Source organism: Trachemys scripta, chromosome 1 (genome assembly GCF_013100865.1).
Source record: "Trachemys scripta elegans isolate TJP31775 chromosome 1, CAS_Tse_1.0, whole genome shotgun sequence".
In the NCBI taxonomy this organism is placed as follows: Eukaryota; Metazoa; Chordata; order Testudines; family Emydidae; genus Trachemys; species Trachemys scripta.
The window spans coordinates 92,871,767-92,990,223 of NC_048298.1; the positions used below are offsets into that span (position 1 = coordinate 92,871,767).

General features: G+C 45.1%; 1 protein-coding gene across 2 annotated transcripts; it reads left to right on the forward strand.

The window, feature by feature from the left end:
• Nucleotides 1-19,624: 19,624 nt before the first annotated feature.
• On the forward strand, nt 19,625-109,740 carry MYH9 (myosin heavy chain 9). 2 transcript variants are annotated; one of them, XM_034777637.1, is made up of 41 exons: nt 19,625-19,800; nt 39,489-39,841; nt 46,744-46,900; nt 59,279-59,306; nt 60,199-60,292; nt 66,668-66,760; nt 67,536-67,599; nt 68,302-68,400; nt 70,134-70,277; nt 72,730-72,825; nt 75,278-75,396; nt 76,881-77,033; nt 81,358-81,531; nt 82,125-82,298; nt 82,875-82,989; nt 86,047-86,240; nt 86,756-86,877; nt 87,377-87,446; nt 89,445-89,605; nt 90,501-90,609; nt 91,716-91,847; nt 92,469-92,675; nt 93,274-93,411; nt 94,512-94,635; nt 95,493-95,664; nt 96,279-96,491; nt 96,960-97,104; nt 97,849-98,055; nt 98,621-98,725; nt 100,667-100,819; nt 101,665-101,913; nt 102,408-102,620; nt 103,401-103,613; nt 104,005-104,166; nt 104,480-104,608; nt 104,927-105,015; nt 105,208-105,331; nt 106,295-106,503; nt 107,004-107,112; nt 107,815-107,987; nt 108,199-109,740. In XM_034777637.1, the coding sequence occupies exons 2-41, from the start codon at nt 39,509-39,511 to the stop codon at nt 108,314-108,316; spliced, it is 5,883 nt and encodes a 1,960-aa protein (XP_034633528.1). In that variant the 5' UTR covers nt 19,625-19,800; nt 39,489-39,508; the 3' UTR covers nt 108,317-109,740. The 2 variants fall into 2 exon arrangements, with proteins under 2 accessions (XP_034633528.1, XP_034633517.1); XM_034777626.1 differs by having other exon boundaries at nt 19,625-19,795.
• Nucleotides 109,741-118,457: the final 8,717 nt, after the last annotated feature.

The window sequence follows — 118,457 nt, forward strand, 5'->3', positions numbered from 1 at the left end:
AAAGCAACAGAGGGTCCTGTGGCACCTTTAAGACTAACAGAAGTATTGGGAGCATAAGCTTTCGTGGGTAAGAACCTCACTTCTTGCATCTGAAGAAGTGAGGTTCTTACCCACAAAAGCTTATGCTCCCAATACTTCTGTTAGTCTTAAAGGTGCCACAGGACCCTCTGTTGCTTTTTACAGATTCAGACTAACACGGCTACCCCTCTGATACTCTCTACCCCAGGACCCTCTATTCCTAAATCCCCTTGCCAGCACTTTGGTACCAGTTTGCTCTGATTCCAAACTCCACGTATTCTGAGACCTGTAGTCTCCCTGCCCCTGTCCAGCCTCTGCTCACTTGGAGAGACAATCTGTACCATCTGTCTAGTTCTATGCCATGTCCATCCCCATAGTATCTAACAGCCTACAATCCCCACTCTGCACTCCCTCTGTCCTTCTCAGCCTGTGCTTCCCTTGCCCTGAGTTCCAGCTCTGAGCTCTTCTCAGCCTTCCCAGTTCCCCACTTTGTCCTCTCTTGCCCAGAACCTTGACCCGAAGCCTTTCTCCAATGATCCCACATCCTTCCCCTTCCCTTGAGCTCTTTTCACTAACACCAAGTCCCTCCCATCCTTAGCTTCCCTGGGGTCAAATTGCCTAGGATTCTGCTAGAGAAATGAGAGAAAAATCTTTACGATGACGTTGTAAGTGTTTGCTTTTCAGACAATGATCAGTAGTAGCTCATTCTCTGTGCTGCTGGGACCAGGACATCACAGGAAGCACAACTGCTTTGCATTTATTTATCCCACAGCCTTCCCACCCACTGAGTTAGAACCTGGGACAAGTTCTGGGTTCTTTCTTTTAAAATAATGGCATTGAAATTATTAGTTACTCCATGAATCAATGCCCCTCTGCCATGTACATTGGCCAAACCAGACAATCTCTACGTAAAAGAATAAATGGACACTAATCAGACCTCAAGAATTATAACATTCAAAAACCAGTGGGAGAACACTTCAATCTCCCTGGTCACTCGATTACAGACCTAAAAGTCACAATATTACAACAACAAAAATTCAGAAACAGACTCCAAGGAGAGACTGCTGAATTGGAATTAATTTGCAAACTTGACACCATTAAATTAGGCTTGAATAAAGACTGGGAGTGGATGGGTGATTACACAAAGTAAAACTATTTCCCCATGTTTATTTTTCCCCCCTACAGTTCCTCACACCTTCTTGACAACTGTTGAAAATGGGCCATTTTGATTACCACTACAAAAAGTTTTTTTTCTCTCCTGCTGGTAATAGCTCACCTTAACTGATCACTTTCGTTACAGTGTGTATGGTAACACCCATTGTTTCATGTTCTCTGTGTGTATATATATATATATATATATTCCTACTATATTTTCCACTGCATGCATCCGATGAAGTGGGTTTTAGCCCACAAAAGCTTATGCTCAAATAAATTTGTTAGTCTCTAAGGTGCCACACGTACTCCTGTACTTTTCATGAATCATTTGTGTGTCTTCTATGACATCACAGCGGTGATGTGTCACTCTCCAGTGACACCATGCAGGGAAGACTGTTCTCTCTCCCCCCATCCCACCTCCCAGCCACAGTATGGCATGATCTGTCTCTCTGAGCTTCATAGTTGTTGGACCACAGTAATAACTGACAGTTGAGTAATTGAGAAGTTACCTGACTAGATCTTAGCCCGCATGGAAACATGTCCACAGGTAACAAAAGAGAACTGGATCTCTGTGTGTTCAGCTGCAGAACAGCCTGAAAAGAAACAATATGCATAGACATTCATATATGCACATACTGAAATACCGAATGGATTCACAGCACCCATACGGCCAACGCCTCAGCTGGTATAAACCAGCACACCTCCACTGACTTCAATGGAGCTGTGCCCTTTTACAGCCGCTGAAGATCTGGCCCAAGATTTACAGTATATCCACAAGCACAGACTCCTACTATATCAAGACGGACACCTGTATAATATATACACATAAAGAAACACATCTACATACACACATACAAATACTGTGTATGCACACATTCAAACATATTCACAAAGACACACTCATGCACATATACAGACACATATGCTGTTAGGCAAGAGGGGATGTATACCAAAAATGATTTGTGCCACTTCTCTCGTTTTCTCTTCTCGCAGAATGGTCCTTATATTTCTCTAGCCCCATCTGTTTGGCATTAGATTTTCCTTAATTCAGATATGGGTCTCAAACACCTTTCCACTCCAATGCTTCCATGAACAGCTCTGGGGCTACAATCCACATTTCCACCTGCAGAATTTGACTCTTTCTATCGTCATCGGTAACAGCACTGTTTGAAGGTATTTACTCATGATGCCTCTAGAAGGCATGCCACCGTAGTGTATCCACTGCAGGTGCCTCTTAGCCTTTATTTGTTAGAACACTTAAAGCACAGATTCATTGGTTTAAATTTAAACCAATCCGGATTATCTGCAACCGTGGCGTGTAAACCTGGGTATCCATTAAAGCAGGGGTCGGCAACCTTTCAGAAGTGGTGTGCCGAGTCTTCATTTATTCACTCTAATTTAAGGTTTCACGTGCCAGTAATACATTTTAACATTTTTAGAAGGTCTCTTTCTATAAGTCTATAATATATAACTAAACTATTGTTGTATGTAAAGTAAATAAGGCTTTTAAAATGTTTAAGAAGCTTCATTTAAAATTAAATTAAAATGCAGAGTCCCCCGGACCGGTGGCCAGGACCTGGGCAGTGTGAGTGCCACTGAACATCAGCTCACGTGCCGCCTTTGGCACACGTGCCATAGGTTGCCTACCCCTGCATTAAAGGCTACAGCCTGTATCATAAGAGCAAGTCCTGGACAGATGTAGTGTTGAGGTAGCTAGAAGAGAAGTCTATGATAGCACTTTTACTGTGCTTCAGTTTCCCCATCTGCAACATGGGTGCTGAGGATCAATGAATGTTTGTAAAGCACTTTGGCTGGAACTTTAACTCCGTCCTTCTGCTGGCCTTCCCCTACTGCCTTTACTAAACTATCCCCACCAAACATACTAGACCACCCTCAGACTCCCCTTCTACACAAGCTTTTCACCACTCTACCCCCCTTACACATTAAGTTGTGGGTGTTTGGTGTACTAGTGTAGGCTGGGAGAGGGTCATTTGGTAGAGCTAGGGGGCTGAGTTAAGGCTGCAGTGTGAGGTTTATAGTATATAATAGTTATGGTAGGTGTGTGCCTGCGGGTGGAGGAGTAGAGAGTATGTACTGTTGAGGTGGTTTAACTTTTCAGTCTTTGCTTTTGTGCCAGGCACAGGGTTGCCAACATTGCATTTCAAAAATAAGGGACTGTTTTCATAGCACCCCCATCCCACACCGCCTCCCGATATTATATTATTAATAATAATAATGGGCAATGTGTAATGAAGGTGCGGGGTAGCCAAGCCACCCCAAATCTCGCACCGCTGGGGGCGGGGCAGTGGCAGATTACCACACAGGCCCCAATTTGGGGGCCCGGGAAAAATCTCCCCTCGCCACAGCCCTGGGGCTGGAGGAGCTCTCACACAGAGCTTTTCCAATCTCAGGGCTGCAGCAGGGAAGGCCCTGTGGGGGAGGAGGAGGAAGAGGGGGATGGGATGGGGGCGGGGCCACAGGGGAAGGGGCAGAACGGGGCAGGGCCATGGGCAGAACGGGGGCGGGGCCGCAGGGAAGGGGCAGAACAGGGGAGGGGCTCCGAGCTTGGAACGTTGCTGCTGCAGCCCCCGGCCAGGGGGAAGGGGCTCCACCACCCATGATAATAATCATAATGAATTAATGAATAAGCAGTCCTCACCTACACTTGCCAGGAGTATGTCTTGCTGCTTTTTGCAGCACTCAGCAACTCCTGATCTTGTTGGACAGAGATAAAAATATAAAGGATGTCCCTTGTAATGGGGGACTGTTGGCAACCCTAGTCAGGCATGTTCTGCATGTACCTGCTTCGCTGTGACTGTTGTCTTTGTATTTATTTGTAATTAGTCTTTAACACAGTTTGGTTGGCCAGCAGGAACAGGGTCAAAGTGGGCATAATGGCAGATCTGGCCGGGGAGATCATGAGGACTCTGCAGGCATGTGCCAGGAGGGGTGGATCACTAGAGAGCGGGTATGTGATCAGATTGCCAGTTGCAGCTCTGCACGCTGTTGCTAGTATCTAAAGAGTAAAGTTTTCCTTCTGATTGTTAACCCAGTATCACGACCGGATGGGAATTGGTTTCCAATTTCTGATGCTGGGGGCTCTCCAACCCACTTCCCCAGATACTGTGCAGGTCACAGATGAGGTCATTTTGCTGCTATGTAGCTGCAGTCTGTCAGAGGTATGTGGGGGAAGAAGGAGGGGAAGTAGGGGTGGGTGGTTTCTTTGTACTTTCAGAGATTTGAACAGCTGGATTCAGTGAGGGTTCCCAGGGCTTCTCCCGGGAACGAGGTCAGTGGGCTTCTCAAGCATGTAGCATGGGAGCAACATGTACAAATAGTGGCCCTCGCGGCTCCGCCTCTGCTGAGCTCTGTGAAAGTCTCCATTGCCCATATAAGGCTACAGCTGTCACAAAGAACCATGAATAGTTGTGTTGTCATTACCTGCTGCCTCATGAGTATGTACTAACCAGGGCACCTTTGCAAGTCAGGTCCTCCTTCCTGTCTGGAGTGACTAGGGTGACCAGACAGAATATGTGAAAAATCGGGATCGGGATGGGGGTGGGGGGTAATAGGAGCTTATATAAGAAAAAGATCCAAAAATCAGGACTGTCTCTATAAAATCGGGACATCTGGTCACCCTAGGAGTGACCTAGTCTCCTCTCCCCACCCATGTTCCCTGAAGATAGTATTTTCCAAAATAGCATGGATGTCTATACGCGCACACACACACACAGAGCCTGATTCTGTTCCCTTTGCCTTATGCAATCCATTTCTCTCTCTCTCTCTCTCTCTCTCTCTCTCACACACACACACACACAGAGCCTGATTCTCTGTGCCCCTTGTGCAATCATTTCACACACACACACACACACACACACACACACAGAGCCTGATTCTCTGTTCTCTTTGCCTTGTGCAATCATTTACAACAGAGCAAAGTAGATTTAAAACGCTACCAAATCAGCAGGCGCACTGGGGTCAATACGACAACGTGGAGACTCAGGCTCCCACTCTCTCACAGGGTTACTGTGTTTTTATTCAGCGGCTGCCGTGCCTGTTGCCCTTTCGCCACTGGCAAGGATGGCGCTTTTGTTCTTTAAGTGAGCTGTTTTACTTGTGGGGGAGGGGACAGGAAGAGAAAGGAAAAAGCTCAGCAGGCACAAAATTAAACAGCAGAGAAGAGAGAGAGAGAGAGAGAAAATAACAAGCCCTTAAGTCCTGCAGAGGAAAATATGCTCCCCAAAGGCTTATCCCTGTTTTGAAGATGCAGTGTGTTCCTGGTAGGGGTGGCCAAGTACAGAGAAGACCTCCTATATGCATGGAAGGACACACTCCAATAAAGAAGATGGTCCATAGGTTAATGCAGTGGCCTTGGGCCTGGGAAATTGTTCAAATCCCTGCTGTACCACAGATGTCCTGTGTAACCTTGGGCAAGTCACTTATCCTCAGTTGTCCATTTGTAAAATGGGCTAATAGCACTGCCCTACCTCACAGGGGTGTTGTGAGGAGACAGGCACTAAAGATTGCGAGGCACTTGGATGCTATGGTAGCAGTCAGGCCGCCGAGAGCGGGTTCGACCCCGGTGAAAAAAAAATTTGGGGTCCTCCAGCAAGGGCAGACTGGCTAAACAGGGCTGACGAGAGGGGGGAAGCCGGGCCCCGGACCCCCTTCTGGACCGCCGGGCCCCAGTAATTTGTATCGGCTTCCCCCCCCTCGTCGGCCCTGGTAGCAGTGGCCAGATAAGTGCCAGAACCAGAAACAGAAAGGCAGTGTAGTCTGAGAATCAGTGTGGTCTAGTGGACAGGGCACTGGACTGGAAGTCAGGAGACCTGGTGGGCCAACTCACTGGCCAATATGTCAAATATAGTTCCCAAGAGCAGCAGAACTTCTGTCCTCTTCTTTGGGGTTTCTTTCTGAAACAAAACAGGGTCAGCGCAGCTCAAAACAAATCTTTCCGATGCCAACTCTGTTCACATATCTATTCAAGACACCATCATAGGACCTAATCACATCAGCCACACCATCAGGGGCTCGTTCACCTGCACATCTACCATCCAGGACCGGCTCTAGCTTTTTAGCCGCCCCAAGCAAAAAAAAAAAAAAACGGGGCGGCCAAAATGGCAAAGCAAAAACAAAAAAAAACATGTGGCACAGCTGGATCCAGGGTGCAGGGGGACTCCCTGCACTGCAGATGTGCCCCGGCTAGCGGGGGGAGGGGGAGGGAGCATGGGGGAGAGAGAGAGAGAAGGGGGGCGGCCACGCGGCCTGCCGGGAGGGCTCTGCGCTGCTCCGGTCGGCTGGGAGGGAAGGGTGCGGGCTGCCCTGCGGGGCTTGCTGCAGGGCCCTCCCGTCCTCCGCGCCGCCGCCCCCTACAAGGCGGCTGGAGCGGAACACCACCACCAAAAAAAAAAAAAAGCGTTCGTGCCGCCCTAGGATTGGGCGGAATGCCACCTCCTACAAGCTGCCACCCCAAGCACCAGCTTGCTCGGCTGGTGCCTGGAGCCGGCCCTGTTACCAACGTGATATATGCCATCATGTGCCAGCAATGCCCCTCTGCCATGTACATTGGTCAAACTGGACAGTCTCTACGTAAAAGAATAAATGGACACAAATCTGACATCAGGAATCATAACATTCAAAAACCAGTGGGAGAACACTTCAACCTCTCTAACCGCTCAGTGACAGACTTGAAGGTGGCAATTTTGCAACAAAAAAACTTCAAAAACAGACTCCAAAGAGAGACTGCTGAACTTGAATTAATATGCAAATTAGATACAATTAACTTAGGTCTAAACAGAGACTGGGAATGATTGGGTCATTACACTAATTGAATCTATTTCCCCATGTAAAGTAGCCTCACACCTTGTATAAGTCATCTCGATTATCACTTCAAAAGTTTTTTTTTCTCCTGCTGTTGATAGCTCATCTCAATTGATTGGCCTCTTACAGTTGCTATGGTTACTTCCACCTTTTCATGTTCTCTGTATGTATAAATATCTTCTTTCTGTGTGTTCCATTCTATGCATCCGACGAAGTGGGCTGTAGCCCACGAAAGCTTATGCTCAAATACATTTGTTAGTCTCTAAGGTGCCACAAGGACTCCTGTTCTTTTTGCGGATACAGACTAACACGGCTGCTACTCTGAAATCTTTCCTAGACTTTCTAATTCCTCCCTGAAAGTCAGGGCCTGCTGCCTGATCTTTCCAAAAGCTCTTCTGGATCCTTACCCCAGCTCTGCATCTCCCTGCCACCAAGCTGTCATGTGACCCCTGGTTACCTCACTCAGCCAGTCAGTCAGAGCCTTGACCGGGCCGCTGGGTCACATGCATGTGTGTCCCATGATCAGGGCACTGTTACACCTGGGTGGTATTCCCAGCTGTACTTATGTCTTGCTGTGTGACCAAAGGCAAGTCACTTCCACTCTTTGTGCCTCTGTTTCTCCTCACACCCTTTATCTGTCTTGTCTGTTTAGACGGTAGACTCTTTGGGGAAGGACTGTTCCCTCACTGTTTGTACAGCACCGAGCACAATGGGGCCCTGATCTTTGCTGGAGGGTCTCTAGATGCTAGTGTAATACATATAATACTACAAGCAGGGACAGAAGTGCTCCTGTCATAGGTGCCCTAATACAAGGAGGAATGGGAATGCTCCTGATAGGGGGAGGCAGTGGGTTGACCTTCTGCTCAGGCAAAGGCAGGGATGTTCACAAGGGACACACCCCAACTAGAGGGAAGGATAAGGATGCTTCTACTTGGGAGTTCTGATGTTGTGGATGATGGGTTTGCCCTATCCTTAAATAATAATCCTTTCCATATCCTCTTGCAGTCCAGAAGCCATAGACCCTATTATGACCCAGTGTCCTTAAACAGGCTGAAGGCCCTATTGTGCTGAATGTTGTGTACACGCACACACTCTCTCTCTCTCTCACTCCTCCCCTGCTTTCTGGGCAGCTGCATGGATGCAAAGGGAACTTTTTGAGCCCAAAAACTCAGATGTGGGCGCATTGCATCTACTTGTGCTGTTTGGGGCACCCACATACAGGAGTCTTTGGAAACGTGTCCTTAGAGGAGTTGGGAAGCAGGGTGTGGTGCTACACGTCCTCTCTTCCTGACTGAATCATGAAACAGCTTCCTCATGATTCTGGGTCAAAGGGCATCACTCCACCTTTCCTCATAAACCAAGGTTGGAATACACCTAGCATTAGCTGCTTTCATCCGGGTTTCCTGGCTTTGGAGTCACTGCAGCAGGGCACTGCTTTCAGGTGAGGGGAGGAAAAATCCCCTTTGAGCCCACAGGCAGCCCCACCCTCTGCACCACTGTGAGCCCAGTAACTCCCTTGGAGAGAGGGGAGGTGCTAATGTGTGTGTGTCTGGCACTTCTCTCCTTAGACGGTCTGGTGCCAAACGGTGAGGTCATCCTTGGTTATCAGGATTAAGCATTAGTTTGCAGGGGGAAGGCAGAGGCCACTCCTTTCCCTGCTGGAGCTCTTTGCTGCTGTGTGCCTGAAGGCGTTCTGAGCAGCCACTCAGAGAGCAGGGAAGATGAAAGGAATACACTGGGCGCCAAGCAGGGCACTCTGCCTTACCAGCCAAATTAATAGAGAGTGATGGGAGGGGTCAGAGCTCTCAGCCACCCTTAGTTTTCTTCCTCTCCTCCCAGGGGGCTGCACCCAGAGTCCATCCCAGGCGCACAGAAATCCAGTTCAGGTTCTTCCCTTCCCCACAGAACCCATCCCAGGAAACACAAAATCAGGATCCTCTTTTGAAAGAAGACTTTTAAAGGTGGCCTGCAAAGAACCTGAATCCTTTTGTGCTTCTTTATGTTGCAAAAGGGAATTTTTCTGTCCTTTCTTTTTCTGCTTGATTTTTATATTATAAATCCGATCTTGTCTGCCCTTGGAGACTCTATGGTGCGTGGAGGACTAGTGGCATAATGGCATGACAAGAAAGTCAAAGTTAAGCTATTAAGAGGGGAAAGGACACTTTTTAAGAGTCTTTGGGTATTAATTCCAGTGCCTAATTAACACTCCACAAGGAAGCCTTGTTAGAGGTTCCACACCCCACCTGAACATGCTCCAAAATATCCAAGAGATTGTCTAGCACAATGGTTTTCAACCTGTGGGACGCAGACCGTTGGGGGGTCCACAGACTATGTCTAAGATTTCAAAAGGGGTCTGCACCTCCATTTGATATTTGTAGGGGTCCGCAAATGGAAAAAAGTTGAAAACCACTGCTCTAGCGAAACCAGATCACAGCCTCGGCATTCCTAATATTCCTAAGGTAAAAAAATAAGCGGAATCCACACACACTTTTTTCTTTTTTTCTTTTTTTTTTTTTTGCAGGGGAGGAAGAATCCTTTTAGACCTTTGCTTTGTTAAGCAAAAAATGGCACAACCCCAATGTTTAAATGTCTCTTGTGGGTCCCGTTTAACACTAGGCTCATCTGTGATGTGTAGGAAATCACACAGTGGGGTGTGTGTGTGCGGGGGAGGAGGGGGGGGCTGTAGATGTTTTTCTGGATTGTGGTGTTTGGTAGGAGAATCTTTGCGGGAAAGTAGAATCACTTGTTTTCATCTTTCTGCTTCTTCCCTCCCACATCTAAAGGGGTAGTTTTTTGAAATTCAAAAGCTGTGCAGCAAGACAATAGGTCTTTATACATCTACATTCATTTATGAAGACTCAAAGAGCAGCATAGGCCTTTGTGAACTAACAAACCACGCAGGTACTTAGACTTCTTAGTTGTTAAACTGCATCTATAGGAAGCAGAGCAGCAAAATAACAAGTGGTTTCAGCATGCTTTACATACATTTAAGTTATGAATAAACAGACAATGGAAAGAGGGAGTGGACAAGAATATTTCCTGACTTAGGTTTATTGATTCACTGGGTGGAGGGGAATTGGCTTATCTTTTTATTTGTGATTTGCATCTTCACCACATTTTTCTTAGCCCCAATAATAATCTCCCAAAACACCTTTATAACTCTAATAAACCAGAGTAGAAAAGTAGTAGACCTTGGTCTCGGCAGGAGTCCATTCACCTGCTTCCCCCACTTCAGTTGTGGAATGTCCCAAGACCAACAAAAGGCCCCTGACTCCATCTTTTCTGTGGCCTTGGTTCATCCAACAGTCTCATACTTCCTGATATCTGAGAAATACATGTGGAATTGGTGCCAGCCCCAGGCTCTTCCAGCCCAGGGGCCAATGGGTGCCTCACTACTCTTTACAGGGGCTGTGTGTTTATTAAAACACTCAGGATGCTTTCTTCATTCTAGGCTTATCGCTGGAAATGGAAGCCGCAGGTGCTTTGATAAATGGAATTAAAAGGTCAGGTGATTTAACTGGAGCGTCTATCAGCCTCTCTGCTGAAAGATAACTTCCTGCAGGGAAGACACCTCGGTATATCTCCATCAATATCACCTACCTCCTAAAGTGATAACTCCTCAGTGGGTCTCCAGAGCTATCTTTCCACCTCGCACAGTGCTAATGCCTCTGCCTCGGGGAGGGGGCAATACTGTCAGTTCAAGCATCTGTTGTCCCCAGGCTGCCTCTGCACATCTGACAGCACACACGAGTTAAAGAGAACAAGGAACAGTTGCCTCAGCTCAGCTGTCCTCAGCTCCCCGCTCTGGCCATGTGTTTCAGAAGGAAGGGAGGGAGAGGAATAGATGGCTGGGCAGTATAGAATTGTCCAAGCTGATAGTGGGAGGCAGGAGAAGCTGGCAATGTGGTAGGAGATTAGAAGAGGCTTGCTAGAGAGCAGAAGAAAAGTCCCAGATGTGGGAGGGAATCTTGGCAGAGAAGCAGGTGGGATACTTGAACAAAGCATGTAGTGACTCCAGATGCATAAAGCTTGCAATGTGTAATACCAAGTATTGGTGGGTGTGTTTACAAGACCTGCAGCATAAGCAGTTGAGCTGCATGCATAAAGTATGTAGCATCCACTGATAAAGAATGCATCTTAAATAATTCCCACAGATGAGGGTGAATACTTACTGGGAAGGAATATTGAACCACCCCTCCACACAGAGACACTCATCGGTTACCAGAGCTGTAGCTCCACCTTTGGTACTATACCCAAAGCCAAAAAGAATGGTTTTGATTGGACCAGTTTGATTGCTGGCAGCCAGAGGCAGTCTCTTTAATTGAGGATAGCTGTAAACTACCAAGGTTATGATCCCCAGCATGACAGCAATGTCATGATAATACTCGAAATGACTCCTACAATATTGGAAAATTCCTCACTCCTGGGACCTTTGGGGCACACTAGAATATTTCAGGCTAGTCTCATTTTGTTCTCAGTCAATAGGGTAGAATGAAAACCACAGAGCCATTTTAATGTGAGCAAATATTTGGTCTTAATTACCACTGAAGGTTAAGCCCAAGGCAAACACCAAACCTAATGTTAACTGGGAAGGCAGTATTAACAGAACAAATGGTCATATGGCAATCTAAGAAAGGAGAAGTGCCATACCAAACCTGGGGGCACCCTTCCTTCCACCCCACTGAATCCCAGGACTAACTTATTTTCCTTTGCTCCCACTGTTTGAACTTTGGGAAGAAAGAAAAGAGATTAACAAAACAAAAATTAAAAAAAAGTCTCCAATTAAAAAGAACAGGAGTACTTGTAGCACCTTAGAGACTAACAAATTTATTTTAGCATAAGCTTTCGTGGGCTACAGCTCACTTCTTCAGATGCATAGAGTGAAACACACAGACAGAAGATATTTATACATACAGAGAACATGAAAAGGTGGAAGTACGCATACCACTTGTAAGAGGCCAATCAATTGAGATGAGCTATCAGTAGCAGCAGAAGAAAAAACTTTGAAGTGATAATCGAGATGACCCATAGAAGGTGTGAGGAGAGCTTAACATAGGGGGGGGGAAATTCAATTAGTGTAATGACCCAACCATTCCCAGTCTCTGTTTAGACCTAAGTTAATTGTGTATAATTTGCATATTAATTCGAGTTCAGCAGTCTCTCTTTGGAGTCTGTTTTTGAAGTTTTTTTGTTGCAAAACTGACACCTTCAAGTCTGTCACTGAGTGATTAGAGAGGTTGAAGTGTTCTCCCACTGGTTTTTGAATGTTATGATTCCTGATGTCAGATTTGTGTCCATTTATTCTTTTGTGTAGAGACTGTCCAGTTTGGCCAATGTAGATGGCAAAGGGGAATTGCTGGCACATGATGGCATATATCACGTTGGTAGATGTGCAGGTGAACGAGCCCCTGATGGTGTGGCTGATGTGGTTAGGTCCTATGATGGTGTCACTTGAATAGATATGTGGACAGAGCTGGCATCGGGCTTTGTTGCAAGGATAGGTTCCTGGGTTAGTGTTTTTGTTGTATGGTGTGCAGTTGCTGGTGAGTATTTGCTTAAGGTTCGGAGGCTGTCTGTAAGCGAGGACTGGTCTGTCTCCCAAGATCTGTGAGAGTGAGGGATCATCTTTCAGGATAGGTTGTAGATCTTTGATGATGCGCTGGAGAGGTTTCAGTTGGGGGCTGAAGGTGGCGGGCTAGAGGCGTTCTGTTATTTTCTTTGTTGGGCCTGTCCTGTAGTAGGTGGCTTCTGGGTACTCTTCTGGCTCTGTCAATCTGTTTTTTCACTTCAGCGGGTGGGTATTGTAGTTTTAAGAATGCTTGATAGAGATCTTGTAGGTGTTTATCTCTGTCTGAGGGATTGGAGCAAATGTGGTTGTATCTTAGAGCTTGGCTGTAGACAATGTATCGTGTGGTGTGTCCTGGATGGAAGCTGGAGGCATGTAGGTAAGTATAGGGGTCAGTGGGTTTCTGGTATAGGGTAGTGTTTATGTGACCATCGTTTATTAGCACAGTAGTGTCTAGGAAATGGACCGCTTGTGTGGATTGGTCTAGGCTGAGGTTGATGGTGGGATGGAAATTGTTAAAATCATGGTGGAATTCATCGAGGGCTTCTTTTCCATGGGTCCAGATGATGAAGATATCATCAATGTAGCGCAAGTTGAGTAGGGGCGTTAGGGGACGAGAGCTAAGGAAGCGTTGTTCTAAGTCATCCATAAAGATGTTGGCATATTGTGGGGCCATGCGGGTACCCATAGCAGTGCCGCTGACTTGAAGGTATATATTGTCCCCAAATGTGAAATAGTTGTGGGTGAGGACAAAGTCACAAAGTTCAGTCACCAGGTTTGCCGTGATGGTATCGGGGATGCTATTCCTGATGGCTTGTAGTCCATCTTTGTGTGGAATGTTGGTGTAGAGGGCTTCTACATACATAGTGGCCAGGATGGTGTTTTCTGGAAGATCACCTATGGATTGTAGTTTCCTCAGGAAGTCAGTGGTGTCTCGAAGATACCTGGGAGTGCTGGTAGCGTAGGGCCTGAGGATACAGACTAACACGGCTGCTACTTTGAAACCAGTCTCCAATTAGATGCCTTACTTAGCCTTTCAGTCAGAGGCCCATAGAAAATAATCGAGACTTAAAAGCACCAAAACAATGTAAGAAATAGTTAAACACCATTCATGTTACTGGGTTGTTGGACTAGAAAGAGCACAGTTATATCTGCCAAATTGCACCACTTTAGTCTATTTTCTGAGTCTCCCAGTCTAGTGACTAGACTTATTGTGCTGCATTTTACCTCATCCAAGACTCAGCCTGGATCCCTGGAAAGGAAGGTAGTGGCTCTGACAGAAATCTCCACATAGCCCAACCAGGCTGGAGAGAGAGAAGCAGCACTTAGCTGGAACTTACAATTACTTTAGAGTCTGTCGTTTTTCTCAGTGTCCTGTTAAGGCAGGCAAGTTTGTTTGCCATCCCAATTCCATAAACATGATGGGGGAGTGGGGGAGTTGGAGGTTGGGAAGGGATATTATTCTGCTCTTCTCAGCTTTATCCCTTTGCTGAGTAAGAAGAATGCCCCCACGTCCTTCTAAACTCAGGAATCTGAAGCATTTCTTACCCCCTCCGAGAAAGGGGAGGAGCAAGAGGAGGTGTCTGAGATGTTGAGAAAGGTCCTGAAACAATTGTAAAGCCACAGAACTGTGAGACAGCAGTGGTGAGATGAGGATATGACGTACAGGCCTAAGATTAGAGTTTTTCTCACTGGCCGATTTGCTATTAAAATAGGTATTAAGAAGTAAAGAGCCACTATTCTTGTCTTATGTTATGTAGGCAACAGGATTTGTTCTAGATATGTTCTGGTGAGGTCTGGGTGAACCAGAGGCAGGTAGACAGCTCACAGCCCAGGTCTAGTCTTTGGCGCATTGATACCTTTGCTGGGTGATCCTCACCTCTGTTGGCTCTTTTGTGCAGTTTCACTGGATGACAGCCTTGCACGATATTGAAAGCCAGGTAGCAAATGCTGAACAGGAAGAAAATGGGGCAAGAGGAGCTGGAAAAGAGAATGAGGGGGACAAACTGAGGTAAAAAAACAAGCACTGTGCATGCTCTCAGAGATTACAATAATGGGCACATTAGAAATTTGTAGAGTAGGTTAGATTGTAAGCACGCTCTGAGACATTCTTGTTAGTGCGTAGATCAGGAATGTGGTCTCCCCAACTTTACATCGTGCGGTTATAATACCAACACAGCAGTTGGAGGAAATAATAAGCTCCAAGAACAGATCTCAGGTCATCAGATTTGACAAGATTGTCCTCTGCCTGAAATGGGAATACAGCCTTCGTTTAGATGTATTTCTGGAGAAGATAAAACCATGTTTCAGTTGTGTCAAGGTACAACTGTCCTGTAACATTATCCCCCAAAATGGTAGTTTCTACACTGTAGTATCTGTGCCTTCTGCTGGGGAGCAGGGGAAACACTCTAGACATGTAACAATGAGGTTCTCCTGTTAATTGCATCCCACTCGACTGACAGCAGAGATGTTGGATGCATGTGATATTCTGCTGTGGACTTTGCCACTAATGCGTTAAGAAAATGACCACAGTTTTCTTCTTTGTTAAAGCAGAAGCAAGAACTGTGGTGATGGGGTAGGAGTTTAGCAGGTTATGAAGAATCTTTCTATTCATTCACTTAGCACAAGAATGAGTGGATTGTGGGGGCACGTTTGATAGGATTTTACCATAGACTGGCATAAAGCAGCTGTATTTTATAGGCAGTATGCTGCATTAAAACTACAATGCATCATGCACATTCCCTCTGGCCTCAGGAGTGACACACTAGGACAAGCCATTGAGCCCACAACTTCTGCACAGCTTTGCAGAGTGTTCCTGGCCCCCTGCCATAACTCAAGTGAGCAGAACCAAAACTCAAGCTCAGGTGACCAGAAGTCAAACCTAAGTCATCTAAAGCTTTAACCTCTAGGACATGGAACCAGTCTTGTTTCTTGTTTTTAAGTTCATGGTTCTCCTCCGCCAGTAATCAAAGAGCTGAAATCTGGTTCTTGTACTGGAGAGGAGTGGAGAGGCATGGACACATATATATATGTGTGCTCTCAACAGTTGATGACTATTTCCCAAAAAGATTTGGCACTGAATGGATACAGTTCAGGGCACATAGGGAAAGAGGGAGTAGTAAACGAAGAAGTTCATAATGCATGTTGTTCCATTCTCCCATGCATCTGCCTCCAAAGTGCTGTCTCCTTTTGTTATTGTGTGTGAACTCAAACTATAACCTGCACCTATAGTAGCCACCAGCACTTGCTACAGCTTTATAAAGCCAATACTGAGCATTCTTGAGGGACCCTAAATTTTGGAATTTCAATGAAGCTCCCTTTCTTGGTATTTCAGACACCACAGAGCTCTTACCAATACTATGTTGTGACATTCTGCAGCTCTGTACATGTGAGGTTTCTTAACAAAGTCCCTGTGGTTAGCATTTAGCAATACGCCTTCTCTGAGATAAACAACTTTACTCCTTTGTCTCTCTTTGTCTTTTATTCTATCAATTTTTGGCTAGAAACACAGCAAAATAAAAGCAGAGATTTTATCTGCAAAACATTAGGAAAGTGTTTTCATTATTAAAGTGTACTTAGTTGCTGGCCAAAGGTGCTGGCCTGTTTGACAGACTTGGAGACTTAATCTCCTGTTTATCTCAGGAATGGTACAGCTTGGGCAAGAGAAGTGCAAGTTTACACACACACAGACACACACACACAGACACACACACAGCCTTGCCAATGAGCATCTATCCTGACCTATCTTAGATTAGCCTAAGAAAAAAGGTTGCACTTAAAATATTTGGCCCAGTGCCTTACATGCCTGGCATAGCACATTAAAGCCATTGAGATATCTGACCTGGTGCAATATATGCACAGAGCATGTCTGGCAGCCTGCCTCATTACATGCACTGATCACACCTGGTCCAGAGTATAGTCACTGACTTCCAGAGAACAATCAAGTGGTTGCAGAGCAAAACACCCCCAGAACAGTGTGCTTCTAGAGCTGGATCAGTCACCATAGTGCCAAATCCATTAAAGCAAAATGAAGGGCAAGCTTAAAGAGAAATCAGAGTTGGGCAGGATTTGTGTCTGTAAGGGAAAGAAGAAAGGTATTTCCATTTTCTATGCAGAGCAATACTTCAGTTGAAAAAAGAATGACCATGGAGTACCCCTGACAGTCAGTATATATGGAATATCACATTCACCACATTAGACAGGAAATCTTGCATAGATGATGTGATTGCATTTCAAAATGTACAGGGTTGGTGCTATGTGGGAGACCTGGGTTTGATTCCTGAACACAGGTGAGAGGAGACAGTGTTTTCAACAATCCACAATCCCTGATAGATTGGGGTGTCCTGGAAGCTGATTGGTTGGAGACAATTGTAACTCTGGGTGCTAATTGCCTAGGAGAAGATGTGCTTCAGAATTCTAGAACCTGGATGCCGATTGACTAGGAAAGAGGTGTTTCCTGACACCGGGTACTACTGCTGGTTAGTTGTTGAGGAGGCGATGACTTAGAATTCAGATAAAGACAGTGGCAGATTTGTTCTTCCAAATGGATGCTGTTGGCACATATTGTCCAGCAATAAACGTTATGATTGGAACTGGTCAGAAGGATCAAATAAAAATCGCATGAGCTTTTAGGACATAACAGGTGCACTCAACTTGCATGGCTTCACAGGAAAACTTTTTGATTACACTTTCATATGTATGCCTCCTTTTTAGGGTGACTGCTGCCACCACAAAACAAAAGTCTCTGTACTGTGTAACTGGCATGCATAATCTGGTGCTAACAAATAAACAAGCAAAGGAAACTAGCCATTTCAAACCTGAATCAGCTTACACACAGAAATATTAGCATTAGAGAACAATTAAGAATGTTCAAAAGAAATTAGACATTTTTCCAGGAGGGAAAAGAGGGCGCAAAATTGCAGTAACTGGTCCTAGCTACTAGGAGGACCAGACAGCAAGTGTAAAAAATCGGGATGGGGATGGGGGGGTAATAGGAGCCTGTCCCTATAAAATCGGGACATCTGGTCATCCTACTAACTACTCTCCTCTCTCTAGTCTTTTCCTTTCTCAGCCAAGTGGTTGAGAAGGCAGCTTCCTCTCATTCTTTAATAGCCTATTGCATATTAGTATCTTTGACCATTTTCAATTTAAGTTTCACTCCAGCCATAAAATTTAAACCACTCTCCAGTAGTAAACAGCTTTTTTTATGCTGCTACTGATGGCTCTTTCTCTTTCCTACATGCATCCTTGGACATAATGGACCATTCCACCATTTTGGGCCACATGAATACTGTTGATTATGCATATGTCCCTGGTTCCCTCTTGTCCTACCTCCCTTGCATTCTCTGTCTCTGCTGGTAGCTATTTTTCTACACCAAGACCTGTCCTGTATGAGGTCCCACAGAGTTAAATTTTCAGCCCTCCTATTCTTTTCCACCAGCATTCTTCTCACTCATCTGTATCTTTAACAATACCACTTTTATATCCCTGTTACTTAGCTGTACATATCTTTCACCACCTTTACTGGCTTCTCCTGCTCCACCTTTTGTGGCTTGATCAAATAAACTTGTAGCATTGTTCCAACTTCCTTAGATAAATCTAAGACAGAAGTGCTTCTCTTGGGCAAGAAATGCTTGCTCAAACACATCTTAATTTCTTCTAATTTTTTTTCAGCTGAAGCCTCTATCATTTGCCTCTTCTGTAGATAAGCTTAGTATGATCCTTGATCTTTCTTTATTTTACGTTGTCTATGCCTGTGAATCTGCCTACCTCACAAGACGGTTATGAGAAGCTCTATATGAGTGGTACCTTGTATTTTTATCTACTTGTAAAATGCCTGACGCATATATAGTAACCCCAACCCTAATAATTAATAGCTAAGTATTCCTTCCTATCAACACTTCTGCAACATTGTTCATGGTTCACTGCCACTGTCTTCTGAAAGCCTTAGTAGTTTTTCCTCGCCTCTCATCTTGGCTATTACATCCCCCTCTTCTGTGGCCTCCCTGTATCCCAGCTCTCTAAATTTCAGCAAGTGAAGAGTGTTGTTGCATGCACAAGAATGCACAGCCACATCACCTCCATCCTTCCACAGCTCTGTTTCCCCATTCATTTCTTAATCCCTTTCAAGGGTCCTTATTTTTAAAGACCAATTGTAAAACAAAGAAAAATATATTTGTGCCTTTCCTGCTCCTTAATAATGGGTAAAGAATATCTGATATATAAAGCGTTATTTTCACATTAGAAGTATCAGGTTCTGCTTTCTTTTTCCTAGACAACTTTGGCAAAATCTTTGGAGGACCAGGAATATACCCCATCAGAGGAGGCTGAAACCTGGGCTGTAATTCTGCCAGCCCTCAAGCAAGAAAGAAGGAGCTCTTGAGGCATTCACAGTGTAAGAAAGGGAAGGCACTGGAAACCACCCAGTGAAATAAAGGGTCTGCTTAGCTGGCACTGGCCAGTGGGTTGTAGTTTTTAAAGTGACTGGCAGACAACTGTAATTTCTACAGATGAAGAATTCCAGAATGGCCTGGAGCTGCCCAGGATGGGCCCAGTAGCACCTGGCCCAGGGATCTCCCAGCTGGCCCTGGTGGAGGAGATGCCAGAGGAAGGGCAGGTGGGGTGAAGGGCCATGGGACGGGCCTGGCACTGCCCAGCCAGGGGCTGTGTGGGGCGGTGAAGGGGATTGTGGGTGTGTAGCTCTGCTTTACAAGGGCTGTGGTGACTGTGGGGCATGGAGGGAGGCTACTCTCTGCCCCCTCCCCCCCCGTAGAGTGCCCTTGCCCTCTCCCTTCCCAGCCTATCAGCTCCTCTGATCCTCCCCGCACCGGCAGGACACGCTCGGCAAGCCTACTCTAGTTCTCATTGGTTGGCCAAGTTGTCAATCTGCGCCCCTCCCTGACTGAGCGCCCATTGGCTGGGCTCTTCACTCTCGAGCGTTAGACCTCCTCTTCCTAGAGGCGCCTCCTCGACCACTGTTGGTTATGGTCGGAGTCAATCAGAAGCAACCCGTGTTTCTATTGGTGGATGATATGGAAACGGGGCGGAACTGTGCCTTGGCCGCGGCCGCTCCGCCCGGCTTGAAACCTCGCAGTGCCGGGGAGTTAGAGGTGTTAAAGCCGGAGCAGCGCGGCGGACGAGCGGTGAGTCTGTGCAAGGAACCGGCCCCGAGGACCAGTCTCTCACCGCAAGGAGCAGGCGCCGCCGCGGCTCTTCCCAGGCTTTGACCCGACTCAGGTGAGGTGCGGGCGGGGACGAGGAACGCAGCGCTCGCGCTTGGTTCTCAGGGTGGCGCTGGCGGCTTTGGGAGTGGACAGGGTCGGGCGGGTCTGCTCCGGTACCTGGGAGCCGCTTGTCTCGGCAGCGGGCTGGGGCCCGGGCAGTGGCTGTGCCCGGCCTAGCAGCAGAGCCGTTACCTGCCGTCTCCCCCTCGGCCGGAGAGCGGACAGGGGGCATCCGCAGGGGCACGGAGGTCGCCCCCGCCCCGTGCAGGGCAGCGCGCTGGCAGCCCTGCCCACAGGGCGAGCCCTGGCCCGGGGCAGCGCAGCACGTGCCCGTGCCCGCGCCTCTCTGCGGGGGCGGCGTTGTGCCGCGGGCGGTCCCTGCCCGGCGGTGGGTGGGTGCCGCTCGCGCGGGTTCATTTTCTCTCTCCTCTCCCCCCCTCCCCGCCCCGCGCGAGCACCGGGGGGGTAATCAGGAGTGCTCCTGTCCTGATCTGCCTCGACGCCGTGTGAAATGAGCCTTAAAGCGGTATTTTGTTCTGCCGAATACACTGTAGTTTCATGGTACCAAGATGCACTGGTCAGGTTAAGGAGGCAGTTCTCACAATAGCTACTGGTACCCTCTTCCAGTCCCGTCCTCCTGCTGAATCACCTTTGTGCTTATCTGCATTGCTTTCTTCCTGTTTGCGAGTCTTTCTGGCCTGGCCGCACCCAGAGAGGGCTAAGAATCTAGGTTTTTGTGGGAGAGACTGTTTATCAGGTCTGTCTTATCTACACTGATGTGCTAAGTAACACATGATAGCTTTGAACTTCGAAGCTGAACGAATGTTCTCCTAGAAGGAGTCCAAACTAGCAAACCATGTCGCCCTGCTCTTCTCTGTAAAGGAGGCACAGAGTAATTTGCATAGAGGTGTGGAGCTTTATGAACCTTGGTTCTAAGATTAAACACACATCCCTAACTCTCCTTAAAATACAGTTTCTTCCGTTAAGCATAGGTGTGATGCCTTTTGAGTTACTTTTCAGTTAAAAGTAAAAGCTCTGTAATCAGTTACTGCCTGTGTAAAGATACTTTCTAACTTAGTCACATTGTTACCTGATGACTAAGTTAATTTATCTGTGACACTCCAATGAAAGCTGCAAACCTTGATGCAGCCTTGCATTGATTCATATGCCCACTTTCTGGAATTGTGGCACTTAAATCCTCTGCTTAGCTGAGATGAGATAAGCAAATGTTTCTGCTATGTGGGGTGTTGAGAGAGGTAATATTGGGAAGAAAAGACCCTTAATATAAGTAAGTGGGGCTACTTTAGTAATTAAGTACTTTGAAGTTGTGCAGGATAACGCTAACAGTCCATGATACTACTGGGCTATGTGAAATTGCCTCTGAAGCTACATCTGTAGTAAACTGTACAGTTTACCTTAAGTCATGGAAGCTTTACATCAATAGAGGCTATTTAGGGTGGGTTGTTTCTCCTGAGCAGTTTGGATTATTTCAGTGTGTGTATATGTATATGCCTGCAGGCAGACACTACACAAAAATCTCTTGTCTAAGATTTTCAGTAGTTTTGTTGGAATCAGTGTAGAATCATGAATGGTACCAGATAAATAGCTGTGAAATGTCTGGACCTTCTAAACTGGATATGACTAAGAAGGTTGAATTTCTTATGTAGTGTCCTCTCTGTGTTTAATTTGTCTTGCCAAGAGCTGATATTGTAAGTTTTCAGGAGAAGGTAGTGACCTTGTCCTCAGGCTTGCATGGCCATATAGCGCACATCTGTTCTCCTATAAATAATAGGATGACTGATACTTTTATTAGGTTTTTCTGCTGATTACTCTTATTCCAGAGGAACAAACCCAGGCCTTGATGGGTTTCTGTCAGAGCAGTCTTATCTCACTTTCCAGGTTATTGATCCTAGGAGCATGGTTCTGCTTACTTCATGTCTGGTTCAAGTTAAACTTTCAGTAAAATAGTTAGACCCTTGTCAGCTTGACATCTTTGTTTAGGAGAGGTGGTTGTGGCTGTTGAGAATATACAATTTTTCTCATCCTTTCTAGATGTATTCTGATTGTCTGCCTTAAAATGGGCTAAAGAAAACAAGTCAATGTATTGTCACAACTAAGTCTACATTGTAAAGCAGTTCGTAAATAATGAGAAGGCCAGGAAATGGTTTATCCACTAAGTAGCAGTAGGGAAGGCATTGTACATATACCTTCACTTTGGAGACTTCAGTCATCTATGGGTATGTCCACACTGCAATTAAAAACCTAAGCTCTAGGACCTTGCAAGGTGGGTGGGTTCCAGAGCCTGGGCTGCAGCCCAGTGTCTGCACTGCACTTACCGCCCCTTAGCCTGAGCCCCGGGAGCCACCGTTTTTAATTGCAGTATAAACCTACCCCGTATGTCCTCCTAAGCATTTGTTTCCCTGGAATGACAAATACCAGGGGACTGAAGGTCTTGTGTTAAAACTCTGTAGAAAATGGCAACTAGTACTTCTCTTAAATTGCAAATTTTTCTAATGTCCTCTGTGTAGTCAAAAGCTGCAGGTGTTTAAAGCAGTCAAGCATGCTGATAATGCAAAAGCTCATAGTCTGACTGCTGAGGCCTGGTATTAGTATTGTAACAGGCAGCATGAAAGCACGAAGCATTATTTTATTGATCTTGCTTTAAAAATGCCATATTAAATGATGCAACAAACCCTATTTCATAGGATAATTCTCTTCCAAACTATCTCCATGAAGGTGAGAACGAGAATGTACATGCCTGCATGGCTAGCTGTGTTTGAAAATGTGAGAGATCAAGCTGCTATAGTGTCTAAATTATTTCAGACATTGATTGGACACCAGTCTGTGGGAGGTGTCTCTCATGACCTTCTCAATATGCTGAGTTGCTGGGAGATGAACAGTGGGACTAGTTTGTTCTGAGTTTTTTGCTACCTCTAACCTTCTAATTAGGCTGGAATGACTTTAAGACTCTTGAGTATGAGTAGCCTTCTGAATCTTTCTCTTGCCCAGGATTATGTAACTTTTAGGGATCTGTATGACTTTACCATGGTGAGATCATAAAACGGACCTGCTTGGAGGTACAGGCACACTCTTATGGTTAATCTAGGATTTATTTAAAGAGGAACTAAGAGTTATGATGCAAAAATCTTTCTATAGTAGGTCTACATTCTTGCAAGGTAGCTTCAGGTTGTCTTATAGGAGAGGCTTTCTAACAGCTAAACTTCAAGGTCCAGAAACTAGTGTGAAGTTCTTCTGAAAGATGTCTGAATCCTCAAGACGGAACATAAGATTGAACATGGTTTTGTTCATTGTAAGTGCAGTGCTTAATCTGAAGGAATGCTAGATGGCACTGAGGGTTCTTCCTGGCTTCTAATATGTATATTTTGTTAACCCACTTGCTTGATGTTTATTTGCAATTTTAAAGCATATATGCAAACAGCTGCATTGCATAATAAGTGTTAGAGAAAAATTTTCCTTGTGTTCATTTTCAGTAATTCCTTTGGCTGGGATAAAGCTGTAATAGTATTGCATTGCCTGCCTGCAGCAGCATTGTTTTTGCTGGCAATCAATCTAGTTGTGTGCTGGCTTGAGGTGACCTTGCATCTTCAGTTTCTTTTTGGTCTGAGCACGCCGTCCGGTAGGACTAATTCAGTCGTCTTTGCAAAAGGATCTGGAAACGAACAACCTATCTTGAAGTGTTATCCAATAACACAAACTGTATGTAGTCACATGCAAATGCAATGTCTACCCTGGAAGTTATTACCAATGGGTGTGTCCTAGTAAATTAGGAGTACATTAACTACAGGTTTGTGTTAATCTCTGTGCCCTTGTTTAATTATGGTTTATCCCTTTCATGCACACTTTCCCTTTTAAGTCACTTGGTGGCTGTGGGAACTTGTATTGAGAAGATCAACGTTTTCGGAACTCAACACTGATTCCTGTTGCTATGCCACTACAGTACTCTTGGATAACAACATCTGATCTGATACCAACCCAGATTCTCTCCACAGCATACACCATGTACCTGCTTTCAGTCATTGCCTCTTCAATCTGTTACTCTCCCAGGCAGCATGCTGCTTTTTCCCTGAGCTTCCTAGAGAAGACCAAAGAGGTAGTGGAGTTTGCAATTTTCCATTAATAAAACTCTGAACAATTTCATTGCCAGTTACTTCAGAAACTAGTTCTTTTGCTCTTGCATTATGTATTGCTTATGTCAATGTCACCTTTGTGTCTAAGCACAACAAAATTGTAACTATAGAACTCCCTGGCATATTTATCTGAAATAATAGTTCCCCACACCTGAGGAAGAGCTCTGTATAGTTCAAAAGCTTGTACCTTCCATGAACCGATGTCAATCCAATAAAAGATGTTACCATACCTTGTCTCTCATATTCTGGGCCCAACAGGGTTACAACAACACTTCATACAGCAGCAGGAAACATAGGCAATAGATATGCATTATGTTGGATGAGGAAAGGCATTATGAGCAGGGTATGCAAAGGCATATTTCATAACTCCTGTGGATTTGTGTTGCTGGGGTTTGAGGTTTCATCTTCCTTCAAAAGAAAACTAGTATCTAGTTACAATGTACACAAGCAGCTTTAGGCACTTTACTAAGGAGTAGAGTCTAGAGCCAGGTGGATGGGTGACCAGCAACAATCTGTAACAAATGAACCGTAGTATATGTTGAGAGAAATTTAACAGTTTAGGAACGTTTGTCATGATCAAGATCGGCATGAATTCTGCTGCTCATCAAAAGTTAGTTTTACTGATCAATCTCAGCAAGAAATCCACATGATATGATGTAGGTTAAGACACAGGAACTACAGTTCTCATGTGAATGCATGCAAAGCAGATACTCAGATTTGTAAGGCAGGTTCTATTTTTGATAGAAAAATCTTTGGTGTAGGCAAAGCTTACAACTTTGGTTTCTTGTATTTGGCTAGGAACTGCGTTTCTTGTCAGATAAGAATAAACAGGAAATTGCAATCTTGATTAAGTAAAGTGTATTCTTGTAGTTTACTTCTCTGTAATTGGGTTTAGTGATACAACACAATTTAAGATATGATCTTAACTTCCTTTAAATGCGCCTGTTCACTTGAGTTTATGCTATATCTTGACCAACCTGGATGTGCAGGATATGCAGGTGGCTTTACTGTTAGAATGCAGGCTCTTTTCGTCTTAAGAGGATGGCTGCTTTTGTGTCGGAGTGATTTTAGTGGCATGCTTGGTGCTGCTTTGAGCAGAAGTGAACTGGAGTCACTGATCTGATTTTACAGCAACGCTGTAGTAGTTATGGTGGTGGTTTAATCTTGCACCCTGTGTAACTAAAGTGTAACTAAAACAGTTATTTGTTAACCCCCCCAGCCGCGAAATGTAGCTGGTAACTGTCTATAAAATGGTATGGTTTTCCAGGTGAACTTTTTTTAGGATGAAATAGTGAGGGCTTTTTGGCTGTAAACTCTGTTGGGCAGGGACTGTCATGCTACGTCTGTAGAATGCCTTGCAAAATGGGGTGCCAAACTGGTTATTGCCTTTAGGTGCTATTGCAGTATGAATGTTAATACTAGAACATCATAAAAGTTTAAACTTTCTATTGCATGCTAAAATGTTCTTTATCTGCTTTATTTAACTTCCTGACACACCAGTCTTGTACAGAAAACTGCAACCTCAAGTGCTAAGCTATTGTATGGCAGGCAACGTGAAATGCACACATGTAATATTGACACTAGTGTACTGGCATGATTCAGCCACCTAAAAGTGGAATTCCCAAATAATTTCAGTAAGACTTTATATGTGATTTTTAATAATGGTTACATAGATATATGCAACTATGTATTGCATTGTAAATATTAAATCTGGAAATATGTGGTTGTATCAACCATAACTCTGTCTAGTTCTTTCTCTCTTCCACTTACTGGTAATTGCCATGTAAAATACTTTAAATTTTCCCTTGTGCACATCTGATTATGACAGTATGGACTATGATTCTTCAATATAGGCCAAAAAGGCAGATGCAGGTTATATCTGAAACCAATATTTTTGACCATATTGGTAGAATATGGTGGGGTGATGTCTCTACTCTGACAATTACTGCATCTAGCTTACAAATACAGTCTCTCGCTTGTTTGGGTACTGGGAGGATTAGTTGTGTAGACTTACCCCATCCACCACACTTATGGTGGAGAGGCTAAACTTTATTGTGGTCCATGTGGGAAGGCTATTACTCATTGATTATGAGGAGTAAGAATGTGCCCGTATTTTTCTTCCTCCTCTTGTTTTGTTTTTTTCTCTTATCACTGAAACTTTGTCTGGTACATTATATTTTCCGAATTATTGCCCTTACAGTGAGGGGAACATGAAATTTTATAGGGTGTACATGCTTCCTGTAAGAGTGAATTTGCTACGTCCTGGTGCTTGAGTTGAATCCCTCCCTATTCTATTGTACTTGGAGACCACTACTTATGAGCAGCACTAGCACTTCAGACTCGTAAAAGAACACGCTCTATGGAGTTTCCAGAGTAAAGGAGACATAAAAGGGGTGAAAAAATGTGGGGAAAGCACTCAAATATTTATGGTGATAAGTGCTCTAGAGCAGTGGTTCTCAACTTTTCCAGACTATTGTACCCCTTTCAGGGGGTCTGATTTGTCTTGTGTATCCCAAGTTTCACCTCACTTAAACTACTTGCCGACAAAATCAGACATAAAAATACAAAAGTGTCACAGCCACTATTACTGAAAAAGTGCTGACTTTCTCATTTTCATCATAGGATTACAATATTTATATATGCCAATTGATTTATTTTATACTTGAGCCTGTTTTTCACTTGTGAGCCTTGTCTGAAGTCACAGACCCGGGCGGCGGGGTTGAAGCCTGAGACCTGTCACCACCCAGAGCTGAAGCATGTAACTTAGCTTCACAGGGCCCTGGCACTTGGGACCCCCCCTAAATTTGTCCCATGACCCCCCTGGGGGTTGCAACCCCCAGGTTAAGCAACACTGATCTAGACAAGTTGAGTACCCCCTGGAAGACCTCTGTGTACCACCAGGTTGAGAGCCATTGCTCTAGAAACATTTAAGAGGAGGGTTTGGGAGGACAGGTTCTATATCAGTAAAAGATTGAGAGGCTTATTGTGTGCACAACTAGGCTCCTTATTAAAAATGAATAACTTCCTCTTTGGAAAGAGGAAAAAGGTAGAGGTCAGGGCTGGAAGACTAACCAGAAGAAGCAAGTTAGCTTAAGGTCATGTCAGACAGGGCAGGGGAAAGCTCAGTGTAGCAGAAACAAGTGGAAACAACAGAGTGTGGGGTGCACACAGGGTTCAACTAGATAAGTATGCAGGGATGGAGCAGTGCAAAGCCCTGGAGATGTTAGATATGTCTTCAGAATCTGAGGGCAAGTCTATACTACAAAATTAAGTTGACCTAAATTACATTGACCTACAGCCACTGCAGTAACTGAATGGGTTCTACACATCCACACTACACTCCTTGTGTCAGCCTCACTAGGATTTAACTGCCAGTGAGGGGCATTGTGGGATTGTTTCTGAAAGGGAGCAACAGTCGATGTAAGCAATGCAGTATCTACACTGACACTGTATTGGCCTAACTGTGTTGACCTAATTATGTCAACCTAAGAGCTAGACCTCTCTTGGAGGTGGAGTTAAGTCAGTGTAGTGGGTGAGTTACATCAATGAGAGCTACATTTTAGTGTAGACGCTTACAGAGCTGGTCAACATAAGATGTGCCTTACATCGTCCGAACTCTGTAGTGTAGACCAGGCCTCAGTATTTATAGGTGGTGAAGTTGTTTTCACTTGGTCCCTGCATACCTGTTGAGCCTCAAGGCTGCTTTGTATTTTCTATTAAAGTGTCTTGGCTGTTTTCCTGGCCAGAAGGTACTTAATGAGTCCTCTTTGCAGCTTATCTCTGCTTTCAAGGGAGGATCTCCCAACCCTTGACTGCATGGGGAGTGGTGTTGAGAATCAAACTTGGATCTTGTAAACCTTAGCTACGCTAGGCTTTTCTGTCCAACATTTCCACATTTGCTCTCAATGGTAGAGCTGAACCATTTGAAACGCAGGTGGGCAACTTTTGGCACAAAGGCCTAGTATACAGACTGTCACAGTGTAGTAGAACTAATTACAAAGACAGCCATAGTGTTTCTGGTGAGCTGTAGACCCTGTTTCCATTGTAGAAATCACATTTGAACATGGCTGCCAAACAACTTCAAGTTTTCATTCTATATGGATAGGGGAAAATATTAGAATATTTATTTGAAATATTATTGGTATGGAAGATAAAAAAAATTCTGATATGCTATTGCATTGAATTTCTGTACCTAGAGGCCAGGATGATATGGTTGTACCAATATTTTCCTTGGTAAGGCCTTGTGCCCTACAGCTCCACAAAAAGTAGCCAGCCCCATTTTTCTTCCCTGTCTTCAAACTAGATGTAATTAACTTAATCCCTGCCCTCTCCTGTGACAAGCAAATGTGTATTTACTACAATAATGTGAGTAGCTGGAGGGTTCTTATACTTAAAGCATCTGACTAAACTTTTTTCAGCACCCCAAAGAGTCTCATCATCCTTAATGCAAAGTATTGGAGAAGGAAGAAAAGTGACCCTGAGATAACAAGGGGCTAAAACTGTCTGAAAGTCCTTACACCCTCTAATGCAGTGTTCCTGAGGAATTCTACATGTCTGGTCAAAGTTCTTGCTGTTTGTTCTGACTCCTGAGGCAACAATCCCCCAGCAAAACTGTTTGAGCAGCAGGGATGGGCTGCAGTTTTCTAAACTACTGCTCTCTCCGTAAGTGGGATTACTCTGTCCAGTGGTCATGAAGTATGTGTTCTCCCTCTGGAATGTTTTCCTTGTGGGCATGCTGTCTCTGGGAGAGGGATTCTCTCCTTTGCTGAGAAAGCATGTACTGTATATCACTAATAAGAAACAACAGTTGCAGAAAGCATATAATGCAGGATAGTGATCTTGGAATATTTATTTCAAGTAAACCGTGTTAGGTGACAGCCAGCCTAGATTTGCTGGATTTAAGACTGATCTTAAAGTTAAGATAAGGCCACCCCCTGCGAGCAGCAGTTGGTATTTTCAGACACCAGTGTGTGCGCTTTGTAAGCCCTAGTTAGCTTTATTGAGTCAACTATAAAGTGTAATATGACTTAGTTTGAACAGTGTTATTGCGTGGGGTGGGAAATGTGACTGACCATTGCCATCACCCAGATAAATTGTGATGGTAGTGTCTTACTGTTGTATGATTTGTGTTTTTTGGGAATTCCCACTTTGTCACAAAGCAACCCTCCTGTGACAAGGACTATACTAGAGGGTGGAAATGCTGCTTCATGCACTTACCAGATAGTGCTTGAGATCAAATTAAGAGAATTCTAAAGCTGGTCATCCAAAAGCATGTATCCCATATTCACCATTCTGAAAATACCTGCTGGAGACCTTTCAAGGGAACCTGTAAGACCCACACTAACTCTTGTCTTTCTATCTCATGATTGACCTTGACAGTAGACTACTTCAGATTAACTTATCAGAGAAATTCCTTGTTGCGTGGTACAGAGAGGAAAGGTAGAAAGAAGTCTCTTTTTCGGACATGACTGTCCACTTCCAGAATCCAGTTTGCCATTCACTATCTAAACCTTGTATAAATCAGGTAGTGCACATATGTGAAATGAACTAATTTTCCAGCAGGATAGGAATGGTTCAGTGTCTTGAAGTTGACATATTTGGACCCTAGAACTTAAAATTTCTCATCAGTGGTTAATTTACCCCTCTCCTCCAGTTAGTCCAACTCCCTTTAACCTGTTGTCACTAAGATTCTTGATACCGCGCATATTTATTGCCCCATTCGCATGTACTCTATCCAGCTGAATACGTGATGCCAAAATGTCCTCAAAGTTTCTGGATTACTTTTTCTCATGGCCAGCGGGGCACATATTAATGCTGTACCTTTTACTTACTGTACAGTAGTAGAAATATTGCAACTGGCAAGTCTGGACAGCCCTAATGTCAATGAATTTTTTTAACAAAAATCACCAAACATCTACATTCCAATTATGAAATAAATCATTGTCCAATGTCTTGGATGAGTCAGGATGTGACTAGAAAGGAAAGCAGTGAACTATATACTCCTGAGGGAATTCTGTGCCAAAAAATAAAAATTCTGTGCACACTATTTTAAAATTCTGCATATTTTGTCAAATAAATACAGAGGCTCCAGCATGGGAGTGGGGAGCACAGGTCACTGGCTGCACAGAGGTGGGAGATCACCCTGCAGCTTCCCTCCGCCCCCAGACATGGACTTGGCAGTGAGGCTGCACCCAACCCTGACACAGTGCAACAGCTGGGCCTGCCCCAGAAACACTCTGGGATCCTGCCCCTCTGCGCCAGGCGCACCAAGATAGCAAGCAAGAGGGACAGTCTTGCACACATGCTCAGCCCTGGGCCCCAATCCAGGTGTGGCGCAAACAGGCTCAGCCTGGCATGCTCCAAGTATGGAGGGGCTTAGTGTGGGGGATCCAGGTGTGGAGTGAGGGGGTTCTGTGTGGGGCAATATGGGTGCGGTGTTCGGATGCAGTGGGGATTTGGATGCACAGGGGCTCATTGTGGGGGTCCCAGGTGCAGGGGGAATGGGACTCTGGGTGAGGGTCCAGGTGAAGGTGGTTGGGGCTCAGCAAGGGAGTCTGGGTGCTGGGAGAGTGGGCACAAGCACTTGGTGGGGTGGAGGTCCAGGTGCAGCTGGTTGGGGCTTGGTGCGGTGGGGGTTTGGGTGTGGGGACCTCAGTAGGGAGTGGCCTGGATGCAGGGGTGTGGGTCCAGATGCAGGGGGAGTAGGGCTTGGCAGAGGTCCAGATGCAGGGGGAGTAGGGCATGGTGGGGCGGACTGGGTGTGGCAGGGCGTGAGTTCAGGTGTAGGGGGGCTCAGTGTAGGGGTTCTGGCTGCAGGAGGTGTTGGGCCTCGTGGGGTCCGGATATAGGGAGGTCCAGATGCACAGGGGTTGGATGGGTGGGTGAGTATCTCCATCTATAGTGAATCCTCCTGTGGTGGTTGAAAGGGTCAGGAAGCAGGGGGTTGGAGCTTCCTGCAACCGGGGGAGCTTTCTGGGGGTGGGTCTGACCTACCTCCAGCCGCTTCTTGCAGGGGAAGAGCAAGTCCCATCCTCCGCCACTTCCATCCAAGCCAGGACTAGCAGCTGAGCCCAGCACAGGACAGGAGCCACCAAGGCATCTGCAGCCCCCCCACCCCACCCCCGTGGTGATTTACCTCTCTGCTGGCTGCTTTGGGTGCCCAAAATGACATGCCTTTGCTGTTGGGGAGGGACACATGACCACTCTTTCAGCTTCCCTTTGCTTCCCCATCATTTTTCTGTGGGGAAGCAAAGAGATCTGTGGGGGACATGAATTCTGCATGTGTGCAGTGGTGCAGAATTCCCCCAGGAGCAACTGTAGTAAGTCTAGTAATGACTTCTGGAAGTCTTAAGTAAAAGCTCCATTAAAAAGAACAAAGCTGTGTAGTAACACAACCTCCTAAAAAAAAAAAAAAAAAAAGGTAAAGATGAGCATAATGAAGAACTTCTTAAATTCTAAGGAGGCTGTGTAGTAGGGTCAGGATGGAATTCCTGTCCCCACCCCCAACCCCACTGCGATCTACAGCATTAGACAGTTGACTGAGTGCACTGTGACTTTTGGCTTTGTCTGTAGCATCAGGCTATGTATGTTGTAGAGCATACTGGATTTGATGGGCTAATAGTTAGATCCAGAAAACTATTCTCCTAGGAACAGACATGAAATATTAAACTTAGCTTCTTCAATTATAACTGAGGTTTCAAGCTACAGTTCTATCTACAAACTAGGGTATAACCTTGTTTTTGCTCTTTCCTTGTTCATCTTCCCACTCACTTAATCAGTCCTAAGAAGTGGAGGCCAAACAGTTCCTCAGCAAATTCAGAGGAACATTCATAATGAATAGTAGATGCTGCAGTCTTGCAAGAAGCTGCTTTCAGTTCATAGTCACATGATGCGTTTTAACACTCTCACCACTTGCTTAACCTACGTACTGCACTTTCCAGTTCGGCACCATCTGCTATATAATTAGATCTCTTAAATATGGTTATCTTTTAGTTGTTGTTTTTGATGAACTGTGCTCAGATGGCTGGGGAAGGAGAAATAGTTCTATCAGCAGAACCGAGGCAAGAACAGATTGCTCAGGCGATACATTTGAATGGGACTCCTATCATGTCTATTGATGAATGTTTCAGATCAGCCAGGCTATTCAAGGTCAGATTCTTTAAACATTCTACATTAGCAAGGAGTATCCAAGTTTTCCCACTGGGAAGAGATTCTTAGCTGTGATTGAATTGTATCTTCATCCGCCAGTAATACTAGTTCTCTAATGACAGAATCTTGTCATGTCAACAAGACATGGAGTTTGCCCTTCTTGATGGAAGGTCCTAAGTTGATGTATTCAGTGGGTTGTAACTACAGAGTGGTTTGTGGGACAATTCAACAAAGAACTGATGACTTTATATTTGAACAAAGTTCACAAATGTCAGACAACCTAAAAATGTGAACTGCATACACAGTGAGTCTGTTTATCTAGACAGTAACACTTACCTAACCCAACCTAATCTTCATTTCCCCTTCTTTCTAATCTTGTCTCTACAATGCTGCCATAAAGGTCACTAAACACACTTCAGGATAATTTCCTATGAAATTTTCTTACTCATCTAGTAAGACACTTATAAATGTATCAAAAGGTAAGCTTCCAGACAAATCAGTCCTGCATGTAGAAAGGGAAGCACAAGCTCCATTTCTGAGCATGTACACTGATGTTCTGTTACAGTGAGCTGTTTCAGACACTACACTACTTCTACCTAGGTATTCTATGGCCCAGTGCACCTCACAAACATCGGTGAAGTTATCCTGACAAGACTCTAAAGTAGGAAAGTATATTCCCATTTTACAAATAGAGCTGATGTACCTGTGACCCTCCCAAGGCCACACAGGATATCTGTGGCAAATCCAGGAACTGGTCCCAGTCCAAGACTTGCACTATAAGACCAACCTCTTTCCCTTTAAGTGCTATTCTCTGATAAGAAAGGAGACAAATCTGCCTCAGCATGGTAACTCCTTTTCCCCAGAAATTCTGTTTTAGCACCTATGGGACTAGTCTGGGAATCTCCAGTTAGTGAAAGCTTTGGAAGACTCAAATCAGAAGTCTCCTGGTTTAATACTAGCTGTTTAACCCGCCCTCCAAGTACTACAGTAAATTTGATGCAAAACTCCTGTTAGTGCTCTTTGATTATTTTCAGTCTAACATTACTTCTGCTTTTACCTAGTTTAGTATAGTCCAAGCCCATCTTGATGAGCAATGGCTCAATCCCAAAAATAACAATTCTGTGGCTGCTGACAAAGTAAACACTGGGGGAGAGGGGGTAATGCAAATAGTTCTGGAAGATTAAATTACAAACAGATAACGCTGGCTTCTTTTAAAGGTCTTGAAACAGTTCTTAGTTCTGAAACTTAGAGGCAATGGTTTTCAGCAAGGGTGGCAACTTTTAGATCTTTTTCAGGTTGGCCAAGGTGAGTTTCAATTTGTAGAATTGTTATATTGGCACCTGCTGGGGTAAAAGGATGTGGGGAAGAGAACCTCCTTAACTCTCAACCCTAAAGGTGGAAATCCATGGGAAGGCTAAATCTATGGCTACACTACAGAGCTTACTGTACTGCTAGTGCAGATGCTCTAAGCCAATGGGGGAGAGCTCTCCTGTCAACTTAATTACTCCAGCCCCCGTGAGTAGCAGTAGCTCTCCCACCAAGTGCTGGTGTGGACAGCATTATGTTAGGTCAGTGCAACTTGCATCGCTCTGGGGGTGGCTTGTTCACACCCCAAGCATGTAAGTTATAGCACGGTAAGTGGTAATGTGTACAAAGCCTAAGGCAAACTTCAGTCTGTGTGATTCCCTTGTAGACCAAAGTGTTTGAGACAAATGCATGTTTCCTCCTAGTTCCTAAGGGGGACAGATAGTGTCTTAACTAAAAAGCAATGTTTGGTCCAGTCAGCTCAGAAGAATCTGGAAAGAAATGCATAAATAAAGGGTTCTCATACTTTTATTTCATAGTGTGGACTATCTTAATATCTTGTGGGCATCACCTCTCCCATTCGTGACTGTGGAGACCACTTCTCCTCCACTTGAAATTGCACCACATTGTTGTGGTGATCACACAACTACTTACATGGAAAGGAATATATTTGTAGATTTCTTTCAATGTGATTTGGCACCTGGATAAAAGAAAGCAAACAACACTTGACTAACCAACTCTCCAGACTACTATGGACCACTGTTTGGGAATTACTGTGTTAATAGATCTGGAACATTCCCTTGTGCACCATTTCTGAAAACAACACTAGGAAGGAGAATTTTAAACTCCAAAATCTTTTTTAGAGGTTTTGATCTTGATACTTTTTTTACATTTTTTGTCTATAGGCTGTATTGCAACAAACAGCACAATTATCTTTTCATCTGAACTATCGCCCAATATGTGTGTGTGTGTGTGTGTGTGTGTGTATATGTGTGTGTGTGTATATGTGTGTGTGTGTATATGTGTGTGTGTGTGTGTGTGTGTGTGTGTGTGTGTGTGTGTGTGTGTATATGTGTGTGTGTGTGTGTGTGTGTGTGTGTATATGTATATATATATATATAATGTCCATGCCTCATACAATCATGTCTACACCCAAAACAAACTACTGAGCAAACAAACCACTTGCAGAGCAACACTAGTAGCTGGTGTCTTTCCCAGAAAGAATATTACCTGCTCAGCACACCCATTAATTGTTTGGCTTTTAAGCATGACTGCCTGTGTTGATGCTATGTCTCTAATTACCACATCAGCTTCTCTGGCAAACAGGATTCAGCACGTGGAAATCAGCCTATAGTCACAGCAGAGTGTTGTGATAGCCATGCTCATGAATGTATAAAGTTTCATATCTTTCATACTCATCCATGTATAGGATTTCTTAGTATTGTAGTTCATTGGGTACTTGTACATAGCTGGCTTCAATAATTGCATCCCTCCCTGAACTAGGATCTTCTGCAGGCACTTGGGTAACTATGAATTTTTTTTTTTGGCCCATGGCCTCACCACTGCATAGAATTTGGGAACTCAAGGCTCCCAGGGAATAACACTGACACAGGGGACCTCTGCATTATCATAGACTATGTCTACACAACAACCGGGATTGACGCTCTGAGATCGATCCACCAGCGGTCGATTTAGCGGGTCTAGTGAAGACTCGCCAAATTGACAGCAGATTGCTCTCCAGCTGACCCCTATACTCTACCCCGATGAGAAAGAGTAAGGTAAATCGATGGGAGAGTTTCTCCTGTTGACCCCCCATGGTGTAGACCCCATGATAACTTGACCTAAGGTACGTCAACTCCAGCTACGTAGCGTAGGTCGACTTACTGCGGTAGTGTAGACATCACCACAGAGGTCCCAGGTTCAGGAGGTACTGTGGAGCTTGTCAGAAACAGGCTGGAGCAGTGAAGGATTGGATTGGGGGCAGTAGGTAATGTGACTGGAGCAGTCTGTCTAGGCAATTCCCTCCTACTGTGAGCCCCATAGTTGTGCTAGGAAGCACAATGTAGGGCAGTGCTAAGGGTTGCCCAGGAATTAGAGGTGCAAACAACCTCCTCTTAGTCCTGGCACTAGTGTTAGCACCAGCCCAGGAGGCCTAATTTTTCTACATGCCCCTCCTGCACAATGCACAACCTGGAATAACTGATGGAGGCAGAAGTGTACTGTAGATGCTGAAGCCATGGGCTAGGAGGGCTAGTTATCAAATGGTATTGTGCACTCCAACCATCTCTCTCTGCTGAAGAGTGCAGTCTTACTGTGTGTGAGATGGAGGAGGAGGAGAAACCCTGAAATAAGGGTTTTGACCAGTCTCCTTAATGTGGCTATTATCTTCTTTGTGAAAGGGTCCATACCTGGGTGAGGTATCTTTTGACCTGTGGTCCCATTTCCTAGTCAAAAGGTGTTAATCTCTACCTCAAAATTTGAGGGAGAAGAATCTCCAGACTGTAGCAAATGTATGCTCTGAGTGGAAAGGAAGTCAGGAATATGTATTTTAGGCTGAATGTAGAGCTCTTTAGAATGTAGTTGCGTTCAGTTTAATAATTTCCTGAGGAATCCTAATTTAGCTGAAGCACTCAGCCTCTGGTGTCCTGCTTGATTATAGCCAAAAAAGGCAACTGGTTAAATTCTTGGGAGTTGCATTTGCAGGAAGCTATGTAATGGAGGTTAGAATACATCTGTTGCCTTGCCAAACCTGATACGATCATGGACACAATGAAAGTTTTAGTTCCTTTTTTCTCTCTTTAACCCTTTGGCTGGCCTACAATCTGTAGTAGATATGCAAGGCCACCTGAGATTTGCAAGATCTTATACTGAATCACCAACCCATTCTTCCAAGATCCTGGACTAATTTTCCCCTTCCTGTGTATTCTCTCAGGCCAGATGTCCTGGAGTGTGGTGTAGTGCTAGAATGGTCTGACAGCTGGCTCTCATTTTAGTGGTGGCCTCATTTACAGGTGTGTGCTGTCTAAGCACTGTAGGATTACAAATACTGTTGCTCTACCTTTGCTCCTGCTGCTATCTAGCCAACAGTGGGTGTAATGGGTTGTCTCCTTGGTGCCCCTACTGCAGGTTGTACCTGTCTTGCTGCAGAAATAAGGCCTAAAATACCGTCAAATCACAAGGGCCCTGCTTGTGTCTACTTAGTCTTTTAGCCTCAAGTGTATTCTTAAAACAAGCTTGTTTAGTTCCTTGCATTCATGGTCTAACTCAGGGGTAGGCACCTATGGCATGTGTGCCAAAGGCGGCACGCGAGCTGATTTTCAGTGGCACTCACTCTCACTGCCCACGTCCTGGCCAACGGTCCAGGGGGCTCTGCATTTAATTTAATTTTAAATGAAGCTTCTTAAACATTTTAAAAAGCTTATTTACTTTACATACAACAATAGTTTAGTTATATATTATAGACTTATAGAAAGAGACCGTCTAAAAACGTTAAAATGTATTAGTGGCATGCAAAACCTTAAATTAGAGTGAATAAATGATGACTCTCCTCACCACTTCTGAAAGGTTGCCGACCCCTGGCCTAAGATGTAGATTTTAAATCTGAGTCCAAGTGATATTGCTATATGTGGACTACTTGTTTCTTACTGATGGCTACAAAACTTGCAGAGCAGGAACAAGTAACAGCATTCAGTACAAAGCAATAGTACAGTTATCCATTTGTTAGAAGGAATTTCCCTGCATGCGCACACATTGCTGGATTGGGCCTCGGCGCCCATCTATACCATAGTTGGCATTTTTCCAGACTTCTCTTGCTGTTGCATGTGCCTGATGCTAGGCTTTAAGTTGATCCCAATGCATGTTGGGGCCAGATTGCTTCTGCAGTGAAGCTCTTTATTCCTGTTGTCTCTTTGGGAAACTCTGCTGTGCCCAGGTGGCTTTGCAGGCTTTGTTTAGATACCTGAAGAGGAACTGTTGTAACAGTATTTGACAGCCTCCTATTGCATGCACCGACCATTCTGCCTCTTCTCCTTTTTTCTTCTCTTTTCTGGCTAACTGAAAATTCTGACAAAGTTGCACAAAATCAGAATGAGTTAAGTGACTGACAGGTGGGTGAGCACGGATTCTAAGGGGTAAGGCTGTTGGTGTTTTTGTGAAGTGTCTGGCTTTCTCTGGTTTAATGAGCCCTGGTGCATGTAGTGCCCTAGAATCTTGATTTGCCAACCAAATGGTGCCTTTCATAAATCCCATTTTAGGAACCAGAAAGCGCTTGGCGGAACCATTTCTGATAGTTTTTGATGGAAGATTAAATCCAAATTACTTTGTTTTATACACTCCTAGAAATCCCCAACGTTCTCCCTGATGCAGTGTCAGTGATCTCTCCATCACTAGGCCTCAGTTATGTCACTGCTGCAAAAACATGATCTTTAAACAAGATAGTGACCACAATATTTCTTAAACCAGAAGGGTTCTGTACCCTGATAAAAATACTGTTGAAGATGTTGGTTCTGTAAAGATGACCTGCAGAGCACAAATAAACTGAGTTAAGCCCAGATTTGTGTTGGGTATCTACCATAATCTGGCTATGGGGAGTACTTAGTGCATTCTTAACCCGCCTTTTAAATTCTCTTCTTAAAATGTATCTTGAGACACTTTGGGATATCTTCAAGGAATAAAGGGAAACTGCCAGCTCAACCCAGGCAATCCATGGCATTTGTAAATGCTGAAGTACATCAAATATCACATTTTCAGTGAACCAGGAAATACCAAAAAGACTTCAAAATGGAGGGGGAGCGAGGAGAGAGCTAAAAAGCTTGGTTAAAACTGTTCTGTAGTGAATTCTGTCAACAGCCTAGATGGGGCGGGCAAACTTTTTGGCCTGAGGGCCACATCAGTTTTCTGAAATTGTATGGAGGGTCAGTTAGGGGAGGCGGTGCCTCCCCAAACAGCCAGGCATGTCCTGGCTCCCGCCCCCTGAAGGTGCGCCCCCCCGGCCCCGGGACTCCTGCCCCATCCAACCCCCCCCATTCCTTGTCGGGACGTCTGCCCCATCCACCCCTCCCTGTCACCTGACTGCCCCCCGCCGCCCCATCCTCCTCCTCCTCCTCCTCTCCTTCCTGACTGCTCCCCGCCGCCCCATCCTCCTCCTCCTCCTCCTCCTCCTCTCCTTCCTGACTGCTCCCCGCCGCCGCCGCCTCCTCCTCCTCCTCCTCCTCCTCCTCCTCTCCTTCCTGACTGCTCCCCGGGACCCCTGCCCCATCCAACCACCCCTTCTCCCTGACCACCCCTGGAACCCCTGCCCCTGACTGCCCCCCTGGGACCCTTGCCCCCGTTTAACCCCTCTGATCGCCCCAACCCCTATCCACACCCCCGCCCCCGACCACCCCCCCGAACTCCCCTGCCCTCTATCCAACCTCCCCCACCCCCTTACAGCGCTGCCTGGAGCACCGGTGGCTGGCAGCACTGCAGCTGTGCTGCCCAGAGCACCGGGTCAGGCCGGGCTCTGCAGCTGCGCTGCCAGGCAAGAGGTCTCAGCCCCACTGCCCAGAGCATTGCGCTGGCGGTGCAGTGAGCTGAGGCTGCGGGGAAGGGAGAACAGCAGGGGAGGGGCCGGGGGCTAGCCTCCCGGGGCAGGAGCTCAGGGGCCGGGGACCGCGGGCCAGCTGTGGCCCACAGGCCCTAATTTGCCCACCTCTGGCCTAGATAGTGGTGATATTAGTACAGAAATCTGGTCTTAACTGCAATGCGAACAAGTAGTTATCTAGGTGTTTGTCAGGAAATTACTATAGGGATTGGTGCTTCTGCATTGTCTAACGTGTTTACAACCTTAATTTCAGTTTAACTTGTTTTGCTAGGGAATAGAAAATACATATTTTACAAATGCTAAATACTCAATGTTTCAAAAGTCTGTTCTTTTCCTGTCATTTTAGGAGGAGAAACCTGATCTTGTATGTAATTCCAGCAAGCCACCTGTGATTACTGAAATAAAATTAAGGGGGGGAGGCCCTGATAGCCAGGGACCTAAGCCAGGATAGAGTCTGTTTGCCTCTAGGAGTTCATAATGCTGCTTAAATTGTAAAAACTTGACTTCTGTTTTTGTTCTGCCAGGTCACTCACTATAAGTCACCATGGCTCAAAAAGAAGTTGATAAGTACCTTTATGTGGACAAAAACCTCATCAACAACCCCCTGGCTCAGGCTGACTGGGCAGCCAAGAAACTGGTGTGGGTCCCATCGGAGAAGAATGGGTTTGAAGCGGCCAGTCTGAAGGAGGAAGTGGGAGATGAGGCCATAGTGGAGCTGGCAGAAAATGGAAAGAAAGTGAGAATAAACAAAGATGACATCCAGAAGATGAATCCACCCAAATTCTCTAAAGTGGAAGATATGGCAGAGCTGACCTGCCTGAATGAGGCCTCTGTGCTGCACAACTTGAAGGAGAGATACTACTCAGGGCTCATCTACGTAAGTAACAATCTTCTGTACTGGGAGGAAAGGCTTTTATGGGGATTCCATGTGAACTTGCTGCAACCAACTTCTCCCAGACATGCATAGTTAACCTTACACTGCCCCATATGAAACTCTTATGTGACACTGCTGCTTCTTCAGCCCCACAACTCTCCCCTGTAGAATGGATCCCTCAGGGAATGCTGTGGTGAAATGGTTGGATGTTGGCGTTTGAGTGTCGTTGTTTGGAGTATGTTTTGAATATCATTAACTTGCTTTTGGCTAGAAAAAAAGAGACTTTGGAAAGCAGTAAACAGGAAGCCTGATTAAAACAGTACTAAATAACACAACCCCATTTGGGATGTATACCTAACATCTGGCTTGCTTTTCCCACATCTGGAACCTCAATGGAAGGGAATGCTAATGCCAAGCTGGCTGTCTAATCTCCCTCTGAGATTCCGGTTTTAAGCACATGTGCCCTCTCCAGTAACAGACACTCTTCTGGGGTACAGGATCTTTTTCTGTGGATGAAATGAGAAATAGCTATCTGAACTGGCAGGTTCTATTCTCTTCCCACCCACCAAAATTTACAAGAGCAACCTTTTACTGGGTTGTTGCCATGGAAATGACAGTGATCTCTGTAGATGATTGACAGACATGCACAATCACAAGGAACATGGTATAAGAGCCAGGCTCACTGACATGCTTACATGTGCCCAAAGGGGGTGTGCTAGAGGATAAGGATTTGGAATCTGCATTGGTTCTGTAGTTCCTGTTTGTGACTTGCATCAAACAGTGCACAAAAGTCTATCCCTTAAGTCACTGTTAAAGCAGAGGCTGTCAAGGGACATAGGATGAACTAGGTTCAGTGGTAATGTAGTGGTTTTTAATGCACTGGTTGCTTACATGTGGAGAAACTTGTTCCAGTTTTGTTTGGTCCTAGTCATTATTTGACAATACAGAATAGCAGCAAAATGGTCAGCACTGGAATTAGCAGGAGATATTACTATTAAGGCCTGATGTTCAGTGTCTCTAGGCAATGTAAAGTAGATTCTTAGTGTGTTGTCTGCTGCCCAATGACCTATTGAGGACACTAATGTTACTGTAGTTCTAAAGAAAATCTAGATGACTGATTTCCCCCCCCCCCCCCCGAACACCAACCAGTAACATTCAAATCTCTCATGTACCTTGTTTGACCTCTCCAAATGTCAAGAGCATGTTTCTAACAATACATCTCCCATAGTGTGTCTCAGATACCTGCTACTTAATCACCCAAAGAGGCCTAGTCCTCTTCCTTACCACTTCTGTGGCAGGACAAAGATGATCTCTGTAGCCATTAGCAGAGATAAGCAATCTAATCTAAGGCATATGTTCACTCCCACCATGTAGGTCTGTAAGAACTCCTTTGAACTACCAACTTCTTGGTCAGTGGTTTTCGACCTGTGGTCCTGACCCCTGGGCATCCACAGACTGTCTCAGATTTCCTCAGGAGTCCGCACCTCCATTTGAAATTTTTTTAGGGATCAGCAAATGGAGAGGCTGAAAACCACTGTTCTAGGTAATATAATCCTAACCTACAGTCTTTGGCTCCACTTCTGGCTGGTGCTGTGGCCACCTTTATGCTACTCCAGAGGCACAGGGGACATAGGCAGCTGCTGCAGAATACCATTGTTGGAGTGGGGGTTCTTCAAGATATAGAACTGGTGTCGAAGCACCATGCCAGCAACCTTCTCCCTGTCTGATGTCAGGGGGCACGATGAGGTGTTGGCTGGAGCTCAGTACATTTAGTTATTCTAGGTTGCTGAATAGCTGATTGGTATTGTGTGTGTAACCACACCTGCCCCCACCTCCCCAGGCTGTGACTTTTGAGTCGTGCAGCTCAGAATCAAAGCGGTACTTGTGCCTTGTACTGTTGAGAAATGGGTATATTTTTCCCTTCCTAATAAAGCTATTAAATTTAAAAGTAAAGTGTAAATGGATCGTATGTATCCTAGATAATATCTCACTCCTAAATTAAATTAACAAGTCTTGAAACTAGTGGTAGGTAGTCCATTTTAAGTGACTTAAATATTTCACTTGCCTTGCAATAGGCTGCCATTTCACAGGTGTTGAGATGTCCCCTCAGTGATGCGTCAGATAGGTGGTCACATAACCAGTTTCACAAAGGGTATTTGTGGAAAGAAGATTTCCTTCTTAAACCGAACTAGTAATGCATTATGCTAGAGAGAAACTTGGTCCTACCAATCCATCCAAAAACATGAGTCTGCCCATTAGTGAAGTGAGCTGATCAGACTGGTCAGCAGCTCTCCCCAGTGAGTCAGGTGATTAAGGTAAAGGGCTAAAATCCTTCCACTGGCCAGCAGCTGGGCACTACTCTTCTTGACAGGAAGAGAGCAAGCACAAACTATCTCTGGCATAAAGATTTCTGGAAAGGTCATAAATACAACACAGCTTTGTTCTTGGCTTCTGCCTCTTCCTGCGGGTGGGGGCTCTGTTTCTGAGAAGTGTGGTTGGGGGGTGTTTCCCCTATTGTTCCTGTGAAGGGGGGTGGGAAAGCTTGAGACTAAGTTTACAGTGGGGACTCTGAGGCTGTCTACACTGCCACTTTCAGCGCTAAAACTTTAATCGTTCAGGGGTGTGGGAGCCCCCCCCACCCCCCAGTGACAAAAGTTTTAGCGCTGAAAAGCGCCAGTATAGACAGCATTTTATTACCAATAAAGCTACTATCCCTCATTCCGGGGGGTAATTTTTTATCGCTGGGAGAGCTCTCCCCCGGACTTCTGGCTGAGAGGTGAAAACATTATATACCCTAAGATGTTTGATCAGGGAGTGGCAGACATTTCAGAAACTTGGAAACAGCAAATCAGTGTCAAACTGAAAAGATTTGTTTCTACAATGGTGATTGGTTTTAGATGACTTTGCTGATGTTGTGATTATCTGCTTTGAGTCTCTGAAATGAGCTTGACTTTAACCCTTCCTGTACTAAGCATGTTCTGTAGCTTATCTTGGTAACTTGTTTCCCCCACTGCTCACCTTAAGTGTGCATCCTGGGTCCAGAGCAGAAAGTAAATCCAGAACCTTACAAATATTCCAGTCCAGCAACCACATCAGCAGAGGGTAGACACTGAGAAAAACTTTTTTCCTGCCTAAGCTGTTCTTGTCTCCTGAGTCAAACATGCTTTAATTTACTTCTGTCAGCCTTGCAGAGATAGTGTAACTGCTAAAGAGTAAACCTGATTCTAGTCTGCCCTGTGCATCAATCCGAACACCAGTGAGGTTTAATTCCAGAACTATAATATTGGGCAGTGATATCTGAAGCAAAGCACAGCTGCAGTGGCGACAACTTGTTAGGTCTCAACTTTGTGCATTAGCCTTAATCTCTGGAAACTTGGGTTCAGTTCCTAGACTGGGGCAAAATGAAAATAAAATTGACAATACAAAGAGCCTAAGATGACTTTTGCACTTCTTGATAAGGCTGGCAGACTGAGTGGAGTAGCAGAGTGAGATCGATCCCTGTATTGGGACTGCAGATCAGGAGGGACATGCATTGGTAGAGCTGTGTAATAAGTATCTCATCCATGAACCTCAAATACTTAAAAGGATAAAATGAACTATTGTCTTAGAAAAAAGAACAGGAGTACTTGTGGCACCTTAGAGACTAACAAATTTATTTGAGCTGAAGCTTTCGTGGGCTTAGAGAATTACGGCTCTGCAAAAGAGACTGCCCTTAGGTGTTCTCTTCTCCCCCCCCATCCCCAAATTGGTGGTGATGATTTGTGGGGGGGGGCCGCGGGGAAAGACAACCTTCTCCTTGCTGCATGGCTTCATTGGTCTGGTCGCATTAATGTTCTTTTTGTTGCTAACTGCTGCTCTTCCTGTGCTGCAGACCTCCAGGCTATTCTTGCTTGGAATATGGGCAGTCCTGCTTCACCAGCTTACGCGTCTCTGTAGGAAGCTGTACTAATGCAGACTCTAAATCCGTAGCTGAATCGTTCAGCATTACTTGCTGCCACTTTTTTTCTTTACCCCGGGCCCCTCCCCACAACAGGCATATTCTCTTCTAATCTGTTTGTTTACAATATCCATATAGTGGCTATAACCCACAATGGCTATTCCCAAGAAAAGCAGCTGCGTAGTTTACAGTATAGCATCTCTTTGAACTCCAGCAAAACAATTGTGCAAGTTCCAGTTAGACTATAACTTGTCCCTTAACAGCATGGTTGCCTGCTGCATCAGCCACACCTGGTATAGGGGAAAAGAAAGGGTGTGTCTGGGGCATTCTGTGGCAGGTGTGGTGGAACAGAGCTTCACTGCATCTGATCCACCATTGGCGTAAGATATGCAACAGACTTACACCATTGAAGGAAATTAGAGCAGAATGGGGCCTATTAACTTCCACTTGCATCTGGGAGCCATGCCAGCTCTATGTCCAAACACTATATTGGACATCTCGGAGAATCAGGGCCAATGGCTGCTCATATTACTGTGGCAGAGCAACCCACTTGGCTAAGTCAGGTTCATTGAATTTTAGTGAGCTATCTAAGCATGGCAATGATTGCTCATTCGTGTCAGTTTTCTCTTGGCCTCACTTAAATACCTCTCAACATTGAGCTACTAACCCAGCAGGTTGCTAAATTTATCTAACTCCTTTGGTAGGATTGGGGTCTTCTCTTTTGGAAACTATTCTTTAAATAGCGTGCAAGTTGTCTAGTGTCCTCCAATGCAAGACTAATTCTGAAACCTCCTCCATACACACAGGAAGACTTAGTTGGCATACTTTCTTTTGGAGCGGGGTGTGTGTGTGTCTAATTGGTGCACAGACTTCCATTATAGCCATGTGAAAAGGGATGTGGATGCCCACTGACGGGGTGTGGGATTAAAATCGTATGCCTGAACTTTTGTCTTGAGTCTCAGACACACAAGTAGGGCTAATTATTCAAAGTGAAAGCAACATCCAGAAAATCGGGGTTATGACCATAAACTATGTAACAGATGCTGTCTCCACCCTTCTAATTGCCAGTAGTCTAATCTTTACCCTGATCCAGCTGAAGAGGCTAAATCTGATCAAATGCCCCCTGTGCTTAGAGTAGAGGACTCTTTACTACACCAAAACAGTTTTCTTTGAGAAAGTGGGGGAAGTGTAAGATGTAGAATGTGCCAGATATGCCCTATTCTTTTAATAGCATTTCCCATAGGATGAGAGAGTGGCCTTATGAAGCAAACACATGCCAATAAAATCTATATGCTCTTTGAGTGACTACAAACCTCAGGAGCAAAGCTTGGATTCTTAGAATATCTAAGAATACGTTCTTCCTTCTGCCCAAAATACTTTCCAATTAAAAAGTGCATTCTGAGACTTGGGTACTAACAAACCTGTAATACTTTCTCTCTTCCTCTTGTCTTGGCACCTGTCTTTCTCAGGTAGGTGTCTTAAAATTGCAGTAAAAGTATCTGGACATTTGTCTTGCCTCAGAACGCTGCAGGATTAAAGCCAGTTGAAACTAAATTCCAAAATTTGGGTTTGGTGTGATGGATGCTAGTGATGGTGGCAAGTATTCCCTTATTGTTAAAATGGGAGACTCCAAAACAGTTTTACATGTTGATCAATTCGAAGCTACGTTGGACTTGTGACCTTCTTGCTTTAAATGCAGCCCCAGCCAAGTTTGTGTCTTGTATGTGAATGAACTAAGTGGTGCCTCAAAATATTTCCTCTCACAAACTAACTTTGGCTTCACCTCTGAATCAAAGCGTTGTTTTGAATGAAAGGGTCAGGAGGAAGTATCAGCTGTCCATCAAATAATCCAAAGAATAGCTTGCTGGCTACTCCTTCAGGGATTTAGTATGGAGGACCTCTCCTGATCTCGTACCCCTTCCCTTTCTCCTATCTAGGGAAGTGTACTGCCTGTCAATTTTTTACAGCAACTTTAATAGGGGGAAACCGCTGAAAGTAAATCCTTGGTTACTCCCATACAGGGAATTCTCCTGGAAATGAGCCACTTTGTAGGATCCTAACCAAGCAGTAGCCGTAGATTCTAAACCCACAAAGGACCATTGTGATGGTCTAGTCTGACATCTTGTATAATACAGGCCATAGAACATCCCCAAAATTCCTAGAACAGATCTTTTTAGAAAAATATCCTACCTTGATTTAAAATGGTCAGTAATGGAGAATCTACCATGACCCTGGGTAAATTGTTCCAATGGTTAATTACTCAATGTTAAAAATGTATGCCTTCTTTCCAGCTGGACATCGGTTTGTGATAGCATGACTCCTGTACTTCACACTTGGCAAAGGATAGCTCTACTTAAGAATTGATGAATTTGAGCAGGGGGACCATATATGCATGTTAACGGGTGTTCTGTGATATATTAAGAAAGAATGCATGCCTCCCTGCCCATGGTGCTTAATGCAACACATTACTACTTGTCCCTACATTAGCTTATGGATGCTTGTTCCCTTGTGTAGCTTATCACGGGGGTCTCAGTTATACTCTGGACAACTACAGTAAGCAGGCTTTACAAATATGAGCTAGTGCACAATAAAATGTGGTCCCAGGCTTCTGGGAGGTGAACATCTGTTTTCTACAGTAAAGTGTAACTTGGTTTAAACTTCAGATCTCTGAAAGCCGGGGAAACTAGTTTTGATGGGCCCTGCAGTTAGCTGGAATTAGCTAGCCAGTATAGATCAGTTGCTGCACAATAGCATCCTGATAGCATGGAGTACCTAGTAGGGTAGCTTGAAGATGGTTATGTGCCATAATGATAAACTTGGTATTAGCTGTTGCCCAGTTTCTAGTATTGACTTGTGCCTTCCTGTCTGTCTTCACTGCCCCAGTAGAACCTCTCAAGCAAGAAACCCTTAAAAGAACAAAGATCTGTCCGACTCTTAACCACTGTTAACTGATGTCTTTTCTCTGCAGACCTACTCAGGCCTTTTCTGTGTGGTTATAAATCCCTACAAGAACCTGCCCATATACTCAGAGGAGATTGTGGAGATGTACAAAGGCAAAAAGAGGCATGAGATGCCTCCTCACATATACGCAATCACAGACACTGCCTACAGGAGTATGATGCAAGGTGAGTGCAACTATGGGACAGTGACTTTCTTAGTGAGATCTTGAAGTCAAAATGATATTCAAGACCTAGTGGGAGGACTTATTGTAAAAGACAGTAAACCTCTCTGAGGATGTGTGGAGGAGTCGCTAGGCAGTGTAACTTCCTGTCCTCCTTCTAAGGAGGGGGAGATATGCTTGGGTGTGTGTATGTGCGTGCTTATAATAAAACCATTGAAATTCACTGCGGACAAACCTAGAGCTGTTTTTGGTGCCGGGAGCAGAGTGTAGTCTGAAACTCTACATCAAGACCAGTTTTTTATTTCATGAAAACTCAATCAAGTTCTGTCTTGTCAAGGAGGATAAATACTTATTTGCTAGTACTACACAATGTATTGGCTTTTCATAAATTTAAAAGTAAATACATTGACCAGGATAGTTTCCTGGATATACTTAGCAGAATGCATACATAGTGTCATCAGATATAAAGAATTTAATGCAAAACCAGGTGTGGTTTATGGGTTCCTGGTAAACTGCCAGTGGATTTCTTGGAGTCACTTGGGGATCTTTTATGTAAAGCTCTGAAGATCCTGTATGCATCCCACCTCTCAGTAAGGTGATCTCCTTTTAGAGAAACAAAGCCTGCAGTTGGGGATTCCTGTGGAATGTCCAGTTGTATATAGAGTTAGCTTTATTCTGTCTCTTCCTGTCTTGGTATCTGGATTATGGATGCAGACTTAGAAAAGCTAAAAGGAGTGCCTAAGGGAGATGATGGACAGTCTGAAATAATGACACTTTAGGACAAGACAGCATGGGAGGGTTGAGGCTGAAACTCCCCCATCTTGTAAGCAACTGTTCACTATTAAAAATCTGGATTTGTCACTTCCCCTAGAAGGGCAGAACTTCTATCGCCTTCTGTTTTGGAAGAAAATTCCGTTTGGTCAGTTACCAGTTATCTGGTCTCATCTATAGGGCCCTACCAAATTCTCATCTATTTTGGTCAATTTCATGATCATAGGATTTTAAAAATTGTAAATTTCATTATTCCAGATACTTAAATCTGAAATGTCATGGTGGTGTAACTGTAGGGGTCCTGACCCAGAATCAAGTTGTGAGGGGTGGGGGGAGTCGTAAAGTTGTTGTAGGGGGGTAGCAGCATTGCCTCCCTTACTTCTGTACTGCTGCTGGAGGTGCACTGCCTTCTGAGCTGGGTGCCTGGCCAGCAGTTGCTAGTCTCTGGCCATCCAGCTCTGTAGGTGGTGCAGAAGTAAATGTGGCAATACCATGATCCTCCCCCCTGCTCCCACAATAACCTTGTGACCCCCATTTGGGTTGGGAAATGCTGGTCTCCCCCCTGTGAAATCTGTATAGAATATGGTAAAAGTACACAAAGACCAGATTTCATGGTCCATGATGCGTTTTTCGTGGCCGTGAATTTGGTAGGGCCTTGCTTATGTAGCTTGACGCATTTAATGACCTCCATTTCTCCCCGCCCCAACAGCCTCTCAGAAACTCTCCAGCATAGTGAAGCTATGACAGTACGATAGCGTGGAGGGAAAGGAAACAGGAAGAAACTGCTTTCCTTGTGGCCAGATCAGTGACTCAACAAAACTTAAAAGTGGAGGGAGAAATGCCAACAAAGGCTGCTGGAGTACAGTCCCACAGGAGACTTGGCATGACAGATAACTCAAGGTGAAATGGAAAAGCTGCTTTCTGGAGTAGTGTAGGCAGGTCATAGAGTAGTGGAAGCAGGTGGCAATGACTTCCAGGAGTAGGAATGCAGTGCTTCTTGTTAAAGAGCATGATTCCCTGCTGAGAAATACAAATATCTTTCCTAGCTGTCACTCTAAAACTGCTCTGCTGCATCCAGAAAACACTGCCTGGAACCTGTCTTTTAAAGAACCTCATTTCCTCTTTAAACAAAGGAATTTCTAAACTCCTTGCTCAAATGACAGGACAAATGTGCCTTCTATTCACTACATGGTAGCATGACTGCCCATAAACCTCTTATCTCCAGTTCACTTCCTCTATTGCTTCCTTCTCTTCCCTGCCTACTCCTTGTCAGCAACAGTGCCAACAGCTGTTTTCTTTAAACAAGCTACTGACTTGTCCTAGCAGAGTTTCTAGTTTGTGGGAAGCACCTTCACTTCTGTGCAACAATGGAGGCAATTCCTTTGATGCTATTGTAACAGGATTCTCTGGAAGATGAGGCTTCCTCTGATTATAACTAACAGCAAAACCACTTGACGGATGTAGAGCAAGCATCCTGTATGGAATCTCTGCCAGTTACACAAGTTGGTTCTGCGGACAGCCACACAGTTGTGGCTTAGAAGTGATAGGTGAAGTTCCCTTGCTCGTGGTGGTTTGTAGCCAAATGGTCACTAGTATCTCTCCTCATCTTTCTTCCTGACTTTGATGCAGTGTTAACTGTCTGAAACCCAGAAATCCCAGACTTGCATTGTTGATTCACATCAAGAAGCTAAAGGATTAGTCTGTCTGTTTTCTTAGCACTGGTGGGGGGAGGGAGGGTGGGTTTGAGCTCTGCTTAAGTGTTTACCTTGCCTGCTGTAAGGGAAGAGGTAACAGGTGGAGGAAAAAAGAGGGTTACAATCCTGCCCCCAGGCAAATAGCTCTCAGCTGTTACCCCTTTCCCACAACAAATCTAACATGATGAATCTGGCAGTCTTGTCCAATTAGCTGATTGCTCCAGGTCCTCTTTATCTAGTCCAGAATAACATAGCCTATAACCACCCTCCTTTGTGCACTTGCTGGGCTTAGAAATCCTTCCCAATTGATGGGCTACTGGCTGTGACCACACTATCTATTTAACAAGGTTTTAGTGGGCTCAGAGTGTGGGTTTCAGTGTCTTGTAAAGTGTATGTATTGGCAGCAAAGTAACTCTAAAACAGTCTCCTTTTTCAAGGATACCAAATGGCAGAAATTCTAAATTGTAGGGATGACATTGGGGTTTGACATTGGGGGTGGGGGGAGTAGTGGCTGTTGTAAAGTTTCTGGTCCCAGCCAGCCTCCTGGGCAATGGAGAGCAACATTCCCATTTGACTTTCTAGCCTTTTGATTAGCCTGTGGGGGAGGCTTGATGCAGCCAGTGGTATGGGAGGAATCTGAACTGAGAACAGAAGATGAAAGAGCCCAGTGCTCTGCAAGGACTGGAGGCATTTAGGATTAATGGTTGTGCCCCTTTCAGAGTCCAGTCTGCAGGGAGTCCTTCATGGTATGAATGCTTTTAGAGAAAGATAGCAAGCTGGTAACTCTGAATGGAGAACAGTTATCTCTTGAGCTGATGAAGCAGAAAGCCCTACATGTTAATTTGTTTGGATTCTGTATTTTTTGGTTTCACTGAGTTTATGGTATTTTAATATGCAGCCTGTTCAGGTTTAGGCGTGGGGATAGAAGGGTTGCTTTTATTCTGATTTAAACTAATCCAGGAATTGTTTAACCCTTTGTTTTTTGTATTCAAGCTGATGCGCTACCTTTCAGAACTGGGCTTTCTGGCAGGCTGCTGTAGAGGCCCCCTCACCAAAGGTGCACCAGTGCCTATATGTTCAGTAGGATTCAGTCACTTGTGGGAAACTTAATCCAGGGCACTGCGGTGACCTAGAGGCATTGTGGAAAATTTGCCATATTTAAAGTGGTGCTGTTTTTATCCCCAGTCTACTCTGCTATGGGGCCTTGGAGGGACTTCAGAATTCTGCTCTTGTTGACAAACTTTGGAAATCCTCCAGTGTAATAAAGTTACCATATTTGTGTGTAGGAGTGAAATACCCAGGGTGCCTAAGTGCTGCAATTCTCCTGGTGTCTGGCACCTTGAGTACCTAATGGTTTGAATGCTTTCAAAGGAAGTGGCTTTATTGCATTGAAGAGTTGAAGGATAATAGTTTCATATGGAGATGTTTTAAGCATGCATAGCATTACTCTAATGCAACAGACGTGCATAAAAGGGTGTGTGTGTGTAAAGTCTTTTACCTGCCTTAAATTTCTAAATAGTCGAGGGTAGTATCTTCAGTAGATCTATTTGAAAAATGAATTTCAGAACTGTTGGAGTGGAGTCTGTTCAAGCTAGTTGGGAAGCTTTCTTCACCAGCATCTGGAGCAGGTGAACAATCTTCTCTATGAAATACTGATGTAGGGCCAGACTGTCCAGACATGACACCAATGTCTAAAGAACCACACAAAATGGCTGTCGAAATGTCGCACTAAACATTGGCAACAAAACTTGGTCAACAGGGAGTACAATTAGTCCCTAATGGCTTCTTCAAAACTTCTCTCTAGAAGAGTGCTCCCTCTTCTTGCTCTGAATCTACCTATCAGGTCTGGCTCTTATCTATTCCCTCCCTTCCAGCTTGTCTCACTTCAGCAAGCAGAACAAGTAGCCGGGAGAGACTGTTTCCTACATGTCCCAGTGGTCAATTGTTGGGTTTTTAGCAGTGGATTGGACAAGAGTTTTAAAAATATGGGGCATATTAAACACTCCTTGATCTCCATAGATTAGCCCCCAGTGATTCTTAAATAGCCAGTTTACTTCTGGTAGTCACTTGGGAGCTAGCCAATCTAAGGGCTAAAGGGAATGAAACATCTAAGGGTACATCTGCACTGCACAAAAAATCAAACCCACGGCACTGAGTATTAGAGCCTGGGTCAACTGACTCAGGCTTGTGCTATGGGGCTAAAAATAGCAATGTAGATGTTCCTGCTCGGGCTCTGAGAGCCATCCCCTTCTCTGGGTCTCCGAGCCCAAATGGGAACATCTACATTGCTGGGTTGTTTTGTGTGAACAAGTCAGTTGATGCTCACTGCCACAGAGGTCTGTTTTGCAATGTAAATGTACCCTGAAGTACTGAAGCTTTGGATACAAATAATAAAATTTTATCTTAAGGGGAGGAATGTCCCTAGATATTCTAAACTGCACTAGGACAATTTTAGGTTCTAGAAGTATATGTAACCTCTTTAGATTCTATAGGGAGTCTTACCAGAGCTGTTCAGAAGCTTCCTTTTTAAAGAGGACACCGTTGCATGTGGTTCACTAAGAGGCACAAAGTGGGTGGGGAAAAATAGCCTGTCAAACTGGATTGGAGGAGAGCTCAACTGATCAAGTCATGTCACTCTCAAACTCTAGAAGTGCCACATGTAATGTAAGTCAAAGAAAATACTGTAGTGGCCCCTCTATGGATTTGAATAAATCTATGATTAGTTGACTCACAAGTGTTTAAACTCAATATTAACACCTTTATCCCCCTTTGGGAAGGGAGATTGAGGCTCTTCGCAGAGGCCCTTCCCCAGTTGCCACATTTCATAGGAAATACCAAGTCCCCATGATCTGATACTATAGAACTTGAGCATGAATTACTTAGTTTATAACTCTCAGATGTTTACATATTTCTTAAGTTTGAGTTAACAGGACACTTCTGGTTTTGCTTAGTTTGACTGGACTGACCCAACCAGCATTTCATCTTTTTTGTGTCAAACTTGTATGTGCTGAACTATCTGCTTTGCCCTGGATGTTTAACGCTTGGCAAGTGCTATGCAGTAAATATCTGAACTGGTTCTCCACCAGCTACGTAGCTGTTCAGGTGCTAGAGGTGGCAGCAGAACTGTGGGTTATGGGAGACTAAGTGTGGTGGTTCTAGTTTTAGTTTTGTTTTGTTACAGCATGGAAGGGTCCAGTTAAATTCTCACTAAAAGGGAAGGAAAACTACCAGTGATTTCTTTAGCGATTTGTGCAGGGCTCTACAATAATCCAAAGCAAGAGGCACTGTTAAGTATTTGGTTGCTTGTTATACAGTGTTTCTTTTCAGTGGTGTCTACACATGAATTGGGTGATAAGGTTAATGTAGCTTTTGATTTCCATAGTTTATTTTTTTTATAGGTGTTTGTCTTCTCTCGGATTGCACTCGGTAATCTGAACTAATTTGCAAGTGTCTTTTTGCTTTGAAATACCATTTCTGTTAGAGCAAAGAACATAGAAAATCCTTTACTCATTTGGTTTGTGCTGCTTACCAGGCATCTTCTGGTTGGTTCTTATAAACCAAAGCTGAAGTGTTTTAGCCAGTTTATGTGGCACTTTAGCCCAGACTGTCAGCCCCTCTGCTGAATACTGTATTGGCACCATGAGCACAGGAGCATGCATACTAGGTATTTTTTTTTCCTTTCAGAACTCCTCAAACATTTGTGTAACCTAAAATTGCAGGTAGACTCATTTATTTTCCAATTTTGCTGTTTCCAGATTCAGACATGGAATTGCTGGAGGAGGGGATCTGGTCCAAGAATAACTTGGGAAATAAGCTTGGATGTTTGTTTCTATCAATAGATGGAAAAACTTGTGTATATTTAACTTTTTCGTACAAATCTTTCAGCTTAAGATAGCATGAAGCTGAGACTTCACTTCAGCTGATTCCTTTCTTGTCCATTCCTAGAAGTTCTGTTGCTATTCCTGTCCAAGGTCACCTTCATATTAATTCTGGTTTTGGATCTTGGATTTCGACTGTCTACACTAACATTTTACTTCCAAATTTCTTCCCAGTTGGAGTGCTAAGAGAGACTGTCTGCTGGCTTTTTAACCACAGTGCTTCTAACCCTACTTGCAGCATGTCTAGATGGCATGCATGTTCAAATATCACTAGTCGGTCTGTGCTGGCATTCCCACCAATGGATTAATTACAGATTTATTCAAATCCATGGAGGGGCCACTACAGTATTTTCTTTGACTTACATTACATGTGGCACTTCTAGAGTTTGAGAGTGACGTGACTTGATCAGTTGAGCTCTCCTCCAATCCAGTTTGACAGGCTATTTTTCCCAGCCACTTTGTGCTTCTTAGTGAACCACATGCAATAGTGTCCTCTTTAAAAAGGAAGCTTCTGAACAGCTCTGGTAAGACTCGCTATAGAATCTAAAGAGGTTACATATACTTCTAGAACCTAACATTGTCCTAGTGCAGTTTAGAATATCTAGGGGCATTCCTCCCCTTAAGATAAAATTTTATTATTTGTATCCAAAGCTTCAGTACTTCAGGGTACATTTACACTGCAAAATACACCTCTGTGGCAACTGACTCTTGTGGGGAGAAACTTGAATTAAAATGCAAGTGTAGATAAGGCCACTGGGTAGAGCCCGTAAGGAGCCTGCTTTGTGTGTGGGGCAAAGGCTGTAATAACTTTACATAGTAAAGTCAGGTGTGTGTGAAGAGGGTTCAGGACTGAAATGCTTCATGGATAAAGCTTTTTTTCATTTAAGGCTAAATCAGTCCAGCTCTCTTGCTTCGGCTCAATCCTATCATTTGGTCAGCCAGTCAGTTGCTTAAATTGGAGTGCATGTACTAGCAGCAGTGTCAGAGGAGCATTTAGTAACGGAAACCAAGAGGACTAGGCATTTTCTCTGGCCTCTCTCCTGCCAGACGTTATGTTCAGTGGTTAGGAGGTGGGCGGTACCATCTAGCAATGGTTAAGCTTTTTGCCTTAATGAGTCAGCTATAGGCTGGGGATTGCAAGCCAAGCCTTTGCCTTTCAGATACACTTCCTCTTAGCTGGAAAGATGATGTCACCATTGTGTGAAAGCTATATTACTTCTCCTTTTATGGAGATGTACAGGCTCAAAATCGGAGTTGCTCATGCAGAGGAAGTGGGTGATAAAGGCCTTTTAGGATGTTCTGTAACTAAGATGCTTAGTGCAAACTGAATGTTCTGTTCTAGCCTTCTAATGTCTCTTCCTCCCCACCCCCAAATCCTCCAAAACAAAACCACCTGAGCTGGAGTTGTAGCCATTTGACCATTGTACTAGCATATGCAAAAACAGTCCCAGAACTCTCAGTCCATTTGCTATCTCACTGTACAATGTTACATAGAGGATTTTTACATACATCTCTTGTAAAAATCAACTTTTGCCTTAATGATATTTTTGCAAATGCTTTCAGATCCTGGAACCAACCTAAATGCATTGATATTTGGGGACTACAGAGGTTAAGAACGGTTAGTTTTTTGCATAGGCAAAAAAAGTATGTAATAAGCAGTTAGAGTTACTGTGCACCTTGAATTTGAAGGTTGTATTACTTTCTGGATCCTTGATTACTTTTTGTTAAGTACTCTGATACTGTGGTAATAACTAAATAAAGCTTAGATAGAAATATTTCTTTGCCAGCTGGTCTGAAGTACAGAATTGTTGCTGCAATTAGACTAATGGTTTACTTATTAAATATGTAATTCAGAGGCGTGACTCTGTCTGAAAAGCAGATTCTTTTCAATTACTTTTTTTGATTGTCCTGTAGTAAACAATTGAAGTTATTGTACCCAGTATGAGTAACTTGCATGTGCCACCAGTTTTGGAGATGTGTCTTAGAGGTGGGCCTCTAAGAAAATGGGTCCCTCTAGTTCTGGCAACTGAAGTTTGACTTTAGCCATGGTTATGCAAGAAAAATCAGAGGGTTGTGTGGAATATGTAACCTCCTGGAATTTAGAGTAAGTGCCTCTTAAAGTGGAACAACTTCTAAGAGGAGCTGCTTTTGTAGCAGTTTAACAACTCTTTTTGGTCTTCTGCTAGGATCCTACTTCCTGTGGCTCAGCAGAGCATTTGAGTAGTCTGTCTGTACACAATTAGAAGAATTCCAGCTATCCCAGTGATGGCTGTTTTGCAGTGCTGGGAAAGAATTTCTTCTTAGATTCCAAACTGGAATGTTTCCTTTTATGGTAGTGTCTGCATACGGCTGTGACTTGCCTGCACTCGCAGGTACATTCCTGATGGCTTAAAGCGGAGGTGACTCACAGCTGCAGCTGGTCATGGGGAAAGCAAATGGGAGGGGGTAACGTAGCACTGAAAGGGTCCACCGTTATTGTCTAGGGCTTTTCCTGTATGTTCACCAATTGGTATGTCTGATTTTGTAGTAAGGTGTGAAAAGGGGAAACTCTACTTACCATCCACCTGTGGAAGATATTAGACTGCTGCTGTATCGCCACCTCCCTCCCTCATATGAGATTCTAAAACATTCTTGTAAACCAGTGGTTTTCAAACTTCATTGCACCGCAACCCCTTTCTGACAACAAAAATTACTACATGACCCAGGGGGAGGAGGGCGAGTCTGAGCCCCACTGCCCAGAGCTAAAGCACTCAGGCGTCGGCTTCAGCCCCAGGTCCCAGTGAGTCTAATGCTGGTCTTGGAAAACCCCATTAAAATGCAGTCATGACCCACAGTCTGAGAACCTTGGCTCTAGATAAAGTGTCTGCCAAGGCATTTGATTTGTGTATGTTTGATTCTAGTGTCCATCTCTGTTCTATTTGACTTGTGGCTGTTTGCCAGTGTTTTATCATGAAGGATAGGGATGTTACCTTTTTGTCTCAAACATGCTTCCTAAATGAGCCCCCCAAGTACCCAAATGAGTGTAAGCTTTTCCGGCAGATGAGCTGTTCATCACAAGTTTTCAAAAGGCCATAGCTACATATGAATGTGCTGCAAAACCAGCCAGGTGTCTGTCCTACTGAATACAACACCTGGGGCTATGTGCAGATGAATCATTAGTTATTCCCCAGTGCACCCTCCAAGTGCCCAGTCATGCAGAATCCTGGCGCTTACCTTGGTGATCCATTGACCGACTGGAGACCTTAATGGGTGTGGCCGTCTGAACTGCTTAGAGGTCTGTCCTTATACCTGTCATTCAGCTGTGGATTTCTTAAAGAACTACATTGAACATATCTTAAGTCTTCAGTGACTGAAGAGTCTGCCACTTCATTATAGGTAGTTATACCTATAGTTAAGGTTGCCAGATGCTTAAGTTTAAGATCCTATTTTCTTTTTTTTATTACTTAAGCCATTTAGGCAGAGACTTTCCATGCCCAATGTCTGCCTTGCACTAAATATTTTTGGCAAGTTTCAGTAAAATGGATCAGTCACTTCTGAGGACAAGATCAGGGGAAAATACATTTTTTGACTAGTTGAATAATAATAATAATAATAAAAAAAAAACAACCTCTTGCAACAGTTTCATTAAGAAGCCCTACCACTTCCATGTTTTAAAGCAGGGACCTGAAATTTGCCTGGGTGATTGTCCTGGTATCTGATGTTCCTTTTGCCTTTGGGTGAATGTTTACAGGAAAGGGCTAGATCCTTGGATGTATAACCAGGAGTAGAAAGGTTTCAGAGTAGCAGCCGTGTTAGTCTGTATCCGCAAAAAGAACAGGAGTACTTGTGGCACCTTAGAGACTAACAAATTTATTAGAGCATAAGCTTTCGTCGACTACAGCCCACTTCACGAAAGCTTATGCTCTAATAAATTTGTTAGTCTCTAAGGTGCCACAAGTACTCCTGTTCTTTTTTCAGGAGTAGAAAGGTGATTTTTTGTTTTTGTTTTTAAACCTGTGTATGGGATTGGTGAGACTGGTACTGGAATACTGACTAGAGGGCTGGTATCAACATTTTTAAAAGGATACTGAAAAACTGGAGAGGGTGCAGTAAAGAGCCACAAACTATTTGAGGGCTGGAGAAAATGCCTTACAGTGACACATAGAACGCAATCTGTTTATCTTACAAAAAGAAAATTGAGAGATGACTTGATTACAGTGTACAAGGGGAGAAAATCCTAGGTACTGCAGAGCACTTTAGTTTGCTTGAGAAAGGCATAATAAGAACAAATGGCTGGAAGCTGAAGCCAGACAAATTAGAAATAAAGGCACAAATTTAACAGGTTGTTTAAGCATTGGAACATATATCGGGAATTTGTGGATCCTCCATTTCTTGATGCCTTCAAATCAAGACTGGATGTCTTTCTGGAAGTTCTAGTAAAAAAGTTATTGGGCTAAATATATGGGTAACAGGGTGAAACAGAATGGCCTGTAATACAAAGGTCAGACTAGATCTAATAATCCCTTCTGCTCTTAACCTCTATGAACTTGGATTAATTCAGAGCATCTGAAAATCTCAGCACATCATGCTCAGAGACTTGGTTGGCAGCTAAATTTTTGAAGATTCAGTCTGCAGAGAGCATACTGCATCCCCATAGCTCCCATGTGAAACCAGACTTCACAGAAGCAGTAATGGTGTCCCCTCAGTAATTGAGCATCTTCCATTCCTGGTCTAGGACTCTCCCTGCAATTGCTACTCCTGGCTACTAGGAGCCACCGGAGCACTAGGCTCCAACTAAGCATGGAAACTCTGTCCTGTGCTGTCTCCCCCTACTGATGCCCAGCCAGCATGGAGGAGGAAGCTACCTGAATTAGGAACAGGGGAGGGGAAAGTGATTAAATACTGGGGTAGTGGAGAGGGGAAAAAGGATAGGAGCTGGGGGGAGAGGGGGCAAGATGGGTACAGATAGGAAAGGGGGGGAGGGGAGGATAATAGTAGGAAGTGGATATGGGGATAGGAATGGTAGGAACCATGTAAGGGGAGGATAGGACTGGTAGGGATGCAGGGGGAACCTTGAACAGGAGCCAGGGAAGGAAGGTGGAAACTGGGGGTGGGGGAGAGGAAAGGGAAGAGGCTGGGACTTAGGGGTGTTTGTGAAGATAAATTCACTGTTTTTAAAAATCTAAGATGTTATGATAGCACCTAAACACTAATAGTTGTGTATTCAGTGCAGGGTTTGCAGTAAATAACATTTCAATATGTGGCCGCATGTATTAAATAGTTACCCATTCAGTGAGCACAATTCATTCTGCACCGAATGAGGGTGCGTGTGGGGGGGGGGGTTGGATGGTATTTGTTAACGTAATTGAATACTCACAGTGCATATACGCAAGGGATCCGAATTTGGGTTTATGGTCAACCTTAATTCTGGTACTTCCTGTATTTGACCTTGCAACCTTAATGTTCTTTTAATGTGGTGGGTTTTTATGTGTAGTAGTACAGTGCCTCAGTCCTGAACTTGCCACATAAGAAATGGCTAAAGCAAAAATCTTGAGCCACTTCTTTTTTTCACTCTAGCATCTCCACTAAAGCTGTAGTCAATGCTTAGGCCCCCTTGCTTTAAAGGATAGGTCGACGTCCGCAATAGCCTTGTGGCAGGGTTTGAGTTGCATGGAGTATTCTGCATTTAGTAGCAAATAGTTCAGGAGGCACAGGAACAAATCATGAGGGGTGTGTGTGTGTGTGGGGGGGGGGGTTCTATTCACACCCTGGAAAAAGCAAAATAACAATTACCTTGTTTTGTGCTGAACTACAGATACATCTGGACAGGTAAAACTAAAATGATGATGGTGCTCTCTTTAGGACTTGGGGAGAGAGGAGGAACTATACCAAGGTTTAGAGATGACTGCTCATACTTCTGAAGACACTTGCATGAGGGTGCTTAGTGGCTTCTGCTCTCCATGTTTTGGGGAGTGCCAGAATACCCTCTGAACTTAATAGCTTTTGTGGTTTAGGCAGAAGTGAGTTTTGGCCTGTCTGATCCTGTTTCTTTTATTTCAGATCGAGAGGATCAGTCCATTCTGTGCACGTGAGTATTTACATTCTTCAGCTTGTCTTGTTGTCAGCTCTTATTAAAATCCTGCTGGAGGGCTTAATTGGGGGTTTACTGGAGTCAGTATGTCACGTGATACTGTAGAGGCTAGGGAACATTTGCCTGTTTAAATCGTACTATTAGCATCTCTTCCCTGCCCACATCTCCTCTCTTTCTGCACAAGGATTGTCTCTGGCATGAAGGAGCAGGAAATAGGTGATCTTAAGGTGACTCCCTAGTGGAGATGTTAGTTTATTGATGCTTGGAAAGGACTTTGGAAGAACTGGGGTAGCAGTGGTGTATATACAGTCAACAATGCAACTAGGAAGGCAATAGCCATGTGCTCTCATTCATGCTATCTAGGTTGAGGTTGTAGGGAATAATGTGCCTACTCAACATTGCAGTTTCCTCTTTCAAGCCTAAAAGTAAGATTCATCCCCCAAACCCTGTTAAGTTCTGGTTCTGAAGGAGTTAACTACAGATCTTTTGCTTAGGGGAATTCCTTTTAAGGAATTCACTTAATTGCCTTTGTGTCTCCTACCCCCTCCCCCCCACCATATTATTCCTCAACCACTTGCATGTGAAGGCTGCCAAGTGACTGGAAAGCAAATTTTCCTCCTCTTCCTCCCCCCCCTCCCTCCTTCTCCCCCCTTTCCCCCCCAGTCATGAGAAACTGGCTGAGCAATAGGACTAGAGCATGGTACTGATTGCTCTACTGTTCACTTAATGTGTTCAGGTTCTCTGTTAGGGCAAGTATCTCAAAGCAGTGTTTAATAGTAAGAATGCAACTAAAAGCACTGTGGTCAGCTGAAAAGCATATTGGGTTTAAAAATGTGAATGCATTTCCCCCGTCTTGTTCTTGAATGAATCCCAGACTCTGTCTTTGCAGAGGTGAATCGGGAGCTGGTAAGACAGAGAACACCAAGAAAGTCATTCAATATTTGGCTCATGTTGCTTCCTCGCACAAGAGTAAAAAAGACCAGGTAAGTGCCTGTGTTCACTACAAGGATGCTGCACTGTCATGCTGGGCACCTACAAGCTATGGTACACTAGGAGATACCTTGGTTAATACTGGCTGAATAAAACACTAGGTACCAACTTGGGCATAGGGGAGTCAGGAGACAATGAACTATGGAGCCATGACAATTTTTGTGTGTAACTTTTTAAACACCCCACAAGTCAGGGGTCACTGTTCTCCCCCATAATTCCATTGACTTCAGTGGAGATGCAGCAGTTTTTCAGAGTGTCTTGATTTCATAGGTGGGTGTGTTTAGGGGCACAGCTTACAAACCATCGCATATTGGTCTTCTGACTAGTTCATATAATGATTTGTGACCAATCCAAGCAATTTAAGTGACCCTGGGGATGTGGTCTCCTTTATTCTACTCCCCTGTATCTTGGGGCTGGTTGTGAAGTCTGTTCTATAAGCAGTCTCCAGTTTGGAGAGGTTCATAGATATGAGCTGAAGACTTGACTGAAACTATAACAGAACTTTTAAATGGGTGAAAAGTATCTAAATACATTAGAACAAGGGTCTTTGCAGTTGTCTCACTAATATATTTTTCCCCTCCCTTTCCCCTTGATGGATTATGACCGAACTCATCAGTTGTATCCTCTTAGGTGAGCTGCACGTTTACTGCACGTTCTGCACCAGGAATGCATTTTGTCCCTTTGTGTGACTTGAGCACCTTTTCACTTCACAACAGTGTCACTTTCTGCAGCTAGGACAGTCCCATAGACAACTCACAGTTCTGTTTTTGTCGTGCACAATAATCTTTTGTGAGATGCTGTCAATTAGAGATTGCAGATATGTCAAGTTCACTCATCTAGTCTGCACCCAAGGTCTCTCTTGTAGAACTTCCCAAGTACACTCTTGAGAAACTGTTCCTGTATAGTGAACTAACCAAGGGGAGTTGAACTGAACCTGGCTTTCCTAGAACTGCATATAGAGCCTCCAGTGTGCATGGTGTTCCTAACCAGATGGAGTTGACTGTCTGTCTAGCCTTCCACCACAGCAAGTTAGCTGTGAGTGCAGTTGCTGGGAAAGGTCAGGAAGCTGCTGCCCTGAGTGTACTGGATGTTCCAACACAATGAGCTTGTTAGCCAGAGTTGCACACATGGGAAATGCAGTTAACTTCTGAGCTTTATAACAAAACCCAGATGCCAAGCACATCTTCAATATCTCTATGTAAAAACCTCCTCTTAGTAACTTAATAGCCATGGTGTGTGTGTGTGTGTGTGTGTGTGTAGGGGGGGGGAATATGAAAAGGATACGCTCTGCATGCAGATGTGTATGTATGTGTAAGCTCACCTTTCTAATGAGTGGTTTCTGGAATCAAAACAAAAACCTAGCCTTCCATGTGCCAGACGCTGAGATCTACAAAACCTTGTGCCATGGGCTGTCAGTAGCTGTATTTAGAAACAATTTTGTTTTTATATTTTTTCTTGGCATATGTGTGTGGGGGGGGGGGGGAGAAGGATCATGGGATTGGGAGTTAAGCATTCTGCTGCTGCTTATTCTCAAGTGAAATTTCAGTCATCTAAGCAGACCAAGGATCTGGTTACGGTATAAACCAGCCTTTAGCTGGGCTTAACACATGACTTCTCTGAGTTCAAGCTCCATTTGGAAGGTTCTCTTAAGGAATCCTGCAGCTCACTTTGTAACTATGGTGGCTCCACATTGGTTACCAGCCTTACCAATGAGGATTAGAACTATTCAGGATCCTTGATGTTAGATGGTAATGAGCCTTCTCTGCAGCCCTGCTGACCTTCACACTCCCTAGGCCTGACTCCAGATTCCAATTCAGGTTGTCTACAGATTAGTATAGTAACTTTGAGATATCTGTTCACCTATCACAGGGCTGGGCAAACTTTTTGGCCTGAGGGCCACATCTGGGTATGGAAATTATATGGGAGGCCATGAATGCTCATGAAGTTGGGGTGCAGGAGGGGGTGAGGGCTTTGGATGGAGGGGGGTGGCCTTGGGGCAGGGGGGGGGGCAGAAATGCAGAGTTCAGGGTGTGGGAGGAGGCTCCAGGCTGATGCAGGGGGTTGGGGTGGGGGCTCGGGCGGGGGGTGCAGGCTTGGGGGTGGAGCTGGGGATGAGGGGCTTGGCGTGCAGGGGGATGCTTCAGGCTGGGGTTGAGGGGTTCGGAGGGTGGGAGGGGGATTAGGACTGGGGCAGGGGGTTGGGGCGCAGGATGGGCTCAGGGATGCAGACTCCGGGCAGTGCTTACCTGAAGCAATGGCATGTGCCTCCTCCGGCTCCTGTGTGGCCAGGCGCCTCTGTGCGTTGCCCCATCTGCTGGGGCCACCCCATCTTCTGGGGCTGCCCCTGCAGGTCCCAGTGGCCACAGTTCCCAGCCAATGGGAGCTGCAGGGGCGGCGCTTGGACCAGGGGAAGTGCGCGGAGCCCCCTGGCTGCCCCTAAACGTAAGGTGGGGGGAAATGTGCTGCTGCTTCCGGGAGCCGCACAGTGCAGCGGCACGCGTGAGCCGAGTGGCCCCTCACCCCGCTTCCTGGCTGGTGCGCCGGAACAGGGCAAGCCCCAGACTCCACTCTCCAGTGGGAGCTCGAGGGTTGGATTAAATTGACTGGTGGGCCAGATGTGGCCCGCGGGCCGTAGTTTGCCCACCCCGACCTATCACTACCCAAGGGAACAAGTCTGCAAACTCTGCTTGTGCTAACCCCCAAGGCCACTAGATTAGGCCCCGCTCCTGGCACCATTAGATTGAAGATGGAGCATGACTCTTGGTCTCCTGCATTGGCAGTACAGTACAGTAATGGTGTTACATTTGGTATCCTAGAGCCTTTTGCATTTCTGATATCTTTTGGTCAAGAGATTAAATTTACAACTCAAGTCTCTGCTTTCCTACTTTTTCAAACAAAAACAGGTTTTCTAAAGCCCTTCTCTCAGCTGCAGTGGGGGGTGGGGCGGGGGGGGGGGGAGGAACACCCCTTCCACTGATTTCTGTTGACTTGCAAGGATTCTAAAGCAATGATTAATGTTTTAGGTGATTTTTTTCCCCCCAAAAATTAATTCACTGCATTTATGGTGTTAAGTACTAGGCAAGGTGAGGCTGCATTTAGGGCATACAGCATTCCATTAAAATCTGTTTTCACTTAATCAAATTGTGTATTGGGGAATGGGGCAGGTGAGTTGTAGTTGAAGCTTTCCATGTTTGCTGTCTACCTCACTTCACCTGTCTCGAATCATAGGAGGGTAGAGTTCTATTTTCAAAACTAAAATTATAACTTTTTGCAATCAGAAATGCAAATGCCATGTTGTAACTCTGGCAGTTTTTATTGTGAGTGATGTGGTGCCTGGTGCTGTTTTCTTAAAGCTCCAGCTGTTGGAATGATGTTTCTTGAAAATCTCTTTTCTTTTTAAAGGTAGTTTGTAGCTCTCATGGCTGTAGAGAAAAGCTTGCAATCGTGAACCATAAAGGCTCAAAAACCAGAAAGAAAATAAAAAGAAACCAAAACTTATTTTTTAAATTGAATGATTTTTAAGTGACTCTCCTGATCTTTGGGGGCTTGCCTCATGATTTTTATTTTTAAACATGGGACTGGCAAGGTTGCTATTTTTGGCATATGGCTCCTCCTTTGGAAAGAATCTCTTAGACATTGGGAGTATATGAGGAGGAATTCTGAGTTTTCAGTGGGCATCAAAGACGTTGGTAACTTAAACTGATATGAAATCATGGAGAGAGGGGGTGCTAAGGGCCCAGCTGCACATTCCCTCTGTGGGCTAGCAGACCTAGAAGCTGGTACTGCAACAGTTTGCATGGGAGGGAGGGGGATGTTGTATCCATCTCAAATGCATACAGAATCTTTTTAAAAATTGTTTAAAAATCAGCTCAGGACCTGCAACTACAGGTACAGAAAGGTTGGCAATTTACAGGATCTCAGCAGTTCCTGCTGAATTCTGCTAATTGTAAGGTTTCGTAGCTTAAAAAAAGTTTTTCCTGTTGGAAAGATGGTCCTCAGTATGCTGCTGCTTCTACCTTGCTAATGAGCCATGCAAAAACAGTCTTCAGTCAAACAATGGCTGCAGAGGTGTGAATGCTGCTTCCTCCTATGAGGTATGACCTGAAACCCTACATGGGCTACTTAAATACCAACATCAAAAGCACACTTTTTTTTCCTGCTTAGTGTTAGTTTTAAGGCAATGTTCAAGTTACATGTTTATACATCAGTGAGGAAAGGAGCTAATGCTTTCATGGCAACATTAACCTTTTAATCAGATGCAGCATTATAGTAGCGTACTGAGAATTTGCTTCTGCAAAGGATTTGGTATTCCTGCTGCATTGCAACACTCTACCAAGCTGGTTCCCATGATTGGTCTCTGATTTGATTAACTTTAGCCTTTCCCTCTTCCTCTCACCCCATGCCCCCCCTCCCCTCCCAGCCCCTACTTACCATTGTGATCTGCTTACAGGCAGCTGACATGCTACATGCCTACTACTACTGTGGATCTCCTTATCCGTTAGATCCCACTATCCTAGCCCTCCCCTTCTCCTTGCTTCTGACTCCACCAACTTCTATGTGTCACTAATTGCACCCTTCATTCCTGAGGTTAAAAAACATGAAAGAATTAACTTGCACACATTGCTGTGAGACTCAGCTGTGACTTTCCAGTTCTTGTGTAGCTAAATTTGGCCTTGCCGGTTTGATATTTTTTTTTAAGCTGAATAATTAAATCTATTTAATGCCAAAGTCTAACTGCTGTTTTCTTCTAAATAGTCTTTTGATCTTTTCCCTTGGTCCTGCAGTGAAGTTGTAATGTTGAATTTGTGACATCACTCATTTCCATAGTAACAGATTGTAGTCACAAACAGGATTAGGACTTCACTGCAGGATCTCTCACAGGATGGAAACTGTTGGAGAGTGGGCGTGGGTGTTGCAGCTCACACGTGTGTCAGAATAACAGGAGAAATGCAAAATTACTGACAGACTTTTTATAGCAAGTTTTGAGGTTTTCTTCTTGGCACAGGCAAGTGTGACCTTATAGGATAGATGGCTGCTGTCCCAGCCTATTCCTTCCTGTAACTAAACATCTTATACGCACTTGTGACAAAGTGAATAAAAACTTAGTTGTGGCTGTCTCTTCTGTGTGTAACTCTGCAGACTAATAGAAATGGTTGACTCTGTACTTTAGGCTTGTAAAGGAGAGTTGTGACCTGAACGCAGCACTAAAGAGTAGAAATGCCTGGGTTCTAATTCCAGGTTTTAACCTTGGGAAAGTCACTTCATATCTCTGCCTCATTTTTACAATCACTAATGGGACTAATATTTTATCCATCTCTAGAGGCAACATGAGGATTGACTAATGTTTATACATGCACTTTGAGAATGAAAGGAGCTGTAAAAGTATTTTGTCATGTAAACACACCCTCTGCAATCTGACTTCTGGGATCAGCATTCATAGGCAAAAATGTTGGGCTCTATTCCCATGCATCAGGAAGTCCTGAAGGCTTACTCTCCACTACTAAAAAGAGAAACCTTAACCCAGTTGTCAATTTCAGTATGTGGGATGGCATATGGCTAATTTTGAAATACATGGGACTCCCTACTTCCAGCACAGAGAAGGGACAGTCAGTTCAAGTAACCACCTACAGACTTCTGGAAAACATGTATATGCTCCAGAGATTGAGCACTTAGTAGCGACAACAATTTTGGCTGGTCTCTCCACCCCAGAACTGTTACCTATGGGGAGGAGGAGGAGTGTGTGGAAGTGGAAGACAGCAGATAAAACAGTTTAACTCAAATACCAGTAGTTGCCTTTTGTTGCATCCCAACAGAGGAGGGTTTTGATGGTCTGTTTAGCGATGAGAGCCCCAGTGCAAGCAAAGATTGTCCCCAGACCTCACAAACTGATTTGTATTCTGATCATCTATTACTGGTGAGGTCATCCTGTGCAGAATCCAGGGCTCCCTCCCAACTGAAAGCCAGGTTTGTTTTATTTTTCCGCCTGATAGGCACGATGCTGCTGGGTTGTGGATGTGATCTGGGGGAAGAACATTCCTTTCTCATTGCCCCCAGAAAGCCTGTGGGATGTGCCTTAGGCAAGAAGCTTACAGGACTATCTACTGGTAACTGAAATCCCGCACCAGAAGAGCGGAGTATTGCACTGATGCTGACTGGTTGGGGAGAAGAAAATATTTCTTCATACTGAAATGAACTCAGTCTTGCCAAAAGAAGAATCAGTGGTACCCTAACATGTTTAGGGGAATATTGCCAAAGATCTAATGTGGCTTCTCTACATAGATGCTAAGCTGATGTGAGATGAAACCTGGATCCTCTAGGTTAAGGTGTTAAAAGCTGCTGTTTTCATCCACTTTTGGTTTTCTGTCTAGGGAGAGCTTGAGAGGCAGTTGCTTCAGGCTAACCCTATCCTGGAGGCTTTTGGAAATGCTAAGACAGTGAAGAATGACAACTCCTCAAGATTTGTGAGTATTGTTGTCCTGCATTAGTTCTGGTGTCTCCAGTGTTCCAGAGGGAGAAGCCACTAGTTGAATGAGTTGTGGGAGTCTTGCTTTACTTTTGTGCCTGATATGCAGTCCTGGGATGTTCTTTTCTTTTCTGTAACTTGCTTCCCTTGAGTGAAACTGGGACACAGTTTTCACTTGTCAGTGAATTATCCACAAAGTACTGATGGGATTGAGTACCTGGAATACAAGAGGTTGAACCTTTGCCAGGACTCCCTGTGCCATTGTTTGTCTATCAAATTCATTTTTCTCCCAAGGAGAGATTAGTGACCCATATTGCATTAATTCTGGAGGGCAGTAGGGGGAATGGGAAGCTACACTAAGGGATGGGGAAGCTACACTTGAAACCAAATTAAAGTGTAAATGGTTGAAGAGGGGCTGAGCTGTCATGGTGGTCAATCTAGAATGCTGTCTCTACTTATGGCACCTAGAACTGAGGTGGAGGTGATCCACTTCAGAGTGAAACTGAAGATGTTTCCTGATGCCTAGGCAATCTGAAACCATGTAATTTGATGGCCCCTTTTCTCTCATAGGAGTAATTTATGGTGTCAAGGATGTTAAACTGTTCCATAATCAGTGAGTGTTGTGAGCTGGCTGGGCTTGTGGTCTGTTTAAAACTTGTCTTAGCTGGTAATTGTTATTTGGAGATGAAAGGCCTATATTGGGTCCTCTACCATTTTGCTCTAGCTGTGATAGCATAAGATAACAGTAATATTTCTGCTAATCTCTTTCTCAGGGCAAGTTCATCAGAATCAACTTTGATGTCAATGGCTACATTGTGGGAGCCAATATTGAGACTTGTATCCTTTGCACGGAGCCACTTAATAGAAATAATTTACAGGGTGTGGGGAATGGGAACATGCATATCTAACTATCTACCTATATACAGCCAATTAGTGTCTGCCACCTCAACAGCAATGAAGTCAGAGGGATCCCTAAACTTCTGTCAACACCTGCTGTCTTAGGCTAGAGAGATCCCTGTTAAAATCACTAGTTTCGTCTGCAAGTGAAAAAAGGAATCTTATTTAAATGGTACAGCATTTCAGAACCTATGTTGGGGTTATAGCAAGAATCCCTTCTGGATGAAATAATTCTAATGTTATGGGATAGAAGTGGCATTTTAAGCTGTGACATGCTGAGTAGACTTTGGATTCCATGACCCTTTCATGTTTTAACCAGGGGAAATGAGGAATGTGGCAAATGTCTTTCCTCCCTTTTTATTCACAACTCAGTCTTGCATCCTGGTCCTACCCTTGGAATGAGGATTAACTCAGGAGTCCAGAAGTGCATCTTAAACTTAATCAGCCACTGAGGTTGTTGAAGGGTGGGTTGCTGTCGGCCTATGGCACTACCCAAAGCTTTGAAAGGGCAATGCAGAGCACTAAGCTGCCTGTCACGCCAACCAACTTGAAGGGCACTGACACCAAATAGAACCTCTTTCCTCAGATGAGTGGAATGGGAAGTTACTTGTTAGTCTCTCTGCTGTTCCTTTACTCTGTAAGATCTCTTGGAGAAATCACGTGCAATCCGTCAAGCCAAAGACGAGCGAACCTTCCATATCTTCTACTACCTGTTGTCTGGGGCAGGGGAGCACCTGAAGAGTGAGTATCTTGTGCTGTAACTAGGGTCCCTTTCCCCTAACTGCCAAATGATTCCAAACACTTGCAGTCTAGGCCCTATTATTTCCCCTCTTCCAAAGCCTGGAACTGCCTCCCACTGTTTGCTGACCAGGACCTCTCCTTTCAACCATCTCCTTAACTTTTTTCCCTTCCTGCATTGGTACCCCTGCCAATGATGTCTCCACACCCTTCCTTACGTGAACTATTGTCCTGTCCCATGTTTAGTCTTGTCTAATACAGTGCAAGTTCTTTAGGGCAGGAACGATCTTATTGTAAACTTGGCAATTAACAAAATACAGAATAACGTTTGGCACCTATGCAGCACTAGGTGTGCCTGTGCTCTGTTAGGGTAACACCTCAAGATCTCAATCTAATCTTCCTGTTAAGCAGTTTAAACTCATGCCGCCACTGTGGGAGAGGGCAGACAGACTGGAGAGGTGGGGGGCAGGGAGAAAACTCACTTCATAACCATCTGCACAGCATTAATGGCAGAACATACTGTTCCTAGAGCTGTGTGGTGACCTCCATAACTGATTTGAAACAAACAGGATACCTGAAACTGGACGCAGTTGCAGGGCAGTCCTGTTTCTAATGGAAGTAGGATCCAAGAACCACTGGGGCTGCTTTGGCAGTGTGCCGGGGGATGGGATGGAGGAAAGAAAAAATAGTCTGGGCAGAAGAGCATTCTGATCTGTAACTCAGAAATACTGCTACAAGAAAAACATAAGACAACTGATCTAAACATAAACCCTGGTTCACCCAGCAAGACTGTTTTTACTTGCTGGGGACAGGAAAAGAACTAAGGGACAGATCTTCAAAGGTAATCAGGCACCTAACCTGCTTAGGTGCTTTTGAAAATCTCACTAAGCGCCTATATGCATCTTTAGGCTCCTGAATACCTCTGAAAACCTGAACCCTGAGTCTTTAGCGCAGAGGTCCCCAAAGTATGGGGTCTGCCCCCCCCCCTCTCCCCCAGGCAGGGGCGGTGCAGTGGGGCCCAGGCCAGCCCTGCCCCCACTCTGCTCCGGTCCTGCCTCCAGTCGCATCCCCAGCTCCCAGCCCTGCCCCTGGACCCATCCCCAACCCTGGCACAGCTCTGCTCTCAGCCCCGCGCTGGCCCTGGCCATTGGCCGTGGCTACATTCCTGGGCCGAGGCTGGGGGCAAGGCGCCCAGCTGCTGGCCCCCACCACAGCCAGGCTGTGGCTCTGCTTCCAGCCCAGCCTTGACCCCTGGCCACAGCTCCCTTCCCGGCCCAAGACTCACCCCCAGCTGTGGCTCAAGCCTCAGCCCCCTTAGTCCTGTCTGTGGCCCTGTCCCCCCGAGCTGCAGCCCAGTGGCAGGAGGGGCATGAACAGGGGTAAGGGGGGCATGACCTGCCAAAGTTTGGGGACTGCTGCTTTAGTAAAAGAGGCCAGAAAAACAAAAGCTGTTTTGTCTTTGTCTCTGCTGGGTATTCTTGACTTCTGTGCTGATGGTTTGGCGGGGTCGGGGGGAGATGGTTGGAAGTGTTTTTTAAAGAAGCTGGAACTGGCAAATGAAGTTGTTAAAATCAAGACTTCAGGTGGTTATAACTGACTTTCTTAGAAGCTTGTACAAAGGAGGTAATTCATTTTGGTAGATCTGGGAAAGCATACATTCGCAACTGCCTAAAAGAGTGCTAGCTTTACCTGTAATGAAGGCTACAATAATTCCTTGTCCTTTCCTCCCCTTTAAGCTGATCTGCTGTTGGAGCCTTACAACAAGTACAGATTCCTTTCAAATGGGCATGTTACGATCCCGGGTCAGCAAGACAAGGATATGTTTCAGGAGACCCTGGAGGCAATGAAAATCATGAGCATCCCAGATGATGAGCAGATAGGTATGGATCCTATGAAGGGCTTGGAAATGCATAGGAAAGGATTAAAAAGAATGGAACAGTCTGGACATATTCAAAACGCATGAGGGGAAGGCAGCCTCTAGTATACCAATTACACAAGTCAATTAGTGGTATCTGAGAAGCGAGCTGGCTGGTGGTGGTATCGGAGTGGCCCATCTCAAAATTCACCAGCATAGCTTCAGCTAATGCAGAATGCAGCAGGTCACTGTACACAAACTGCCATGTCCCAGGCTTGTTCCCAATCTGTTGGAGTGCTATACATAGTGCTTACCTGTAAAGTCCTCATTCGGTTCTCACGTGGGTGCCTTTCATGGTGTTCTCTCTAGAATTTCCTCTACTCTGCAGACTGCCAGAGGCAAGACTTGGCCTTCTATGGGATGTACTGCAAGACATTTGTTCATTCTAGATTTCTCAACGTGGGCCCATAGCCATAGGGGCATCTACTCCACCAATGGTTGGAGTCACTTAGTTGTGAACAGTGGCACAAAGCAATGTACCTCTCTCCAACTTACTGCACAGTTTGCTAACCAGAAAGTAATATTGTCCAACATCTAGATACCATAGTGATAGGCCTTTCTCAGGTACCGTTTCCTTCATCTACTTTCGAAGACTGGCCAAAACTCAGTTATTTTTGTCTTCTCTCTAGAGTGTCAAACATCTCAATTTAGTATCCTTTGTTCATCTTCGACTAAGTCCTCCTCCAGTTCCTGAATCAGTCAAGGAGGCTGGAACCAATGTGTGGGTGAAAAGACATCTCTGCATTGAGGTCTAATTAAGGATTTGGCAACCTAATGTATGGCCAAAGAGACCTGATGTCCGCTTTTTAAATTATGCTGAAGGGCACATCTTCACTGGCAAATGGAAGTGGTTCCAATAGCTCATTTGCAGAGATGCATGGGATGCCATTTCCTCTCTGTTCTGGGTGTGAAATATGTTAAATGTTCTTTTAGGCTTATGAGAAACATACATATGGCAGCTGGTTGAACAGTACATTTATTTGGTTTGAATCCAAAGTCTAAACACTCTAACCATCTTTTTAGATGAGACAATATAAAAATAACAAGAGTACTTGTGGCACTTTAGAGACTAACAAATTTATTAGAGCATAAGCTTTCGTGGGCTACAGCCCACTTCTTCGGATGCCCACGAAAGCTTATGCTCCAATAAATTTGTTAGTCTCTAAGGTGCCACAAGTACTCTTGTTATTTTTATATTGTCTCATCTAAAAAGATGGTTAGAGTGTTTAGACTTTGGATTCAAACCAAATAAATGTACTGTTCAACCAGCTGCCATATGTATGTTTCTCATAAGCCTAAAAGAACATTTAACATATTTCACACCCAGAACAGAGAGGAAATGGCATCCCATGCATCTCTGCAAATGAGCTATTGGAACCACTTCCATTTGCCAGTGAAGATGTGCCCTTCAGCATAATTTAAAAAGCGGACATCAGGTCTCTTTGGCCATACATTAGGTTGCCAAATCCCTAATTAGACCTCAATGCAGAGATGTCTTTTCACCCANTAGAGACTAACAAATTTATTAGAGCATAAGCTTTCGTGGGCTACAGCCCACTTCTTCGGATGCCCACGAAAGCTTATGCTCTAATAAATTTGTTAGTCTCTAAAGTGCCACAAGTACTCCTGTTCTTTTTGCAGATACAGACTAACACGGCTGCTACTCTGAAATATAAAAATAAGCTTTCTGTTTGAATGCCAGGTCTCCAGATCCAGTCATTGGGCTGTCAGATTTCATGTCATGTCAATGGATGCATGTGTGCTTCTTTCCTGCCGGTCCTGAAATACCTGTGGAGGCTTTATTCGCTGTGGACATGTGGGCCAGAGATCCTGTAACCTAGCTAGTGCTATAGTAGGTAGAGGGGGAGACCACTTGAAGAGGAAGTAGTGACCAGTTAGTGGTATAAATAGTTAGCTACTAACAGACTTGCTGTTCAGTGAGACTTGAGATGAAGATGGCATCAGATCAACGCTTTTTTCAATATTCAGTATTGAAAATTCTCCCTCTCTGTTCTAGCATCTGATGCTGATTCTTGAAAGGGCTAAGAGGGGTGCTTCAGTATGTTGTCTGCAGTGGTACAGGTGCTTCAGTGGATATCCTGATACCTGCAGTCTGCCACGCTACATATGTTCCAACAAATGGAGACTTTATAACACTTGTGCCAGGGAGGTGAAAGTGTGCTGGATGAAAAGAACAAAGATCTGCCCAACCTTAACTGGCTCACACCCTAATACTGGCGTGGCTTTGCCCTTTCAATGATTACTGTTACACAATGGAAATTTTCATCCTCTTAATCTGATGCCTGAGGTGAACAGGAAAAAAGTCAGTGCATGCTGCTCATACCTTCCTTACATGTATTGCTAATATGCAATCTTAAGATTCTTTCTAAATCTGACCTTCCTTTGCTCTATAAAAGGTCTGCTGAGAGTGATCTCGGGTGTTCTTCAGCTTGGCAACATAGTCTTCAAGAAAGAGCGCAACACAGACCAAGCCTCTATGCCAGACAATACAGGTAACCAATCCCACAAAAACAACCAATACTTCTTCCTACAAGAGCATGGGATAAGGGATCATATTTTATAAAGTTCTGTGCTTTCCAGAGGAGCCCAAGTTCTTTAACAAAACATAAATGTACAAATCATTTTATTCAGTGCTGAACTGCAGCCACCTTTGGGCAGGAATGGAGCAGTGTTCTTGTGGTGTTGGACAGGAAGTGAACATGTTAACTAGTTGAAACTGTTATACTATTGCCATGTGACGAGTGTGTTCAGCTGTGGTCAGATGTATGAGAACACCTATAAAACATATTCTCAGCCTAAATCATGCGCCTTGCTCAAAGGATTTAAGGAAATATCCCTTCAGTAGTCTGTTTCAGTTAAAATACTGCTTGATAAGGCTTGAGTGGGCAGATCGGTGATGGGTAAATGATGCATTTACCATAGCTAAGTGTTCTCTCTAAATAGGTGTAATTAGCACCCTGTTGGTGCATGCTTGGGAGACTTCTCTCCATTGCCCCATTTATAAAGGGTACAAGTGGGTGCATTTTCTAGTGGTGTCCCACAGGGATCTGTTCTTGACTCTACAGTACTTAAAACTTTTGTCAATGACTTAGAAGAAAACACTGTAATCACTGGTAGTTTTCATGTGACCCCAAAATTAAGGGAGTGGTAAATAATGCAGACATTTCACTGATGGAGCAATCTGGATTGGTAAACCAAAGAATGCAGGCTGCACTTACAGGTGGGGGGGCTCTATCCTGGGAAACAGTGACTTTGAACAAGATTTGGGGTGCATGGTAAATCAGCTGAACATGAGTTCCCAGTGTGATGCCATGGCCAAAAGAGCTAATGCGATCCTAGGATGCATAAATGGGAATCTAGAGTAGGAGTAGGGAGGTTATTTTACCTCTGTATTTGCAACCACTACTGGAATACTGTACAATTCAAGGAGGATGTTGATAAATTGGAGAGGGTTCAGAGAAGAGCCAGGAGAATAATTGAAGGATTAGAAAACACGCATTAGAGCAATAGATTCAAGGAGCTCAGTCTATTTAGCTTAACAAAGATAAGGTTAACGGGTGACTTGATTACTGTCTGTAAGTAACTACCTGGTGAACAAATATGTAATAATGGGTTCTTCAAACTAGCAAGAATGGTACAATATAATCCAATGGCTGAAGGTTGAAGCTAGACAAATTCAGACTTGAAATAAGGCATAATTTAATAGAATTAATTAACCATTTGAACAATTTAGCAAGGGTTATGGTGATTCTCCATCACTGACCACTTTTAAATCAAGATGGGTTGTGGTGTGTGTTGTTTTTTTGTTTTTTTGTTTTTTTTAAAAGAAAATTTTAAGGATTCTTTTGGGAAGTTCTGTGGCCGATGTTACTTAGTACATTGGACTACATGATCAGAATTCTGGACTTGAAATCGATGAATTGTAGTAAGAGGCCAGTAGATAGGAGGCTTCTGAGGACCATAAAAATGGCCTTTGGATTATACCTTCAACCATTATGTCACGATTTCGCAAATCCACTTCAAATGGTTTCCCTCCAGAGAGGAGAGGGGACAGTCTCATACCAGATGTGAAACGTTCTTACACTGATTACAGTTATCTGAAGAGGCCATTCAGCCAGTGCAGAGATTGATTCGCCGGGATTCCTTTTATATATTTCATCAACTTGGATGCATCCTCAAAATGGGTGCAGGTAGGGTTACCATATGTCCGTTTTTTCCCGGACATGTCCGGCTTTTTGGTAATCAAACCCCCATTCGGGGGGAATTTCCAAAAAGCTGAACATGTCTGGGAAAAATACTCCCAGCTTCTGGCATCCCTGGCTTACCTTAAAGAGGGCTCCGGTGGCTGCTGTGCTCCCTGACTCCTCGGCTCTGTAAGAACTGAGCTGCCCGAGTGCTACCGGCTTCGGGCAGCCCCCATGCCTCCGAACCCTGCGCCGCCAGCCGGGCACTTCCCCTCCTGGGCTTCGGCGGTGGCTGCTGTCCTCCTTGACTCCTTGGCTCTGTTTATTTAAGAGCCTAGCGCTACTGGCTTCGGGCAGCCCCCATGCCTCCGGACGCTGCGCCCCCGGAGCCCAGGAGGGGAAGTGCCTGGCCGGCAGCGCAGGGTCTGAAGGTATGGGGGCTGCCCGAAGCCGGTAGCGCTTGAGCAGCTCAGCTCTTACAGAGCCCAGGAGTCAGGGAGCACAGCAGCCACCGGAGCCCGGAAGGGAAGTGAAACATTTACTCTTGTTTCCTGAAGCAATTTAACACACTCCAGTGTTTTTTAGATCTCTTCTTTGATTGTCTCATTAACCTGTTCAGTTAAGAGCTATTCATTGCTGGTATTTGACTCTAAGGGATAGATTGTCAGGAATATCTTTCTCCTTTTGTCATTTCCCTGTGAAGCAAAAGGAGCATTAATCTTAAGGTGAACATCTCTTTGCTTCCTCTTCTCCTTTCTAGCTGCTCAGAAAGTATCCCACCTTTTGGGTATCAATGTGACCGACTTCACCAGGGGAATCCTAACCCCTCGTATCAAGGTGGGACGAGACTACGTCCAGAAAGCTCAGACTAAAGAGCAGGTATGTGTTCTGCAGAAGTAAGTGAGCCCTTGTAGTAACATAGCACTAAGATTAACATATGCACTAAAGACTTCCATAGCCTCAGATAATTGCAATGAGATATGTAAGCAATGGAGTGTGGAAACTGCTTTAGTATTTGCTCCAGTGATCTGAGATCTCTCTCTCTCTCGAATGTGAAAATGGCAGTTGGCTGTCTCTAGGGAGTGAATTCCCTTCAGGGCTCTCAGCGTCTTATCGAAAGCTGCCACATGCCAGTCAGCCTCTGGGGTAACTCCTTGGGGCCTGCCATGGCACTGTTCACCCTGCCCCAGTGGCAGTCGTCTCTCTTGCATCACCTGGCAAGGCACTGGTAACCCATGTAGGTGATAGTCTCAAGTGCAACATAAATAAAAAGAGTCTTGTGCTCTCCTGGGCTCAGTTCTTTCCCATTCTCCTGCAGAGCTCTGATTCTCAGGGCTTGCTCCCTCTTCCAGGGCCAGTCATAGGAGCAAGCCAGCTTTCCTCCTGCAACTATCCTCAGTCCCCCTCCAGGGTGTCTATCTGAGAGTTATCCTTTTCCAGAGCCTACTAGAGGAGTCAGCTACCCTTCTGCAGCTCCTCTCTCCCAGATGAGTTCTCTCAGGCCTTTATAGATGCACCCAGCTGGGAAGGGGCCAAGGGGTAACAATTAAATGGTGCTATCTGTTCCCTAGCCCAGTAAAGGGCCAGTCAGCTTGTAACATGGCATTTCCTACACATTAGGTGCAAAGATAGTGATGCTCATACTCACCCTCAGTGTTGACAAATGCCCTGTGGCATCCCTGAGTGCAGAAATTTAGTTGTAAAATGGAGCAGACTATGCTAGGCCTTTATCTTGGCTATATGTGGCAACTGTCTGCCTCCTGCCAAAGGGCTCTCAGGCCTGCACGCTGTGTATTTTCACTTCTCAACTTGTCCTGTGATGAACACTTCAGTGTGTTCTCTGTGTGCTATACAAATATCCTCTTTAGAAGTGGGGTGATGGGAAGGAAGGATACCAGTCAGAGTCTATAAATCATCCTTGACTGCCCTCCCATTTCAATATACAACTCTCTGCCTCTGATGCAGGAACTTGACCTTCCAGGAAGTGAGGCATTGAGAAAACAAGCCCCAGACTCCACAAATACCTATGGTTCCCTTATGGAACCCTGAAAAGTCACCATGGTACAGCCATTGACCTTTATGAGAGGACTAGACAGAATTTCCCCTTTGGAGTACCTGGTATTGGCTCCTGCCAGAGGCAAGATGCTGGAATTGGGACTTCTTTGAATCTGATCCAGTATGACAAGTCCTCCATTCATTACTGAGTCCCTCCTTTTCATCTGGAAGAGTCTGCAAAATGACTGACGCATTCACTAAGCCAGTCAGGCCACTGACTCCAACCTGAGTCTCCAATATGCCAGATTCCTGAGCTATTCAGTTTTGGATTACAGTACAACTCTTGTTTTTGTTTCCTTCCTACTCAGGCTGACTTTGCCATCGAGGCACTGGCCAAAGCCACTTATGAACGTATGTTCCGTTGGCTGGTGATGCGCATCAACAAGGCCCTGGATAAGACCAAAAGACAGGGGGCATCCTTCATTGGAATCCTTGACATTGCCGGCTTTGAGATTTTTGAAGTAAGGAGGTATTCTATTCCTGCGTACAATGCAGCATGTTCCTGTGCCTTTGCTCCCTGGCAGAATATCACTGAGGTCTGAGGAGAAACAGATTAGCCCCTTTTTAAGACTGAACTGGACTTTCTTAGTGAGGAACCGCACTGCCCCACTAACTGGGCAGTTTCTAGGTGTTATTTCAAATTGGTTGCAAATATTTAAATTATCTGTAGTATGTTCTGAGGCTCTCCTCCTTTCTGGAGTGTGTATTGTGGATACTGCAGTAACCATCTGTATGGTTCTGTATCTCTAGATTTCCTCCCATAGATCAGAGTCCAAATGTTCGTTAGCTTTAGGCTGAAGTTGAATGACTTTTTTGGTGTCTCTCTTGCAATGTGGAATTTAAGGGCCACTGTCAACTTGAATGTTTTGAAATTGACTAAAAATGTTTCAGAACACTAAAGGAGGATCTGTTGAAGATTTTCCAAAAGATATGCTTAGGAATTTGGGGAAGTTCTATTGTCTGTGTTATACAGGAAGTCAGACTGGATGAATACAATGATGGAACAAGAATAACCAGTGGGACACAGTAATACCAGGATACAAAATATATTGGAAGGTTGTGCTGGTGGGGGAGTGGCACTATATGTGAAAGAAAGTATAGAATCAAATGATGTAAAAATTGTAAATGAACCAAACTGTGAATCATAGAATATCAGGGTTGGAAGGGACCTCAGGAGGTCACCTAGTCCAACCCCCTGCTCAAAGCAGAACCAATCCCCTGACAGATTTTTCCCCCAGATCCATAAATGGCCCCCTCAAGGATTGAACTCACAACCCTGGGTTTAGCAGGCCAATGCTCAAAGCACTGAGCTATCCCTCCACTGAATCTCTATGGATAGTAATTCCATGCTTGACTAATAAGAATATAGCACTAGGGATCTACTATCAACCACCTGACCAGGATGGTGATAATGACTGAAATGCTCAGGGAGATTAGAGAGGCTATAAAAATAAAAAACTCAATGAGGGATTTCAACTATCCCCATGCTGACCGCGTACATGGCACTTCAGGATGGGATACAGAGATCATTTCTTGACACCTTAAATAACTGCTTCTTGGAGCAGCTAATGCTGGAACCCATAAGAGGAGATGCAGTTCTTGATTTAGTCCTAAGTAGAGCACAGGATCTGGTCCAAGAGGTGAATATAGCTGAATTGTTTGGTAATAGTGACCATAACATAATAAAATTTAACATCCTGATGTGGGAGGGAACACCAAAGCAGCTCATCATGGTAGCATTTAATTTCAGAAGGGGAACTACACAAAAATGAGGGATTTAGTTAAACAGAAATTAAAAGGTACGGTGCCAAAAGTGAAATCCCTGCAAGCTGCATGGAAACTTTTTCAAGACACCAAAATAGAGGCTCAATTTAAATGTGTACCCCAAATTAAAAAAAAACAGAGGACCAAAAAAGTGCCACTATGGCTAAACAACAAAGTAAAAAGCAGAGGCAAAAAAAAATTCTTTAAAAAGTGGAAGTTAAATCCTATTGAGGAAAATAGAAAGGAGCATGAACTCTGGCAAGTGACGTGTAAAAAATATATTTAGGAAGGTCAAAAATGAATTCTAAGAACAGCTAGCCAAAGACTCAAAAAATAACAGCAAAAATGTAAGTACACCAGAAGCTGGAAGCCTGCTAAACAACCCGTGGGGGCCACTGGACAATCGAGATGCTAAAGGAGCACTCAAGGAAGATAAGGCCATTTCGGAGAAACTAAATTAATTCTTAGGTAGATTCCCAAACCTGAGTTGTTCGTTTTTAGTTGACAGATCTGAGGAACTGTCCCAGATTGATGTGTCATTAGAGGTTTTGGAACAAATTGATAAATTAAACAGCAAATACAAGTCACCAGTATGAGATAGTATTCACCCAAGAGTTCTGAAGGAACTCAAATGTGAAATTGAAGAACTGTAGTATATTACCTATCCTTTAAATCAGCTTCTGAACCAGATGACTGGAGGATAGCTAATTCATAGATTCATAGATTCTAGGACTGGAAGGGACCTCGAGAGGTCATCAAGTCCAGTCCCCTGCCCGCATGGCAGGACCAAATACTGTCTAGACCATTCCTGATAGACATTTATCTAACCTACTCTTAAATATCTCCAGAGATGGAGATTCCACAACCTCCCTAGGCAATTTATTCCAGTGTTTAACCACCCTGACAGTTAGGAACTTTTTCCTAATGAGACATGACTTTTTAAAAAAGGCTCCAGAGGTGCTCTTGACAATTACAGGTGGTAAGCTTATCTTCAGTACCAGGCAAACTGGTTGAAACGACAGTAAAAAACAGAATTCTGAGCCACATAGATGAACCCGATTTGTTGGGGAAGGGTCAACATGTTTTTTGTAAAGGGAATCATGCTTCACCAATCTACTAGAATTCTTTAAGAGGATCAACAAGCATGTGGACAAGGGTGATCCAGTGGATATAATATACTTAGGTTTTCAGAAAGCCTTTGACGAGGTCCCTGACCAAAGGCTCTTATTCAAAGTAAGCTTTCATGGGATAAGAGGGAAGGTCCTCTCATGGATCAGGAACTGGATAAAAGGTAGGAAACAAAGAGTAGGAATAAATGGTCAGTTTTCAGAATGGAGAGAGGTAAATAATGGTGTCCAACAGGGTTCAACATATTCATAAATGATCTGGAAAAAGGGGTAAACAATGAAGTGGCAAAATTTGCGGATGATACAAAACTCCTCAAGATAGTTAAGTCCAAAGCAGACTGTGAAGAGTTATAAAGGGATCTTACAAAGCTGGGTGACTGGGCAACAAAATGGCAGATGAAATTCAATGTTGATAAATGTAAAGTAATGCATATTGGAAAACCTAATCCCCACTATACATATAATCTAAAATGATGACGTCTAAATTAGATATTACCACCCAAGAAAGAGATCTTGGAGTCACTGCGGGTAGTTCTCTGAAAACATCAGCTTTTTTGACTGCCGCTGCACACTGAGCAAACAGAATGTTGGGAATCATTAGCAAAGGGATAGATAATAAGAGAGAAAATATATTGCCTCTATATAAATCCATAGTATGTCCACATCTTGCATACTGCATGCAGATCTGGTCGCCCCATCTCAGAAAGGATGTATTGGAATTGGGAAGGGTACAGAAGAGGGCAACAAAAATAATTAGGGGTATGGAACAAGTTCCATATGAAGAAAGATTAATAAGACTGGGACTTTTCAGATTGGAAAAGAGATGATGGGGGCGGGGGGGAATATGATAGAGGTCTATAAAATCATGACTGGTGTGGAGAAAGTAAATAAGGACATGTTTACGCCTCATAATACAAGAACTAGTGGTCATCAAATGAAATTAATAGGCAGCAGGTTTAAAACAAAAGGAAGTATTTCTTCACACAATGCGCAGTCAACCTGTGGAACTCTTTACCAGAGGATGTTGTGAAGGCCAAGATTATAACAGGGTTGAAGAAAGAACTAGATAAGTTCATGGAGAATAGGTCCATCAATGGCTCTTTGCCAGGATGGGCAGGGATGGTGTCCTTAGCCTCTGTTTGCCAGAAGCTGTGAATGGGTGACAGAGGATGGATCGCTTGATGATTCCCTGTTCTACCCATTCCCTCAAACACCAGGCCACTGTCTAAAGACAGGATACTGGTTTAGATGGTCTGACCCAGTATGGCCATTCTTACGTCACTTCTGGCCTTGGATTCTATTAAGTGTCGCTAAAAATATTCTTAGAAGCAAGGGAGAGTGGGTCAGATGCAAACATCAGACATTTTGTGGCCTATGTGCATTCCTGCCTGTCAGCCTGTTCAGCAGCATACAGGTAAGGCATCCCAACTCCAGAACTTCTTCCTTGGACCTACAGAAGTCTCTAGAGGGTGAAAAATACCCTCTCCCGTGTCATCCCGTGCTTCCCCAGGTTCTCGTTGCTCCTTGAGCAAAAACTTGGTTGGGAGGGTCAGGAGAGGAGAGAAGGGTCTGGGCTCCCATTGTTCCCCAGATCTATTAAGGGAGTTCCCAACTTTGAGGTTGTGGGAAAAGGGGAGACCTTCCTTGTCCCAGATTGCTGTAGTTTCTCAACTCTTCTGCTGTATTGTAGAGTGTATAAATGACTCTTGTATAACTGAAAGTGATTGACATGGTGCTACCAGATGTACAGCGTACACAGAACATTTTTTTGTCAAACTAATCTGTTATAGAAGTGATCCTAAGTGGTAACAGAAAAATAGTAAGTAAATCTTCTAACAAAGGTGACCATTCAAGTTGAGTCCCCCTCTAACTTCTCCCCTTTTCTCCCTATTAGCTGAACTCATTTGAACAGCTGTGTATTAACTACACAAACGAGAAGTTGCAGCAGCTCTTCAATCATACCATGTTCATTCTGGAACAAGAGGAATACCAACGGGAGGGCATAGAATGGAACTTCATTGACTTTGGCCTGGACCTACAGCCCTGCATCGAGCTCATAGAAAAGCCGGTAAAAAAAACAATTTGCACATCCTTTCTGAGCAGCAAGGAGAGGCTGCATTACGTGCTTTTTACTTTCTATGCTATCATGGACAGGCTGGGGACTGGCCTTCCAGTTCCTGCAACCCTTTATCTAAGCAAGTGATTTTACTTAAATGTGAACATGGGCACTTCTTTCTGTCTTACTTCCAAATAATATATTGCTGATCAGATGTACCAGTACCCATTCCTAAATTAATGTGCTTTGTGAAATCCCCTGCAATGACCTTCTGTATTTTAATGTTCTCTGTGTACGCTTGTAAGGAGAGTGGCCAAGTAGCTTCCTTTTTCCCTTTAAAAAGCATCCTGTCACCTAAGGCTGGCTCCCTAGACAATCCTAGTCTCATTTAGGGGTCTTAGTAGTGAAAGGAACACTCCAGAATCCAACTGGGGAATCACAGGTGATATTCTGTGATTAGCCATTTCTGTATTATTGGGAATCTAATTTTAATACAGCTGCTTTTGGTGGTTGGGTATTTTTCTTTTAAAGTGTTTAAATGTTGGCAGTAGCATAGGGCTGATTTGTGTCTTTATTGAGATGTTCTGGTATATTCCTTGTTTTAGGCGGGGCCCCCTGGTATATTGGCTTTGCTGGATGAAGAGTGCTGGTTCCCAAAAGCGACTGACAAAAGCTTTGTGGAAAAGGTGGTGCAGGAACAAGGCAACCACTCCAAATTCCAGAAGCCAAAACAGCTGAAAGACAAAGCTGACTTCTGCATTATGCACTATGCTGGCAAGGTAAGACTCATGGCTGCTGTGTGGAGTGAATCCAGAACATGCTGCTGGATTCTTCACAAATCTACTAGATCTAGCTGTTCTTAGAATTCTGATGCTTCACATGCCAACGAAAGAAGTTTCTATAATTACTCAGGTACCTGACCCAGATGATCCTACCAAATGCATCCACCTTGTGGGCTAGGAGGACTTGCCTACAAAACAGTAGGTGTAAACATTGCAAGACTCAAACTCCAAACTGAGACGAAGATGACCTAACTCAGCTTGTTGACTCTTGGTGAACAAATATTCGAGTGATACTCCACTGCTGTTGAGTGACACTCCCAAGGTGGTGCATACTGGTATTGCAGCCTCACTCCTAGCTCTTAACAGCACATACTATAGCAACTGTTCAACTGCATTCTGCAGGTGTGCTCACTAGATGCCTCAGAGTGGGGAGTAGAGGGTCAGACCCACAAACAATGTCTATTAACCACCCCCTTAATATTGGTTTTTAGACTTGTGCAGGGTCCTACTAGATCCTGCACTTTTGTAAACCCTCAGTCAATTTCTTGGTGATTAACATGATTCTTTCCTTAGGTGGATTACAAAGCAGATGAGTGGCTGATGAAGAACATGGATCCTCTGAATGATAACATTGCTACTCTTCTCCACCAGTCCTCAGACAAGTTTGTGTCTGAGCTGTGGAAAGATGGTATGTGATTAAAACTCTTTCCTGTTGGCAGTTTTTACTAGACAAATTGACATTTAACATAATTTGGTATCTGATAAAACTCTGACAGATGTGCTGCTTTTCCCCCTTAGAATGAGAATAGAGATCAGCATGATCTGGAATTGAGCCCTGTGTGGGATTATTTTATTTTATTTTTTATTCTGATCTGCAATACTCCCTCCCATCCGCTCCTGCAATGTTTCTTGCATTTTTATCCTGCTCCTACCCACAAAAACCTTAGATTCTGCAAGAGAGACAGATTTCCCCCATACTACTAAAAACAAAACAAAAAAAGTTGGTGTGTGTGTGTGTATATATATATATATATGTGTGTGTGTGTATATTATAATAGAATTCAGATTTTTTTACCACTAAAAGAGTAAAATATCTTGCTTAAACCATGTAAAAATACTTTAACTCCTTTTATAATGGACAACAAAACTTTCTATCCCTCGCTTAAATTTAAGTATTAAAATGTTTTTTTTAAAAAAAAAAAAGGAACTTGCTTTACATTGCTGAAATTCTATTTGACACACTAACTAGAGATATATTTACCATGGTCTTGTCTTTTTGTCTTGTTTGGGGGTGGGGGTATATTTTTGGCCCATCCAATCCCGCCTACAACAAAGTATGTTTTACCTGCTCCCACTATTATGGCAGCGGATTCTGCGGGACCCCGGGGATCCCAGTCCCACTGCAGGGCTCTAATCTGGAACTTGCTATCTGCTTGCTTTGCTTAGGCAACAATACTGCACAAGAGAAATATCCCCTCTAGCTGAAATGAGGGGTTGATATTCATTGGCCTATAGCCTGGTGCATGCACTGCAGCTACTTCTCTAACCAAGGAATCCCAGGCTAAAATCTGAAGCTACCAGTATGTAGCTAGTAGCTACAGCATTCAAGCATGACATCTCAGAGGGTGAAACGATATAGTTAATTCTGTCACTAGTGTGTTCTTACTGCAGTGTCATTAGGTCTTTTACTCTTTCCTCTTTGGATGTGTTTGTTGCTTTTGACTCTTACTGTTACTATCGCTTTTTTTTCCTTGGGTTTTCTTTGACGTCTCTGTCTGTTGCAGAGATGCAGAACGTTCAGAGAGCCTATTTCTATCAACACTTTCCTATTCTTCATCTAGAACCAGGTGACTGAGAAAACCGGCTGTCGTGTCGTGTGTAACGCATCCTAGAGCCATGCAAGAAATGCTTCCGTTAATTCTTCTGTCCCTTTGCCACTCCTGCTTCTCTCTTTGTTCAGTCCCTTTGCTTCATGCTAGTAACCCCTCTTGGACTTGAAAAACAAAAGCAAAGCTCATACTTTGCAGTGAGATACTTGAAATTGCAGACACATCCATATGCTGTCCATGCACTCCTAAGACCTGCATAGGAACAGTTAGAAAGGAAACCTAGAAATAGCCAAAAAGCAAACATTTCCATCATCTGTTTGAATACAGACCCAGTGATGCTGCATTTCAGTGCAGGATTTTGAGGGATGGTTTCTGAGAAGGAGCCTATAAAAACAGAACTTCCACTGAATAGTACTCCAGTGGAATGATTTGACTTCAGCTGCTAACCATTTGAGAATGACTTAGAGACTAAGTCTCATGTGACTTGTTCTGCATGAAAAATGGCCTGCCTAGTGAATGCTGTACTGCGCCAGGCTTGCAGAATTCATTCAAAAATGACAGAATGCAGCTGAGCAGTCCCCATGGACTGTTCCTAGCTGAAACTTGTGTCTTAAATGATTGTCATTTTTGCTGTTTTCATGTAGACTGTAGGGATCAAGATTTTAAGAGAATTGTTCCAGTCAGAATCTGGGATACTCTTCTGTGGATTTCCCTATGTCATCCAGAGACATAGCCTTCTTTTCTCCCTAATTAGAGAGACTTGACCCTATTTTTAGCAGCTATTGTAGGGGTGGCAGATTGTAATGTTGCCTTTGCTGAATAGCAGAGCCTGCCTCTTTTGTGGGGGTGGGGGGGGTGTCTCATCTTACCAGCAGGTTTTTTACCCCAAAGCAAGGTTGTGCTCAAGTTAAATATATTCTCTTGGAGTGATTTCTCTCTCCCCCTCCCCCCTTTGACATGGTGATAGTTTAGATACCAGGCAACAGCTAAGATCAAAGAAGCAATGATGCTACCAAGCCAATGTGATTAGGAGCTTAGGGAATTTTTGTCTTAGTTTTGCAGGCTGGTAGAAATTGGGTAGGAAAGTTGGGAAGATAAGTGCTATAGCTTCTCCTGGCCTCTTCCCCCAAAATTTCACCAGTATCTATTGATAAAATAGCCCAGTTCAAAAATGGAGAAACTCCATTAATCTGTGTCTAATGGCTTCTTCAATTCCTTGGAGCACAGTATTTGTGGTACAAAAGGGAGCTGTTAGGATCTCTAACAACTTTTTCCACCAAGGCTGTTGGAAGTGTAGCACACTCTCATATCTAACTTACAGTGTACTTGTCCTCTGAAAAGTGACTCAAATAATGGCATTGTGGGGTTCCAAGTTTGTGATGGTTCCATTCCATGTTTGCTCAGTTTACTGGTTAAGAATGGGGCTTTTCTAACTGCTAGCCCTGCAAGGTCAAGCAGAGTTATTACCATGCACATAACTGGCTGAACTTATAGCTCCATTTGTGTCAGGGTTGCTGGTCGTTGTGTAGGAAGGAAAAAGACCAGGTTGAATTTGTTAGAAGTGCCATCTTTTTACTTGGAAACTAACCAAGCCTAGTGTGGAATCTGAGGTAGTAAACACAAAATCCATTATGCCATTTGTTTGCTCTTCAGAATACAACTGCTCTTTTTTTTTAAACTCAGTTGTGTCCATCTCACACAACAATTCGTCACTCCGAGACCCAGTAGTGAGCTGCTGCTTTCTTTCCTTCCTGCCCCATTCCTGCACAAATGCTGGACAGGACTTCTACATCTGTGTAGAGAAGAAGCAAAAAGGATCCTGCAGCTCCTCTTATCCTGCTCTGCCCAAATATTTGCAGACGCTCACCTACCAGACTATAGTGGAAGTTCTAACTTTCTCCCTGTGCTTTCTTTAGTTGATCGTATAGTTGGGCTGGATCAGGTGGCTGGTATGTCAGATACAGCATTGCCAGGAGCCTTTAAAACCAGGAAGGGTATGTTCCGAACAGTGGGACAGCTCTACAAAGAACAGCTATCCAAGCTGATGGCTACCCTGAGGAACACCAACCCCAACTTTGTCCGCTGCATCATCCCCAATCATGAGAAGAAGGTGAAAGACGATCTCTGGCTGGGCTAGCAAAATACTGGCAGTGTCTTGGGAGTGAGGGGATGACTGGTAAACCTGCTTGTTGTGAAGGACACAACTATGGCCTTCGATCACTTGCAAGGCTTTGTAGAGGGGTGTGAAGAGTTTCCTTTCCTGGTGACTGCATTTGTTGCACAGCAGAAGTATTACCTACCTCTCTGTTACTCTTAAATCTCTGATGTCATTTTAATTATAGTTCACTTGTAATACCTGCCTGAAGCTCAGATGTATGATTTTCTTTCTAGATGGCTTTGTAACATTAAATACCAGCCAGACTGTTCTAAGGCACTAAGAATGAATCCTGTAACTCCCTTAACTTTGGAGGTGGATCTCTGTTTTCCTCTATAGTAAGAAGGTGTAAGGGCCTTCCTTATGGCTTCCCCTGGAATGGGCACTTTGAGTTCAATGAGCAGAGTAGGAGTCTCTCTTTACAGCTCTGGTAAAGTTTTATAACGTTGCTAAATGCCTTTCCTCATTAGGCTGGCAAACTGGACCCCCATTTAGTCCTGGATCAGCTTCGCTGTAATGGAGTGCTGGAGGGAATCCGTATCTGCCGACAGGGCTTCCCCAATAGAGTCGTATTCCAGGAGTTCAGACAAAGGTAAAGTTCTGATCAGAGCATAAAAGTAGCCTCTCAATCATACCAGTTTAAATGCATGTTCAGTGCGTAAGAGTTGCTTTGTTTTAATCATAATTTGATTGCCCCTGCTTCTAAATGGCAGGGGACTTAAATATCGAAGGCAGTGACGTAGGAGTTCGCCACTTGTTGTTATGGGAGCGAGGTCTCTCTAGAGATTGTAGTAATCTGTTGGATCTGGACTGCTTTGCTTCTCTCACAACAAAAGCTGTGACTTATGTGGTAAACCTGTAGTTGGCATGATGGGTAGAAGACCTCAGCCAAGACTGTGGCTTTATCTACTACTACCAAAGGGCATGAACACTGTATTCTGTAATCCCCTAGAGTTGCAAACTATACAAATTCATAGTTCTATGGGAATATGTTACAGGCATTATTCTCTCCCAGATGTCTTCATCGGAGTGTCTAGTGCAATTTCTATATCATCTGTCAAACTGGTCTAACACGTAGATTGTCCCTGCAGATATGAGATCCTGACTCCAAATTCAATTCCCAAAGGATTCATGGATGGAAAGCAGGCCTGTGTGCTGATGGTAAGCCACATCCTAAACCAGGGGCTGGCAAACTTTTTGGCTTGAGGGCTGCATCGGGTTTCGTAAATTGTATGGAGGGCCGGTTAGGGGAGAGGGTTGTGGCCTATCTCCCACCTCCTATCTGCCCCCCTCCCCCTGGGACTCCTGCCCCATACAACCCCAGCTGTTCCCTGACGACCCCTCTGGGACCCCTGCCCCATCCATACACTCCCAGTCCTTGTCCCCTGACTGACCCCGGACCCCTGCCGCCCCATCCAACCCCTCCTCTCATTCCTGACGGCCCCCCCAGGACCCCTGCCCCATCCAAGCACCCTTCTCCCTGTCCCCTGACTGCCTCCGGAACCCCTTCCCTGACTGCCTGCCCCCGGAACCCCTGACCCCATTCAACCCCCTGTTCCCGCCCCCCTATCCACACCCCCACCACCCTGAACTCCCCTGCCCTCTATCCAACCCCCTTTGCCCCCTGCTCCCTGACCGTGCTGCCTGAAGCACCGGTGGCTGGCAGCGCTGGAGCTGGGCCACGCCGCTGCCGCCACCACTCAGCACAGAGCACTGTGTCAGGCTGGATTCTGCAGCTGCGCTGCCCAGGAGCTGCCCCACTGCCCAGAGCATTGTGCCAGCGGCAGAGCAAGTGAGCTGAGGCTGCAGGGCAGGGGAGGGGCCGGGGGCTAGTCTCCTGGGCCAGGAGCTCGGGGGCCAGGCAGGATGGTCCCACGGGCTGGATGTGGCCCGGGGGCCGTAGTTTGCCCACCTCTGTCCTAAACCCTACTTGTGTGCATTGGGGCTGGAGAGGAGAGTGAGGAAGGTCTAAATCAGACCTTCCTTCCTTCTCTAGGTGTATTACAGAATACATCCCATGTGCTCACAGAATTCTCCAACTGGAACGTCTGGTCTGTTATGGGGGAGAGCAGCAGAAGACTATAGCAAGTAAAAGCCCCTATGACTAATGCTGCTAAACCTTCTGCTAGCCAAATGACATATTGGGATTTTTCATGCTGGTGAGCTGAGACTCAGATACAGGCGGAGGTGAGCTGGGGGGCGGGTTGGGGAGCTCCCAGTGGGTGCAGAGCACCTACCAATTTTTCCCCGTGGGTGCTCCAGCCCCGGAGCACCCACAAAGTCGGCACCTGTGGTGATAGCTGCTTTTAGTGCAGGGTCCAAGTGGCCAGTGCAGGAATGCCTGTGGCAAAGTGGCTATCTAGCATTCCGACTGAAACTGAACTAGTGTGTAGTGGATGCCACATCCACTCTGTCACATGCATAATGTAGCTGATTTTTTCCCCCAGCTGTTAAATGCTTAATGCTAGGCAGGTCCTAGGGGAAGAGGAAACAGGGTGGAGCACTTCTTCTGACAAGGGAAAAGAAGCTGGAAGAGTTGTATCATTTATGGGAGGGATCAGCAAGTCTGTGCTGCTTAGGAAGGGAAGAGGAAGGTTAGGCACAGTATATATTTAAATATATTGGGTTAAACCCAAACCTAGCTACAACCTCCTAGCAGACGGTGGGAGCACTATATTCTCATTGTAGCTTCTTAAACTGGCTAGTAAGATGTCTTTTTTTTTTTTTGTGCACAAGTGGTCAGGCCAGGACCTGTTCCCTAAAGCACTCTTGTGGATTTAAATGCTCTAACGTGGTGTACTAAACCTGACTGCATGTTTCCCCTCTGCCCCTCCATCCCATTCTGTGCTTGACTGAACTCTAAGAATCCTTCTAGAGCAGTGGTTTTCAACCATTTTTCATTTGCAGACCCCCAGAAAATTTCAAACAGAAGTGTGAGGGCCCCTTTGGAAATCTTAGAAATAGTCTGTGGACCCACAGGTTGTAAACCACTGCTCTAGAGCCAGCTGTGTCAACGGGCCAGATGATCTTGGTGCAGGGGAGGAATGTCTTCTAGCATTGTAAAGGGTTGTTTCTTGTGACAAATCACTTAGAGCAGTCCCAGTGCAGGGATGTTTTCCTATTTCTAATGGGTGCATTCTCCCTCTCTCCCCTCTTTAGATCAAAGCATTGGAGCTGGATCCAAACCTGTATCGAATTGGACAGAGTAAAGTTTTTTTCAGAGCTGGAGTCCTCGCTCACCTTGAGGAGGAAAGAGACCTGAAGATCACAGATGTCATTATTGAGTTCCAAGCATGCTGCAGAGGATACCTAGCCAGAAAGTAAGAACCATACTCCATGATGTACATGTGTGTTAAATGCATACTCATCCTTGTTGGGTCAAGCTTCTATTCTATAAAGCCAACTAAAAATGATTCCCTTCAGAAAGGACTAACTCTTTTCTGAGGATTCAGTCACAAAATGCAACAGTTGATGTTTAAGGCATTTACAAAACTCAGGCACAGCTTACGAAAACTTGACACTTACGAAAACTTGACACCAGAGTGAAATTGTAATGCATTGACTAAATCCTGGTAAAGACTTCTGCAAGGAAGTGTTTGAGCTAGTATCCTACATTCTCCTTGGTTTTTATAGGCTGTAAAGCATACTCTTCTCTATAGGTACTTCAAGCAATGGGAAAGGCTTTTGCCAGAGCAATCACAACCACAGATGGCAGATGTGAGAATTTGAAAAGGGTTTCTGCCATCAACATGGAGACAGTGTAGTGCAATACAAAAGTTTTGTGTACATCTGCCTCTCAAAACTCTAGAGTTGGGACTGTGGAGAGAACAGTATAAACCACAGCACATTTCTGTAAACATACAAATGGTATGGTGAGCAAACAGACATCAAACCAGTAGTGAAGAGAGACGTAGGCAAGGGAACAAAGATCTCTTGATGGTGAGTAGTGAGTCATTGAGGCTGGGAGGATTGTTCCTCATGGGGCAGAAGTTGGAGAGAAGGCTCTTCCTCACTGGTGAAGAAAATGAAGGAAGGAAGACAGCCCATATATACTGAGCAGTATAGTCAAGGTCTGAAATAAAGAAAGCTCATGGAATGTTTAGAAAGGACAATCTGGAAATGACAGTTGGAGGTGGCTGAGGATTGACTTAATGATGTAGATGTCTGTGTGGAACCTGTGGCTTTGTTGGTTGTCTGACCACTCTTATTTTTCAGGGCCTTTGCCAAACGTCAACAGCAACTAACTGCAATGAAGGTGCTTCAGAGGAATTGTGCTGCCTACTTGAAGCTGCGTAACTGGCAGTGGTGGAGGCTGTTCACCAAGGTACATCTTCTCACCTGGCTATTTGGCAAAGGGTTAACAGCTGTAACTGGAGCTTTCCATGCTCAGCAAGACAAAAACTTCTCCATACAAGATCTCTGCTCCATGGTGTAGCTGGATAATACCAGCAGAGCTGTTCCAAGTGTAGTTATGCAGGATATCTGCATGCCTCAGGTGCACTGCTGCATAGGAATCTAGTAACGCTGTGGAAAAGGCAAAAGTAATCTTCCAAGTCCAGAAGAGCCTTGTCCTCTGTACCCTTCCAAGAGGAGGGCTGTTGCTGGAGTTGTTTAGGGTGGTGAGGGGTTCACCATCCCTCCCAGAGCAGTAGAAGAGAAGAGGGGGAGTGCCTGAGGTTCTGATCCTCTACCAATAGACTCAATCATTTTCTGGCCTGTAACTGAAGTGGGCATCAGCAGGAATGAGGCTCTTGAGCTGAGTTAGGAGCAAAGTAAATCTTAATTTTCCCCTACTGTGAAATGAGATTTCTGATTGACCTTTCTGTGAAGTATCCCTTGCCAACATGCAGATGGACTTGCACTCTTGCTCTTCTCTCCTGATGTCTTTCCTGGCTTAGCACCAGGTCCTCCATGCACCTAGACATTACCTACCTCTTTCCTGCTGTATCCTGGCCTGAAGTAAGGGGTGGGTAGGCATTGAGAGTTAGTGGTGGGGTAGATTATACGGAGTCTCGAATGATTCTGCCTCCCAGCAGCACCTCTCCTACCATGGCATTCTCTAGTGTCCCAACAAAACCCTGGCAATTGACCAGTACACAGCTACCCGATATAACACTAATTTGGATATAACGCAGTAAAGCAGCGCTCCGGAGGGGTGGGGCTGCACGCTCTGGCGGATCAAAGCAAGTTTGATATAACGCAGTTTCACCTATAACGTGCTAAGATTTTTTTGGCTCCCGAGGACAGCATTCTATCAGGGTAGAGGTGTACTTTAGATCTAAAACAAACCTTATCTAAGCTTGTGTTGGGACTGGCCTGTTTTCTAGTGTAAGTTTCCTTCCAGTGCCCATTTACTGAATACTAGGGTCTCCCCATGCTATTTTTCTTGTTATTGACTCTCTATACATTCCATTAATTTTCTCCTTGCAGGTGAAACCCCTGCTGCAGGTAAGCAGGCAGGAAGAGGAGATGATGGCCAAGGAAGAGGAGCTGGTGAAGGTCAAGGAGAGGCAGTTGGCTGCAGAAAACAGACTGACTGAGATGGAGACCCTCCAAACACAGGTGAATCTCCCTCACAAAACCCCAGCTAGTCAAACTATTAGATGGCTGTTCTTTCACATAGCTGGTCCATGATCTACAATGGCAGGATTACTGCTTAGGTGTTAATTAGTTCTCTCTGGCTTAAGTACCCCAGCTCTCTTCTCTTAGTTCTGCAACAGTGAACAGCTGTTGCTCCGTTACAGCCATCATTTGGATTAAAATCTCCATTGACTGAGTATTGTGGAGAGTCACAGAAACAGAACGTGGTCACTAACCGATTGTTTCTGGCTTGGAGTAGAGAAGGGGTTTTTTTGTTGAGGGATAACATCTGTGTGTGTTCCTCCTCCCTCATAAAGAAAAATCTCTCTCACTCAGGAAGGGCGGTCCCAAGACATCTCTTAAGGGTTGATGTAACATATGAGATTGTACTATACAAGTTTATGCAAGGGGATAAAACTTAAAACATGACATTCCTACTTTGGCTTGTGACTAGCAGCAGGAGACTCCTGGTCCTGCACTGAGAAGAGTCTATGCAAAAGGAAGAGCATATGTGCAGAATATAAGGAAAAGTACCTGGGGTTTAGCACAAAAGTAAAGTCAGTGATTTGGAACTTAAAGATCCTGGGTTTGTCTCCTGTGTAGCTAATAGCAGAGAAGCTGCAGCTGCAGGAGCAGCTGCAGGCAGAGACTGAGCTCTGTGCTGAGGCTGAGGAGATAAGGGCCCGTCTAACGGCGAAGAAACAAGAGTTGGAGGACATCTGTCATGACCTGGAGGCCAGGGTGGAGGAAGAGGAAGAACGGTGTCAACATCTGCAGGTTGAGAAGAAGAAAATGCAGCAGAACATTCAGGTAATATCCTGGGAATGGCACCAGTGTGTGTGAATGAGGTGGTTAGTGAGGTATCAGAATAGTGGTGCTGTCTCAGTGGGAAGGATAACAGAACAGGAGGCAAAAAATAGTGGTATGGAAGGTGTGGTCTGAACTCCACTAACTTGTTAGGGTTTGTTACCGCACTCGTGCCTTCAGGAAGTTGGCACAGACTGACTCTGGAGACAGCAATAGGACAGTTCTAGCTCTGGGGTCAGCTAAGCGTAATACACATATAGCTATCTGAGATAATTTCCCCAGTTCTTAGGTGATGGTTGAATCTGAGGTTGCTCTTAGGTGGCTGGGTGGATCCTTAGTTAAAATGGTAGTCTGGAGACTATGTATCCTCTCTAGCAGAAGCAGCAGTGCCACTTTGCATATAGGTTTATGTACTTGATTGTATTTCTAGATGGGAATGCAGTGTGCTACATCCAACTAGTGGCTACAGAATTCCTGTATATTGGTGATTGTTTGGAGGATGGGGAGATCCTCATTTTGAGTGTCAATTTGTAATGGTTGTATTAATACTATAGTGATGACATGTGAACAGTATGAATAACATGCCATGGGCCTTATTCAGGAACTAGAGGAACAGCTGGAGGAAGAGGAAAGTGCAAGGCAGAAGCTGCAGCTAGAGAAGGTGACCACAGAGGCCAAGCTGAAGAAGCTGGAGGAAGATCTGATAGTTTTAGAAGACCATAATCTCAAACTGGCCAAGGTAAGGTGCACACAACAGCATCGGGGTGCCCAGCTGGTCTGGTGGGTACAGGAGGTCAGCTGTAGCCACTCCTGGTATGTTTTGTCAAGGGAGGGGCTAAACTGGGTTTTCAGTGTCTTTGCTGACTTCCTGAGCTGAACATTCCTGAAATTAGTTACCAGTTTACAGGTCAATATACAGAGACTGATACTGTGCACAAGCAGTCTTGAGTGGGCCTGTTCTGTCTGATTATATTGCCTAGGGTGAGCAGCACATAGCCTAAAGAGCTCTCTTCACTTTCAAAGGGCTATCAAATACTAGTCCGCTATTTTAAAAATAGCTAGTATTTGGAATCTACACTGAATCCTGAAGTCTCCGCTATCGCCAACTTTTATCTCCCTTTGGTCAGTGTAAAATTCCTTCCAGGGAATGGTCTTGTAAACCTGGAGACCAGTCTCCACTCCCACTTTGTCAGTGAACCTCCCTTTGAAGCTAGTGAGCACCCATTCCTTATGTCCTGCAGAAGTGTGGTTGCTGGAGCCCAGAAGACTCCGGCCTCTGCCCCCACCCACTCTAGGACTCCAAGAAAAGAGTGCTTTATTTTCCCAGCCTCTTGGACTTGAACTGGGGTTATATGACTAGTTCCGGGTGTGGTTGGGGGGGGGGGAAGATGGGGACAGGGGGGTGTCAGACTTCCATTACTTCTAATCAGGTATGCATGGACAGTTGGACTTGATACTGTCATTCAAACATTGCCAACCTAGAATGAGTTGTGCAGCCCAGTGAAAGAGCCATGGGACATTCTTGGCCTAAATTAAACAGTATCTCAATTCTTAATCCAGGAAACGAAAGTGTAAGGGTTACACTGTCCCTGTATCCAACCCGTTGTGCTGTAGCCTCAGAAGCTCTTTGGTCATAGGATGATCCTATATATAGGATTTGGGAAACCCAGGAAGTGTGGGTCAGCCACCACTCTCTAGCCAAATCCAAGACTGGGTTTGGGGTTTGTTTCTGTGGCAGGAGTCGGCACACATGAACAGATTATAGCCTATTTCAGTCTATACAAATGAGTTCATCCAAATTCCAGCACCAGATTTGACACTGGCTTTTAAATTCTGCAGGAGAAGAAACTGTTGGAAGACAGAGTATCTGAGTTCACAACCAATCTAACTGAGGAAGAGGAGAAGTCTAAGAGTCTGGCTAAACTCAAGAACAAACATGAGGCCATGATCACAGATCTGGAAGGTAGAGAGAGGGCTTGGGAAGAACTTGCTTATTTAGTATTGGTGTTCCTGTCAGTCAGGATTTCCTAAATCTCAGTCAGACTGATTCTAGGTCTGTGGCCTCATTGGGATTCCAGTTACCAAAGGGTTAATACTGTGGGACTGTAGCGGGAATGCTATTGATCAGTCTGATGGAACCATTCAGTGGCTGGCTGGCTGAAGGTTATACGCCTTGTCAGCTGTGCTTTGGTCTAAATAAAACCATCTAAACCAGCAGACTAATGGCGAAGAAAGACTGGTTCCATTTCTTTTCGTGCTGTGGGAGTGTCTCCGCTCTTCTGCTTCCAGTGGTACCTGTACACGGGGGTTAGTGCTGCTGCTGATCCAGTCTCTCCTTGTTAGGGCCATTCAGGATGCAGATTTAAAGATTTTATTCACCTCTGATTGGTCTCTGTGGAAAAAACTGCTGGGAGAAACACAGCCTGGAGCAGCCCATTCCCTTTCTATGGAGGGAGGGGAGCTATTGCTGAGCATCACTTTGTAGCTACATGTGCAGTGAGATGTAGGTTGGGAGGAGCATGGCACTGTCTTCCCTGGCAAAGACGTTCTCATGATGGAGGAGAATAAGGGGAGCTGGCTGTAAAGTAAGAACCTGAAACATCTTCCGGATCTCACGTCTAATAGGAGTGTCCAATTGGGGGCAGACGCTACAGGTCATGGGAAGAACATATAGTATCCAGCAGGGTGGTGGTTCGATGCCATATTAGAAAAGATTCAGTCACTCGGTTTTGCTCCCTTGCTGATGCATCATGCGGTGTCCTAAGAATAAATATCTTCATTTATGCTACTGTGTCCCTCTTCCCTGTCTGTCTCCTGCAGAACGCCTGCGTCGCGAAGAGAAGCAGCGGCAGGAGTTGGAGAAGACTCGCAGGAAGCTTGAGGGAGACTCCACTGATCTGCATGACCAGATTGCTGAGCTGCAGGCTCAGATTGCAGAACTCAAAATGCAGCTGGCCAAGAAGGAAGAAGAACTACAAGCAGCCTTGGCTAGGTGAGGCCTTGCCACCTGATCAGAGTTTCTTGCCCTGTGTTGCTTATCGGAGTAGGAACTGAATGGAATAGGCAGCTCTTGTAAACTAGCTTATTTGACTGTAAAATCAATGCATTTAACACTATAGTTTTTTCACTGCTGATTCCTGCCACAGACGTGTGTGCAGCAGTAGAATATGAACATGCTGTGAAATGCCCGTGCTTCCCAGGACAGCAGTACATCAAAGGGGGTTGACATGGGCAGCAGCAGGGGCAGCTTAGTTTACTGAACCGATACAAAAATCAACCTTGAAAAGTCAGGGCTTAAGTTACATTCTACATTACAAATGAACATACAGTATGTGGCCCCTTCTCTTCTGTCTTCTCCCACCTTGTCAACATTTCTCTGCCCTCCAGTTTGAACTAGATAATCTCACCTCTCAATCAGTAGCAGACAGAATTAGGACCTTTAATTGTGGAGGGAATAAGACCAGAAACTGGGAACTTGGCCTCACAAACCAGTGCAGAGCACTAACCTCTCTCCTATTCACTATTTTGTGATCACTTTTCTGGAGACAGTGGTGTGGGTCACTCAAGCTTCACATGGCTAGAACTGTATTGCTGTGTCTTATGCAGGGTGGAGGAGGAGGCAGCCCAGAAGAACATGGCTTTGAAAAAGATCCGGGAGCTGGAATCTCAGATCACTGAACTGCAGGAAGACCTGGAGTCTGAGCGGGCAGCTAGGAACAAAGCAGAAAAACAGAAGCGGGATCTGGGTGAGGAGCTGGAGGCACTGAAAACAGAGCTAGAGGATACGCTAGATTCAACTGCTGCACAGCAGGAACTCAGGTAACTGCAATACTCAAAAACAGTGGTGCTTGGTGAAGTAAACCAGGTGCTAGCATCTTCACCATGGGAGAAGACTGAGTACTTCAGCAACTGCAGAGATTTAGAGAGGCTAGAGTGAAATGTCTGGTTAAGACTGCAGTCTCTCACAAGATGGTACCTTTCCTGGTTTGTGAAAGCTGATATTTTCCTAATACTAGAATGACAAGGCCCCAGAACTACTGTTCTTGCAGCCAATGGGCAAAATAGACTCAGTCTGGAGGACACTTCTCCAAGCTTTGATCTGAGCTTAGAATCACAAAATTTAAAGATGGGCAAGGCTGGACTCTGATAATAACTCAAGGATTGTTTTATCTTTCCATAGCTTGAGTCTCTTAACCAGTACTTGTTTATCTCTGTCAAAGATGCCAAGCTACAGGGGAATGCATGTTCCTTGGTCTTGTCCATTAAAAATGTCTGGGGTTTTTGCAGGTCAAAACGGGAACAGGAAGTGACTATTCTGAAGAAAACCCTGGATGATGAAGCAAAGACCCATGAGGCACAAATCCAGGAGATGAGGCAGAAACATTCACAGGCATTGGAGGAGCTGGCAGAGCAACTGGAACAAACCAAGCGGGTATGTAAGAGAACAGGAGTCATAGTGCTGCATCAGACAATCCCTCTGGAACAGTAGCTGCTGTACAACAGGGGCCAATATTTAAAGCTTCAGAGGACTATGGAAATACACCCGATCAGTTACAGAATAGTAACTAATTTGTCTCATGTTTTTCTCTCCTCCCCCCCACCCTCGCTGCTGCCCCTCGCCCCCAGTAGATCAGCATATACCCTGAAGCATTATAGTTACTCTTAATAGGTTGCACTCAGTGCTCTCCCCTCTTGCCCCCCAATATAACTGTACTGCATAGCTGTGACACACTAGTTCCTTTCAATGATGGTACTTGCTGACCTCTGGTCCCTGCTCTTACTGTGACTGCAGGGAGTTTAATTTGCTAATCTGAACTACAAGACTGTCCTCAGTTTTATCTTCTCCCCATGACTGTTACTACTTTGAGTAGGTAAATGTCTGCAGCTTTTCAGTGGCTGGGTGCTGAATTCTAACTATGGGATCTGCTTTCTTGAATAAGCAGACAGGGCCTAACTGTGAAACACTATTTGTTGGCTGTCAGAATAAACACCTCAGTGAGAGTAGTATCAGAGGGGTAGCCGTGTTAGTCTGAATCTGTAAAAAGCAACAGAGGGTCCTGTGGCACCTTTGAGACTAACAGAAGTATTGGGAGCATAAGCTTTCGTGGGTAAGAACCTCACTTCTTCAGTGAGAGTAAAAATCCACTACATCTAAAATCTGCTCTTTCTCCTTCAGGTGAAAACTAATCTTGAGAAGGCAAAGCAGGCTTTGGAGAGCGAGCGTGCTGAGCTGTCCAATGAGGTGAAGGTGCTTCTGCAAGGCAAAGGGGACTCTGAGTACAAGCGAAAGAAAGTAGAGGCCCAGCTCCAAGAGCTACAGGTGAAATTTACGGATGGTGAAAGAGTGCGGACAGAGCTGGCCGAGAAAGTCACCAAACTCCAGGTAAGGGTCCATGAGTTTTTTCCTTAGCTCCTGTGGGGGCATGTTATGGGAAAGGTGGAAAACGACTGCTTCAACTATTGCTGCTGACTCCATAAGGGAGGGGTAAACCTTTCCCTCCCTCCCTCCCACTCAGTGGACACTGCCTCATGGTGCCTTCGTGTAGGGATACCTAGTGAAACTAAGTGCGATGGGTGGGAGGCATACTGTGATCCAGGAAAGAGCAGAGACATGGTGCTGAGGAACTGGCATATCTAGTCTTGGGGCAGGTGGGTGTAAGAAAGAAAAGTATCAACAACTCCTCTCTGTAACATTGAGTAATTGTGTAAGATCTCCCGTGGGCTGCAGCAGAATGGATGGCCAGTGCAGGTCTTCACAGATGGGGAAATTTGAATTGAGGTTCCATTAATGTCTTATTCAAGGACTCCATCCTTGGCACTCTTAGACATGTAACGCATCCTGTTTGCAGTGAAGAAGGTGGCTTTTTCACAGGTCAAAAGCTGCACATCTATTCCTAGTTTGTTTGTGGTTCCATTTGATAACTGGCATGCTTTAACTTCTCTTGCAGGTCGAGCTGGACAACATTACAGGCCTTCTGAATCAGTCTGACAGCAAGTCAATCAAATTAGCGAAAGACTTCTCTACTCTGGAGTCACAGCTTCAGGATACCCAGGTGAGGTGTGGGAGTTGCAGCATCCTTATGTACTGTATTCATCATACTTGCCACATTAGTAGAGCACAGAGCAGATCTCAGCACTAAATACCCATGAACTTCTGTGCATCAGGTGTTTCTGGCTGACGTGATACGTTGAGTGGGTCCCTGCAGGAATGATCCCTCTGTCCTCTACCTGCTCCATCAGTAAATGGAACAAACTTAACTTCCCTTACCCCAGGATTAGAACCATTCCCATCACCTTCCCACTTGAGTGTTGTGTGTGCCAATGCAGTGTTCTCACTTTAAGATCAGTGGTGGTTTTGGTGCACACTGTTTTTCAATTACTTTCCATTTGTAACTTCCTGTGAAGTCAATAGTGACTGCACAAAGTAGCCTGATTTGGTAGTGAAGGGGAAAGCAGTACATCAGATACATTTGAGTGTTTCAGAAAACCTTATTCTGTTTAGATGGGTTTGGATATAATTGCCATTTAAGTATATGGGCCTGCAGCCAAAGGGGTGAGTTGTGGGGATACTCTACAGAATGATGAAGGTGGTCAGATTGGACCCAGTATTCTTCTGGCAGAGTAAACAGCATGTAGATGGAATATAACTATGCTAAACTGAAAGGCACTGAACAACAGGGAGGACGCATCATAATTCAGAAAGGATTAATTGGGAAGGAGCAAGTTAGAAAATAGTCTCTTAGTACTTGTTGCATCTGTCTTAGATTATAAATTCTTCACAACAGGGATTCTCTTATTATTTGTACAGCACCCTGCACAATAGTCCCAATCCTGCTTGGGACCTAGGTGTTACTATAATACAGATAATAAATAGCTTATCCAAAGTTACTGTTGAAAAGGTTGATAGTGGACCTCTGATTAGAACAGAATGCGTGGCAGCAAAAGGCCAGTCTAGTTTGGGGCTTTGTATGCAGAAGCAGCATATCTCTATCACCTCCCTGCTCTACGATATGCCTCTGATGCAACCATGCTTAGACTATTGCATTCGGGTCTGGGTATCTCTTTATCAGAAAGACTGACCGATTAAAGAGTGCTCAGAAGAGGAAACTATTAAGGGGCTGGATGGAATCTTTTATGTAGAACTTGGCTAAGTGGGGAATGTGATGAGCCTACAAATTTGGGGGTGTAAATTCCAAGGAAAGGAGAAGAATTATTTAGTGGTCCATGAGTATAACTCTGAAATGGAGGGGGAAAGCTTAGGTTGAATATTTTAGGGGCTGACTGTAAGACGTGTCAGTTTGTGGAATAAGCTCCATCTCTTATTGACACCTGTGTTCTTAGAACACTTAAAAGTAAACTAGACCCAATATTAATATACCACTGAACAATTTTGCATTGGCAGGGAAATTGAAGAGATCAGTATCTTTAGGTCATCTAGTCTAAATAGTGGCAGCATGATTTAATCAATGTGGGTGCTGCCCTAGGACAGTTTGTAGATCACAATCACCTATTTGAGCAAGAGTGTTAAAGGCACCAGCTGCTTAAGAGAATTATCATCATTAACCTGTTCTGATTTTCAGTATTCAAGTCCATCATGAAATGAGGATGGCAGAATACAGCTAACTGCCAGCATGAACTGTTGGAAGGAGTTGAAAAGCTTTGTGTGCTGTTTGCAGAGAACCCTGGAAAGGATTATGGGGTGGCTGGGCCGGGAGGCAGATGCTAGCACTTGTGCATCTCCGCTATACATAGTAAAGGAGAGTCCTTCAATGGTTAGAGTAGGACTGGAAATAGGAGTTGTGGGTGTTCTCCCTGGCTGTACGCTGACTTGCTGAATGACATTGAGCAGCCATTTAAACTCTGTTTTCTCTTTGAAAGTAGGATTCTTAAACTGAATCTCATGAGTTGACATCCACGTTGGGTGGTTGGGGATTGTAAAGTTCCTTGGCTTCCTTAAATGAAAGGCTCTAAATGTCCATGTCTTTGCTGTGTAGGAGCTGCTTCAGGAGGAGACACGCCAGAAGCTGAGCCTCAGCACCAAACTGAAGCAGGTGGAGGATGAGAAGAACAGCTTCAAAGAGCAGCTGGAGGAGGAAGAGGAGGCAAAGAGGAACCTGGGGAAACAGATCTCTGCCCTTCAGCAGCAGGTACAGAACCTGCATCTCCTAGAACAAACCTTCCTGATTCCTAGGAAATCTAGTTCAGATGGAGAATGCTGGTGCAATCTGGATTTGTTAGCAAAGGAAACTATCCTGAGGAAGCAGGGACCTTGCAGGGCTCAGGCAACTGAAACTCCTGATAGAAATCTAAAAACATTTAGCATTGTATCTGAGAGAATCTTCCCTAGAAACACCTAACTATTTGAGGAGAAGGGGGACTCTTCATCCCACACACCTCGTAAGTCTGACTAACATGATCAGTTCAATTCTAAGGGAATAATTTTTCATCTCCCCCCACCCACACTTAGGGTGACCAGATCACACAGGTGAAATACCAGGATGCGGGGGAGGGGGGGGGCAGAGCAATAAAAAAAAGGGGGGGGGAATGGCCGCCAGAGCTCCACGCTCTTCTCCCCACCCCCACCCCCGCACCAGCATGCCTCTGCTCCGTCTCCACCTTCCCCCTCCCTCCAGCGCTTGCGCTGCCATACAGCTGATCAGTGGATGCCTGGGAGGGAGGGGGAAGGAGGAGGAATATGGCGTTCTTGGGGAAGAGGCGGGGGTAGGGTGGGGATTTGGGGAGGGATCCAATGGGGGAAGGAGGTGGTGGAGTCGGGGCAGGGGGGGGTTCGAGCCCCCTCCGGGCTCCGCCCTGCCTGTGAGCGGAGGCAAAATATCGGGACAATTCGCATCCCAACCGAAGGTAGGTTGGGACGCGGGACAAATAAGCAAATATCGGGACAGTCCCGATAAAATCGGGACGTCTGGTCACCCCACCCACACTAGAGATCTCTGTGGTTTGGCTTAATCTCTGTTCTCTTCCCCCTCCCCAGGTAGCAGACACAAAGAAAAAAATGGATGATGGCCTGGGCTGCTTGGAGGCAGTGGAGGAAGCCAAGAAGAAGCTGCAGAAGGACTTGGAGGCCATGAGCCAGCGTTATGAGGAGAAGGCAGCTGCTTATGACAAGTTGGAAAAAACCAAGACCCGGCTGCAGCAAGAATTGGATGACCTCATTGTGGACCTTGATCACCAGCGGCAGATAGTCTCCAACCTGGAGAAGAAGCAGAAGAAGTTTGATCAGGTAGTGTCAGTCATGGGATATATAATGGGGAGGATCTTCCTTCCCAATACTGCCTACCACAATGTAAACATCTGTTTAGGGAATGCATATTCCTTTCTGAACCATAATGGGGGTGGGGAGAAGGAAGCTGGCACTGGTGGAAATTCAAGTTCCTTGCATGTGAATTCTAGTTTCACCTCTTGTCCAGGGGGACTGAAATGTTGAGCCTCATCTAACTTGTATAAGTGTTTGCCCACGGCCTGGGTCTGCTCCCAATTTGCAGCCGTCTCTTTGGACTTGCATATAAGTAGTGACTGTGACTACTATAGAAGACTATAGTCAGTAGAGTTCTAGTCCCAGCACTACCAGTCAAGTTGGGAGCCATATGTTTGGTTCTCAAAAGCCATGTTCTCTGCATTACCCTTGCCGCCCAAATCCGAGACACTGTCTGGAATGGCACTTGGAGATAAGCCTAGCTCAGCAAACCTCATAGCAGTCATTCTGTCTTCCTTCAGCTGTTGGCAGAGGAGAAGAACATCTCCGCCAAGTATGCAGAGGAGAGGGACCGAGCTGAGGCAGAAGCCCGCGAGAAGGAGACCAAAGCCCTGTCCATGGCCAGAGCCCTGGAAGAAGCCATGGAGCAGAAAGCAGAGCTGGAGCGGCTCAATAAACAGTTCCGCACAGAGATGGAGGACCTGATGAGTTCCAAGGACGATGTTGGCAAGAGTGTAAGTATACTATTAAAACATCTCCCTGTCAGTGTGTCACTTGCATCCCAGCCTGTTAAGCAGATTCATTGAGAAATTTGCAATGTAGGAGCATCTGTAAAGGAATGCAGTTGGGAAAACTGAACACATGCAGTGGGCTTAGGAGTAGGACTAGATTGTTTTGTTTTTATTGGGGTTGAATGAAAGGCAGGAAGGAGAGATGGGATTTGAAGAGCGTGATAAAGGCACAAGCTGGGCATTGGCTAAATGAAACCCACTAACCATTGTGGAGAGACACGAGAGGAGGCCAGATGAGCCTGGAATTTGAAATATAGGGAGCCAGCCAGCGAATGGGAGACTGACTCAAATCTGAAGATGCTAAAGATTAGTGATAAGGCAGGGGGAGGCTTGAAGGGGAGTTGGAAGCACTTCCACATCTTCTGCAATGTGACATGAGTGTTTCATGCCGCAGTGAGATCAGGACTGGCCTAACGCATGCTTCCCCTTTAAATTTTCTCAGCGTGCCTGATCAGAGGGAACAGGAAAATGCAGTAGCTGAGGTCAAGGTTCAGATTAAAGGCTCTCAAGTACGCAAGCAACTTTCTTTAGCCTTAATAAGGAGGCATCATGGTGCTAGTACAAGGAAACTGAGGGTGATGCGACAGGAAGGGCAGCAGGGTCTTTGCATCCTTTCCTCAGTGAGCTGCTGCTCTATTGATTTGGATGCCTCTCTGTTCTTGGGGTGGGTGAAGTTGGTGGCTGTGTTATTTGGGTGATCTGATGTGTGTGTTCATGCTACAGGTTCATGAGCTGGAGAAATCTAAGCGAGCCCTGGAACAGCAGGTGGAGGAGATGAAGACCCAGCTGGAAGAGCTAGAGGATGAGTTGCAGGCCACAGAGGATGCCAAGCTGCGACTGGAAGTGAACCAGCAAGCCATGAAGGCACAGTTTGAGCGTGACCTCCAGGGCCGGGATGAGCAGAATGAGGAGAAGAAGAAACAACTGATCAGACAGGTCAGCATCACTCCACAAATCATGGAAGTTGTCTACTCAAAGGGAACTGCTTCCCTTCATCTGCCCTAGGACAGCTGGACACTGCCTTTCCAGATCTAGCCAGTGCCACTCCAGGAATTCCTGTTATCATTGGGAGGCATTGCTAGCGCTACAAATCACTCGCTGGTGTGTGCCACTCATGTACCATTGTCACAGCACTTGCACTGTCCATCAATCCAAGAAACCAGAATAGTGCTTTATTGCTGAGGGAACACTGTCTTAACTCTCTCTCCCCCTTGTTTCCTTCCATCCCCACCAGGAGAGGGAGTGAACTCTGATTATCTCTTTGTGGGAGATGAATGGTTCGTGCTGGCTTGTTTGGTTTCCACTGATGCCTTGTTTGTCCTACCAGGTACGAGAGATGGAGGTGGAGCTGGAAGATGAGAGGAAGCAGCGCTCCATGGCTGTAGCTGCCAGAAAGAAGTTGGAGATGGACCTGAAGGATCTGGAAGTCCAGATAGACTCTGCCAACAAGAATCGCGATGAAGCCATCAAACAGCTCCGCAAACTGCAGGTGAGGGATTTCAGTCCTGTGCCTGCTGCCTATGTGGGGGGAGACCTGGTTTTCCCTGTCAGAATCGTGCATTTTCATCACCCGAGCGGTGTGGCACAGCATTAGAACCTTGATCTATGCAACAGTCCAGTTGGAAAGGTTCAGCAGCAATTCAGATGTCTCTGTAACCCCGGCTTGTGTCAATCCCTTAATTTATTCCCCTATTGGTGTTGCAAAACCAGAGCAAGCTTTCCTTACTTTGTACCACTGCTTGTGTAATGTAATGACCGGAATGAAGGATGTTCTCTGAACTCTTGTTTTGTTACCTCTGCAGGCCCAAATGAAGGATTACATGCGGGAGCTGGATGATGCACGCACCTCCAGAGAAGAGATTTTGGTCCAGGCCAAAGAGAATGAGAAGAAGATGAAGAGCATGGAGGCTGAGATGATGCAAATGCAGGAGGTAATGGAGCCTGCATTCAGGCAGGAAGGGCCTATTCACTTGCTTTAGCCAAGGAGTAGGCTGCTATGTGGCTCCATAAGCCATCTCTGAGACAGCAGACACCCACACCCACCCACCCCCGGTTGTTTCCTCCGCATAGTTGGCCCTTTCTTGCCAGTTGAATATGAGTGACTCAAACACAGGGAGTCTTTGCGGAAGTACAGAACACTAGTCCTCTTACTTCTTGGAATCCACCCACTACTAGTAGCTGTTTGTCCTCTGATCTGCATTAATTGCTAATTTCACATTGCATCACTGACAGTCTCATTTTCATTCCAGGAACTTGCAGCTGCTGAACGTGCCAAGCGCCAGGCCCAGCAAGAGAGGGATGAATTGGCTGATGAGATAGCCAACAGCAGTGGCAAAGGGTGAGTAATAGCTCCCTTTGTTGGGGAGGAGAAGCTGGTTTGGGGAGGTGCCCTACATAAGCATATACTCTAGCCTGTATTGTAATAGTCTGTTATAGCCTTACAAAACAGTAAGCATCTAACTGGTAGGCTTTCTCTAGAAGTGCACTGTATCACCTCCATCCAGCACTTAATTCTTATTGTCCTCGTTAGAGCCCTGGCCTTGGAGGAAAAGCGACGTCTAGAGGCCCGGATAGCTCAGCTGGAGGAGGAGTTAGAGGAGGAGCAGAGCAACACAGAGATGGTCAACGACCGGCTCAAGAAAGCAAACCTTCAGGTACCTGCTCAGGGTCTTCCCACCAGCTGGCTCTGTAAACTCCCAAACTGAGTTCTGGATGAACTTCCTCCTGTCTTCCAAACATCACAGATTCACAAAGTGCTTTACACAGCAGTGTCTGTGCACTATTGTAGATAAAATGGGATAGCCATTCAGCACTCACTGATGGCTCGTACTGACTCTGGAATGTTATAACCTCTTTGTAGCTGCTCAGCTTCCAGTGTGTGTGTGTGTGTGTGTGTGTGTGTGTGTGTGTGGAAATGCAGACTGGGGAGGGGAAGGGGTGGTACAGAAGCCAAATACTGGAGTTCTGTCTGGTTCTTGGCCCAGTAGCTAGTCAAAACTGAATTTTGGTACATCTTTCATTTCAATGGACTGATGATGTAAAGCAGAGCTTCTGACCTTCAGAGGCAGTCCCCGCTATGCCATGCAGTCAGCACTGACTATGTATCAGGCAGAATCCTGGGCTGAAGGTGGCTTCAGTCCATTCCCTTGAGAAGAAAATCTCTCCAGGCTGCTCCTGGGTAGCTGAAATGTGAGGCTGTCCTAAGCATGTGACTGGCACATAATTTCTGGCAGATCTTTCTTATGGGGGCAGCTGGATGCTACATTGTAGGGCAGACTGTCACTGCCATACCGCATGGCCTATGGCTGAGTTTGGCTAGCAAAAACAGCCCCAGAGAAGGGGACCTAGCAAACTTAACTCTCAATCCGTTCAGCGCTGGGCATTTCTTGAATGAAAACTTGAGCAAACCAAAACAGGCTTCTAGGAGAGTTTGTCCTTTTGTGACTATAGAGAGCATTATGGTACGTTATATAGTGTTAGTCAAGCTTGACTTGTACAACATAAGCTTTTCTGCTCACGCTGGAGGGCCTTCCTGACAAGTATCCATTGGCGAGTAGAAATAAATCAGTCTTCCAGCCCAGATCCCTCCTGGTATGCTGAGTCTTTTCTCTCCCCAGATCGATCAAATAAATACTGACTTGAATGCCGAGCGCAGCAATGCCCAGAAGAACGAAAATGCTCGCCAGCAGATGGAGCGTCAGAACAAGGAGCTTAAGGCCAAGCTGCAGGAGATGGAAAGTGCAGTGAAGTCCAAGTACAAGGCTTCCATCACTGCCTTGGAGGCAAAGATAGCACAGCTGGAAGAGCAGCTGGACTCAGAGACCAAGTATGTTCTAGCAGAACCTCCTGTCATGTTAAAAGCCACTGGCCCCTCTGATGTACTAGCACAGAGCAAAACCCTACTCTTGAGTGCTGTGTGCCAGCCACTTGGAATGAGTGCTCCATCTGGTTATCAGGAAAGAGTAGCTCCCCTGACCACCTCCATTCTCGCAGCAAAGGCCACTAATTCCTAGCCTACCAAGCTTTGCCATTCCAGGACCTGTAGCTCTAATTCAGTGACCCCTTAGCGTCCCCCTCAAACTCTGGCAAAGAGGTCAGACTGACTAGCTAGTGCCTCCTGGGCATCTCCAGGAAACCTGACTTCTGTCTCCTTTGCTTTGCCAACTCCCTGAGTGGAGTTCTTGTCTCCTTTCAGTCCCCTGAGGTGTAATGACTAGTGCAGTCTTGTTCCTAACCCACATGCATGAGTACTTTCTGTCGGGGATGGTGCCCATAGGGTCACCGGAGATAATCTGCTGCCTGAGCTGACACTGTATTTCTGCACAGGGAGCGCCAGGCTGCAGGCAAACAGGTGCGCCGTGCTGAGAAGAAGCTGAAGGATATCTTGCTGCAGGTGGATGATGAGAGACGCAATACTGAGCAGTACAAAGATCAGGTGTGTGCAAATGACACAGCGTAGCAGTCTGTAGTTTGGCTTGTGGCTGGTGGACTTCTCCCACATAAAGCCACATCTGCTTCATCAGTTATAGAATGGTGGCATTATTTTCTCTGTAGACTTTCCACTCACTGTTACACTGAGGATATGGCTGCCCATGGTCTTAGCTCTGTTCCATTTAATGGCTGGTACAGCTGAAAGGGTGATGCTTTAAGAACAGCCTCTCCCCTTCAGTAACTTCTATAGTTCATCTGCAGCATAAGTTGGAACAATGTTCTGGTACTGAGTCAGCTCAGCCTGGCATCTAAAAGTCCAAATTCTGTTCCTCCGCTTCAGATCCTGGAGGCAGGTTCCTGTGTGGTCTCCTCTGTGTGGTGGAAGGAGAGTGGTGGCATGTAGTGCAGGCTGTTGGCCTTCCAAGTGAGCCCAAGCTGAAACATTTGACCCTGTTGTATGACAGAGGCAGCTTGTACAGCGCTTCCTGCATTAACAAGCTGAAACGAAAGGAGAAGCAGAAGGAAAACCTTAAAACTAAAGTAAATCCAAGTCCAGGCAACTAACCTCAGGGAGCCGAGAGTAAGAGTAGGTGCCATTAGAGACTCAGCTTCCTTCTGGTGTAACTCCCTGCTGCAGTGCTGGAGCCCCCACGAAGGGCGAGGAGTGAGCTTTCTGAAAGGCTGACTTCTCCGTTCTGCTCTGCAGGTAGATAAGGCGAACGTGCGCCTGAAGCAGCTGAAGCGCCAGCTTGAGGAAGCAGAGGAAGAGGCCCAGCGAGCCAATGCGTCCCGCAGAAAGCTGCAGCGTGAGCTGGAGGATGCCACTGAAACGGCTGATGCAATGAATAGAGAGGTCAGCTCCCTCAAGAGCAAACTCAGGTAAGGGCAATCAATCATGCGTGAGAAATCGGCTCCCACCCCAGCAAGCTTCTGTCCTAGCCAAAAGCAGAGACTTCAGTGACCAGATGTGCATCTTCTCCAAGGAAGCAGTGTGGCCAGGTCCTTCTTTGCCCTCCCTCCCCCAGAACATAATGTCTGACAGACGGTAAATGAATTCTGTTGCCTTGATTTGCTATTCATCCCTCTCTAGGCGTGGGGACCTGCCATTTGTCGTGCCACGCCGGATCGCCAGAAAGGGCACAGGAGAATGCTCCGATGAGGAAGCAGACAGCAAGGCAGATGCTGGTGATGCCAAAGCTACTGAATAAGTCTTCTCATCTGACCCAGGTTACACCTGACGGAGTGACCTACCCACCCCTCCTCCAGTGGTCTTCCTGCAAACCACCACCTGGGGAACACAGAGCCCATCCAATGTGTGTTTTGTGTATCTGGAGCCATTGGGCACCTGTGTTCCACATTTCCTCCTCTTCCCAGCTTCCAAGTTCTCTTTGTATTTAATGCCAAAGAGTTGGGATTCTAAAATCTGACCAGCAGAGTTCAATGACTACACACACCTGTAGAACTGTCCGTGCCGTGGCTGCTGGTGAATCTTTACACTTGGAAGGAGAGGGGTTAGGGAAAAAAAATTATTTTTTTTGCTGTAAATCTACTTTTTCTTCAGATTCTAGTTTGATAGATGCAAAGAAAGCCGCTCCTCTATTCTCTCTTCTCCATCCTCCCCCCACCCCCTCCCCCCCATTTGCTTTTTGGCAATCATGTTCAGTGACCTCAGACTTCTGCCTCTTTAATCTACCCACCCAGATGGTTTGGAAGCAGTTTCAGGAATAACGGGGTGCTTTGGCCATGGCAATTCACCCTTTCTTCTTTCTAGAGCCCACACGTTCACAGGCAGCGGTGAAGGAGGGAAGCAGCTTTCAATCACCCACCTGGGGGACTTGCCAAAGACTTTTTCTTTCTTGTTCTTACTGTCTGGCCAGATCTCGGAAGTGCAATGATGTCCTGGTAGTGTCTGCTTCTGTCTGCTTGGCTTTTTAGCTAAGGTAGTATGGACCAGTAGCTGGTGACAGGGACAGAGAAACCAGAAGAATCTCTGTGTGCTTGTCTGAGAATTTCTTGAGGACCAAATATATTGAATGGTAATGGACCGAAACTAGTGGAATTTAATGTGTGTCGGTGGGAGGGGTGAGGAAGGGAGGAGAAATCCCTCTTTTTATTGACATGTCCAAGCCTCTTGTGTATCTGCTCTGTAACCAGGGGATGGGGTTAGTTATTCTGCACCATTGACTAAGAGTATATTAAAAACCCTTTAATCTGCACAGATATACGTAAAGGGCCTTTGTGTCTCTTGTAATAAGTAATTAAAAAAAAAATTAAATAAAGGTCTTTATCACTGCCTTTCTATTGGGACCTTGGTTATATAGAGATAGTCTTTACTTTTCTACATCGTACACTGGTTGCTGGATTTACCTGTATTCTTAACCATATTGTATATGCTGCATTTAGACTTCTTTATGAGCAAAGAAAAATAATTAAAAATATGACGCTCCAATACTGTATGCCTGAAAGCGCTTTAAATTCAGGCACTTGTGTCCCAATCGCTGTCACAAAGGATTTAAAACCTTTTTTTATATAAAAGTGCCTTAGCATGTGCCTCAGCTGACACCACTACAGTCAGTAATGGTTTACTGGTGCTCCACTGATGTTACCAATAAAGATTATCCGTGTGCTGCAATCCGTGTGCTTGTGTTGCTGTTCCACCTTTCCTGAACGCAGTGGAGGAAGTCTGTGGAGCTGCCAAAGGAAGCAGTCATACGGAATCAAATTGTCGGTCCATCCTGTCAGTATTGCCTCAGGAGCACATAGGCACCAGGTGACACTTCTTAGCCCAACTTCCTATCGAATATGAACTAGCATTACAGTACCTGGTCTGGGAGTCTTTCTGGGAGTCTTTCTCCAGCAGTGGCCAGAGAAAGACATAACACCTTAACTATGCAAGACTAGATCCAGGTGGAGAAGGTGTAAAATTCTATCTGACCCAGCTGGCTCTGTTCATGGCCTGCAGAATGAGAATCTAATCGTTCTAATTGTAGAAATGTTATGTCTTAGCTTTGAAATAATGCATGTATATGTTACCTACCTCCCCGCTTCTCCCACAGGATTGTGTGGTGATAGGAAGGTCAATTCAGCAGAGTAGTAATGGAGAGGGCTAGAATAACCTTTCTAGTGTGATGTGTGCTCTGTAGAGTCCTCACTTTCCTTTAACTTTCTCTTCCCTTCCCAAAGAACCTATTCCTTCCAGCAGTTCCAAAGGAGATACACCTTTATACCCCTTTCCCAGGGTAGGGCTCCAGCACTCATGGCTGTCGTTTTTCTCCGCCCATGCCCTCCTGGCTGTTCAGATATCAATGGATGGATGTGATACGAGAATCTGGAGGATGGGGTCAGTGTCCGTGCTACAAGGGACTGCCTTCTCCTTGGGGGTTGCACTGAAGGTTAAATATTTCTGCAGGTTGAGGGGTCTTTACTGATGGACATGGTACATCCAGGTGTGCAAAGGGAAAAGCTACCCTACAGCGTGGCACAAGGACAGAAAATAACATCAAAGACGACCGGTCTCCATCCAGCTAGGTTAAGTACTAGGTATGCATGATGTCTGGAGGAGTTACTCTAGAGTCATTGTTAGTACAAGTGGCACTTCAGAATTCTGATCGTCCTAACCACTGCTGTGTTGTCCTACAAAATGCCAAAGGGTCCAGCCTAGATAAAAAGGAAACCTACAGTTGGATGCTGCACTTAAGAGGTGGGCTTACACCCTGAACTGAAGTGTACAGTGGCGGCTGCAAAATCCAGGGGAAGTGCCTTATGTTAACCAGCAGATGGCGTTTAGAAATTGTCCCCCGCTGCTGCAAAGAGGGGGAAGTGAGTGACCACAGTGTGGTTAGGACAGAGGAGGGAGGAAGCAGCTGTCAGTCAGTGGAGCATAGAAGACTAGAGCCCAAGGGCAGGAGGGGGGATTCTTGTCGACACACGTGCTGAAAAGGAGGGAGTTGATCCTCCTCCTGGAAAGAACAGAGGCAACCAGTGGAAGAGGCGATAGGTCTGAAAGCAACACATCTGCCACTACAGAAGTGGCCCCAATCCCACAAATTAATACTGCTTGTAAACTAGTTTCTATATTGTTTAATGGGGGTTGTAAACTTTCTTGAACTTCAAAGCAAAACATGTAACACTTGCATTTTGCATGAGAAGTTCCTTTGTATGTGAAAACCAGTTAACAGCATCCTTCATGCTTGCGTTATTGGAGCCTTGTATGAGAAAAGACAAGTCATGGGGGAGACTACTCTTTAGCAATGCGTCTACTGCCACTGCATTGTTCAACCACATGGCTGATCAGATTTTACAAATACAATGAATACTTACTAAGCATGAGCAGGAATTCCCCATGAGGGCACCTAGAGCAAATAGGGCACAACAGTGCTAACACTATAGGAAATACAAGCTTTGCAGCTTGTGAAACATTTGCTAATGTCTCATGGGCATTCTATTAAAACCAAGACTTCACTCACTTTGCATAATACAATCAGGGAATTTACTGGTTCAAATAAATATGTAGCTATGGCCTTCACCAAATTTAAGCTGCTCACTGCAAAACAAGATGTTCATAGCTGTGTAAAGCATATTCCCTCAAAAAAACCCTCTTAGGGTTGATCCAGTATTCTTTAAAATAGAGAAGTCTCTACTGTCAAGAAAATACCTCTCAAAATTGCATCAGTTTAATAGATGAACCCAGGGATCGGCAACCTTTGCCACACGGCCCTCCAGGGTAAGGCCCCTGGCGGGCCGGGCTGGTTTGTTTGGCCAAACCTGCGGACGCGGCAGGTAATTGCGGCTCCCACTGGCTGTGGTTCACCACTCCAGGCCAATGGAGACTGTGGGAAGCGGCATGGGCCGAGGGATGTGCTGGCCACCACTTCCCACAGCCCCCATGGGCCTGCAGCAGGAGCTGCGATCGGCCAAACCTGCAGCCGCGGCAGGTAAACAAACCAGCCCGGCCCTCCAGGGGCCTTACCCTGCGAGCCATGTGCCAAAGGTTGCTGATCCCTGGATTAACCAGATTCACTGTCCTCAGGTAATTGGTAGGACCTGCTCCAGAATTCTCCCACAATTGAGCAGGTAGATGTTCTGAATCGAAGGGTCTGGGCCCATCTCATAGTTGTGTGGCCAGAATGGCTATAGCTGAATTAAACTCTCCACTTGTTCAAACACAGGAAGAAATGTCCATTTTCCTGCCATATCAATGTTTGGACTGGGAAGAACCAGGGCAGCAGCCACCGCTACTCAAGGAAAGCTGATGCTGTGGGGATAGTCCTTAGACAACTGTAATGAGTCGGTAAAGGGATTTAGATGAGGAATATGAACAACCCCCATCCTCCTCCTCTTCTCCCCCACCCCCTTAATTCAAAAGGTGATATTGCTTTGGAACATACGAAGTTACAAATGGTTCCCCTTTGCCTAAACTATAGCTATAGATGAAGTGACTCTAGTCTGTCTGAGTGACACACATCTTCTGGCTGCCATGTATAAGGGGGAGGGGGAAGGAGAAGGTGATATTTGACTGAAAACCTCAACACAGGATACTACATGTCTGAGGAGAGGTGAGGGCTGAGCCAAAGCTGAGTCTTAGGGTGACCTGATATCCTGATTTTATAGGGACAATCCCAATTTTTGGGTCTTTTTCTTATATAGGCTCCTATTACCACCCACCCCCCTCCTGATTTCTCACACTTGCTCTCTGGTCACCCTACTGGGTCTTGACATGCACTGTGAAGCAGAGCTCGGGGTTGGACTCAAACACACACTGCTGCTTAGCTCGAGTTCTGTAAGTGACATAGCCGGGGCAAGTTAGAATTGATAAGCTGTTTGCTTTTGCCAGCTAACAGTGCTGTCCAGGCATCTACTTTCTCTTCATCAGGCTCACTGTATGTACCACTGGGTTTCCCTTTCCCTCTGTGGTTGTCCAACCCTGCCTCCCTCTTGAACCCAACCCAGTTCAATTTGTCTCCTAGCCACAGTAATAGCTGTGTTCCACACATCCTCCTCTCCCTGAGCTATGTTTGTTTTGTAGGTGTGGCCAGGGGCACCCTCAATCAGGATTGGGGCCTGTTGGGATAGGTGCTGTACAGCATAGTTGACAAAACGGGATCAGCCGAAAGTACTGAATGATACTAGTTCTAGAGGCAAATTTCTGAGCTCTCTTCAGATTAAAGGGAGTTTGCTCCATGGTGGGCAGCAGCTGCTCTTCCCTCATCTCCAGCACAGGATGAGAACTGAGAGTCTCGCATGCAGCTTTGCTAGACAGAGGAATAAGGCAACTTTTTCCCTCGGGAGCAGTCTCTCTGCGCTCCAGCTTCCAGCCTCTCACTTATTGCACTTCGGCATGGAGCCTTGCTGAGGTCAAGTTCTGGCCCTGCTTCAGCTTCGCTTATGCTAGTGCTAGAGCTACCAACTAGAAGTGGGTGGAGGTACCAGTGGCCCAGAGGGCAACCCTTGGCTGCAGCTTTGCAAACAGCACCCCAACTTCTGAGCAGGGGCAGGGCCAAACAGCTTTATTGACTCTAGCTCTGGTAGGGCCACAGCATCAGCGATACCAACGAGGCTGTACCCTACAGGCCCTGGCCCAACATCACAGCCCCTTATGGAAACTTAAGGAGCCCTTTCCTGCCTCTGTGGACTTCATCTCAGCAGCTGCATGAACCACCTCCACTAGCCACCAGTGCTGCTTAGCAGCTGGGAGTAAATTCTCTCTACAGCATGCATTGCAGCAGCCTATGATCCTTTTTCTCAGCTCCTCTAACCACCACCCTCTCTTCTCATTGGGGAGCCGCTCAGAAACTATGCTTGAGCGAGGCTGCCCTAGCAAACGGGCTGGAGCCCAGGTGAGGATCTCACGCCAGGAGTCCAAGGCGGCTCAGAAGTGGGGCCTGTCCTGCCCAGTTCCACAAGGAATGCTAATGTTGTCATAAGCAACTGCAGTAGGCTTTGAAGCAGACCAGCAAAAAGAGTGTAAACAAGAGAAACCAATTAGCTGGGTGGGGTTTGGATCCTTTCTGCTAAGGCTGTAAGTGTACGCTATGCTACTCGCAACAAGCAGGCAGCACCTTTTCAGAAGCACTGTGCACCCTGCTGTGGAAAAAGACTGTTTCCCTGTGTGTAAGGGACGTGATCGGCCATTTAACCACGTTGTACTTGGAAGAGTAGCTCACTGTTTCGCCTGTAGCTGGTCTCTGATCTGGGGAATTTCTGGGGACCTGATTAAAGCAGGGGTTCTCAAACTGGGGGTCAGGACCCCTAAGGGGGTCATGAGGTTATTATGTGGGTGGTTGTGAGCCTCCACCCCAAACCCCACTTTGCCTCCAGCATTTATAATGGTGTTAAATATATTAAAAAGTGTTTTTAATTTATAAGGGGGGGGGGTCACACTCAGAGGCTTGCTATGTGAACTATATTTACTTATATTGTTATTTCTTTGGGACTGTCTTTTTGGTCTGTGTTTCCATGGTGCCTAGCACAATGGGGTCCTAGTCTGGGATTGGGCTTCTAGCGTTACGGTCGTACAAATAAATAACAGTCATATATTTGATCTCTGACCCTAAAATCTTGCAATGGGAAACTCCTGCTAACACAATGTGGACTTTCTAGCTTCTAAAACAGCTAATAAATATTTATACAAAGTTGGGGAACAAATAGAACAATTTTAACAGGAGGTTCCACAGATCAGGTCCCTTTTTGCCAGTGGCGAGCTCTATGTACCAGTGGTATGGCGACTGGGGAAGGGACTCGTGTTTTCCCCACTTACACTGAAAGTCTCTCATTACAATAGGTAGGAGCACGTAGCCCTTGGCAAGCACATATATATTAAGTGCCTTTGCTAGAAATGCTTATACTTTGTTCCTGGGAAAAAAAATGACTATAGTGTTAGAGCTGAGTGCCCTGCTTGTGTTATTTGAATGGAGAGGGGGATGAAGAAAGATGTTTAGACAATCCTTTCCATTTGGTGCAATCTAGGCCGTTCCAAAGACCAGAAACTGCTCTCTTCTTTAGCAGTATGTGTTCGTGCTGGTTCGCTTTAGCAGTCTCCTGATGCGGTGCATGCACATCAGAGGCACAGAAGTCATCATAAGAACAGTCATACTAGGTCAGACTAAAGGTCCATCTGGCCCAGTATCCTGAGACTTCTGACAGTGGCCAGTGCCAGGTGCCCTACAGGGAATGAACTGAGCAGGGCAATTATTGAGTAATCCATCCCCTGTGGTCCATATCCCCACCCTCTTGCATGCAGTTTGGTGGTACAACTAGCCTACGTGTCTGCTGGGTGATGAACTGCCTTTCCAACCCCTGTGAAGGCAGCTTCCAGGAGCCTTTGAGAGCCCTTCCAGCACATCAGTGGCTACCTCAACAGTTACAGCTGTTTAAAGCACCTGATGCTTGCAAATGTCATGTATAAATCATTAAATAATTGTGACAGGTTTCAGAGTAACAGCCGTGTTAGTCTGTATCCGCAAAAAGAAGAACAGGAGTACTTGTGGTAACCACTGCCATCTTGAGACCTCTTGTTGTAACTGCATACAAGGGACTGAGAAATGCACAAGTCTTACCCTCCCAAACAAAGGCATAAGGCCTGGTGTATACTTGGAGTGAGCCTCAATTAAAGCCACCTGGTTAGTCCACCAGTGCAAATTACTGCTTCCCTTGTCTACACTTGGGGTTTGCACTGGTGCAGCTGTGCCAATGGCTGAAATTGGGGCTAATTCCAAGTGCAGAGGGGGCCTAACAGCACTTAAATGTCCAGTTGTGGCTGAAACAGGCAGCAGCGCTGAGCAGTGTTATAAGCAGGTTCAACCCACAAAAATCCTGCATTAACCCAGGCTTTTCTTCAGCCTGGCTGTCATTAATGTGCTCTCTTCTTTTTGTTGTAGTTATAACAGGTTTAGGCCCTGTCCCTACAGGTTGTACCAGGCTGGGTTGTGATCTAGTTTGGCTACAAGAAAGGTTAACAACTGTTGTTTCAGAGGGGAGGTGAGTATATAAATGGCTAGTCATTTTTACTGTGTCACCAACATCTAAACATATCAGGGAGATACATAATAATGGCCATATTGGGTCACATCTCTGGTCCATCTAGCCTGGTAGGCCAGGGTTGTAACCAGGATGGGGCAAGCAGGGCAGATGCCCAGGCCGCCAAGCTGCAGGGGTGAAAAAATGGTGTGGTGTTGGGGGGACACATGGGGTCACCTGCCTCCTCCAAATTTCTGCCTTCCATTTAGCACAGAGGTTTTCAAACTGTGAGGTGCCCCACAGTTTGAAAACCATCGCCTCCTGCCAGGAGTTGGCGCATTGGAAGCTGGTGAGAGCCACCCGGGCTGCTCGGGCCCCTGACTCTCTGTGCTGTGGGAACCCTCTGCACGGCCAGGCGCTCTATAGGCAGGGTAGGTGGCAGAGCTCCGAGCTGTGCCCCTGATGTGTTCTTGCCTCCTCCCTTTCCCCTCTTCCCCCCCCCCCCCCCAAGGAACCAGGTGCAGTTTGAAAACCTCTGTGCTAAATGGAAGGCAAAAATCTGCGGGAGGGCATGTGACCTTGCATGCCCCCCATGTATTGTCTATAGGAGGTGCAAATATGCTTGCTTGCCCCAGGCACTAAAATGCCTAGCTATGGCTCTGCAGTAGCTTGTCTTACAACAGCTGCTGATGCCGCATGCTTCAGAGGGAATGAACAGAAGATGGCAATGATTGACTGATTCATCCCCTGTCATTCTGGCAGTCAGAGGCTTAGGGAAACGCAGAGCATGGAGTTGCACCCTTGACTATCTTGGCTAATAGCCCTTTATGGACCTATCCTCCCTGAACTTATCTAGTTCTTTTTTTAACCTAGTCATACTTTTGGCCTTCATAACATCCCATGGCAGTTCCACAGGTTGGCTGTGTGTTGTGTGAAGAAGTACTTCCTTATGTTTGTTTTAAACCTGCTGACTATTAATTTCATTGGGTGACCTCCTAGTTCTTGTGTTCTTTGAGAGGTAAATAACACTTATTCACTTTTTCCACACTATTCATGATTGCATAGACTTCTATCATATCCCCCCTTAGTCATCTCTTTTCTAAGCTGAACTGTCCCAATTCTTTTGTGCTCTCTTCATATGGAAACTGGTCCAAACCCCAAATCATTTTTGTTGCCTTTCTCTATACTTTTTCCCAATTCTAATATAACCTTTTTGAGATGGGGCATGGGGAGGGGGAACAGAAATGCGCACAGTCAATATTCAAGGTGTGGGCATACCATGGCTTCAAATAAGGGCATTATGATATTTTCTGTCTTATTTTCTATCCCTTTCCTACTTGCTCCTAATATTCTGTTCACGTTTTTGACTGCCGCTGCACACTGAGCAGATGTTTTCAGAGAACTATCCACAATGACTCCAAGATCTTTCTTCAGTGGTAACAGCTTATTAAGACACCATCATTTTATATGTATAGTTGGGATTATATTTTCCAATGTGCATTACTTTGCATTTATCAACATTGACTTTCAGCTGGAATTCATTGCCTGTGAACCAGTTTTGTGAGATCCCTTTGTAATGCTTTGCAGTCAGCTTTTCGACTTAATTATCTTGAGTAATTTTATATTGTCTACAAACTTTTCCACTTCACTGTTTTCCTCTGTTTCCCAGATCACTTATGAATATGTTGAACTTAACAGCACTGGTCCCAATATAGATCCTTGGGGGACCGTCACTATTTACTTCTCTCCACTGTGAAAACTGACCTTTTATTTCTACTCTTTATTTCCTATCTTTTAAACAGTTACTGATCCATGAGAGCATCTTTCATCTTATCCCATGACTGCTTACTTTGAGTAAGAGCCTTTGGTGAGGGACCTTGTCAAAGGCTTTCTGAAAATCTAAGTACACTATATCCACTGGATCCCCCTTGTCCACATGCTTGTTGACACCCTCAAAGAATTCCAGTAGATTGGTGAAGCACGATTTCCCTTTACAAAAGCAGTGTGTACTCTTCCCCAACACGCTGTGTTCATTTATGTGTCTCATAATTCTGTGTTTTACTATAGTTTCAACCAATTTGCCTGATACTGAAGTTAGTCTTACCAGCCTGTCATCACCAGGATCGCCTCTGGATCCTTTTTAAAAAAAATCAGCATTCCATTATGAGAGGTCTCAGAGTAGCAGCCGTGTTAGTCTGTATCCGCAAAAAGAACAGGAGTACTTGTGGCACCTTAGAGACTAACAAATTTATTAGAGCATAAGCTTTCGTGGGCTACAGCCCACTTCTTCGGATGCATATAGAATGGAACATATATTGTGTGTGTGTGTGTGTGTGTGTATATATATACACACACACACACACACACACACACACACACACACACACACACACA

Coding starts and splice junctions, on each gene's coding strand:
- MYH9 (XM_034777637.1), top strand. CDS start 39,509: ATGGCTCAAAAAGAAGTTGATAAGTACCTTTATGTGGACAAAAACCTC. Junction 75,397..76,880: donor AAGCTCAGACTAAAGAGCAG/GTATGTGTTCTG, acceptor CTTCCTACTCAG/GCTGACTTTGCCATCGAGGC. Junction 93,412..94,511: donor ATAATCTCAAACTGGCCAAG/GTAAGGTGCACA, acceptor TAAATTCTGCAG/GAGAAGAAACTGTTGGAAGA.